The 132,442-nt window shown below is 44.5% G+C and overlaps 4 protein-coding genes and 1 pseudogene across 5 annotated transcripts; 2 read left to right on the top strand and 3 right to left on the bottom strand.

Annotated features, from left to right (window-relative positions):
• Positions 1-5,735: 5,735 nt before the first annotated feature.
• Positions 5,736-17,025, bottom strand: LOC121453489 (chymosin-like). Its single transcript, XM_041660307.1, has 9 exons — positions 16,964-17,025; positions 14,948-15,098; positions 13,965-14,082; positions 13,486-13,604; positions 10,660-10,859; positions 9,158-9,271; positions 8,219-8,363; positions 7,604-7,702; positions 5,736-5,867 (listed from the first exon to the last, which is right to left on the bottom strand). The coding sequence occupies exons 1-9, from the start codon at positions 17,023-17,025 to the stop codon at positions 5,736-5,738; spliced, it is 1,140 nt and encodes a 379-aa protein (XP_041516241.1).
• A 6,474-nt stretch (positions 17,026-23,499) lies between these two features.
• LOC121453714 (prokineticin-1-like) lies at positions 23,500-28,959 on the bottom strand. Its single transcript, XM_041660655.1, has 3 exons — positions 28,888-28,959; positions 26,461-26,586; positions 23,500-23,619 (listed from the first exon to the last, which is right to left on the bottom strand). The coding sequence occupies exons 1-3, from the start codon at positions 28,957-28,959 to the stop codon at positions 23,500-23,502; spliced, it is 318 nt and encodes a 105-aa protein (XP_041516589.1).
• A 2,259-nt stretch (positions 28,960-31,218) lies between these two features.
• Positions 31,219-74,016, top strand: LOC121433403 (annotated as a pseudogene).
• An 8,264-nt stretch (positions 74,017-82,280) lies between these two features.
• LOC121449077 (monocarboxylate transporter 5) lies at positions 82,281-102,493 on the top strand. 2 transcript variants are annotated; one of them, XM_041653281.1, is made up of 9 exons: positions 82,281-82,418; positions 83,376-83,479; positions 88,336-88,468; positions 89,405-89,548; positions 89,680-89,841; positions 91,493-92,011; positions 93,554-93,765; positions 94,812-94,905; positions 102,248-102,493. In XM_041653281.1, exons 2-9 carry the CDS (start codon positions 83,408-83,410, stop codon positions 102,397-102,399), a joined length of 1,488 nt encoding a protein of 495 aa, XP_041509215.1. In that variant the 5' UTR covers positions 82,281-82,418; positions 83,376-83,407; the 3' UTR covers positions 102,400-102,493. The 2 variants fall into 2 exon arrangements, with proteins under 2 accessions (XP_041509215.1, XP_041509223.1); XM_041653289.1 differs by lacking the exon at positions 82,281-82,418 and having other exon boundaries at positions 83,312-83,479.
• A 13,293-nt stretch (positions 102,494-115,786) lies between these two features.
• Positions 115,787-123,570, bottom strand: LOC121446118 (RNA-binding protein 15). Its single transcript, XM_041648520.1, has 2 exons — positions 120,027-123,570; positions 115,787-116,153 (listed from the first exon to the last, which is right to left on the bottom strand). The coding sequence occupies exons 1-2, from the start codon at positions 122,887-122,889 to the stop codon at positions 116,131-116,133; spliced, it is 2,886 nt and encodes a 961-aa protein (XP_041504454.1). The 5' UTR covers positions 122,890-123,570; the 3' UTR covers positions 115,787-116,130.
• Positions 123,571-132,442: the final 8,872 nt, after the last annotated feature.

Below are 132,442 nucleotides of genomic sequence, written 5' to 3'. Positions count from 1 at the left end.
TGGAGGACTCCATAGAACAAAAACAGAAAGGTTAACCAGACATACAGAGCTGGACAGGGACCTTCTTTCCTGTGGTACCTCTGAAGAAACTGCCACTGCATGAGGTAAGCAGTCAAGTCTATTGCCTGCTTGACTGCTGCTCCCAAAGTCTTCTGAGGTAAGCAAGAATGCCCCAGGTATTGCAAAAAAAAAAAAAAAATCCGCCTCCTCCCTGTTTCCCATTTCCCTCCCCCTCCTCACACACATCGCCCCCTCCCCCCACTCCCCTACCCCTCCCCCCACTCCTCTACCCCTCCCCCCACTCCATTCCCCCTCTCTCTCTCGAGAATGAAGAGCAGTCCAGATTCCCTGCCCTGCGGGAAGTCCAAGGTCCTCCCACTTCTATCCAGGACCAGGAAGGTGAGCATCCAAACAGGCTAGGCTCCCACAAAGCCAGTTCATGTATTAGGATCGAAACCTAGTGCCAATTGTCCTTGGCTTCTCATCAGCCTTCATCGTCCGCCACGTTCAGAAAGTCCGGTTTCATCCCATGCTTATTCAGTCCCAGTCCGGCTGGCCTTTGCAACAGCTAAAAAATAAACAAAATAAACAAAAAATAAAAAAAGAAAAAAAAAGAATTTAACCCAGATAGGAAGTGAAATTTTTGCTGGTGCTTAAAATGTAAAGTTATTAAACCCTGGACAAATTAAAAGCAACATAAAGTAAGTTACTGTTATTCATTTAAAAAAAAAAAAGCCCCAGGTATAAGCAAGGTGCTCTAGGCTGGCATTTGAGATCTGGTCACTAGAAGGCGCTCTAGGACTAGCGCTGACTCCTGGGCGGGCGGGCGCGTTGAGGGCTGGTTTTATTTATTCCTTCAACATTCATCTACAGAACCTCTATGCCAATACTAAATGCTATAAAAAGTTAGAAATGACTCATATTTCATTAGAAAGCCAAGCAATATATGCAAAAATAGCACATTCCTGTTTACCCACCGGTAACCTCTCTCTTGCTAGCTCATTGCTAACCTTCTTTCGTACCTTTGTCTAATTGATGCCTCCTCATTGAGCCTACCCTTCTGGCTGCACCTTAAAGCTCAATATTCTTAGTCTTGTTCAAAGTCTCCACCCAACCCCACGGCACTGATACCCACACGCACTTTCCTTTTGCTTCCTTCGAGGTGTTTGCTTTGTCTAGTTTGCAGTGCTAGGAATTGAACCCAGGACCTTGCACATTCCAGGCAAATGCTAGACCGGGCTTTGCTCCTAGGCCTTCATGGATTCATCTATTATCGCCACGGTTTGCGTTCCTGCAGAACAAACGCTTTACAACGTGGGAGGGTCTTTCTGTGTGCTCACCAATGGACACAGTGCCTAGAGCAGTGTATCACATCCGAAAATGGTTGAAAACAAGTGACTATTTGGGGTTAGGACCCAGCCATCAATCACTCCTGTGGTTTGGGGAAAGAGGGCTTAGGTATAACAGGCACCTTCTCAGAGGAGATGACATTTAAGCTGGCATGAAGGATGAGCAGCGTCCTGTGACAGACAGAGAAGGCGAGAAACACAGGATGCCTAGGGGACAGCAGAGAAGACAGAGACAGGCTGTGTGATGCTGGGTGTGACCCAGGCAGATGGCATCCATACTGCCACCTCCCCACAGTTGCTGCAAGCTGTGTCCCCAGGGATGACCAGAGCCACCTGGCAGGAGCCAGGCTCTGTTTCTCAGCCGCCCTCACCTTTCCCTACTTCCTGCAAGACACCGTTCTGGACTCTGCCATGGGGCAGCCGCTGCTATTCCTGTCTGTTCTGGTCTCCCTTCTGCCATGAGGAAGAAACAAACCACACAGCTCCAGGAAAACAATCCATCATTTTGTCATAGCATTTCCATTTCAAAGACTTCCTTTCCAGCAGCTCCCAGGGCTAAAGCTTCCTCTTAGCACAGAACTGCAAGGAGGTGAGCGCTGGGGAGGCAGAGGGCTGGAAGTGGACAGGAGGCCTGAGATTGTTGCCTGTCACCTCAGGGCAGTGTGTGTGCAAACACGTGCCTATGCATAAGCTTGTGTGTGTGCGTGTGTGTGTCTATGCCTGTGTGTGTGTCTATGTCTTGTATGTGTGTCTGTCTGTCTGTCTGTCTGTCTGTCTGTGTCTATGCCTGTGTGTGTCTATGTCTGTATGTGTGTCTGTCTGTCTGTCTGTGTGTCTATGCCTGTGTGTGTGTCTGTGTATGTCTATGTCTGTGTGTGTGTCTCTGTGTCTGTGTGTGTCTATGTCTGTCTGTATGTCTGTGTCTGTGTGTGTCTGTGTGTGTGTCTGTGTCTGTGTGTGTGTCTATGTCAGTGTGTGTTTCTATGTCTGTGTGTATCTATGTTGGTGTGTGTGTCTCTGTGTGTGTCTCTGTGTGTGCCTGTGTCTGTGTGTGTGTGTCTGTGTCTGTATGTGTGTCTCTGTGTGTGTCTGTATGTGTGTCTCTGTGTGTGTCTATGTTTGTGTCCTTTCTCTCATGTTTCTCCCATTCACTATTCACACCATTCTGTCAGAGGCACACATACCACCAAGGCACAGATGCCTGAAGGCACAGGCTGAGCCTCTGTGTTGTGCTGGGAACTCAACCTCACCACACAGCTGAGGATTCAGAGGATAGACAGACTCCCCACCGTCCTGAAGCATCTCAGTCAGAGACATATGTATAGCTATGACTCAGAAATGCTGCTTTAAATGGCACTGCTGAGTTGCCCAGGAAGCAAAGGGGTGGGGTACCATTCTAGAGCAGATGATATTTAATTTGGTCTGAAGCGTGAGGAGGGCTAAAGGTGAGAGAAGAGAAGGGAAAGCAGACAAGAGGAGTAGAAGGTGACCCAAAGCCCCGCTTCTGGGTGCTGGGTGAGGCTATACACAACAGCCACCAAGGGGCCCCCGCTGTTCTCTCTGCAGACTGGTCCGCCACCAGACATAGACAGTGGGAAGTGTTTGTGTGCCGGCCCAGTTCTGAAGAGCATCCCCCATCCTTGCCAACAACATAGATGTGCTGGTGGCCCCTTCACTCATCCCTGGCAAAGCCCCAGCACACAGGGGACCCCGTTGTATATAGTAATTCTCTAAAGGCAGTTAGCCCATTCTTCCCCCACTGTCCTCTCAGTGCTATCAGGACTAAACACCAGCCCATTCACGAACATTCTGAAGACAGGCTGTGTATGTGAGATCTGGTAGATGACAGAAATGTGCCCTGAAGGTTGTTGGTGTGGAGAGCATCACAGGCAGAACACCGGCCTGAGTTAACAGCAGAACCAAGGCCACAGCTCACCATGCAGGCCACACCCAGAGAACCCCAGGATGAAGACGCTATGCCAGGCTTACTGTGTCCTCACCAGCTCCTGACAAGGAACACCACCAGGGCCAGGTGAGCACTATGGGGTGAGTCTGTTGGATCCAAGCCTTGAGTTTATGACCATCACCTCATTTAGACTTTCTCCACGGCCTCCAAATGAGGTTTGAGTATTTAAAATACAATTGTTAAATGTAAACCTCTGAAACACATAACAGGATTTTTGTAAGCTAATCCAATAACTCTTTTCTTTCTTTTTCAAAAAAATCTATACAAAGACTGGAAATAATGAACTGACCTAATTCTGTCTCACTCTTCACAAACAGACAGTATTGGTCCTGTGTATGAAAAGTGAGGCTTGGCGAAGTCAGTTCTTATTCCTTCCCAGCAATGACCTTCCTTTCCGGGCCCCCTGAGGTTCAGAGACCAGGGCCTAACCACTGAGGGTACCTCTCCTGTCCTGGGATCCTTTATAGTCTCTCAAGGCTCTGCCCCAACTCACCCCAGACTCTCAGCTCCCCAGGGAAGTAGCTGGAGCCATTCCTCCAACTCCTCATCCCCATCTGCCTCTTCCCTGTTGGAGGCCAGGCCTGCCCCTCTACAGACCCCCTCAGGTAACACGCGTGGTTGGTGATGTCTCCACTGCCCTGGTCCCCCATCTTTTGTGTTTGGTCACTTCTGAGGTTACTTCTGAGAAAGACCCCAAGGGATGCCTCCAGATGGTCAGTAATATAATTCCACCATCACCCCCACTGGGACAGTCAAGAACATTCCCACCCTGTCTTCAGTCTCCTCTGAAGTATCACTACCAAGTCAGGAGCTTCCAGCCCGAGACTCCGCCTATCTTGCCCATCCTCCTCCATCGGCCCATCGTCCAGACAAAGTGGAATGGGAATAGGTCGCAGGGGGCCTGCCCCATTTCGAGGCCTTCCATGAGGGAGGGGGTTGGCTCCACCAGTGATAGCAGGTCTCGTCCTTCACTACCACTGTGCCACATAACTATGACCACAAAAGACTGACTCTTGTTGACATGACAGACGTCTGAATTCTTACATTTTCCTGGGGAAACGCCAGTCAAGAGGAGGCAGTACCTGCCCTGAGGAGATGGCTCAGTCAATAAAGTACTTGTTTCGTGAGCATGAATAGCTGAGCTTGGGCCCAGAAGCCATGGAAAGATGCTGGGCATAATGGTACACAGCTGAGCCCCCAGCACTGGAGACACAGCCAGGAGAACCCCTGGGGCTCCTTGATCAACCGGTCTAGCCTAATCAGTGAGCTACTCCAGGCCAATGAAAAATCCTGTCTCAAAAGAGTGAACAGTGTTCCTGAGTATGATGCTCAAGGCTGTCCTTTGACTTCCCCGTGCTCTCCAGCACAGAGAGGGGTGGGGGTAGGAGGAGGGGGATGAAAAGGGAGAGGGAGGGAGGGAGGGAGGGAGGGAGGGAGGGAGGGAGGAAGGGAGAGAGGGAAAGAGGGAGGAAGGGAGGGAGGCAGGAAGGGAGGGAGGGAGAGAGAGAGAGAGAGAGAGAGAGAGAGAGAGAGGAATAGAAGCAGACATGTGCAGTCTCCAGAAGAGCATTTTCTAGGGAGTCCACGCAGACTCCAAACTCTGGGGATCCTCTCTGGAAGCTTGTCTTCCCGTCCCCCAAGGTGACTGAGGGCCCAACTGACACACAGCAGGAAAGCCAGCAAATCTTCCTCAACCCCTGTTCTCACCCTGCCACGGCTCCTTCAGGAAGACTGCATGGCTGAGAGTGAGGGCCTACCATTGGCACCACAGTCCTCCCTGGGAACTCGACAGCTGGCACCTGACCTCAACTGCCAGCCTCACAGCACACCAGGATGAAGATGCCCTGAGCACTGGTGGTCAGTGTGTGTCCTAAGAAAGAACTGGACACTGTCCAGGGTTCCAGCCACCACAGATCAGCAGCAGAGCTGGACCCTGGACCCCTCGGAGAGCTTCTGCATTTCCCATCCTTGTCTGCAACAGCAATGAAGCCCTACTCATTGTTAGGCTGGAGGCGTCCTCTCCACAGCCTGAGTGTTCTCTTGGCAGCCCCAACACCACACCCTTGCCTTTGCCTCTACTCCTCAGATGGCCTCCTCTAGGAAGCTCTAGAGTGGAAAGACAGGTGGACAACACATGCTTAGTCTCCTTCACCTCAGCTTGAAATAGCCCTTGGTGAACTTGGTGAAAGCTCCTACCAGACAACCATAGCCCTAGCCCTCCCCGGCTCATTTGTCACAGCTCTGCCCACACAGTACATGGCAGACAAAGCCCAACCCCATATTAGTGCAGAGCTCCGGTGCCAATGAGAACGAGAGAAAACAGTCTTTGAAGAAATGCAGTGTTTATTAGTGTGTGTGTGTGTGTGTGTGTGTGTGTGTGTGTGTGTGTGTGTAAAACACAATCTGGTGTAGCTGTATAATCAGACAGCCTTGGCCAACCCAATACGATTGTTGGCCCTGTCGAAAACACTGTAGAACTCCCGGATAAAAACGTCCCCCAGGATCCACATCTGGGAACCAAACTTGAAGCCACTGGTACAGGAGCCCGGTTCCTGGAAAAGGCAACACTGAGATGAAAAGCGGTCTTCTACCCCATCACTCAACTACTCTCGGTTGCCCATTTCATCCTTGAAATCACCTTCCCGGATAAGCAAGGAGAATGGGATTCATCATACTCAACAGATAAAGAAAGCAGGGGTTGAAGAGATGGCTCAGCAGTTAGCAGCACCTGCTTCTTGCAGAGGTCCAGAGTTCCCAGCATCTACATTAGGTGGCTCAAAACTGCCTCTAAGTCCAGCTCCAGGGGATCTTATGCCCTCTTCTGGCCTCTACAGGCAACTGCATTCACAAACACATACCCACCCCACCTCTCCACCCACACACCACACATTAAAAATAACTAAAAATAGAAATAATGGACTGGAGAGAGGGCTCAGGTGTTTAAAAAAAAAACACTAGCCGGGCGGTGGTGGCGCATGCCTTTAATCCCAGCACTCGGGAGGCAGAGGCAGGCGGATCTCTGTGAGTTCGAGACCAGCCTGGTCTACAAGAGCTAGTTCCAGGACAGGCTCCAAAACCACAGAGAAACCCTGTCTCGAAAAAAAAAAAAAGAAAGAAAAAAAAAACCACTTGTGTTTTTCCAGAGGACCAAGCTTCAGTTTCCAGCACCCACATGGTGGCTCATAACCATCAGTAACTCCAGTTCCAAGGGATCTGATCTCCTATCCTGATCCCTATGAACACTAGCTTCTCACATACTGCACATACAAACATGCAGGCAAAATACTCCGACACATAAAAGAAAAAAATAAATTTTTGTTTTATTTTTTGAAGCAGTGTTTCTTTATATAGTTCTGACTGTCCTGGAGCTGGCCTCAAACTCACAGAGCTCCTCTTGCCTCTGCCTCCCAAGTGCTGGGATTAAAAGCAAAAAAAAAATCTTTAAAAAATGAAATGTACTTAATCTGAGGTTATTCGGTGAGGTCCTGACCCCATGTACTGCACCCCACATCTAACCCCTTACCATCACAATGAAAATTCATTGCCCTTAATCATCACCAGTTTGGGGTACTCAGGACCAGGCCACGTTGAGGCCAACAATGCCCACGACAGCCAAAATGATTTATGGAAACTCTGGATAGAATTCTGTGCTGCCAGGGCTTGGAAGTTTGAACAGTGGATGGGGGTCTCTGTGCTTGGTTTGGGTCCAATCTATATCCCTCCTCCAAGCCCTTGGTGTCCTTTCTGTTTCCTATTGATGTGGGAGTGATTTCTTATTAATAAAGAAACTGCCTAGACCCATTTGATAGGCCAACCCTTAGGTAGGCGGAGTAAACAGAACGGAATGCTGGGAGAAAGAAGCTGAGTCAGGGAGTCGCCATGGTTCTCCCACTCCAGACAGACGCAGGTTAAGATCATTCCTGGTAAGCCAGCTCGTGGGCTACACAGATTAATAGAAATGGGTTAGATCAATATGTAAAAGCTAGCCAATAAGAAACTGAAACTAATGGGTCAGGCAGTGTTTAAAAGAATACAGTTTCCATGTAATTATTTCGGGTAAAGCTAGCTGGGTGGCGGGACACAGCCCGCCGCTCCGTATTTCAACATCCTATTTCTTTCAGCAAGAAGCTATAGAGGCCACACAAATAGTCTCAATGATGAATATTATGGCTCTTGCATGCTTTGCCTGGTCCATGTCATTTGTCCTCACTGACTCCACTGACTTGCCAAAGTCCCAAGGGAAGGGATACTAGGTGGACCCAGAGCATGGCTCTCCTGAAGCTCATACCTGGTTGATATAGGCTGAGGGTGGCAGTGGAAACTTCCTGCCATGGATCTCAAAGACAATTGTGGGCATCATCCCCAAACTCCAGCAGTTGACTTTAAACTGAGAGAAGGACGAAAGACGGCATTTATCAAGAGAGGCACTGCTGGCACAGAGCTCCTTCCTCCACACTGTGTGGCTCTCCTCAGAGGGAAACAGGGACACCCTCCAGATGAATCTGGCTCTTAAAACATGGCCCCACAAGGAGGGATCAGCTTTCAGCAACACAGGGACAGAGCCCAGCATGGGACAAAAAGAGGCTTGCCTGCATATCTTCCTTCTAGGTCAACCAGAGTGCACAAGGACCTCAGGGAAAAGGGGAGGGGTTGGTTGCTGGCAGGGGTGAGCAGAGTGGATCAAGAGAGTACCACAAAGATCACAAAGGCATAGCCTCTCAGCAGATCAACCACTGGCACTCCCATCGCAAGCACAGACCAAAGCTGGAAGGGGCCGTTGCCCACTTTTGAAAACCGGGCTCAACCAACAATCCTCTTCATCATTTCTTGGGCAGAAAGGGGCTCTTGATTCAGGTGGGCCAGGCAGGGGTTCTCTAGAGGTAAGGAAAGGGCCTGGCCTTACCAGGCCATAGTGGCCCTGCACAGCCCCAATGGCCTGTTGGATATTGAGGATGTCTCCACCAGGGCCCGCCAGCAGGGCAGTGCCTGTGTCCAGAAAGGCAGGGCAGCCACCTTGACAAGCCACCACTTCGTCATTGATGGTGATCCTGGAAGATTAAGCATAACGGCTACACAGTATCAACCTGTATCCCGCCCTCTCCCCCTGGGTCCTTCCCACCCCCGCCAGGATCCTCGGGGAAGGAAGGAGGTCCAGGTCTCTCTCTCTCTCTCTCTCTCTCTCTCTCTCTCTCTCTCTCTCTCTCTCTTTGCTTCTTCTTGGAACCCCCAAAACTTTCCAAATTCAGAGAAAATTCCCCTCAATTGGTGGCTAAATTGAAAACAGTTGCAAGGGTCCAAATAACAAGGAAAAAATCCATTTGCCTGCCCCTCCCGGAGTGGAATGAGGATTAACTAGTTGCCTGTGGATCCGGTTTCAAGTTTTCTCTGCCATTTACTTGATATATGTCTCAGATGAGTGTCCCCAACATTTGTATACTTGAGCTCCTCATTAACCAAATGGGTACATGAGCAACCCCTTAATCAACTTAAGGATGGCTAAAGGTTCAGACCAAAGGTCTATAACCTACACTCTGAAGACAATACTGGCACCCACCTCCTACAGGCTCAGTGGGAACCAATGAGACAGCCACTGTAGACCTACAGGCTCAACACGGTGCCCCCCAGGCAGTAGGCAGTCAGTGTGACCAGTGCAGGGTTGGATACGCAACACAACCACTTGCAAAGGATGCTGGCCTCACAGGTGGCTATCAGAACCAATCAATAATCTCAGAGCTGCTGGGTGCAGTTCTTCTCGGACCTGTGCTCTTACTCCTGAGCCCCCTTATCCACACATCAAGAGTCAGCCTCCTGCAGGAGCCCATGCAAAGTTCTGCTCACCCACCTGTCTACTGTGAACTGCCAATATCCCTGCACGGTCACAGGCACCCAGTGCAGCGAGCCTACGAAGTAGGACTGATCAATGGCTCCCAGCGTGAGCATGCTCCCCTGGTCATTCCTGGAACCAAGAAAGGCAACAGACACCCCATTGATGAGGAGTACTCGAGGAAGATGGATGGAAACCCAATCCCTCCCTCCCATCTACCCCAACAGCTGCAGTTCCCTGCTTCTGTGATCCACAGCCCTGATTCAGCACTGCCACGGGAGGGGACCAACAGGTTCTGACCTGCATCCCTGGTCTTTCCAGCACCCCCATGAGCCTCCATCCAAGGCACAGAGAAAAGGAATCTTCAACAAGGCCCTAGACTTTGGACTGAAACCGTCTCCCAGAGTCAGATCCCTTCTGCTCCCTCTGGGGTACTGCTGCATGCTCAATGGGGCAAACTCACACCCATCTACCCACCCTGCTCCACCTCCTAGAACTCGAACCCTTCCTACCTCTAGAACATAGTACCTGCTGCTTTAAACCTGCTGGCTTTCTGGCCCTCACCTGGGTAACTCCCACTCAGGTTGGGTGAAGCCTGCCTGCCTTGTCCTGTGTGCATGTTCACACACATACACGTGGGCATACAGACCCATGTCAGAATGGACATACGTATTTTAAGGTACCCATAAGCCCCTATTCACAATTACTTGATTATAGCGCAAAAAATTACTGTGTACAGACTATTCCCCTTGCTAAAATCTATCTTCCAGCTTGTCTTGTTTTGCTGATGTGTATGTGTATGTCCTGACCTGACCTATGCATACAGAAGGCTGGTAAAAATGCATGGAGTTGATGAATAAATGAATGAATGAATGAATATCTAAATGCATGCATGAATGAAAGATACCACCTATTTTTTGCCTAGGGTCCCCTCTCCTCAACTGTCAACTCTTCTCCTGGGGTGGTCTCTTTCTCCTTGTACAGCCACCTACCCCACTGAGCTGAGCTAGGTCATCATAAGCACAGGAAGGTAAAGTAGAAAGCCCTGTAGCAGGCACCCAGGGCTCCAGGCCTGGCTTGGACTAGTTCCTGAATAAGCGTCCCTCTTTCTCTCTCCCTGCTGGAAGAAGCTAAGACTCTATAGGAACTCAAAGACGATGACACACGATTGCCGAGATCCTGTGTCTTTGTGCTCATCTAGAAATGTGAATGGACCTTGCTTTCATTGCTGTTATTTGCAGGACTGGAGATTGAACCTGAGCCCAGCACACGAAAGTCATCTTTGTCCCAGTATATAAATGACTTCAGTGGGGGCTTTGGACAGATAGTAGAGGTCCTAGAAACCAGAATGGAGACAGTTTGGATGCTGGTGGCTACCTTGACAGGTATGCCAACAAGGGGCAGACATTCACCTCAACCATCGTGTGTGTGTGTGTGTGTGTGTGTGTGTGTGTGTGTGTGTGTGTGTATCCATTCCTTACCAGGTAGACAGTCAGACCCTCGCTAAGCACAGCTCCTACCTGTTCATGTAGACAGAGAACAGGTCTTCCGCGACCAGGTGCCTATTCATCATGTTGTCAAATATGGGCACTGAATACTTGGAGGCAAGAGAAGGGTAGGACAGCCCCAGGATGCCATCGAATGGAGAGAAGACGAAGATGTCACCTGGCTCCTGGGTGCTCAGGCCCACAGTCTGGCGGGTAACTGTAATGTCAGAGACCTGCAGAGAAGAAGAAGGAGAAGGAGAAGGAGAAGGAGAAGGAGAAGGAGAAGAAGAAGAAGAAGAAGAAGAAGAAGAAGAAGAAGAAGAAGAAGAAACAGCATGATGACTTCCATCGGGGAGCTTCTGCAGCCAGAGACAGGAGAGTTCAGGGATGGAGCGGCCAGCCTGGGACCACAGGTCAGGGTCAGCATCCAGTCCTCGCTGGCCTTCCTTCCCTTTTATGGATAATTTGGGGTTGTTTTCAACTTAAGAGGTTGCAGTGGGCTGGACCCTCTACACTTTCTGCTTCGTTTTGAATGACTGGTCTGAGGAGGAGAGGAAGGGGAAGAGGAGACAGTGTTTAGTGCAGACATGGGTTTCATGTTGGGGACAAGCCCAAAGGAAGTGGGATGGTGGTTGTCTCGATGCTGCCTGCAGAAGCAGATGCACCTGCGCCTTCGTGGCCCTCTCAGACACTATCTGTGAAGGCATCGCCACTCACAGGTGCTGTGTGGTTCCCCCTTCTGTCGCCCGCTGACTGAGCTTGAACAAGTTCCTCTTAGGCCTCAGTCCCTTATCCGATAAATGGAATAACAATGCCTGACTCTCAAGTTGGTGCCAAAGCTAAATAACTGAGCACCCACTGAGTCCCCGAGTGTCTGTGCATTGAAGAGTTATTGGTGCCATGATAAAGAAGGTGGGTCTTGATTTGCCCATTTCCCCAGAGGGCAGATGTGTCCACCAGTCTGCTCCGGGCCACACAAAGGGCTGAAACAGGTCTCCTGCCTCTGCTCTGTCCCATAAAATTAATTGACTTCCAGTCTGAGCAGTCAATTTGGCTTTTAAAATATGAATCGAGCCTATCACACAGACTACAACTGCCTCACGCTTCTCAGTAAAGGCCAGATGGAGTTATCCCTCCAGCCCCAGCTCTCATAACTTATCCTGTGCCCCTTAGCTCACTTCGCACCCCCCCATGTTGGTCTCTGTCCCCTTCCTCAGCTGCTCCAGCTCCTCCCCCATCCCAGGATTCTTGCCCTCCATCTTCTGCAGTGCTGACCACAGGTCACCTCAGGCCTGGCTTCTGGAAGGATATCACTTGGGTTGCAGCCTGCAACCGGCCATCATGCCCACCAAACCTCGGTCCTCTGGTTCCCAAGCCCTCTCTTCCACATGCTCCAGTTTTTTTTTCTTCTTGCGCCTGCTCAGTTGTGTTCAGAACCATCAGCCTTGCCTTTTGTGTGCAGGCCACGCTCTCACAAGGCCACCAGAGTGCCTGTTGCTAGAAAGCATGAGACGAGCAAGTCCACTCTCCTCCTGCCCACCACTGTCTTCCTAGAGCGAGTCCACTCTCCTCCTGCCCACCACTGTCTTCCTAGAGCGAGTCCACTCTCCTCCTGCCCACCACTGTCTTCCTAGAGAGAGTCCACTCTCCTCCTGCCCACCACTGTCTTCCTAGAGAGAGTCCACTCTCCTCCTGCCCACCACTGTCTTCCTAGAGAGAGTCCACTCTCCTCCTGCCCACCACTGTCTTCCTAGAGAGAGTCCACTCTCCTCCTGCCCTCCACTGTCTTCCTAGAGAGAGTCCACTCTCCTCCTGCCCACCACTGTCTTCCTAGAGAGAGTCCACTCTCCTCCTGCCCACCACTGTCTTCCTAGAGAGAGTCCACTCTCCTCCTGCCCACCACTGTCTTCCTAGAGAGAGTCCACTCTCCTCCTGCCCACCACTGTCTTCCTAGAGAGAGTCCACTCTCCTCCTGCCCACCACTGTCTTCCTAGAGAGAGTCCACTCTCCTCCTGCCCACCACTGTCTTCCTAGAGAGAGTCCACTCTCCTCCTGCCCACCACTGTCTTCCCTAGAGAGAGTCCACTCTCCTCCTGCCCGCCACTGTCTTCCTAGAGAGAGTTCACTCTCCTCCTGCCCACCACTGTCTTCCCTAGAGCAAGCATTCGTGGTGTGGATAAATGAACGGTGACCAGGTGCTAAGGAATAGCTCGGTTTTCTTTGCTTCAGCCTATAAACTACTATTAAGGGTCTCCGATGTGCCAGGTATAAGGCTTTGATGATGTAGCAATGGACAAAAAAAATGCCCCTGCCCTGAGGAACATTTTATCCAACAGAAGAGAACAACAATGAATTTTTAAAAGCAGTGATATGGCACAGGGGACAATGAGCCCTCAGAAGGAAAACAAATCATGGTGAGGTCATAGGCAGTGTGTGATTTTATAGGATGGTGAGAGACCTTGATGAGAAAGTGACATTCTGACGTGAAGCCAAGGCCTGGGATGGAACAGGCCATAGGGAAGGGAGCTAGAGGAGGCATGACCATAGACAGAGGATTCACGGAGTAAACTGAGTGACACAGGCCAAATTTGGCCAGAATGGGGAAATGAACACCAGGAACTGGGGGAGGCACTCAGGTGGAGCTCTGAGAACAGAAACAATAAGCAATGGAGGAAGGAAGGGAACATTATACAAAAGGCTATCAGTGGGACCTCCACACCCATTCAGCCATCCAGTGGACAGGACCCAAGGGATCCTCAGTCCCACCAAATGCACAACCCACTGGAACCAGGGTATCTCAGGGGAAAGATAGCTGCAGGGAAAGGTGGGGCGAGCTCAGGCTGTTGCCACCTCACTTACTGTGACAGTGTCGTAGCCCAGGAAACCCTGCATTCTCCCAGTGCCATACTGGACAAACAGGGGCTTGCTCAGGTTCTGGAAGGTGAAGGACTTGGACGGGTCAAAGCGGTGATGTTTTTCTGCAACAAAGACCCAGATTAGTGGATCCATGGTGTCAGCTTGCCCTCAACATTCCCAAACAGAGTGGAAACCCTCACCAGACCTTGTAAGAACAGAGCTATGGATCAGCCATTCTTTCTGTGGAAACCAAGCAATCTGGTCTTTCAGCATCACGGTCCCATAGTTTAGTCAAGAAAGCCCAGCCCACCCACCACCTCCACATGTACAATTTCAAACACAAAAGAGAAGAAAACTAGGTGTGGGGTTCCTATGCCCATTTTCTCTGTTATCTGAGTAACTTTAGCCACGGTCTTCTCTAGACCTCCATTTCCTCATCTGGGAGACCGGAAAAGAAGAGGCAGGGTTGGGAGGTCACTCACGGCAGACTCTGCTGTTACAGTAGACAGAGGGCACCCAGAGCTCCGAGGAGCCCGTGTCAAACACCACCGTGAACTCCTGGGGCGGTGTCCCGATGTAGATCGTTCCGAAGTACTCACTCTAAGGACAGATGGCTCTTGGTTAGAGGTGCAGTCAGGGGCTGGGGGGGGCTAGGGAGGTGATGCCAGACACAGACTCTCGTGGGTCCTGTGTTTTCTACTCAGAGACCTGGGAAGGGGGTCATCAAGTGGGAGAAAAGGAAAGACTGTGCCCACTCCACAGGGAGGGCTCTTCTTCAGTCTCTCTGCAGTCCCACCCCAAGCCTGACAGCATTGCTGGCTTCAACTCAGAAGCGCACTACAGACCGGCAGTAAAGTCCTGCCTGGGAAAGAGAGCAGATCATCCTGCCAAGAAGCCAGCCACAGAGGTGGGCAACTGCTGAGGGCAGAGTCCCAGGAGCCCAGCCAAGCTCCTACCCCCCTGCCTCCTGCCAGCACCCTGGAGGCTGGGGAAGAACTGTGACCTAGATATAGAAGTAAAAGCACAGGCATAAAAGCATGGGCTGTTTGCTGTCAAGAGTGACAGGGGAGGGGACTCCAGAAAGGGACAGTGCTCAACGGTCTTCTCCCCTGGGTGGGGAGAGGAGAAAAATGCAATCCATGCCTCACTCAGTAGCTGTGGTGACATCTTGCCCTGCTGTCACCAGATTTGATGACCACACACTAGAATGTGGTTCCCCCTAGTCCAAGGAAGCAGTTCATTGGAACTTAGACCCGTCCCAGCAAGGCTTTTGGAGCCCTGAAGAACTGAAGAACAAAGTCATTTGTTGGATCTGCTGGCCCATGGCAGAGCTACTGATGGCAGGCAGGGAGGTGGCCTCCACGACTTACAGGCTCCACAATTCCTGACAGAGGGGATGCTCTGGCAAGGCAGGAACCTAGAAACATGAGAATCCATTCCTGAGAGGGCCTGCAGAAACACTCACATCCAGGTAGTTGGTCAGAGGCTCACTGGCCACGATGCCGGTGCCAAAGCCCTTCTCACTGAACTCTGACTGGTGCCTCCTCAGGAAGTCCTCCAGCAGCCCACACTCCTTCAGGGTGTTCCTCAGAGACTTCCCTTTGTGCAGAGGGATCCTGAGGAGTGGGGGGTGAACTCAGAGTAAGGGAGACTGGGCTGCACAAACCATCCCCACCTTGTTGTTCCCAGTCCAGCCTCTGGCCAATATTCCACAGGCAATGGATATTTCCAATTATTAAAATCATAACTCAAAGTAAAATCATAGATTCTATGTTGATTTAGAGGTCACTGTCTAGCTTCATTAAACACACTGCCCTGGCCCCTCTCTCTCCTTTTCTTTTCCAGTATGGTAGAGACTCGCTGTATTGGCTGAATGACACATTAAGTCATAAGTCTTGTTATTAACTGTTTGAAAGACACTGGGAACACCATCACTTACCCGGTCACCAAATGCTTTATGTCACCTTACTGTGTGCCAAGGCACAGAGGACACATATTGGAAAGGACACAGAAGGAGCTCTCTATGTCTCCTACACCGTGGCACCTATGTGGCATTGATGCCACCCTTTGCCAACCCCTTTTCTTTTCTCTCTGGTAGTGTTTTCTCTAAAGTGACTGGAAGCCCTTTAGCAAGAGCAGGACCTCAAATGGGACCTCTTTGCCCAATTAAAGTTTGGGGTCATGCATGCAAGTCAACTGGAAAAAAGTTGTGGGGGAGAAGAAAAGAAGAAGAGAGAAAAATGCAGAAGAAACCATTCTGGACCCGGTTCTGCCATATTCCTTGGCAACCTGAAAACTGCCAAGTCCCTGAGCCAGGAGACTCCCCAAGTTCCCTGTAATTCACTGCAGGGGGGCTGTCAAAGCTCTCTGATCTTCACATTGGAGGGTCTGAGTGCCTTTATCTTCAGTTTCTTCTTATACAATAGGGCTAATTCTGCCTTTCCAGCACTTTTTTATTCTGTATTTGACCATATGACCATTTTTCTCCCCTGTAGATTGAAGTAGAACTATGTGCGTCCCACAGTCCCTAAAACTTGTAACGACCTTGTCCTCCTAGAGCTGGTTGAGAAGACAACTTGAGATTACTGAAGCGTAGTGGCTTCAGGACCCTTTTCTTCCAGAGAGTTACAGAGAGAATGCAGTGTCTACCTCATGCAGAGCCAGAAGGCCATCCCTGCCTGGAATCCACCCCAGGGTCCTCAGTTCCAGCTCTGTCTCTCGTATAGCAGCCAGCAACATCAGCCAGCAAAACTTGGACCTGGGAAAACTTCATCATCAGTACACTCCCCCTCCCAGAGAGCCCTCACTGGACCAAGACACTCAACCTCTTCTCAGGGATCCAACCCATCTTCTGTGAGACCAGGCCTTGACAGAACACACATGAGCACCTGGGTTGGGGGTGGGAGCAGCAAGGGTGCAAGCCCAGCCAGGCTGGTTGCATGGTGTCGGGCAGCTCAGGGTCTCTCCCTGAACAGTGGTCTCATCTACAAAATGCAAGTCCCCCAATCTATGGCAGTATAGGTGATGTCCTAGTTACTTTTGGAGAAGAACCTACAGACCTCTCTATAGGAGCGCGTACACCAAGAAATCTATTTTAATGGATGCATATATAGCTCCTACCATATGTCCAGAACAATTTGAAGCATTTTTACAAATATTAACTCATGCAGTCTCATAACAGCCCTAAAAGATTGGCACTACGGTGACCCTAATGTCATGGCAGCTGAAGAAGCGAAGGCACAGACTGTCCAATGGGTGAGAAGACTGAGGGCCAAGTGCCAGGCAGTTTGGGTCTAGAAACCATGCCTTCCTAACCTCAGGCTTTCTGTCCTCAGAATCACATGCAACGTGCAAAGACAGAAGTGACAGCAGGCCCTGTAAAATCTCCCCAAGGGAACCAAGGGATGGAAGAGCAGCCATCCACCTGCCCGTGGAGGGTCTATGAGATGCCCTCCCCCGCCCCCCAGCATCCGACATTCACCTGGTGAGCGCATGGCTCTGAGAGATGGCAAGGACAGCCAGGAGCAACACAAAGCACCTCATTCTGGAGAGCAGGCCACCGCCGATCTAGCCAGTGCCCATCCTTGCAGTCTTTATAGAATGGGGCTCCTTCTGGCTGGATGCCCAGATTTCAGAGGCACCCCCATCTTCAGGCTCCTCCACAAACATAGTGAGATAGCACCCAGACTACCCAAGACCCACATTGATAAGAGCTGCAAACTCTACCACTATAAAGACTTCAAAGTTGAAGGGTACACAGACTGGGAAAAGTCAACACAGGCCCCTCTACACCAAATTCCCCTCTAGACAGGATTTCTGAGCTAACACAGGTGGGGCTGCTACCAGGAACCTGTTTCATGTTCTGCCTTCTTCTCTGTGAGCAGCCAAGCCACACGCCTCCCTCCTTCACCCCATCCCTAGACAGACTTCACTGGATGTCCGAGATGCTCCGATGTCCATCTCACCCAGACCAGTTTTCCAGAAGGGGCTTGGTCTAGTCTCAAGGTGGCATCTGAGACCAAGAATGCTTGTATAATCTGCCACCTCTGTGGATGAAGCTCAATGTTAGAGTCCAGAACAACCATACTCACGTTCCGGCAGAGAGCAACGTCTAAAAGAGATGGCTCGTTCATCCCTGGAGACACAGTGTTCATATGAAAGGGATGCTGAGAAAGCAAGGGACAAATGCCTGGTCACTGGAACTGCTGGAATAACTGGGGAGCGCAGATGGGAAGGCAGATGCAGGCCCCACACAAAGAGACAGGCCCCAAGGGCCAGCCTACTCTGACTCCCCAGCACCATAACCACTCAGCTGTTGGTTGTTTGACCGTGGGAATCAAATCGCATCCTCCTTGCACAGCTCAGGCCTTCCGGAGTGAGCTAGCCCAGCAGCTGCGCTGGTTTTAAGATGCAGTCCATGCACAGACCGGGGTTTTAGCCAATGGCAGCTGCCTCAGCTCTTGGCAAAGCAGCATCGATTTTCTTGTTACTTGCTAAATTGATTTCTCCAGCAGTTGGGTTGACTGACATGCTGAGGTAAGGCTTCTATGAAGGCAGAAAGCACAGAAGTACCACGTGGGAGTCCCAGCTCGAGGGCTCATTGAGCAGCTTGGTAATTGCAACTGAACCCTGCTGCTAACCCCAGAATCCGCCCTGTGCTGCTTGCCATACCTGGAAACAGTAGCTGAGGTTGTTCAAGGAATGTGTTCTGATAGAGTTTCCCACAATCTGGGAAACGCCGGGGTGGGGTCAGAGATACGGCGAGCACGTACATCCCCTTCTAATCACAGCTATTATCGGGAACCTGTGCATGAACTTGAACTTGGCAAGGAATGAACACTGGGTTTCTGGCTGCTAAGTTCTTTCATATTTGGGGCCCTTGAAATGCACCCAAAACCTTTCCCATCCTCCCCAACTGTTCAGTTTCCTCCACTCAGGATAGACCTCCAACCTCCCATGGTTTAGGGAGGGGCGTGGCACAAAAATCCCCAGAGGCTGGGCTGAGGAGCCAAGTGCTGACTCTTCAAGATGTCTTCATAAAGAAGAAGAAGAACTGACCATCTCATGCCGCTTCCACGTGGTGGATGACAACCTGGGCATTTCCATACACTCCCATTTCATCTTCACTGCAACCCCAAGAGGCAGGAGCTCTTGTTCATTTACTTAACCTTTGGGCTTTGCTCTTGTGACAGATTTCAGGGCTCTTCTCTGGCTCTCTGTCAGAAGCATGTTCACAGCTCCTTGTCCATCAGTGCATCTCCCTGCCTAGGCAGGCAGCCTAGGCTGACACAGGGGTCACACCTGCAATCCCGGCATTTAAGAGGCAGAGGCAGAAGGATTGCCATAAGTGTGAGGCCCATCTGGACTACATAAATGAGTTCCAGGACAGTTGGGGCTACGTAACTTTCAGGGAGATGGATATTGAGTCGCATGCCTAGCGTGATAGTGTGACCTGGGCTACATGATCTTCCCAGGACCCAAGCCTTATGCTATTCTCCCCAGACGAGCAGGAGAGATAGGGAAGATTGGAGCAGTGCTATCTGCACGGAGTGGAGACATGTGGCCTTTTCTTTACATGTGTTAAAGGGCAAGTCGTTCAGGGGAGCTCACTCTCACTCATGTGAAATTTTTGTGCTTCCATGGTCTAATGGCTCTGGGCTTCTGGGGCTACACAGCCCCAGCTGGGAAGCAGGGTGAGAGAGGATATGCTTCATATATCATAGCCTTGTCCCTGCTCAGGGCTCGCCATGCACGGTGTAATTCTAACAGGGTACAAACAATCCCAGGACTCCAGAGTGGACTTGATGCCCATTAACTGTGTATCAGATTCTCTGCTCCTGCCAAGGCGAGCAGGGCAGTGCAGGGAAGGGGAAAACAACCCTTGTATTCATTTAAAGACACCACAGTCACAACAAACTGGAACCCTGCCCTGCCCTACCAAGCATAGGCTAGTGCTTTTGTGCTACTGATCTCATGTGGACTCTGCAGCATCAAAACTTCCATTCAAGACATTGCCTGGGGGGCTGGAGAGATGGCTCAGTGGTTAAGAGCATTACCTGCCCTTCCAAAGGTCCTGAGTTCAATTCCCAGCAACCACATGGTGGCTCACAACCATCTGTAATGAGGTCTGGTGCCCTCTTCTGGCCTACAGAGATACACACAGATAGAATATTGTGTACATAATAAATACATAAATATTTTTTTTTAAAAAAAGACATTGCCTGGGGTAGAAAGCCACAGATTCCCAGTACGAGTCAAGATAGCAACATCCCTTGGAAACCACAGAAGATTGTTCCAAGACCTCAGTGGATAGCAAAACCTAAGGGTGCTCAAGTCCATTACAGAAAACAGCATGGGATTGATGTGTGCCTATGTACATCCTCCCACAGGCTTAACCCTTCCTAGGCCACTTACAAAATCTAACACAGCACAGCGCCGCACAGTCACATGTACTGTTCAGAGAACAATGAGAACAGGCACACACGTTCAATGCAGATGCACTTTTTAATATGCTTGAACCCCAGCTGGCGGAATTCACATGAAGAACCCCCAGGGTTTGGACGGTGACTCTATGTAGCTTGCGTTACAAGATGCTCTATGTAGCTTTAGTGAATGAGGTTCTTATTCTCCTTCCCACCACAACCTGAGTGTTACTTAACCATTAGAAAATGGTTATTCCTGTTTGGAGGGCAATCAAGCCATTTTGCAACACACAGTGCCCACCTTCCCCAACAGGAGATTCTGAGAGTCTCACCACACCACACCCGATCCTTCCTGCAGGGGGATGCTGTTCCTCTCCTCCTTTTTCTTGTCAACTTTGGGGATCTTTTCTGTTTAGTTTGATTTTTTTTTTTTTATCGAGACAGGGTTTCTCTCTGTTACAGTCCTAGCTGTCAATCAAAGTTTCTAAAATTAGCTTTACCGTGCTATAATTCATTCAGCACATCCTCTACCCTCATAAACTGCAGACTCCAGTGATGCTGGAGATATTGACTGTTATACAACCACCTCCACGGTTTAATTTTAGAACATTCTTGTCACCCCCTAAAGAACCCTGAACCCCTTAACTCCACATTTTTCTGCCTTCACCCTACCCTATTCCTAGCCAACTGTGATCAGCTTTCTCTATCTGTGGGATTGCCTGCTGTAGACATTTCCCATAAATGAAATTGTGCAAAGGTGGCCTTCTATGACACACTCTGTCATCCAGTGATTTCTATTATGCTATTAAGCAGGTATGTACCTTGTTTCTCTTTAGGGCTGAGAAATAGTCCCTGTTTGGATATCTTATCTACTCATCAGGAATGAAAAGGACCTATTTGTACCAGGGCCGTTCCTTGCTATCATTGCCAATCCCTGGTCTGAGAAAACATCCCTGAAGACACCCAGAGTGTGCCCCAGGCCAGCATGTGCTTCTTTATCTACAAGGCAGGGTCTGCTATTATTATTTTTATAGATTTCAAACAAAGCCTCAGTGTTGACTCTTGGGGCTGGTCTGAGAGCTGATTTGGGTTCACTCTGTAGGCTCAACTCTGAACCAGTGTCCAGCCCTGCAGCCGCTCTCCTCTCTGTGATCTTTCTCTTCAGGCTTAGGAGCCTCTTGTTCCTCCTTGGGTCCCACCCTGGTCATTGCCTGCAGGAACCCCTTCATCAGCGGTGGTAATCGCGCAGAACAGTAGCTAACCAGCGTTTACCCGGATCTCACTCAGAACGCTAAGGACCACACTGAGGGGGGTTCCACGCTGAACAGCAGAGGAGGCTCTGCCAGCAGACCTGACAGCAGTGTACATCCCCGGACACTCTGCCCTCTTGTCCTGGAGGGGCGAGATCTCTAGCCCTTGGCTACCTAGTGACCTGTGGAGATGATGGGAACAATAGTTAAAGGAGCAGCGGCGATGAGGAGGAGCTCAGGTGCTGAAGGTGACTCTGCCGACCCTACTACATCTTCGGGGTTCACAGACAGGCGAAGGGTGAACTTATCCACATCTGCTCTCTCACTCTAGGGAATCTGCGAGCAGGGAACGCGCGGCAAGTGGCCTAAACTCCCGCAGGGAGGGGGTAGCCGCTTCCAAAGCCAGCCACTTCTAAGGTAGGGCAGAGCCCGAGTGTTAATGAAACATTGTTCTTGTGGTCCTTCCGGAGGCAGGCTTCTGTTTAAGCGTTGTTCTGGGCCTCCAGTGGAATCCAAAGTAGGGTGTGTCTGAAGAACTCAGCCTCTATGTTCTGGAAGCACCTGTCCTCTTTTCGCCTTCAAGCACCTGCTACTTCCATTTTTCCCACGAGAGGGCGCCAGACACCAGTGGTTGAAGAGGACCGATTTGGGCCAAAGGACAGTCAGTGAAGGATCTGGTCTGTCAACTTCACCTGACCTTATTTTTCTAGAATACATTCATGTTAGGGGCATACTGTCTTTATAGGGAGTTTTGTATAGCCATAATTCTGAAGAGCATATTACTGAATGTAAAGAATACATTTTCCTAAGCCTCCAAACCTCTCCGCTGTTTGTCTTTGCCACAGCCGAGAAGTGAGGCAGAGGGTCATTCCTCATTTCTCAAAATTATTACATTAAACATGAAAATGAGTGTTGTCGTGTTAAATTGTTGGTTCACCCTATGAGTCTGCAGGTGGCCTGCTCTGAGGCTAGGACAGAAGGGCAACATGGCGCTGTACTAGGGAGAGCCTTAGGGCACCCCAGCGTCTTGTTTCTGGGGCATCCGAGGCACTGACTGCTGCCCACTGCTCTCAGGGTTGCTCTGTGAGCAGGGAGGGACACAAGCTGGAGGTCAATACCCAAGGGCAGTCAGTGGAACCTGGAGATCCGGGAAACAAGGAGGATCATGGGACCATTGACTTGGAAAGGAACTTTACAGCTAGACCTGGGCCTGGAGCCCAGAAGGAAAGAGTCTGTGGGATGAATGCAGGAACGTCTATGCAGGTCAACAGAGCAGGGGGACAAGGGCACAGAACGGTCCTGTGCTGGCCAAGGCCCAGACTCATGGGTTCTGGAGTAAGGATTGAGCAGAGAAGTGGGAGAGGAGAGGAGCCAGGGTCTTAGAAACTGCAGTGAACTCTCCTTGGCTTCTAAGAAACAGAGTAGTTCCGACACGTGGTCTCCCACATTCTACATTCTTTTAGGGTTTTTTGGATAGCTGTGAATGCGGCCCAAGACAGAATTGCCAGTTTACTTTAAAGGAGATTTTGTTTTTGCAACTTGATTGCTCCGTTCAGAACTTTGTAAAAGGCAACTTTTGTCAGAGTGTTGTTGGACACCCTGTATCCAGACTAAGAACTCAGGTGGAAGAGTCGGCTGACCAGCAACCTTCCTATGGAGAAAGCTCCCAGGCCTGGATTCAGGCTCAAGGCCTTGCCAGCTCCCTTGCTGACACAAATTACCTAACACTGGGTACATGTGGCCAGCGGGGATCAAATATTTGACATAAACCCAAAGGGACTAAATTTCAGCTCTGAGAGTTGAAGTAGGCCCGTGCTAAGTCTCCTCAAGGGAGCTTCTCCACCCTCCCAGCTCTTCCTAGCAGACCCCCAATACACACATACCCAGAACCCTCTGAGCTGCCTCTCACCCCTAGTTCAAAGAGACCCTAAAGTCTTCTTGCCCTGAGAAAAGCTGACTTTGTACCTACGGTCCTACAGTAAGGAGCTAGTCAGTGAAAGAAAGATGAACACTCCTCATGTTGGTCCACACCCCCACAGGACCTGTGACTTAGTGATGCACCCCAGGGCTAGTGCCCAGGAGGCTGTGATTTAAGGAGAAGGTGCATGCAGGATGGGACAGACAACTGGGAGGAATGCAGCGTCACAACTTCGTGGGGCTGGCCAGCTTCTCAAGGTCACAGCCTCCTCTGTAAACACCCGTGGACTATTCCGTGGTAGAAGGTGTGCCTGTCTGCTCACACATCTGCAGTGGACAGGGCGGGGAATGGAGCGGTGGCAGGGAACTAAATCACACCGAAGGAATGCAGAAGAGGTCACCCAATAGGGATTCTGAGCCCAGACAGACTAAAAGTTGGTGTTCTTCAAGTCCCGGGAGCAGCGGTACCTGCCATCCAGGAACCTGGAGCACAGGAGGCTGGGAGAGCAAGGACAGGTGTGGTGCTGGCGTTTCCTAGAAAAGGGGATCTAGAGAGAGAAGGAAGCAGTCCATCAGCCGTAGGAAAGGGTTGTGAGAGCTCCATGTAGTCAATGATGTTCGTGGGTGACCAGAAACTGAGGATACCTGCTACTGAGCGCTGAGCCACTGACCCCGAGATGCTGAGCCGCTACACGCAGTAGCAGGTACTTTCCTGAAAGCAGCCGTCAGCCGGCGGAATGCCAGCAGGGCCATTTGGGATCCGTCCACGGTGAACGTCAGGTGAAGTGAGAACCCACAAAAGTCTCTTTACCAATGTATTAGGGGTGCGATGGAGAGCAAACTCATGAATACAGATGTCGCTAATCCAGCTGCTGCAACGCAGACCAACCACAAAGCTTGCTGGAGAGTGAGCGTGGGGCCCTCTCCTTAGTTGTATCTGGTCAGTACTCAGAGAAAACCACGCCCACAGCAAGTTACCCCCCAAATGTCATTGGCTATACCAACGAGCTCCTACTACAGGAAAGGCCTGCAAATGTCTCCTCCCAGCCAACAAAAAATGTTGATTACAGACGACCACTCCAAGGCCTGGAGGGATCGAACGGCAGGACAACGACAATGGCACACAGCTAGTTCTTGGGGGAGCTAGGATTTGAACCCAGATAAGGCTGATGCTTAGCACTCAGAACACCTGTGGCCATGTACATGCATGCTTGCTCTCTCTCTCTCTCTCTCTCTCTCTCTCCCTCCCTCCCTGTCTCTCTCTCCCTCCCTGTCTCTCTCTCCCTCCCTCTCTCTCTCTCTGTCTCTCTCTCTCCCTGTCTCTCTCTCCCTCCCTGTCTCTCTCTCCCTCCTTCCCTCCCTCCCCCTCTCTCTCTGTCTCTGTCTCTCTCCTTGTCTCTCCCTCTCCCCCTCCCCCCCCCTCTGTCACACACACACACACACACACACACACACACACGATTGCAAACACTCTCACACCTCTGGTAACTGAATCTCTCTGCTTATCCCCTGGCGTCCTCAGCTCTGAGGACAGGGCCTACAGATAGCTGTGAAGGGACAAACACCCTCTTTATCCAGTGGCTCACATCAAAGAGCACCGCTGGACACCCAAGGTTCCCCCAGTATTTGAAAGGATATTTGTTTATACGTGTGTTATATGTGTGAGGGAGAGCATGCCTGTGGAGATCGGAGGACAATTTGGGAAGTCTGTAGTGTCCTTCCACCTTTGTATATGCTCCAGGACTCGAACTTGGAGCACCGTGTTTTCATAGCAAGTGCTTTTACCTGCTGAATCACCTCACCAGCCCCCAGAGGGTTTTAAATAGAGTGATAAGGAGGCTTGGTCCAGACTACCTGGGTTCAAATCCCAGGCCTTCTGTTTACCATATCTGTGACAACTGACTACCTATTTACCCTGGCTGTGCTTTGATTTTATCATCTATATAATGGGTTAATAGCTCCAATCTGACTATATAGCTATAAAAAGACTAAGACCATTTGCTTATTGAAAACTTACTGAGGACAAATGGCCTGTAGGAAGTGCTCGGCATTTGTTTTTGGTTAATGCTGATGTCCTTATCGGGAGCCATCATTCTGAGCCATCTTTCATAGCCCAAGGCAATGAGGGTGGCAGAGCCGTTCAGCTTTCAGCTTCCTGAGCCCGAGGTGGTTAGGGAAAAATCGGTGGCCTTGAGGGGAATTGGAAGAGGCGGCAGGAAGAATCTCTGACTCCAGGGAGCACTGGAGCTTGTAAAGCCGAGTCACAGATCCCGAAAGACTGCTAAGGGGAACTGGGTGTGGCTGTAGGTCCAGCAAAGCCGCTACCCTTTAGTGGCCCCACCCTCCAGAGGCTACAATTTGCAGCTACATCCCTGACCCTCCCAAAGCCGAGAGTCTCTTGGCTGTCTTGTGCCCAGAGTTGGCTGCTTAGGGCACAGAGAAGAAATCCCTCTTCGAGAAAGTTCTTTGCTGTAGCCTCAACACCATATAGGGGGCCATTTTGTGTTCTTAGATTCTGTTCCAAAAAGCAAAGGGTATTTGAGAATCTTTTGAAATCTATCACTTCAGAGTTAATTACCCTGCTCCCATTAAACATAACAGCTAAGGATGGCTGGCCTGAAGGGCTAGCAGCTTGTGTGATTGGTGTCACCATTCCACAAAAACAAAGAAGCTGTACCCTTTACCAGTAGCCTAGGACTCTGGTTGACTTCAGAAAACTCCATTTTAGTCCCAGCTGTCTCAGGACGGCTCCTTGAGCAAGTCACATAATCTGCTGTAGTTCCTCAGCTTGCTAATGAAAACCCAGGAATGCTTTAAAGGTCAAACCATAACTGTGTCTCCAGCCTGTCTAGAGGGTACAAGTGGACAATGTTACCACCCAAACCAGTGTCCAAACAGTAGCTGCAGGCCTAGGTAAGGCTGCTGCCTGGAGCCGCGACCCCGGGGCTGTCTGCTTTCCTTCCTTGGGTCAGGCTGGATCCACTGGAAGGGCGCAGTGTTAATCTTCTGCATATCATCATCAGAAGCCTCAGACTCCCTGCTCTAAGCTGGATCCAGGCTCCAAGATCCCTGCCTGCTTGCCAATGCCCCTTCACACACATGCCCATGCCCCTTCACATGCATGCCCATGTTCGTTCACACACATGCCCATGCCCCTTCACATGCATGCCCATGTTCGTTCACACACATGCCCATGCCCCTTCACACGCATGCCCATGTTCGTTCACGTGCATACCCATGTCTGTTCACATGCATACCTATGCCCCTTCACACGCATGCCCATGTTCGTTCACACGCATGCCCATGCCTGTTCACACACATGCCCATGCCTGTTCACACACATGCCCATGTTCGTTCACACACATGCCCACGCAGTGCCAGCAGAGTACCTTGTGGCTTCCTGGGTGGCACTCCTCTCCTTCCCGACCCAGTGGGGTGCACAACCGCAGGCCCCGCAGCCACAGGCTGATAGCACAGCAGGTACCTGCTCCACACTGGACATCTCGTTCACAGGCCTACAGGAGAGAGAGGGGGCCAGCCTGTTAGTGCCACCCAAGGGAAAAAGGAAAAGGAATGCTAAGCCATCTGTGGCAGGGTCTGGAGGAAGTGACTAAGAGCCCAGGATTAACAGGACTCACGGCTGAAACACCACTGCTTGGCAGGACACTGGGTCTTAGCAAAGTACCTGACCTCAACCTGGGGAACCAGCCCAACTCAGAGGCAAGGCGGTCCCCACCCCCCGGAAAAGGCCTGTTAAAAGACTCGGCTTTTCAAATATCAGTCAACAGCAGCACACTTGACTGAATTAGAACTCCCTGGGGAGGGGAAGGGAAGGGAGGGGAAGGGAGGGGAGGGGAGGGGAGGGGAATCCTTGATGGTCCAAAGCCCTGAATGACCATTGCTGAGTTATCTCAGGGAAGAATCTTTGTCCTCCAGAAGGCATTATCAGTTGCTTCTCTGCACATCTCCCACCACCTAACCCACAGGAGCCTGGTGGACAGGTATCTCCCCCAATGTTTCTCTGCTGGCCTCTCTGGGCTCCTGACACGGATCCTTCTGATTTGGGCTGCTTGGACCTGCTGGGTTAATGCCTATATAAGGAAATGTCAAACAAGCACACTTTACCCCAGAGCCAGAGTCAAGAAAGCAAGTAGGGCCTAATGGAGAAATAGCCAACCTGGCCACAGGGCACAGAGGTCAAGTGGCTTCAGAGTTGAAGTTGGAAGCTGAGTTTCGTTTTTCTCCAGTAGGAAGCCACAGAACACCTTCAGGCTGCCAGCGTGGGCCATGACAGGAGTTGGAAGCTCCAGACTTTTCCAGGTGAGGAGGTCAGGATGCCACCAGAGAAGGTACAGGTGGCAGTCACCAGCAGTTACTCTCTAACCCGGCAGGGGCACGGCTCACACCTAAGCCAGCACCCTGAACACTGAGGGTGAGGGAAGTAGGACCCTCCCGGACTCTTCTCTCCTGACAGGTGGCAGGCATGGCACTCTGGGAGGTTGGGACCTACAGCCTGGATTGTCATCATCTAAGGTGCAAGGGAGTGTGGAGAGATCAGAACTGTTTGGTTGAAAGCGTCACCTCAGCCCCTAACATCCTTATACCCAAAGAGTCTGGAATGTTTGGATCCAGGCTTCACCCCAGCCCTTGAGCACCCCTATATCCGAGGAGTCTGAAATGTTTGGGTGAAACTTTCCATCCCAAGCTCCTTGCCCTGAGAGTTGCTGCAGTCCAGACTCCACCTCCAAGAAAGCCCACCAAGGGGTGACCCCTCCCCAGAGAGGCTCAAGACCATTCCCACAGGCTACTTAAACTGCCACCCAGAGAACAAACGTATGGTCTTCCTGGTCTTCCTTTCCCCTCTCCATGGTTTTTCCCGTCTTCCTTCCTGTCTCCATCCATGGGGGGCCACCCGGGAACACTGGCATCCATTAAACCTGGGCTTTTTCTAATTTGGTTGGATTTGGTCTGATTTGGATTATTGCATGGGCGGAGATGTTTGTTGGGTCGTAAAATCTTTTTCAAGGACCTGGTGTCTTTCTGGAGTCAGAAGAGGGACATCAAAGGGACATGGGAAATGGGGGAGCTGAGCACTCCCAGATTCCTTCCCCCCAACACTGTTCTGACCAAGTGTTCATCTGGGCATAATTCACCCCATTCATTCACTGCATTGGACTAACTCAATCCTTCTCTCTTTGTGCTCTTTATTAAGGGGTGCCTCACCACCCCTTAACCTCTCTGCATCTTCCCCTGGGGACCCACTAAAGGGTGAAAGGAGGTGTTGGTGGCACCCATCTTGCCCTAGGGGCCCACTAAAGGATAAAGGGTGTTTGGCGCACTCTTCCTAACAGCAAAAGTAGACCTGATGCGGGACTCTGTGCTTCTGTCCTGAGCCTCACCAGCACGCTCTGGAATAACATGGACAAGAGGGCCAGACGTAGATTGAAACCAAGGTGTACACAAGACAAATGGGACTTGGAAGGGGGAACGAATCCATCTTGTAAAAGAACTTCCTATGGCACGCTGCCAAGAATCTTCATTGTACTAAAGACTCGATGTCAAAATCCCAGTGCCCTCCCAATGTACTTTAAACAATCTTATATTTAAATACAACTTCTCAAGACCCAACTCTGTCTATCAGAGTGAAGTCTGACCCATCTTCAGATTATATGCAGCCCCACCCCCAGGCACCTCCCAAATCCCTTTGCCTTAGGTGAATTGGAGCAGCAGCGCCTTCCTGGTTCTCAGTTCACAGTCCGTGCAGAACCCTGCTCTCCGCCCCCAACCCAAGCCTATGGAAAAGACTAGAAACTTACCCCTGTGATCACCGCACAGTGGGACACAGTTGCTAGAAGGAACACGATGAAGACTTGCACGGTACCTCTCATGATCAGTTGGGGTGAAGACAAACACTGCCCACTCCGGTGCCTCTAACCTCCTTCCACCCTGCCTTGCACTGGGCAAGCTGAGAAGGCCAGGCTGTCCCGCCCTTACCTCTTTCAAATTTATACAGTCGGGTCCAGGGCTGTCTCATCCCGCTCCTCCCTCCCCTCTCCGGCATTATTCAGATGAGCTCAGAAGCGAAGATGAGACCTGATTCTCTAACAGCATTGCATCACCATCAGAACTGATAAAAATGGACACATCGGGGGACTTTGACAGTTGCTCTAACTCTTCCGGGAGCACCACGCTTCCAACAGTGGCATGCAATTCGCTTGCTATCCATTTCTGTCTCTGCATCATTCTTCGCTGCTTCGTTCAGGGGAATGGCTTTAGTAATGAATTAAGAGATTTGCAGCATTGATTTCCTCTCACCCACACTGAACCATGCAGCCTACATGTTTATGCTCTCACACTTAAATGGTCAAGCTTTGAGTCGGCATTTACCCTGGATTCAGCATAGAGTTGGTTGAGAAGTCAGAGGTTGAGGTGGCATCTCTTCCTGACCTCTAAAAGGTTAAAATTCTCAAAATGGAGACAGAATACAGCAAGGAAAAATACATCCACGATGTTACTGCTTCTCACGATACGCAGGCGGGTCTGCTCTCTAACGGGCTCTAGACAAATACCTGTGGGCTGGTGAGTGAGTCTTCGCTGTCTAATTGATTGGGTTCAGAATCACTATGGAAACACACCTCTGGGTATGTCTCTAAGGATTGTTCCAGAAAAAGGAAATCAAGGAGGGTAGACCCACCATGGTTGTGAGGACCATTCTATGAGCTACAGATTCAGACCAAGGACAACACCAGTCGAGCGCTGGTTTTCACCAGTTTTCACCTCCCTGTGCTTTGTCACCTACCACCTAGTGCTCCTGCCTCGGTGATCTCCCTGTCATGATGGACTGTGCACCCAAGCCATGAGCTGAAATAAAACCTTCTTCCCTTCTGTTGCTTCCGTCGGCAGTGGAAAGGTAACTCATACAGCAGCAAACATCCCTGGGACAGGAACCAAGAAGATAAGGAAGCACACAGGCTCCACCCTGAAAGTATCCTGTAGAGACATGAACCTGGGCTAGGCTGTGGCCGAAAGAAGCCATGTTGGTGTTCTTCCTGTAGCATGGGGTGAGCATGAGAGTAGCCTTATCTGTGAGCAAACACACAGTGGGCTCAGATGGCAGGCGGATGGGAAGGTGACTCTGAGCATAGCCGTCCTTGCTGAAGGGAAGCCCCTGGTCCCGATCTACTGACGGACCAGAGAGACACGGTTGGATCCTTTGTTGGATCATCCATCTTCTCTGTACAATAATAAAAGCTATTTTTTCCAAGGTGTGCTTTGTAGTATATTCATACAAGGCGAGCATGCCTAACCCAAATCTCTAAAATCTAGACATCTCCAAAGTGGAGGACTTCCTGACGTAATGTTGCATGTGGAGAATTCTACACAGTGGAGCCTTGCTGCATGCACAAGAAGTCACCTAAAATACTGAAACTTACCTTTAGGCTATGTGGGTAAGGTGCTCGTGACACAGACAGAATTCAAGTTTAGACTTACACCCCATCCAAGATATACCATTGGGTATACGTAAATATTCTGAATTGGGAAGGTGACCCTGAAACCTAGGACACCCTAGGTCTCAAGGATTTCAGAGACAAGGTACTCAGTCTACGGGTATTATATAGATGATTGTTTTCCATGGTCAGAGACTTGGGGAACACTGAATACACCTACCTAACGAGTTTCTTTCTGCAGAATTTTCCAGGGTGCTTCATGTTGGCATAGGAAACATTAAGTGGAAAACACCACCTGTGGTCCATTCATCCACAATGTCATTTTCTCAAAGTGTCTTGTGGAAATAGGATTCTCACACAGAAATGTCAGCCGGCATCCATGACCAGTGAGGAAAGAATCCCAGTGGGCCTGGACACCATGGCTGGTCACCAGCACTGCCCCAGGCAAACACACCAACTTTGAACCTGATTACTTGCTAGTGTCACGAACTTAAGGATACTGCTAATCCTTGGAGACCCAGTTTTTTTTTCTTTTTTTTTTTAAGATTTATTTATTTATTATGTATTCCTCAGAAACTCAATTAACCAAGCACTCTCTGTGGCCCTCCCCCATGTCGGACCCTGAAACTGCAAGGCAGGGCATCAGATGTGCTGAGGGTAACCCTCTTATTGCAATCAGGGCTACCATGTGGCTGACAGATGCGGTGTGAAAAGGTAAGTGGCGGAACTCGGCTGGGCACCTGGAGGACTCCAAGGCAAGGAGAGGGAGGTGGAGTGACGTGAGAAGCAAGTGGGAGGGACTAGGGGAAATGATGGACAGTGCTAAAAAGGTGGGTTCCCTTATGACAGAAGAGAGCTGGCAGAGGAGGTGTGTCGGGCAAACCCTGAGCAGATTTCTATGCATCTGCAGACATGATAGAGGCTGGTGGGGAGCCGGTAATATGCAGTAGAGGGTTTGTGTGAAATAGAGGGTATATGTGCAGATCGCAGAAGCAGAGGAAGGCAGGTGGGAGGGAGGGAGGATGTGTGTGTGTGTGTGTGTGTGTGTGTGTGTGGTGTCTGAGGACAGCGTAGGGGCATTTTATTTGTATTTTAGTAAATAAAGCTTGCCTGAAGATCAAAAAGTAAAAACAGCCCCCCTGGTCAGCCTTACAGACCAGGCAGTGGTGACACACACCTTTAATCCCAGTAACCACATTAGTTGCCACAGAAACCAGGTGGTGCATGCCTCTAATCCCAGTGGTGCACACCTTTAGTCCCAGCCTAGAGAGGAATATAAGACGGGGGAGAGAGCTCTCAGACACAATCTCATTCTGAGATTCCTGGAGGAGGCAGAATCACCATTTTGGACTGAGGTAGAGGTTAGAGCCAGTGGCTGGCTGTTTTGTTTTTCTGACCTTCAGGTTGAACCCCAATTTCTGTCTCTGAGTGTTTATTAATGGTGTTTCAGGACAGGTGTGACAAGTGTAAACCCTGACCTGGTTTAGGCTCCTGAGATAGTCTTGAGGTCATGGTCGCTGCTTTACAAACACAAGGGGTCCTCCATTAACACCCTTGCTTAATCAGCCTGAACTCTGGCCTAGCTTGTATAAATGGCTTACAATGTATCGCTGTTGTTATCGGTTAGGAGGTGGCTGTGGTATGTTTTAGAACAAAGCGTCTAGACCAGTTCTGACCAGTTCTTTTTTTTGAGACAGGGTTTCCTTGTGTATTTAGCCGTCCTGATCTTGTTGTGCATCTCATGATCCTACACCACCTTGTCTTTAGGACTCCTTAGATTTTAAAAACTCGGGACCAAGTGCCCTTTAGTCCTAAGAGTTTGACTCCCCACACACAACTTTCACCCCACAACCTCCTGGGTTTCAAACAACTAAGACTTTTTGGATTCTATAACTAGAATGTGTAAAGAGGAGACAGAATTCCAGGAGCATCAGAGAACATCAACTACCTACAAATGAGAAACCTGGCAACCTGGACAAGCCTGGATAAACCTGGTTATCTACACCTGACCTATGCAACTCCTCCTCGGAACCCACGGATGAACCCAGGCTGTTCTCCTGTCCCTGGCACCTCTTCCTGAGATCTCTGCTCAGTGAGCTTCTAGAAAGGGTGGGCTTGGGGCTGGAGAGGTGGCTCAGAGGTTAAGAGCACTGACTGCTCTTCCAGGGGTCCTGAGTTCAATTCCCAGCAACCACATGGTGGCTCACAGCCATCTGTCATGAGATCTAGTGCCCTCTTCTGGCATGTAAACATACATGGAAGGAATGTTGTATATATAATAAAAAAGAAAGAAAAAGAAAGGGTGGGCTTCTCTTGCCCTCTTCTGGGCCCATGCCAGTCCCACTCTTGTTTCCATCACTCGAGGAAGCTGCTGCTCTTCTCTCACCCTTCACCTGGCTAATGTCTAAAGTGCCCCCTCCAATACCTCTTCCCTCAGCATGTGTCCTTTTGTGTCTGTCAGCATGGACACCTATGCCCTACTCACGTTTTCTCTGAAGTCTCCCATGTTTCTTCCCACCCTTAGTGACTTTCCTGAGGTTGCAAATCCATCCCAATGCATTTCACAGCCCCCGAAGTATTGATGATCTCAAGTCTGCGCTCCCAGCCCACTTGGCCAATGGCCACTTGGATATCACTCCATGCTGGTTCCTCTCTAACACCCCTGACAAAGCCCTGTCCCCCGGCATCTCTTTACATCTACCCTTCTAAACTCATTCTCATGGCTCATAATTGTAAACAACAGAATACAGCCTGGCTGGCTTAAATGGAAAAGAAATTTTAATGAGGTCGTTAAGAAGCTCATTGAATTGCTGGGTGTCTTGGGAAACAGGATAGAGCCCCGTGTTCAAGACAAAGCCCAGACCACACCACATAGTTGCCAGTGAGGACCACACCTTCTAAAGCCAGATCCTTTGTGGACACCCATGCCCAGAGCCTCTCCCTGCGTGTTGCTCTGTTCCTGTGGCAGGCCCTCCAGTATACTGTGGAACTGTGGTGTATTCTCAGCCCTAACTTCTGCACACTCACAGCTGCCTACAGTGAGCAGACAAAGCTCTCAGACAAATGCAAATCGTGTTCACACACTGTCATGCCCTCTCTGTTAAATGAGTGGTCCCACAGTACTCTGGGCAACCGAACCTGTGAACTTCCCGGATCCCTGGATGTCGTTGAGCTCATCGAGTGAACTCCACATCCTCTTCCCTTCCTCACTGCTGCTGTCTCTTCCATTTCCCCAACTAGACCGCCCCTTCAGTCTAACGCCTCTGCCATCCATCGTCCTAGAAGCCTGGAAATCTGCTTTTAGGTCCTGGAGTCACTTCAAGGATTCCTCATTGACCTCAATGTCAAGCCCAGATCTTGAGCAGAGTCCCAGGTTTTGAACTATCTCCTGGCCCATCTCTCCTTCCGGCTTCATCTGTCTTTCTACGTAATACTCCCTTTTCAACAAGACAAAGCTGCTCCAGCAACTCACTGGACTGATGCTAACATCCCTGATCTTTCTGCATTCTGGTCCCCACCCATCCAGACCAGGGCCTAAACACTGAGTTTCTATCTTGGTCCAGTCACTTACTAGTGGTGTGAATATAGGCAAGTCATCTTTCTAAATGTTAGCCATTGCTCCCCCACAGTGTTTGGACACTGTAGTGACTAGATGGTAGTTTTCAAAAGATATATTTTTATTTCATTACAAACTATAAATTTTTTAAATTAAATTAATTCTTTTTTTAAAGATAAAATCTCTCTATGTAGCCCTGACTGTCCTGGAACTCACTGTATAAACCAGGCTGACCTCAAACTCGCAGAAATCTGCCTGCCTCTGCCTCCCAAGTGAGGTGTGAGCCACCAAGCCCAGTTTAATTTTAATTTCATGTGTGTAGGTGTTTTTCCTGCATACATGTCTATGCATCACATGTGTGGAGTACCCATGGAGGCCAGAAGGAGCTGTCAGATCCCCCTAGACCCCTGGAAGTGGAGTTTACTGCCATGCGGGTGTTAGAAATCAAACCCAGGTCCTCTGCGAGAGCAGCAAGTGCTCTTAACCACTGAGTCACCTCTCTACACACACACACGCCCCGACCAGTGAATTTGACCTTATCTGAAAAATAGCGTTGAAAAACCTGAAAGGTGGCTCAGTGAGAGAAGGCATTTTCCACACAGCCCAAGGATCTGCGTTTGATCTCTGGAATTCACAATAGAAAGAAAGAAGCAACTTCCCACAAGTAAGTGTTTTCTGACCTCCACATGCATCCTCTGTGTGTGTGTGTGTGTGTGTGTGTGCACATATGCACATGTGTAGACACGTATATACACACAAAAATAAACACAAATAATGTTTAAAGCAGTGTTGGGGGTCACAGAAATGGCTTAGTAGATAAAGAACTTGCCACATAAACAGCAACACCTGAGATCTGATCTCCTGCACCAATGGAAAAAGAAAATGGGCTCAGCGCACACCCGTAACCCTAGAACTGGGGAGATACAAACAGGAGGGCCCCTGACACTTGCTGGCTGGCCAACCTAGCCAAACTGGCAAGCTCCGGCGGGTCAGTGAGAGACCCCCTCCCCAAAAAAATATGGTAAAGAGTAATTGACCTGTGGCCTTCCCGTGCATGCGTGTATACTTACATGTGTGCTAGCACGAATGCACATGTGTATGCACACACGTAGTAAGCAGGAGCAGGGGAGAGCACTCTTTGTTAAATCCCAGTTCCCATCTCACCAATGGCTGAGAAGTTTTGTTGACCATAAGGGAGCTTCAACCTCCTCGAGCTGCAATGACTCCCGATCAATATGGTGTTTAACACAAGAGGCCAAAGAGGAAACGTGCGAACATTCAGGAAGTGTGGCGAGCAAGAGGAAGACATCCTTTTCTGAAGCAAATGGGAAAGAGTTCCCACTTTCAGTGCTGTCTGAGGGAGGCCAGCCATCAGCGTTCCGAAGCGGTCTCACCTGGTCCTACTTCTTTCTAGGTATAGCTGGAAACTTGAATCAAAGGAAGCAAGTGTAAGTGGGAGGGTAGACGGAATGTCCCCAAGAGTCACTATGCCTGTCCCTGGGTCTGAGTTATGTGTGGTCAGTCCCTTATGGCCCTTGATTTTCCATAACAGCAGGCTCTTCTCCAAACTTCAGAATGCTGCAGCCGGAAGTGGTTTCGAGATCCCTTGTTTAGTCTCCTCAGCTTGGGGGAAGCTAGAAGACTCACTCTGCTGCATAGTGGCCACCATCGCGAGACTCAGGATGTTGAGCTCTACAGGGATCGCCCTCCCACCTTGCAGGGAGCCTCCTGTATCCAACCAGGGTTGATCCAACTTGTTCTCTGCATCCAGGACAGGGCACAACCAAAACTGTCAGGCAGACAGACACAGAGAAATAATTCCTGTGTGTCTTCTAGCAGTTTGGTTAAATGTGATCTGGTTACTAATCCCTTTGTTCTGCCCTTAATCAGGGAAGCTGGGGGGCCAGAAACCATAGCTAATTTTCTGAGACTTACTGGGGATATCATGGAAACCAGCTCCCTTCCTGGGAGGGAGGGGAATGACTATTCAAACTCCTTCAGAGAGGCTTTCTTCTTAGACGGCTTATAAAGGAAATGGCTTTTACTGTCCTGGCACTGCCCAGGGCCTGGTTTTCTTGGTCTTTTGTTTAACAGCATCCTAGATGGCAGGGCAAGGAAGGGAGGATGAGGACAGATACCCTTGGGTGTCTGTGTTGGTTTTCTCAGCTTGACATATTAATCTAGTGGCTTAAGCAATAGAAATTTATGTTTTCCCACCCTTTGATTTTTTTTTTTTTTGACAGGGTTTCTCTGTGTAACAGCCCTGGCTGTCCTGGAACTTGCTTTGTAGGCCAGGCTGGCATCGAAATCACAGACCCACCTGCCTCTGCCTCCACAGTGCTGGGATTAAAAGCATGTGCCACCACTGCCCAGCCAGAAATTTACTCTTATACAGGCCAAGAGTCCCGAAGTCTGAAACTGAGGTAGCCTGCAGGGCCACCCTCCTCCAGTCTCCAGGAGAGAATGCATCCTTGCCTACATAAGGTCCTGTAGCTCCTGGCATTTGCAGCAGCACCTCTGTTATCTCTGCTGTCTTCCATGGGCCCCCGCCACTGGATTTAGGATCCACTTTAGTAACCCAGGGTGATGTCATGTCAGGATCCCGTCTGTCTGCACCTCCAGCAGCTCTACAGCGGGGTGCATTAGGACCTTAGCTGATCACCCTTCATCAGTCTCTTGACATCTACATCAGCTCTCTGCTGCCCCCTCCAATAAGGCCTCCTTGAACTCCGTGGCCCTTTTAAAGCCCTCTTGGAGCAATTCTGTAACACATGCATACCACTCCTGCCCACTTGATGCCCAGGCATCTCTGCGCTGTAGGAGAGCAACCTGCCCACCGGCCCAACCTGCAAGCTCAGGAAGTAAACCCCTCCTCGCCAGAGAGACCCAAAACAGGAGTGGTGGGAGACAGAGAGAGTAAATGTGACAACCTAAAAATGTTCTGTGCTCTTTCCTGAGGGTCCAGAAAGAACCCAGTCCCAACATGAAGAATGCACTCTTTGTTGACATTCCAACTCAGGTCCAGCTCTTTCCCAACTGAGTTTCCTAAGAAGGTGCTCATTTCCATGGGGAGTGCTTCAAGCTCAGCCATTTTCAACTATGTTGGCCATGACTGATCAAAAATTATAGCCAGTGCCCATAAGCATGAACATGTTGACAGAAACTGCCAGAAAGGGCCCTGCAATAATATTTGGCCTTGTCACGTGGAATGGGCTCTGTTATTTCTTATTCTAGTCTAACCCAGATCATCTTTTAATATAACACACAGAAGGACTGCAGTATCTCTGTCACAAACAACTCTGCTATCTAGCAGGAAACCTGCCATATATACTAGGAAGCCAAGTGAGGTGGCTGAGTTCAATTAAACTGTGTGGGCCAGGCTCGAGAAATGGCTCAGAGGTTAAGAGCATAAGCTGTCCTTCCAGAGGTCCTGAGTTCAGTTCCCAGCAACCACATGGTGGATCACAACCATCTGTAGTGAGATCTGATGCCCTCTTCTGGCCTGCAGGCATACATGCAGACAGAACACTGCAGACATAATAAATAAATAAAAAAAAATTTTAAAAAGAAAAGAAAACTGTGTGGGCCAGGAGTTAAAGTCTTATCTGTGGAGCCCATTCTGAATCACTCCGGCCTTTGTGAAACACTGCTGTAGGGGCCCTGCTCCCCACATCTTTCTTCCAAGGGAAGCCAGTATTTCCTTCCTTCAGTCTCGCCCCCTCTCTGCACAGCAGTTTCCCCGGGGAGCTCATGAGCTGTGACTGCATTCCCAGCACTAGCCCTGACCCCATCAAAGTCGCCCGACCATATCATGTATCTGGCAACGTCTGTTGATCCAGAGGTGCACATGAGAGTCAGACCGGCTCAACCATCAGGAAGCGGAGAGTCTAACATCCACGCACAGGAGAGTGGCTTCTACCTGTGGTTGCATAAATCAAAGCAGGAGAACCGGAAGCCCCATTTTTCTACAGCACCATGACACATTAGAGGGTTGAAACCATCTGGAGAGAAAGGTTGAGGGGAAAGTCAATGCTGAGGATAACAAAGCAAAAGGACAAAAACTACTGGGGCTGGGTGGGTGGCTCAGCTGGTAAGAGTATTCGCCTCAAGTGCCAGAAGCCCTGAGTTCAATTCCTAGCACAGTTCAATTCTTGAGTCCCTTATTCTGAGCAAGTGAGATTTAAGCCCTTCAGTTGCCAACTGTTGTGCCCTTCCCCATGTTACAGGTTGCCGCTGGGGTCTCTTTTTATGGTATCTAAAGGAAGGAAGGGGCTGATTACTGAGGGGCATAGTTTGGTGGTTGTCTGTTTTGATTGATTGAGTAGGTCATATACTCATTTTTCCCACTATCCCCATCTCTTCTCACAGTGAATCTGACTTTGATCATAATCACGCCCAGCTATACACAGGTGGTTGTGGTTTATAGGGATTTTTTGGAAAAGTTCACTTGAAGGACAGAGTTTGCAGTCCTGCAGCTGGCACCCCAAAACGAGGAAAACACTATTATTGTCCGGAAACGTGAGTACGTGTAGCCTGACGCTGGTGGAGGTTGGAGCAGGTTCTGAGGTTGCGAGCTCATTCGTTTAGGGAGGCGTGTATGTGCAGGTGAAGGACGTAGGCTGCTGGTTACATTATTACAGTAGGGGATTGTACATAACCCAAACTAAACAGGGACCCTGCTTAAGTACCTCCTATTAGACTTCGGCTGAGGGAGGACAGACTCAGTCGGAAGGTCCCAGTTAGCAACCTGGTGGTTATTGAGGCAGAAATGGAGATGGGGCATCCAAAGTGATGCGCCCCCTCCCCCACCGTGGCCTGGGGAAGAAACAAACTGGAGTTTGCTCATGAAGGCAGCTGGAGCCAGGAGCTAGAAGGGAGGAGAGTGCTCAGTGCTACTGAGGCATGCACTCAGACACGGTAAAAATGACAGGATATGGACAGAGATGTGCTCAGATCCCAACAAAACCCCAACAGTACAGGCTGACTTCCAAGAAGACCAGGGTGGAGTTTAGCTGCAGAGGCACAAGGCTGATGGGCTGGGCAAGTGAGGAAGAACCTGAAACTGAGTAACAGTGACAGACCTGGTAGGAGACCGCTTCCTTGCCCTCAGGCCAGCCCCACCCTGGGTGAAAGTCCCAGAAGCTGTGATAGGTCCATTAAGTGGCAGGGGGACAAAGATAACTAAAAAATAAATAAATAAATATAAATTTAAAAACCAGCAACAACAAAAAATACCTGACCAACTTTGCTAAGGACTTGAAGAACTTGGTTCTAATTGCACCTCATGGGCCCCTGGCTGGGGCTAGGAGGCACAGGAGAGCAAAGATACCTAGATCTCTAGGCACCAGCGCTTGGGGCTTGGGATGTTAGGCTTCCCCTGCACTGAAGGTATGCAGAAGGAAAGAAAGAAGTCAGGACTGCACTCAACCAAGCCTGGAGAACACTAACACAGCGGGGGAGCAGATGTAAGTTAGCAGGTGCATAGAAAGCAAAAGGAGATAAAATAAGTATTTAAAGTAGCTTAGAGATGTGGCCAAAAAGGAGGCAAACAGCAAGACGGAAATGCAGAGACAAAAATCTCATTTCCTGCCCTCAGTAGACAGCACTTTGTTACCACAAAGCTTGCGTACCCCCCACCAAACACGTGCACGTCGGTATTGCTGCCCAACAGGGACATTTCATCTGACCTGACAGCTCAGTTTCCTCACAGCTAGTCCCAGTCCTCATCTTTGCTGCCAGAAGTTTTATCAAAGCTGGAGCCTCAGCCGGGCTGTGGTGGTGCACGCCTTTAATCCCAGCACTCGGGAGGCAGAGGCAGGCGGATCTCTGTGAGTTCGAGGCCAGCCTGGTCTACAAGAGCTAGTTCCAGGACAGACTCCAAAGCTACAGACAAACCCTGTCTTGAAAAACTAAAAAAAAAAAAAAAAAAAAAAAAAAAAGCTGGAGCCTCAACAATCATAACCCCCAGAAAATGTTCCGGGTGAATACAGGAAGCCGGAGGACCAGGAGACACATCGAGCACCCACCTTGTATCGTCTCATGTAACCTTCTCAACAACCCCCATGGAACAGGGAGCCTTGGGAAAGCGGGGTTCAGAGCGGTGGGAAGATCATCAGCTTTGCACTGGCTGTTCTTCCAGAGGTCCTGAGTTCAATTCCCAGCAACCACATAGTGGCTCACAACCACCTGTAATGAGATCTGGCGCCCTCTTCTGGGATGCAGGTACATATGCAGACAAAATACTGTAATAAAATAAATAAGGCTTTTTTTAAAAAAAGGAAAGACTGACTTTACTTAAAAAAACAAAAAGATCATCAACTTTGAAATCAGCATTTGGATTCAACCGTTGGTCCTCTCCACGCAGTCTAGGGACAGGCACAGATCAACAGATTCTGGTCCAGTAAATATATCTGTTGCAGAGCCATCAAATCCCATGCTGAACCAAAGAAAGATTCCATGGAAGAAGCTACTGGAATGAACAAATGAGTGGAGATCACTCAGCAGGCTTAGGAGAAGTTATCTCAGCCTGAATAAAGATGTTCCTAACTCTGGGGACACAAGCAGAGCCCAGAGCATGTTGGGAGAGGTGAGGATGCAGATTGGAAGAAAAGAGCAGTGTGCAGAGAGGCTGGAGCCCTGTACACCATGCTGATTAGCTTAGCCTTGATGTCACGGGTGATGAAGATACATCTGAAGGCGCTAGTGTCGTAGAGACCTGGGATGCACCATCCACCCCGTCTGTGATCTGCTGGAGCATGGGAAGGGACCTGTCCTGCAGACCCAAAGCTGCAGGATCTCCACACAACAGGGCAGCACAGGATATACAGGAGGAGCCCTGGTGAGTAGCCAGCCCTGATAGGGTAGCAAAAACCAGGAACCTGGAACCAGACCAATGACTCTTCGCAGTGAACACTTGCAAAGACAGATATATGGACATAGGGGTACACGGTGTGACTCATGGTGTCACATTGAAACTTCCAAGATGAGATTTTCAAGTTTTTCCCTTTTTATTTTAATTTTTCTTTTTCCCTTTTTCTTTCAAATTTTTTTTAAAGATTTATTTATTTATTATGTATACAACATTCCTTCCATGTATGCTTGCATGCCAGAAGAGGGCACCAGATCTCATTATAGATGGCTGTGAGTCACCATGTGGTTGCTGGGAATTGAACTCAGGACCTCTGGAAGAGCAAAGTGCTCTTAACCTCTGAGCCATCTCTCCAGCCCCTTTCTTTCAAATTTTGTTTTATTTGGGGTGGGGGGGGGAGGGCAGATGCAAATGGATAGGGAAATGAATGAGGTTAAAAAACATAATGTAAGAGACACATAGAATTTTTTTTTTTAAGAGGAGGGAGACCTGGGATGGTAAAATAGCTCAACAGGTAGAAGTGCCTGCTGCCAAACCGATAACCTGAGCTGGATCCCAGGACCCCATATCGTAGAAGGAGAGAAACAATCCCCACAACTCTGACCTCCACAGTATACCCTTGCATCCGCACAGGTACACACAGAGATAAATAACTGCAGAATTTTTTGTAACTTAAAAAAAAAAATCAAGAGGGCTGGAGAGATGGCTCAGTGGTTAAGAGCATTGCCTGCTCTTCCAAAGGTCCTGAGTTCAATTCCCAGCAACCACATGGTGGCTCACAACCATCTGTAAAGAGGTCTGGCACCCTCTTCTGGCCTTCGGGCATACAGACAGAATATTGTATACATAATAAATAAATAAATAAATATTTAAAAAAAATCAAGAGACCTTCAGCCAGGATAAGATAAACGGGGAGGGTCCAGCCTCAAGATTCTGAGCAAGCTCTCAGCTCTCTCAACAAACGGAGTGAACAGGGGAAGAGCCCAGACACAACAGAGCGGAATGAGGTTTTGGCGGATGGATGTCGATGGCCTTTGGGTCCTAGATTAGGTGAAGAAGAAAAGAGCAGGATGGAAGTTGGACCGGGAGGACTGCATCGACGTGGATGCCACTTGCCAAGGTGACACACACTGGAAGGGAAATGCAACCCGGGCTCCCAGCAGGAAACAAGGAGCCCAGCTGAGCCAGTCACTTTCCTCATTGGCATGATAAAATGCCTAGGAGAGGCAACCTAAGGAAGGGCTTATTTTTGGCTCCCAGTTTGAGGACGCAGTCCATCATGGTAAGGATGGAGCAGCGGCAGGAGCAGGGGAAACACAGAAAAAGCTGCTGCTGCTCCCATAGCTTCCTCCTCCCCTCCCCACCTTTCTATTCAGCCCACGATCCCCAACCAGGGGAGGCGCTGCCCACAGCCAGGGTGGGTCTTCATTTCTTTGCCAAATCTCTCCGGAAACACCCTCACAGACATCCCCACCCTGTCTCCTAGGAGATTCTAAATCCAGTCAAATTGACAATGAAGTTTAACCTTCACCACACCCATCAAATGAGGGTTGGTGCGGGTGTCACATAAATACAAGTGGGCGCACAGGACCCTGGGGCTAGGGCCAGCAGAGTAGACAGGCTACTGCCATCACCCACGGAAGAGCAACCAGGAGCAGAAGGGAATGTCTTATATAAAACATCCCTTGAGCAGAAAGACCAACCCACTCAGGGATCTCACGAGGGAGTGTGGCAGCAAAGTTCAAGCCCAGTCTTGCCTCTGTCACATGTCCCTCCACTGACAAAACCCAGGACCAATGTTGCTGAGCTCCCAGGTCATCCTCCTAGGACACAGGAGAGGGCAAAAGGTAGACAGTGGACTGGAGAACTGATGGATGCTGAAGGTCGAGGGAAGACTTGGAGAAGTAGAGCCAGTGTGGTCCAGGAACAAGTCAGGCCCTGCTGATGTTATTGCAAACAGCTAGAAGTTCTTTGACTCTGTTTGGATGAACATCATGAATAGGTGTGGGAAGCCCAGAACACTAGAGGATCATGGGCCAGACCCAGAGGCTTGTAGCTCTAGGCCTTGAGAATCAGACTTGCAACTCTAAGCCTTTTTTTGCAGGAGGGGGCAGTGATGGGGTTTCGAGACAGGGTTTCTTTATGCAACAGTCCTGACTGTCCTGGAACTCACTCTGTAAACCAGGCTGGCCTCAAACGCAGAGATCCTCCTGCCTCTGCCTCCCGAGTGCTGGGTTTAAAGGCGTGTGCCATCACCGCCCGGCTTGCAACTCTAGACTTTTAAAGCCAGCTGTTTATAGCTCTAATGTCTCAAAGTCAGAAGCTGATGACTCTGGACTTTAAGGCCAGAGACTTGTGGCCATAGGTGCTCAAATTAGAGGCTTTTTATTCTAGACTTTGAGAGCCCTCCGCTGTGAACCCAGCAACTAACATTGCAGTTCTAAGCTTCAGGTATTGGCGCCCTCAGCTCTTAGATACCAGAGACTCTGGAACTTCCAGTGGCTGCCGTCTAGTTCTCCCACTTGGCTTTTGCAATCTCTTGCTTTCCGCCGGCTCAATTCTTCACTGCCTCGGTTCTCTGCCATCTGCACTTTGCTGTTTTTCAGAGCCTCTGCTCTTAGGAGACTCTCGAGAGCTCTTCAGTCACATTCCCTGCTAAGCAAGCCAAAAGTGTGTTTCCCGTCCCAGGAGCAGTGGGAGCCCCGGGCACCCTGGGAGCCCTGGCACGAATCATTTCCAGCTACCCTTCTAGCTGCTGCAGCTTTTGAGTATCTTGAGCAGAAGAAAAAAAAAATCCATGATTTTGCCTGCTGTTCTCGCAACCAGCTCAGCACAATCAACTCATGATAGAGATGAAAGTCCGTTCAGCCTTTGTACACAAGAGCACAGGGTCCCTTCTCAATGCTGTCTATCTAAGTACAGACTTCTATAAGTGTGACACAGTCGGGTGGGGCCTGGTAATTAGCCAAGACTTGCTTGGGAATGAGGAAGGAGGAGAAATATATTGATAAACTTAGTGTTTAGGGAAAAACTTTAATTCAGGGTGTAGTCAGACAAAGTTAGAGACAGATATGAGCCTACAGGAGTTTCTGGAGGTCTATGTGCCTGGCCTTGAACTTCTAGCTGCTGGGCATGGGCTCTAAGGGGCTGTTTGAGAAGAGCAGGGTGAAATGGCTTCTGAGGTAAACACTGGTAAGGTTATTCTGTGTGTGGTAGTTGGGTAGTGTTATCATAGCAATTGTGACAGAACTTCTTCCCGGGTTCCACTAAGCCAAGACATAGCTCAGGCTCTCAGTGAGGGCACAAGTCCCCCCTTGACAAACCAAACCCCTGAAGATTAGGGAACCCAACCCCTCACCTCTCCTATACAGCATACAGCCAGCTTACCTCCTCCTCATAGATCTGTCTACACGGCAAAGCTAAGAGACATAGCAAGGCCTGCAACAGCCAGTTTCCATGCTCAACGACAATAGATCCGAAAGATCGTCTGGAGGCTGTGGTAAGAGAGCTGCCATGAGGAAGCAGTGGTCACTTGCTAGACCCTGGGAAGGTGCCTCAGAGAGCTTCCTCATCACCCTGGCTGAGTCACACAAACACTCAGGGGTTAAACCCAAGATGATCCCTGTATGATGTAGATGGCATATCAATACAGACAGAACCTATTTACCGCCCATCCGAATTCCACGCCAGGGCCTTACCCTGGAGAAGACATTACTTCCATCCAGTGTTGATTGAATGCAGCAATAAACAAAGCTGCCCGGGGACTGCTGAAATCCAATGCTTTAGACTAATGATAAATCTGCACTAGCCAATATCCCACTACAATTAGTCAGCCACACGCCCCTGCAAAGTCCCCCAGGGAGACAGGAGCTGGCCCAGTTCAGGAGCTCACCACCTCTCATTAAAGAATAATCCTTCAATTCCTTAAACTGCATAGAGAGTGCATGGGTTATTGCTATGGCATTATTATCTAATGCAAACTTACATGGCCTTTCATGCATTTGAGAAGTTTCACTGAACTAAATAAAAGCAGTTAAAAACAATTCCCTTGGTGACAGATTAGAAACCTTCCTCAACATGACATTTGCAACTTCCTTCTTTTTCTTCCCAAACAAAATTTGGCATTGAACGTGCATTTCTTTAAGAGGTGAGATTCGGGGTGTGGGGGACTTCCATACAGTCTGCATTTCCTATGTGACCTGAAGACCTGAGCTACACACATAGTAGCAGTGACAGGAATCTGTCACTTGGTGTCCCTGAAGGAGAGAGCGACCAGCTCCCCTGCTGAGCTGCCCTGCATAGAGGAAGAAAGACTCTCAGACTAGGAGGGGCCATGTCTGTGGCAATGCCAAAAGATCTACATCTTGACTTAAATCCGAAAACAACGAGGCAAGAAAAAGAATTCTTGCTTCTGTTTCAACACAGCGTCCTCCATCTGTCCCTCCTCTCCCGTTCTATGAGAAAACAAGTGAGCAAACGTGAGGTCTTCTGGGTATTTTATTCAACAAGAACCTAATGCACAGTTTATCCTGGGGTGGAAATTAGTTCAGAAACAGCCAAGAGCTTCGATCCTGAGGGCAGGGCTGGCTGCTTCACAACAGCTGCGAGAGAAGAGCCTGGAGACGGAGCCTGAAGCCACCTCTAGGCTCAGTGGGAAAGTGCCAGTGTTAACCGTTGGTGTCTGCCTGAGGCAGTGTGAAAAAAGGAAGCATACATGAATGTATTTTCTAACCAAGGGAATCTACAAAGAAACTATCCATTTATCCTTTAAAAAAAAAAATGAGATAAGGGGCTGGAGAGATGGCTCTTCCAAAGGACCCAAGTTCAATTCCCAGCAACCATATGGTGGCTCACAACCATCTGTAATGGGGTCTGGCACCCTCTGCTGGCCTGCAGACATACACACAGAATATTGTATACATGGTAAATAAATAAATAATTTTTTTAAAAAGAGATAAAAAAACTATAGGTTCAGAATCACAGGGATTTCAACTTCTAGGGGGAGCCCCAAGGTTATGTTTTTGTCTATGATTACAGAAATCAATTCAAGAATGTAGTTCGCCCCCAAGTTGAGGTTCCCCTGCTGGAATCACATGTCTTCCTTTGGGAGCTGCCTGTGGACTGATGATGTAAGGATCAGATTCTCAATGCTTTCCTCTTCCATCCCGAATGGTTCACAAAATAAAGCAACTTCTGCCTGAGTGTGGCCGTGCACACCGGTAATCCCAGCACTTGGAGCACCACGGCAGGTAGAGAGTTTAAAATCTGGGCTATATAGCAGGGCCCTACTATGCTTCCCTTTAAACGCCAGTGCTCAGGAATCAGAGGCAGAGAAGATCACGGTGAGTTACAGGCCAGCCAGAGTTTAATGGCGAGACCCTCAAAGGAACTGACATACTGGACAACAAACAAAAATAACAAAATCAACTTTTTAAGAAAAGGCTTTTGGTAAAGAGCCAAGGTCGGCCCTGGGAAAGGGCTGATGAGGGGACAGCGAGATGACTCAGAGGGTAAAAGTGTTTGGTGATCTGAACCCGAGGAGAAACGAAAGCCTAGCTGCAATGGCGCACACCTGCCGTCCCAGCAGCCTGTGCCTGCCTGCGCAGGTGGAGGCGGAGAACTGCCAGAGAGCTAATGGCCAGTGGGCCTGACGTGCACAGTGCAGTGGAAGACGCAACAAGAGAGACCCCGTCTCAGCAAGGTGGAAGGTAAGAACTGATGCCCAAAGGCTTGTACTCTGACCTCCACACACGTGCCATGGTGCATGCATGCCTGCAGTCACACATATGACAGGGGGCAGGGGAGGGAAGATTAACAATAATACTTCTTTTAAAAATTTTATTAATTTTATTTTATGTATATTGGTGTTTCCTCTGCATGCATATCTGTGTGAGGCTGCCAGATTTTAGAGTTACAGACAGTTGTTAACTGCCATGTGGGTGCTGGAAATTGAACCTGGATTCTATGGAAGAGCAGTCAGTGCTCTTAACAGCTCTACCATCTCTCCAACCCCCACAAAAATACTTTTTTAAAGAATTTTTTTAAGGCTTTTCATCTTTTTGAATACAAGTTCCTTCTAGAAACAGCACCACGTTCGATGAGGTCATATGACCTAGACACAGTAGCCAGCATGACTCCTGTAGGATCAGAGATTTCCCCCAATGTTGAGGTAGTCTTGATCCTTTCCTAGACTGGTAATTATTCTCTCGAAGTGGTTCTTTTCAGCTCTGAGAAAGATAAGATCTAGTGGCTTCAGGTCAAGGTCAGTGGTTCCCATCATGCCCACAGAAGCGCACATTTGAGAATTGTTTCTCAGAGGTCACTGGCAGATTCCCTCCAGGAATGGAACCGGAGTGGAGTTAGCCATCCTGATAGGGATGTGCACACCTTACCAGTTCTGAATCTACTGTGCACATGACTTGAAGGCATACTCTGGCTGGAGTATCCTTCCAGCAAGAGCACTCGCAGTGTGGATCCATTTTTCTTGTCCTCTCTGACAAACCTTGAACATGATAACAAATCCACGCTGAATATACTTGGAAGGAGCGTGGAAAATTAGAACTACTGAGAGAATGTCAGTGTCTTTGGGGACACTGAGAGGCCACAACAGGAACCACCTTGCAGGTTAATGGGCGACTAAAATAAAAGGTTTGTAGTTAAGACAGTTAAGAATAAATACCCGGGCTGGAGAGATGGCTCAGAGGTTAAGAGCATTGCCTGCTCTTCCAAAGGTCCTGAGTTCAATTCCCAGCAACCACATGGTGGCTCACAACCATCTGTAATGGTGTCTGGTGCCCTCTTCTGGCCTGCAGGCATACACACAGACAGAATATTGTATACATAACAAATAAATAAATATTTTAAAAAAAGAATAAGTACCCATTTCTCAGACCTGTTGTAAACTGCAAAGTGGGTTTCTCAGCCTACACTAAACCTGGGACCCCAACTCATGATGCATAGTTCCTTCGTTGTGTTTGTCTAGCAATGTAGATCAGCCAACTCCCCCCTTGAACACCTTAACTCTCTTATAAAAAGGACCTCAAGAGACCAGTAGGGGTTGCTCTCTCTAACCCGACAGGGTGAGACAGCCTGCGGGCCAGTCCTGGGTGCACCCCAAAATACAGCTTGCTTTATTAGACAATCATGGATTTGGTCTTTTCTCCTCACAATTCTCAGATTTAACAACAGAGCCCAGAAATCAGGTCTGCGATTAGATACAGGAGGAGAAAGTTGGGCAGAACCTGCTTTGGAGCGCTCATAGACGTGGCCCTGGTGATGGTTTTAAGCATGGAAACACCTCGCATGGCTGCATTTTGCCTGTGTGTGCATGCATGCACAGGTCTGAACAGAGGGGAAAACAGCTTGGAAGGAAAAGGGTGATCTTCTATTTCAACGCGGTGAAAACTCCCAGGTCTGGGTTGTTTGGATTGTCTCGATTTTCTGTTTGAGCAATTAAAACCAGTGAAATCTTATTTTAAATAATTATGAAAGGGAGGGAAAATGAAATGTAAAACAGAACGTGAGTAAGTCATTTAGAGCTGAGCACTGAGTCTCATGTTTGGGGTCTTTATTAGCTGACGTTCTTAGACACATTATTGCACTCTTCCAGGCCTTTAATTTAATCTTCCCTTAGATCACTGAAGCACTGCTTAAAACAAAAGGCCAGACCTACGGCTCTGCTGTTTCCAGCACAGAGGTTCTCAGCAGCCAATCAAAGGTGGACAGTGCTGAGAAGAGATTCTTGGTTTCCTTTGTAGAGACTGAAGGTCTAGAGAGGAATGAAGCCATTCCCAAGGAACCAGTGACTGGATTTAGGTGACACTCCTTCACCATTAGGACAGCCTGGGGAACAGAAAACAAAAGCCAGTCCAGCAGAAAGACACCAGGTCCTTCTGTGGCTACGACTAATGTAAGCTGACGCACAGGAATCTGGAAGTTGTCTCCACAGGCAGACAGAAGACTTGTTCTGAGGCCCCTGTGAGTGCTTTTGAGTGGAGTGGGGCGGGGGAGGGGATGCGGCGGGGCCTGGGGTGGAGCGGGAGGGGGGGGGGGTGAGGAGGGTGCGGTGGGGGAGGGGGGCTTCAAGCTGTGCACAGAGAAGTGAGTAGGTGGATATTCCCGTAGACCAGTGAGACTCATGGTCAAGTGAAGTAGCTAGCCCGTCAAGGCACCAGGGGCACATGCGGGGATGCAGCAGCACATGGCTCCAAAGGCCTGTAAGGACACCGCACTGCATAGGAAAAGAGGTGGCAATATCCACAGGGACCCAGAGGCGCCTGCCAGAGGAGCAGTTCCAGCCGGCTCCACTCTGCCGTGTAAATCCCGCTCCAAAGCACTCAAATTAATTTCAATAAGAGCTCCCTAGAGCTCCCAACTGTGTCACCCAGACTCCTCCTGTCCTTAAGAAAAACAAGAAAAGGAACAGGCAGAATTTGTCAAGAAATTAATTGAAAACAGCAGTAAGAGGTTCATGTATTTGTAATAAGATGGCAATTTGCTTTCTCAAGGACAGAGTGGGACGGGATGCTCACTCCGTGCCATCTGGGGCCTGCTGACCCAGGGCCCCAGGCTTCTGGGAAAAGACTTCCTGCCACCGCCAAACAGCTGTTCCTTGGCTAGCAAGGCAACAGAAATGCGCACCCTCACCCCTATACCACCTCTGCGCCAGCCCAGGAGCCAGACACGGACTTCGAGTAGTATCTAGAAAAGCTAGAAAAAAAAATGCCTCTTGGTGTCGCGTGGGTCTCAGGCTCCTCATCTATTTATCATGCTTGGTTTGCGTGTTTGTGCGGATGGTTGAACCAAACCAGAGCATACGCACTAACTCACTTGGGGGAAGCACGGAGACTGACCTCAGACCCCAGAGCCTAGCAGGCATTTGGAACTTGGTGCAAGCTTGTCATTTGTTGCAGAGGAGAGTGGGACACTGGGCACTCACAGGACCAGTCAAGGTCACACAAACAATGGGAACACAGGCCTGCAGTCCCTGGCTCACAGCTCTGCTGCTCAGTCTTCTACTTAACAAACCTGTTATGAGTTGAAGAGACAAAGAAGAACAGAAGACACAGCTCCCAGCCTCGGGAGACTAGTGGGGAAAACGGAGCATAAATGACTATGATGTTAAAAAAATAATGCTAATAATCCAAGCCTTGAAAATGAGGCCGTGGGAGAACTGCGTGTGCTGCCAACCTCATCTGGGGCATTGTTTCACAAGCCTACCCAAGGGCTGCCTAATGACCTCGGGGACTGCGTCCCCCCGTGAGGCCACAAAGCCTCCTCCTTATGAAGCTGCTTGCTACCTTGTAGATCTTGTCCCGCAAAAATGTAGTGTCCTGTGACTCGATGATAGAGCAGATAACACCAAAGACCATGTCTTTTCTGATGCTTCAGTTTTGTTTCACCTTTTGAATGTTTAATTGTGCTAAAATGCACATAACACACAAGTTCCCCCTGCAGCTACTTTTCAGCGTGCAGGTCAGTGGCATAAAATGCATTTACGGTCGCGCAACGGTAGCTACCAATCCTCATGGAACACTTTCTTCTAGCAAAACTGAGACGCCATCCGCTGAATAATTGCTTCCCGTTCCATCCCTTTGGCCTTCTGTCTCTATGAATCTGGCTACTCTAGGTACCTCATATTAAGGGGAACTAGTTGGTGTTTGTTCTCTTTCACTAGTTTATCTTACATAGACCAATGTTCTTCCATGTGACGTATAATGTGAGAATTTCCTTCCACTTTAAAGGCTAAAATACATTCCACTGTGTGTTATTCTTCAATTTTGCTTTTTTCATTCATCCACTGTGGGACACCTGGAGTGCTCCTATTGTTATTCAGTTATTGTTCTGATAAGCATTCTGTCAACTTGACACAGCTAGGGTCATCCTGGAAGAGGAAATCTTGGTTAAGTAAATGCCCCCATGGGATTAGCAATAGGCAAATCCGTGTGGCAATTTTTTAAACTAATGATTAATGCGGGAGAGCCCATCCCACTGGAGCCAGGCCAGCCCTGAGCGGGTGATCCTGGGTGTATAAGAAAGCAGGAAGAACAAGCCAGTGGGGCGGAAGGCAGCAAAAAGAGCTCCTCCACGGCCTCTGCTTTAGTTCCTGCCTTGAGTTCTTGCTCTGCCTTCCATGAATGATGGACAATAAACTGTAAATTGAAATATACCCTGTCACGGGCGCCGACCCCCCCTCGCGGGGGTGGGGGTGGGGGGATGCGTGCATTTATCAGATCAAAACCAACCCGGTGAGCTCCCTATGCGGCTTTGGTGACTCTAGATAACCACAGGCCGATCGCATTCCCTCTGTAAAATCAGTTGCCTTCCTATACACTAAGGATAAGGAAGCAGAGAGGGAAATCAGAGAAGCATCACTTTTCAAGATAGCCACAAATAGCATAAAATATCTTGGGGTAACTTTGACCAAGGAGGTGAAAGATCTATTTGACAAGAACTTTAAGTCTTTGAAGAAAGAAATTGAAGAGGACACCAGTAAATGGAAGGACCTCCCTTGCTCTTGGATTGGGAGGATCAACATAGTAAAAATGGCAATTCTACCAAAAGCAATCTATAGATTCAATGCAATCCCCATCAAAATCCCATCAAAATTCTTCACAGATCTGGAGAAGACAATAATCAACTTTATATGGAAAAACAAAAAACCCAGGATAGCCAAAACAATCTTATACAATAAAGGATCGTCTGGAGGCATTACCATCCCTGACTTCAAACTCTATTACAGAGCTACAGTATTGAAAACAGCTTGGTATTGGCATAAAAACAGAGAAGTTGACCAATGGAATCGAATAGAAAACCCTGACTTTAACCCACAAACCTATGAACACCTGATCTTTGATAAAGGAGCTAAAAGTATACAATGGAAAAAAGAGAGCATCTTCAACAAATTGTGCTGGCAAAACTGGGTGTCAATCTGTAGAAGAATGAAAATAGATCCATATCTATCACCATGCACAAAACTCAAGTCCAAATGGATTAAAGACCTCAATATCAGCCCGAACACACTGAACCTGATAGAAGAGAAAGTGGGAAGTACTCTACAACACATGGGCACAGGAGACCACTTCCTACGTATAACCCCAGCAGCACAGACATTAAGGGCCTCATTGAATAAATGGGACCTCCTGAGACTGAGAAGCTTCTGTAAAGCAAAGGACACTGTCACTAAGACAAAAAGGCAACCCACTTACTGGGAGAAGATCTTCACCAACCCCACAACTGACAAAGGTCTGATCTCCAAAATATATAAAGAACTCAAGAAACTAGACCGTAAAAGGCTAATCAACCCAATTATAAAATGGGGCACTGAGCTGAACAGAGAATTCTCAACAGAAGAACTTCAAATGGCCAAAAGACACTTAAGGTCATGCTCAACTTCCTTAGCCATCAGGGAAATGCAAATCAAGACAACTTTAAGATACCATCTTACACCTGTCAGAATGGCTAAAATAAAAAACACCAATGATAGCCTTTGCTGGAGAGGTTGTGGAGAAAGGGGTACACTCATCCATTGCTGGTGGGAATGCAAACTTGTGCAACCACTCTGGAAAGCAGTGTGGCAGTTTCTCAGGAAATTCTGGATCAACTTACCCCTGGACCCAGCAATACCACTCTTGGGAATATACCCAAGAGAGGCCCTATCATACAACAAAAGTATATGCTCAACTATGTTCATAGCAGCATTGTTTATAATAGCCAGAACCTGGAAACAACCTAGATGCCCTTCAATGGAAGAATGGATGAAGAAAGTATGGAATATATACATATTAGAGTATTACTCAGCAGTGAAAAACAAGGACTTCTTGAATTTTGCATACAAATGGATGGAAATAGAAAACACTATCCTGAGTGAGGTAAGCCAGACCCAAAAAGAGGAACATGGGATATACTCACTCATATTTGGTTTCTAGCCATAAATAAAGGACATTGAACTTATAATTCGCGATCCTAGAGAAACTAAATAAGAAGGTGAATCCAAAGACAAACATATAAGCATCCTCCTGAATATTAACCTTCATCAGGCGATGAAAGGAGACAGAGACAGAGACCCACATTGGAGCACCGGACAGAAACCTCAAGGTTTAAATCAGGACCAGAAGGAGAGGGAGCACGAGCAAGGAACTCAGGACCACGAGGGGTACACCCACACACTGAGACAATGGGGATGTTCTATCGGGAACTCACCAAGGCCAGCTGGTCTGGGTCTGAAAAAGCATGGGATAAAACCGGACTGGCTGAACATAGTGGACAATGAGGACTACTGAGAACTCAAGAACAATGGTAATGGGTTTTTGATCCTACTGCACGTACTGGCTTTGGGGGAGCCTAGGCAGTTTGGATGCTCACCTCACTAGACCTGGATGGAGGTGGGCGGTCCTTGGACTTCCCCACAGGTCAGGGAACCCTGATTGCTCTTTGAGCTGATGAGGGAGGAGGACTTGATCAGGGGAGGGGGAGGGAAATGGGAGGCTGTGGCGGGGAAGAGGCAGAAATCCTTAATAAATAAATAAATTAAAAAAAAAAGAAATATACCCTGTCCTCTCCAAGTTGCTTTTGGTCATGTTTCTTATCATAGCAACAGAAAGCAAGCAAGGATACTATTATAAATAATGATTCTATGTACATGGATATACACAAGTATGTGTGCAAAACTGCTTTCAAGTCCCTTGTATATTTGCCCAGAAATGGAATTACAGAATCATAAAGTAATAACCTATGTTAGATTTTTTTGAGGAAGCACTGTATTATTCCCTGTGAAGACTTACCATTTTACCAACAATTTTTCTTCCTCTTTGTTAACAATTATTTTCTGATTTTTTTTCATAGCATTATAATGATTCTGATGATTGTGGTCTTATTTACAATTCCCTAATGACTATTGATATTGAACATCTGTCCATAATTTTGGCTATCTGTATATCTTCTTGGAATAAATGCCTATCCAAGTTTTCTGTCCAATTTTCAAATTGAGTACGTTGTTAAATTTCAGGAGTTCTTTGCATATTTTGGACATTAAGCTATTATTAGATTTATGACTTGCAACCCTATTACTGGGTTGCCTTTTCACCCTGTTGACAGTGCCCTGCGGTGCACTAAAGTGTTTAATTTTGATGTGGTTCAACGTACCTACTTTCTCTTTTGCTGTTTACACATTGGATCTCACACATTAGCGCAGGTGATCCAACGCCATCACATTTTCATATTAAGGTGTTTTGTCATAGTTTCAGCACATATGTTAATCTTAGATTCATTTTGAGTTTGGTTTAATACCTGGCAAACAGGTCCAGCTGGATCCATTGCACATGGAGACAACTCCCCAACAATACAGTGAAAAGACTGGCTTTTCCACTGATCATCTCGGTATTCTTGTCAAAAACAATGAATTATATATGCGAGGGCAACAAGTTTTGTTTGGGGGCTGGAAACTAATGGCTATAATTTCCTTTTAAATGCCTATAGCTCCCTCAAATGCACTTCAAACCATCTTTACCATCTTACTGAGGCCTTCATCAGCTCCTCAGTCCTTGACAGGTCCTTTTATGTTTGTAGGAGAACCACGCTTTAAAAAACAAAAACCAACTCTCAAACCCTGCGCTTTATCAGTAAAGTCCAGTGTTGTGGGAGTTAGGGTAGGGTCACTTCTCCTTGGAGATTTACAAAGCTTGTCTCTTCTGAGATCAACCTTGTGAATTCGTAGGCTCCTGGAGGGAAAATGGAACACATATTTCAGATGCTGGGAACAGCAGGAAACAAATTTTCCATCTTCTATCTCCTTACCCAGTGGACACTAACAGCCAGCACAGATGAGCCCGTCTTCACGAGAAAGCCCAGGAAGGAGCCCCATGGCTCCCTCTCTGCGGGGCTGCCAGCCCCTCGCCCAGCTCCCAGGGCACACTTGCCCTACCCCACAAGCTTAGAAGGCCTAGGCCCGTCCATCACAGTTCCCTCCGACTCCCATTCAGCTTCAGCTAGGAGTCACATTTCCTGGCTGTTTCTACCCACCACACAGAGCATCTGTGAAATATTTCCTGACAGACTCTAAATGTTACCAGCATCAATCACAGGGTAAGCAGCAAACAAGCATAAGACAGAGCAACCATCTCTGTCAGATCCAAAGTGGTATTCATTAGGAAACGAGGAGACCTGCATCCAGCAGTGAACTGGGCTTTGGCCCCAGCCAGGCTCTTTCTTCAGGAGGCTGTTTCTCCCCACAGTTGGTATGAAATCTCAGGCATGCATATTGTTTAGGCTTTTGAATTTACAACATTGTAGTCCCCATAGTCACGGCATCTCCCGAGGTTCTCAGAGGTCACTTTGGTCAGACACTCATCGTGGCTGGATATGTTGGATGATCAGTTTCCCGTGGCCCATGGGTCTCTTCTCTTTCCCTAGAAAACCATTACAGGAACATCCAGGAGGAAGCTCAACTCATTAAGCCCTGAAAGCTGCTGAAACCCTTGACCTGTGGCTTTCCTGCTGTTACTGGCGCTTTAGCTGTCCAGACACCTGGCCAGGAGCCTCACCCACAGCTCAGCCTTGAAGCTAAAACAGGGTACCTCCTCCTTGATCTGACTGAGGCTGGCTAGAACTGGTCAAGGACAAACGTGTGGGGTGGAAAGAAGGCACAAGGCTCTTAACTTCGGGAGATGCACTCTTTGCATCTCCTGTGTGTGAGGAGTGGCCGGATTGCGGTCTACTATCTATGTCTGATTTTACCCTCTACTAGCTGACCTTGGGCAACTAGCTGCTGAAACTTTCCTATCACCCAGTGGCACCGGTCATCTTAACATTTTAGTATAGCATGCTCGTGCCTGTGGTGATACTGGTGAAAACAGCCTGCTGTGTTGCCAATCATATAAACACAGCTATAGATTTTTATAGCACTTATTGCTTGGTGAAAGTGATGACCGAGAGCGCTGCTACCTTGCGCTTATACTGCACCTTCTCTTATTAACTTGGCATGTGCTCCGTTTACTTATAAAGATAGCGTGGGGGGGGGGATCTCCTGTCCTGCCTATACAGCCTCGTGCATCTGGTTTCCTCCTCACTTTTGAGTACATCACTGCCTCTCTTGCTTGATTCAATCCCACCTCATGTTGTCCATCATGGCCCCCAAACAGACGAAACTCTGAATATGGCTGGTAAGAAGCCTTACTATGACAAAATTAAAAGTGGCTTAGGACAACAAAAGTGAAAGAGTCAATAGGAATAACTCACCCATCAGGCATATCCCACGGCACCTTAGCCTGAAGAGCAAGAGTGAGTACCACGAGCTGCGAAGAGCCTGCTTCACTGAAACAATGACACAAACAAAATTTAAGAAGGACCCATATCAGAGCTGGCAAAATGGAACAACAGGTAAAGACCTTTGCCACCAAGACTGACAACCTATGATCAGTTCCTGAGTCCCACAGGATGGAAGGAGTAAACTGATCTCTGGTTGTCTTCTGATCTACACACGTGCAATAGCATCTTCGTGTGAGTGTGCATGTTCAGTGCTTGGCAATAATCGACACTTAACAAATATTGGTTATTCCTTTAGTGCAACAGAGTAGTTTTTCTTCTATCTGTATGTGTATATACATTTTAAAAAATCAATGTCAGGCAGGCACGGTGGCTGGTGTAGTCCCAGCACTCTGAAGACTGAGACAATACAGAGAGAGAGAGAGAGAGAGAGAGAGAGAGAGAGAGAGCTGGAAAGAAGGGAGGAAGGAGGGTGAGAGGAAGGGAAGGATGGAAGGAAAGGAACAAGAAAAAGTAGCATAATGCCGGAACAAGCAAGTGGAGGAAGGGCCAGAGATCTTGCTGTACGTCTTTGATCAAGACTTTCCCCAGCTCATAAAAGAGGCTGCACTGTACTATTGGAACAGCCAGGCATGTGCTCAACAAAGGAAGCCTTGCTGAGAAACACAACAGTGGATGACTTTGTTCTGTGTTCACAGTGTGAGTATACAAACTGAGATAACACAACCCTGAGAGGATTGATTTATTCCATATTCCCTTGTCCAGAGAATGAAAAACTCTCCTTAAAGTGATTTACACTGTTCTCAAATCAGCCCTCTCCACCGTGACAGAGTATACTCATCTCCCTTCTCCTCTGGCAATGGAAATACCAATGAGACATCAGTCTCCCTGCTTCTGATTTTCTCCTGAAGTAGAATGCCAATGGCCCAGAATTAATGTGGCAGTTGATTTACTGTGTGGTGTCTGAAGGCACCTGCTCAAATCCTCGGGTACCTGGGAAGGAAAATGAGAAGGCAGTCCATGGCCACTTGATGGGACTGACTCACTGGCCTGGGCTATGGAAGCTGGCTGAGTAGACAGAGTGCAGAGAGGCTGACTCACTTGGGATAAACATCCTGATGCGTAGATGGCCCCAGCCTGGGAGTTCCACGGTCTCGAACTCTTTCACATTCTATGACCTTGATGAACCAGTTAACCTTTCCATACCTCAGTCACTTTATCCACAGCACAGAGGTGGAACTTGCTCCTGGGATGACTGTGGGCTTAAAATGAGATAAAAGGTATGAACAGGTCAGCTTTGCAAAAGCTGGCTCTCGTCTCTAAACACAACAGTGAACATCAAGTTTACAGATACTAAGACAGAGATCTGAAAGTGGAAATCTGTAGCAGTTATATGGTATGGGATTCCCCTCTGTGTGCTGTGAATATGTGTTATTACCATTGGTTAATAAAGAAGCTGCTTTGGCCTGTGGCAGGGCAGAATAAAGCTGGATGGGAAAACTAAACTGAATGCTGGGAGAAAGAAGGTAGAGTCTGGCAGACACCATGTAGCTGTTGAAGGAGAAAGACACCAGAAACTTACTGGTAGGTCACAACCTCGTGGTGATACATAGAGTAATAGAGATAGGTTAATTTAAGATGTAAGAGCTAGATAGAAATATGCCTGAGCCATCAGCCAAACAGTGGTGTAATGAATAAAGTTTCTGGGTCTGGGCAACTGGGAAACCAATGCACAGTCTCTGCTTACAGCTAAATACTTTAGGAACAATGTCTGTCTTGCCGGGCCTGTGGTACCCTCTGTAATCCCAACACTTGGGATGCAGAAGCAGGACTGTCAAAAGTCCTAGTTCACCCAGGTCATCCAGGGCTACCTAAGACCCTACCTCAAAAAAAAAAAAAAAAGACAAAAGAAAGAACATTTGTCACCTTCTCTGCTCTTGACCCTTATGGTGGCTTCCCTGTTTCTCCTGGTTCCTGAAAGCTTAGAGAAAAGACCAGGGATGCATGGAATTCTTGGTGTGAGTCAGGAGTTTGTCTAAGTGGCGTACAGGGCGTACTAGCTATTTTTCTCTTGGTTGGGACAAAATCTCAGAGAAAAGTGGCTTCAGAAAGAAAGGAAGGGCTTATTTGGGCTCACAGTTTGAAGGCTCACGGATTGAAGGTACAGTCTGCCATAGAGAAAGCACAGGAGCAGAAGTGTGAGGTGGCAGCTCACCTACATCCTCAGCCGGAGAAAGACGAATGCTGGTGTTTGGCCCTTCCCCTTCTTATTCAGTCTGAGACTTTAGTTCAAGGAATGGTACTGCCCACATTCAGGGTGGGCCCTTCCTGCCTCAGTTAAATCGATCCTTCACAGGTATACTGAGAGGTGTGTCTCCTAGATCGCCTTTAATTCCTGTCAGGTTGACAGTGAAGGTTCACCATCACAGAGAGTAGACAGAACACTCCAGTTCACAAAAGGTCTTGGCCATGATCTTTCTTCTCTTTCCTTTCCCCGTCCTATCCTCATGTCTCCCTCCCAGAAACAGCTCTGTCACTGAAAGGTGTAGAGACAGAGGCCTGTCCATCAAGGCTTCTCCCTAGAACCTGGTACCTGGAAGCAGGAGTGGGGGAGCCAGACTTTGGACAGGAGCACACATGGAGCCTGCTATTTGAACCACTCTGCGAGGGTTGCTTACTCAGCACTCAGCGTGAGATTTGTTTTCATTCTCATGTGTGTGTGCGCGTGCACATATGTGCAGCATGTTCGTGTATGTGCGGGCACATGGGTATGCGCACACATAGAGGCCAGCTGACCTCCTTGGGGTTGGCCCTCAGAAGTTGTGCGTCTTGCTTTCCAACAAAAGATCTGGAGCTTAGCAAGCAGGCTAGGCTGCCTGGGCATTGAGCCCTAGGCACCTGCTTGTCTCTGTGTCCCCAGCACTGTGATTACAAGTGTGCACCACCACTCCCAGCTTTGTGTACGTGCTGGGGGCTGAACTCAGGCCCTCCCATGAAGCGCTTTAGTGACTGAGCTAGCTCCCAGCCCATCTCTGACATATTTGCTGTACGGAATACAAGCTCCTTGAGGAAGAGATCCTTGCCTGCTTTCCTGTTACCCAGCACAGTACTTGGCAAACTAGGGGCAAAGATCCATAAAGTAATTGAATCCGCAGTGAGGCCACAGCATGCTGCTGAACACGCCACTCAAAATGACCAGCCCTGCTGGGCGGTGGTGGCACACACCTTTAATCCCAGCACTCGGGAGGCAGAGGCAGGCGGATCTCTGTGAGTTCGAGGCCAGCCTGGTCTACAAGAGCTAGTTCTAGGACAGGAACCAAAAAAGCTACGGAGAAACCCTGTCTCGAAAAAAAAAAATGACCAGCCCTGCTGAACTTCCTGTACAACAGGCTTCCCCCAGCAGAGAGGGAACAGAGTACAAGCTGCTGCCCAATAAAGTTGCTCCCCAAGTAGTGGGTGGGCTATGGTGCTGGAGCAGTGGGTGAGAGCTCTGCATCCTGATCCACAGTCCAAAAGCAGAGAGAGACAGAGACAGAATGAACCTGGCAGGAGCTTTTAAAACCTCAAAGCCCACCCCCCACCGACACATTTCCTCCAACAAGGACACTTCCTAATCCTTCCCAAACAGTTCCATACCCTGGTGACTAACCATTAAAATATGAGCCTATGGGGGCCATTCTCATTGAAACCATTGTACTCACAGGGCCATGTAAAATGTCCAGGAGGAAGCTCTCCTTCACTACCTCCTTTGCAACCAAAGCTCAGGTTTACCTACACAGGACCTCAGCTCAGAGGCTCTGGTTTCATTCTACTTTGCTGGCAAGGGCAGTAGCAGTGGACATGTGGTGGGTTATGTCTTGGCTGCAGAGTGTTTCCAGTGCTGTGGGCAGACGTGGGCGCCTCCAAGCCTTCAGCGAGGGTATGTTCTTCATGTGTCGTTTGGAGTTTTGTGAGGAAGTGCTCAGGCTGAGCTCTTTAGCGCTTCCTATGCTGCCCAGGCTACAAGCATCATTTTAGCACTCCTGTTCTGAAAGCCAGGGTCAGCTCTTACTGTGCGCAACCTGGCCTGATTCAGTTTACATCTGCTAGAATTTCTTGAGATCCTAACAACAAAACACAGCTTTCGTCTATTCTGAATTTGTAAAGTGCCTGAAACTGGGTATGAAGTCTCCTTTGGAATCCTAGGGCACCACCAAGGGGCACTGTGGTATCTCCACTTAGAGTGGAAACTCATCTGAGCTATCAAGGTTCTGCAGGACTTGCCCAAGGACTCACAAGAGGATAGTGAGGTGCTGTGGTCATACATAACTCCCTGAAGCAAAATATGGACTGTAGGCTAGGTGGTGGCGGCGCACACCTTTAATCCCAGCACTCGGAAGGCAGAGGCAGGTGGATCTCTGTGAGCTCGAGACCAGCCTGGTCTACAAGAGCTAGTTCCACGACAGGCTTCAAAGCTACAGAGAAAAAAAAATGTGGACTGTAGGGTAGACTTTGGCAGTCAGGAAGAAAAACATACTTTGTTCCATGATGGAGTGGACAGAAGTGAACAGATGGCAGTGGTGCTCAACCTCCCTAACGCTGCGACCCTTTAACCTCATGCTGTAGTGAACCCCGACCATAAACTTATTCCCATTGCTATTACATAACTGTAATTTTGCTACTGTTATGAATCATAATGTAAATACTTTTGGAAACAGGTTTGGCAGAGGCCTCTGGTTGAGAACCACTGCTCTACAGAATCTTCCTCTCTGCAGTAAGAATCAGTATTCCTCGCTGAAAGTGTAGGTGGCAAGATAAAGACATGGGGATATTTCTCTGTCCATCATGGATTCTGCTAGGGCAAGAGCAGGACTAGATGATAATGGTATCCTTTGCTACCCCATAGAGAGAGTCTCTGAAACCCACCTTGGACCCATGAGGCATTCACTGGGTAGAGTGACGCACAGCCAAAGCAAACATAAGCCCGCTTTTGGCTAAAAAGCCTCAGTGCACAGGCCTGCCCTGAAAATACATTTAACACAGGTAATTTCTTTTCCATTTATTTTCCAGAACTCATTTCACTTGGCCAATTCCAAGCCAATAAATCTTAACATTAAGTCTGATTTGATGTATGATGCAGACAGTCTAATTAAGGCCAGGGTATTTTATCAGCTGCTCTAAACCGTCTTCTCTCTGGTCTGCAATTTTTTTTATGCTGGTGTTGATCATCTTTTTATTCATAAGGGCTTCATTCCCATTTGTCATGGTTGCATTAACTGGGCATCTAATGAAGGCTTGGATATAGAAGTCTGTGTCTCATTTATCCTTGGTAGCAAAATTAATAAAGCAAGGGGAAGATAGCTTCCTGTTCTGAAATGCTTTTAGCCCACCTTGACTCATCTAAAATATATTTCACCGTATCTTCTAGAATCGGGACTTGGCTCAGCTTTAGGATACAGCTCCCACTTTCTCCTTCACTGACTGACAGCCCCATACTCTACTCCCTGCCCACTCCGTGGCTTTCAGAAGCTTGGAGAAGAGTGGCTATCAGCCTGTTTTCCCCGAATACACATTTACTGAGTGCCTTCTGTAGCTGAGGCTCAGATACAAAATGGTTCAAAGGGATGGGGAAATGGCTCACTGGTAAAGCCTTACAAGCGTGAAGAACATGTAAAACTTCTGGGCATGGTGATACAAGCTTGTAATGAGAGACAGAGACAAGAGAACCCCTGGAACTCGCTGGCCAGACAATCTAGCCTAGTTGGTGAAACTCCAAACCAACAAGAGATGCTGTCTGAAAGGACATAGACAAGGTTCCTGAGGATGACACCACACACACACACACACACACACACACACACACACACATACACCACACACCACCCCCTACCCACACACCACACACACACCTCACACATACACAACACATACACCACACACTCACACATACACAACATATACATAACACACACACCACCCCTACCCACACACCACACACATACACCACAAATACATGCACAGAACTATACACACATAAGCACATGGCACATATGTCTATAAAAATTTAAGAAGAAGATTCAAAGCCCAACACAGTTAAACAGGTTATGTCACCACTGTTGGCCAATATCCAATGGAAGAAAACTCTCTTAGCCAAAGGCTAACTGTGGGAGCAAGCTGCAAAGTTCATCTGCTCTCTCTCTCTCTTTTGGCCTCTGGGAGGGTGATCTTTCCAACTAAGCCTTCTGTTAAAAAGTCACCAAGTGTCTGTGATAGCTTTGACTTGTGGACTTCCTGAGACATGAATGTACTCATTCCCCAGGGACACCATAATAATGAACCACTAATTAGGTGATTTACCCACAGATCTGGAGGACAAAAACCTTAAATCAAGGCTTTGGTAGAGTTGTTTCCCTTCAAGGGCTGTGAGGAAGATCTATGTTCTAGGCTTCTCTCCTTGGCTTACAGCAGAACCCGTGTCTTTCCCCTGTACATGTCGCTTTATATAAGGATGCCAATTACATAAGGGTAAGACCCGCCCTAATGTCTTCATTTTAACTTGAATGCCCTCTATAAAGGCCCTGTCTCCAAACTAGGCCACATGCTAAGGTACTTGAAGGTGAGGATCCTCACATGTGAATTTGGGGGAGAGAAACACCAGCAATGCTCTGAAGCAGTTTAACTGTGTCTGCACAGCATCTGGCAGCATGCGGGGATGGAATACTGGAGGCCAAGTCAGAAGGAGGTTCAAGCAGGATGACGCTGAACTGGCCAGAGTTATGTTCTGGTTTTGACAAGTTTCTGTGTAGCCCTAGCTGACTGGGAACTCTCTATCTAGAACTGACTAGATTTGAACATGTGGCCTGTGCGTCCAGAGTTCCGGGACTACAGCTGCACGAGACCGTACCCAGCTCACACACTACACTGATTTCTGAGCTTTGTGTTTCTGTAGCACATAGCTGTCAGCCCCACACACAAACCATGGCATTGATACCATGTTCAGGAGACGAGTTTGCTATTGAGTCTCAGGTCTCGGTGGTATCCACTGCTAGGTGGCACGACACTCTGTCCCCCAGCCCCCAGCTCTCACCAGGGCCCTGTGCTGCAGTTCGGAGTGAGATGCTTTAGCTGACAAGATTTTGCCGAACCTTGTGGCTTGCCTTCCCCATTTCCTGTCCGGTTCTACTTCACCCCTTATGAAAGTTGTTACAGTTAGGGCTGATTTTTCTTTCCTCATTGTATGTTATGATTTTATATAACATGTATAGTTTTAGATATAAAAAACTAACAATAAAATTGATAGAACTGTCTCCCTTGGTAGAGCTTTATACAGCCACGGGAAGCTACGTAGCTCAGCTCCCCGCGGCTGTAGACTGATGTCCACAGCTGTCATTCGGAGTTGGTGTCCCCTCACGTGCGGCACCAACTTGATCAAAATCAACCCAAGGAAACAGATTTTCTTATTCAAATTGACTCTCATAACGCACCAGCCCCTCCTACACAACTAACCATGTAACCCTCGCCACACCATGATGAGGCATAAGACAGTGCCCCCTATGCCAAAGGCTCCAGGAGGCTCAGAGAGCTCTTGGGCAGCCAGTGCCCTGACCAGGATTCAAATATACCTTTAGCACTTGGGAGGCAGAGGTAGGCGGATCTCTGTGAGTTCGAGACCAGCCTGGTCTACAAGAGCTAGTTCCAGGACAGGCTCCAAAACCACAGAGAAACCCTGTCTCGAAAAACCAAAATATATATATATATATATATATATATATATATATATATATATATATACCTTTGCCTCCAAGGCCACCCACCACATTTGATACTTGACACTCTCCTTACCAGCCTCAACCAACTCAGAAGCCTTATACAGACTCCTCCCATCCCTCACTGTACTATACACACACACACACACACACACACACACACACACACACACACTCCTCTTAGGCTCTTCATTGTGCAGTTTTCTGTGTCCTTGGTGCCCCCTAGTGGCTGATTGCACCGGAGGCCTGTGACTAAGCACTTCAATGATAGGAAAGTCAATGTGGGTGGCCCTGGGAGCCTTTCTGCTCCCAGAGGACAGCTCCACCCACCATTGAAGATCTTTCTTTCTTTCTTTCTCTTCCTTCCTTCCTTTTCTTCTTTTTTTTTTTCTGGCAGGATCTTTCTATGTAGCTCAAGCTGTCTTAAACTTATTAGGTCATCCAGGTAGGCCTCAAATTCACAGAAATCCTGAGGGCCCCCGTGGCCCACCAACACTGTATCTAAGTCAGTCCCTCAGGAAGACCTGCAGGGGTCAAGGCAGAGGAAACAGCACCAAGATAGTATGTAACCTCTGGGGCTCCAATTTGGTACCTCCTTCCCACTCTCAGTTTGGATATGTGGGCTTTTTGGAGTTCTCTGCTGTACCCGCCGGGGACTTTTATTTCTCAGAGCTTCTTTGGCAGGATGAGGAGACATCAAAGAAATTGAAGTGAAGAACTTAATAGTTTTTCATACCCAGCTCTCTTCCCCATAGGACACCATCTAGAATCTCGTCTATAAAGGAGAGCGTGGGGCTGGAAGGGATAGGAGTGAAGGGAGGTTGGTAGGGAGGGTGATAGACATGCGTGACACAGAGGAGGCATTGGAATATTGAGGGTAGAATTATACAGAAGATTAGAGCAGGGAGATGGGGGCAGGAACTTGGGAAAGAAGATCAACCAAAACAAAGTGTTGTGACAAGGACACAAGGAAGCCTGCTGTTCTGTGTGCAAACACAGACATTAAAAGTAAAAGGTCACCAGCAATGGTGACACACACCCTGGAGGCAGAGGCAGATGGATCTCTGTGAGTTCGAGACCAGCCTGGTGTACAGAGTGAGTTCCAGGACAGCCAGGGCTGTTACACAGAGAATCCCGGCGTGGGGTGGGGTCTCCCCAGGAAGTGATTAGCCAGCTTCTGCTTCTCTGTGAGCCTTGGGTGCAAAGATGAAGAAGGCATTCTCTCCACTTCTGCAAAGTAAACATGCGAAAAACTCCAACCCAATGAGGCCAGTGTTCAGACATGGGTGTTTGGGATTTTCCCACCATTCCAGAAATGGCTTCCAGCATTCAAAACTGAGACTAGCGCCATCAAGTTCCCTGAATGCTAAAGAGAGTAGAAAACAATCTGCAGTTAGACACCCTCTCTAAGCGGCACCCCAGTTCCCAACCCCAGACTCACGTCTATAGCTTTCCTGCCTCCCTCCCCTCACCCCACCACAGCCACCTGTGCAGGGCAAAAGGGATGCAAGACAGAGAAAGAGACTACAGCCTGTCCCCTGTCACTTCCCACATACCAAATACCCACTCTTCCTGTTTTCTTCTTTCCGCTGAAAAGCCCACCTAAGACCTTAAGAAGTGGCCTAATCTGTAGCCTTCCTGAAAATCCTTTAATATTTATCTGTCTTTGAGATCATCGGAGATACCCTGGAGATATATTCGCCAATACTGGAGCCTGCATTCACCCATGGCTACTGCCTGCTTGAAATGTGGTCAGTCTGAACTGCAATGTGCCACAGTGCAAAATGTACCTCATATTTTTAAGGATCCAAGACAGGAGAAAAATAATATTGTTTAAAAAAATCAATTACATGATAAAATGACTTTTTAGATACATAAATTATTGTCAAAATTAATTTCTTCTGGGGGCTAGAGAGATGGCTCAGCGGTTAAGAGCATTGCCTGCTCTTCCAAAGGTCCTGAGTTCAATTCCCAGCAACCACATGATGGCCCACAACCATCTGTAATGAGGTCTCATGCCCTCTTCTGGCTAACTGTATACATAATAAATAAATAATTTTAAAAAAATTAATTTCTTCTGTTTTCTTTATGTGGCTCCCAGGCTATTTAAAACGACAAACGTGACTCATATTGTATCTGTCCGGATAGTGATTGGTGGTTCAGGTTGCCAGAACTGGGCCCAGGGTGGAGCTCAGTGGTAGAGTAGTTACATAGCATAAGCAGGTCCTGGGTAGGCTCCTCAGCACCACCAAACAAAACAGAAAGGCCAAGCTCAGGAGTCTCAACCCAATAACATATTTTACCACTTGGGACAGCAGGAGGCAGACCTGATACTGTTTCCTCAGGCATAGTGCTGGCAAGGAGCAGGCTCTCTCAGATAACTGGGGTAAACTTTGCTTGGAATCATATATACTTTCTTTCATTTTATTTTGTTTTGTTTTGTTTTGGCTTTTCAAGGCAGGGTTTCTCTGTGTTACAGCTCTAGCTGTCTTGGAACCGGCTCTGTAGACCAGGCTGGCTTTGTACTCACAGAGATCTGCCTGCCTCTTCCTCCAAAGCACTGGGATTAATGTCACGCGCAGCCACCGCCACCAACACCACGGGTTTAGGTCCATATTTCTACATGGTGTGACAGCCAGGCTCAGGCCATAGATAGTACCTGAAGTAGTCAGGAACCCTTCCAGACAGGCTGTCGCTACCCTAACAAAAGCTCAGGTATGCTGCTCCTTGCTTTGTAATGATGGAGATCGCCTGAGAAGAGGTGTCAATTCCAAGCTAGTGACAGAGCTGTAGATGTGACTTTAGTCCTGCTACCCCGGAAACAGAATGCTAATGAACTTCCACCTCAGTTTATCTAGGGGGATAAAAGGTGTTTGGATAATAAACACCAGTGATCTTTAGGATTTGAATGAACCCTGAGACTCCCTTCCAATATTGCTATGTGAACTGTGTCTCAATTATTCCCATGCGTCCACGCTGGTCCAGAGAGGGAAAAATAGTTTATGTTGGGGCTTTGGACCCCGACAACGGGCTATACTTAAGTTTTTAAACATGAAGTCTTAATATGAATCCCAGCCTGTCCTGGAGTTGTTTTTTTTTTTTAAATATTTATTTATTTATTATGTATACATTGTTCTGTCTGTGTGTATGTCTGCAGGCCAGAAGGACCAGACCTTATTACAGATGGTTGTGAGCCACCATGTGGTTGCTGGGAATTGAACTCAGGACCTTTGGAAGAACAGGCAATGCTCTTAACCACTGAGCCACCTCTCCAGCCCTGTCCTGGAGTTTATACCTTCCTGCCTCAGCCTCCCAAGGGCTGGGATTCCCGGCATCCCCCAAAGTGTGTAACTCTAATGCTATCTTTTAAGGGTACCTTGAAACTGCTGCTCTAAAATCTGGATGTCCTACATTGTATTACCCATAACTCAGGTAATTTCTTCAAAGCATGCACCCCCCAAAGCCAAAATTACAACACACAATTAATTAATTAATTAATTGGAATCTTAAGAGAGTTAAAACTCTAGAACCCGGAGCAGGGGAGATGGCTGGGTCAGCATTCTTACCTGGCTCACATGAAGACCTGGCTTTAGCCTCCAGAGCCCATAGACAACTGCTGGGCATGGTGGCACACACCTGTAATGCCAACACTCGAGAAGCTGAGGCAGGTGCAGACAAGAGGATCGGGGCTAGTTAGCCAGTCAGACTAGCCTAATCAAAGTCTCAGACTAGTGATAGACCCTGTCTCAAAAAAGGGTTAACAGCATCTGAGGACCCAGACATGAGGCTGACTTCTGACCTCTGCCTGTAGGTGGTTAGTTTATTCTGAGGTTCTTTAAATGTTGGTGTGAAGGCACAAGGATCAATAGTTAAGGTCAGCCTCAGATATACGGCAAATTTGAGGGCACGAAGGCTATATGAGATGTTATCTCCAAAACAACAATAAAAAGGAAATACAAATTTTAAAAATTAGTTATTTTTAAAGTAATAATACTTGGTCTTCACTATCACCTAAAACTGGAACCTACCTTCTTCTCCTAAAACTTTCTAAGCCCTGGTTAGTAGAAGTATCTGTGCAAACCAAGTGTGGGGAAGTATGGCAGTAAAATCGAGGTCCAGGAATTCAAGGTCAGCCTCAGTGAACAAAAAAGCTACCAACGCCTTAACATGTTAATATCCTGACACTTTCCCAGCACCCGCTCTGGGGCTTCAACCTGTGTGTGCCACCTCTTCCTTTAGTGCCGCGTGTGCACGCCTTCCCAGCGGTCCTGGGTCTTCTTGGGGATAGCCTTACTGCCTAGATGAGATCCAGCCAAACCAGCCGGGTTACTTTAAAACTTAAAAAAAAAAAAAAAAAAAAAGTCCAGCTCTGGCTAGGGCTAGGAGCCGTTTGAACCGAAATCCAAAGGTTAAAAATAATTAAGACCAAGTTCTGGGGCAGGCACAGAGGTCCTGGGGCCCGCCTAAAGATCTCCCTGAGGATGGGGAGTAATCTGAGAGCCCGGGACTGGAGACCGAACGCAAGTCACGGCGTGGGTCGTGCCACAGCACTTATGTAAAGAACGCGGACGCAGCTCCGCGCTGAATTTGGTCCCTCTGGAGACGCCGTCCGGGGCGCTCGCCTCGCTCAAATCACGTGACCGAGGCTTTCGGTGAAGCAGGAAGCGTTTTGCTGCGGGGTCTAGGACCGGGTCGGATAGCGGGCGGAATGGAGGCGACTTTGGAACAGCATTTGGAGGACACGTGAGTAGTGCGTGCAGCCGGTCCTGCGCTCTGACGGGGGAACTGGGGCGGGACAAGCGACACGGACTGCGAGTGCCCATGGAAGCGTTTGGGGCACTCGGGGCGGCGAGCGGGTGACTTCTGCGGACGCCCTGGCCGCGCGTGACTCCAGATTAAAGTTTCGCCAGGCTCTGTACGCTTCCTTATGGAGAAAGAGTCTTGCGGGTCCCAACGAGAGAGGACTAAATCACCAGTCGCCTTGAAATGGTCCGTAGGGTCCGAGTAGCGCCTCAGAAGTTTGGGGAAGGAGGTACCAGATGTGCTAAATCTGCAGTGCAAATGCACACCCATCTCTTCTCGCGTGTGTAACCCATCAGATACTCAGCGCTTACGAAGTAAAGACATCCGTCAAGTTTTTCAGCTGTCTCTAAAGTTTAAAATTGGGAAGTGTAAAGTGGCTTACAAAGGCGCCACCTCCCCATTTAGCTTCTAAATCCCCCCCCCCCAGGAGCGAATCCAGTAACTTAAGAATTCTGACAGTTATTTTGAATGCATTGCTATCCCAGAACATACTTTTATACCAAGAACAAAACCCTATAGATAACTGCAGTGTTTGTAGCCCTTATGAAGCCAAGAACAAAACCCTATAGATAACTGCAGTGTTTGTAGCCCTTATGAAGCCCATAGGTACCTGGCACAGTTCGTTGTGAGAAAATGGTTTCTTTATTTAGCTTTAGCGCCATCCTGTTTTGTTGGGGTTTTTTTAAGTTGATTTGAAGCGCTTAATACTTGATGCATAGAAAACTTATTTGTACTACGATAACTTAAGTATTTCTTCACATCATCTGACTCATCTTTCTTGTTCTCCTAAAATTAGAATGAAGAATCCATCCATTGTTGGAGTCCTGTGCACAGACTCACAAGGACTTAATCTGGGCTGTAAGTGTCTCATACCAGCCTCCCTTTGAGAGTCACTGGGAGTTTTGCTTTGCTATTATTTTCTAGCTTTTATTCCTGTTACCTTTTGAACATCTCCAGGTAAGACTAGGTAATTGACGCCTTTCTATTGTTCTTAAAAGGCAGAAATGTTCCTCCTGGTTCTACAACTGTCCCCACTAAAATGGTTTTGAGTAATTTTCAAGAGGTCTAGAAAAGGGCTTTAAGTAAAAACAATCGTCACCGAATGCATTTCATATGCAGGGACTGTTGGGCATATATATATGTGTGTGTGTATATATATACATCCTTAATTGCTTCAATAACTCTGAAAAATGGATGAGGCTGTTAATACAGCCACTCTTAACTTAGTGTTAGTAAAATAGGGACTTCACAGGTGGACATAGCTGACCAACCCCATTCTCCTATTCTGTCTGCTAACATGAGCCCAGAACAGAAAGAACCCTTTGTGGCTTCATTTTCTTCACCGTGTTATTAATTATGCAATGAATGAAGAATTAAGTGTGTTGGACTCTTAAGTATCAGAAACCATTTTTTTCTTACTCTACACTACAGGGACCTGGCTGTCTATGTGGATCAGGCTGGCCTGTAACTCCCAGAGATCCTCCTGCCTCTGCCACAAGTACAAGGAATAAAGATGTGCACCAGCACACCTGGCTAGACACCATTCTTCGTGTTTTACATTGTACATACTCAGATATTCCTCAGAAAAGCCCTTTGTATAGGGAGAAACTAAAACATGGAGTTTAAGTACCTTGCTCAAGGTCTTACAACTCCTGAATGGTTAAGATGGGATTCCTTAGCTGCCTCCAAAGCTTAAAACTCAGTACACAGAACCAAGATGTGATGTTCAATGAACTGTAGCAATTACAGATAAGAAACTAAATCTAGAAAGGTAAATAGCGCCGGGCAGTGGTGGCACACACCTTTAATCCTAGCACTCAGGAGGCAGAGGCAGGCAGATCTCTGAGTTCGAGGCCAGTCTGGTCGAGAGAGTGAGTTACAGGACAGCCAGGGCTACACAGAGAAACCCTGTCTTGTAAAACCAAAAGAAAAGTAAACAGCTAAAGTTAATTAGTGTCAGAAGCTAGTTAAACCCAGGAATTCTTAGAACTATGCAGGACTTTTTAGAGTTCTGAGCTTTTATTGGTTTGGTAACGGACAGAGGTACTACAGTTAGTTATGTCTTATACAAAAACCAGTCATTTGGAACAAAGGTAAATATTTTGAAGCATTTGCCAGGACGCTATGGAAAATTTTAAGTGCATGTGTGAAAATCTCAAGCTGAGTAAGGAAAACCTTCGAGGTCTGAAGTTACTGTTTGCTGTAGACCTTCCGGCTCCAGTTTGGCCTGTTGATTTCTTATGTAGTTATAGTAAATTCAGAACTTCTGCCACGATATTGTCTACCACCTTCGTTTCAGATGTAAGCAAGCTCCCGTTGCCTTTATTTCAGGGATCTGTGGTACCTAGGATCTGATTTAGGCAATAGTACAGAATCCTTGAGACGTTTGAAAATAGCCCTGCTAGCTTACACTGGCAGAAATAATTGCTTACAGATCTTCACATATGCTGACAAGATGATCATACAGCTGAACTTTGTGAGTAACAACTTGTTCTTTGTGATTGAGCTTAGAAAAAGAAAATCAGATTTCCCATAAGGAATTAATTAGCTTCACCAAGTCCCTTATCCACATTGACACACTGTCATCTTTGAATCTTGGTTTTAGCAAAATTCCCATAAAATAAATTTATGATCATCAGATTGACTTGAATTATAGCTTTCTTTTGTGCTTGAGAAGGTGTATAGAGACATATGGTGGTAGGAATAACTTTGAAAAAATTGCATGTCATTTACAACTTTACTGGTTTAAAAACAATTACCAGACTTCCTCACTGATGTAATCAGCTGAGTACCAGGTAGGTAAAAAAATTCATGTCAGTACCTAACCTAAAAGGCCATGAGTTGAGTTTCTTTTTAGATAGTATACTATAGGTTTATATTCTAGACACTTAGGTAACAATTTCATCTCTGTCTTTAGGTCGTGGTACCCTGTCAGATGAGCATGCCGGAGTGATATCTGTTCTAGCTCAGCAAGCATCTAAGCTAACCTCTGACCCCACTGATATTCCTGTGGTCTGTTTAGAATCAGATAATGGGTGAGTGCATATCAGCACATCCCTTTCTTTTTGTTCAGAAAAACTTGATTGGGCGTTCCCCTGTGTCCATCAGCAGTTCTTTAATCAGTGTACCGCAGGGCCAGTGGGCATTGAGGCTCTGACAGACTTCATTTAAATGAGCATAAGAACTATCAAGAACTGCCAGTGTGCCAAAAAAGAAAGAAAAGAAAAGAGTAAAAACACACACAAAAAAAACCAATATAAATGTTAAAGATATTCCAAGATAAAGGTCTTTAGAAAAAATGCTAAATGAAAAAAAAACTGTAGAAGCTGGAGAGATGTCGGTTTTTTGTTTTTGTTTTTTAAATATTTATTTATTTATTATGTATACAATATTCTGTCTGTGTGTATTCCTACAGACCAGAAGAGGGCACCAGACCTCATTACAGATGGTTGTGAGCCACCATGTGGTTGCTGGGAATTGAACTCAGGACCTTTGGAAGAGCAGGCAATGTTCTTAACCGCTGAGCCATTTCTCCAGCCCTGAGATGTCGGTTTTTAAAAGGAGTACTTGGTCCACAGTCCTGAGGACTGGGATTTAGATTCTAGCACCCATGTAGCAAGCTGGGCATCCCCACAAAGACCTGTAACCTCAGCTCCAAGTCAGGAGAGCAGCAGAGACAGGAAGATTGCTGGAGTTTGCTGACTTCCAGTCTAGCAGAGAAAAGGAGTCCCAGGTGCAGGAATAAGACCCACATCAAAGGAATAGCTGCACGGAGATAAAGAACACCCAGCACCTTTTCACCTATACATACACAGGTGTGTGTACCTGCATACACTTGTTTGTGCACACTCACACAGACACAGATAAAGTTAACCTTAAAAATGCATACTATAAGGCTGGAGAGATGGCTCAGAGGTTAAGAGCACTGGCTGCTCTTCCAGAGGTCCTGAGTTCAATTCCCAGCAACCACATGGTGGCTCACAACCATCTGTACTGAGATCTGGTGCCCTTCTCTGGCATGCGGGCATACATTGAGGCAGAATGTAAACAAGTCTGATCTGAGTTCACTCCCTGGAACCCACGTGGGTCAGAGGAGAACAAACTCCCTGAAGATTTTCTCTGACCTCCCACATGCAAGCCATGGCACACATACACATACCAAAAAGTAAGTATCATAATAATAAAAATTAGGGGAGGTGGCTCAGTGGTTAAGAGCATACACTGCTCGTCCAGAGGACCTCATCCGTTTCCACCACCCACATTTGGCAGCTCACAGCCACTTGTAACTCTGACTCCAGATGATCCGACACGTCCTTCTGGCCATCTCAGGCACCCATGCACATATGCCACATACAAACAGAAACCCATAATTTAAAAAAAAAATGTTTTTAATCTAAAAATTGGACCAGGAGACTAGGCTAGTGATTTAAGGTCCTGGATTCTAACTCCAACAATACCAACAAAAATCCAGAAAAAAAAAAAAATCAGAACCATGTTGAGTAGTAGGGATAAAGATTAATTTTATTTCTTGTTATAATTAGACTTCCCTTTAATTCTCAACTGTTTCATTCCCATATATGCTTTTTATTTTTTACTTATTTTTCGTGCAGGGAGATTTGTCTCGTAGTTTGAGAGTGTAGCCCTCTTTATGGATGGGTAAAGCATGGTGGAGATTATGGAAGTAGGGTTCTGGCTGACACTTCCCAACACTGAGTGTTCATATCTGCTTTTACATAGGAAGAAGGATGCAGATGGTGGTGTTTTGTATCTTAAACCATAACCTTACACCTAAGTCCCATGTACTAAATCTGCTGAATATTTTCCTTTTTGCTTTCCAGGAACATTATGATCCAGAAGCACGATGGCATCACAGTGGCAGTGCACAAAATGGCCTCGTGACATCTCGTGTTCTCCAGCCACCCAACACGGGTTCAGTCCTACCCGTGTTAACTTGTAAAAACTAGTAAAGTTCCAGAAGTCAGGCCATTCACCCAATGTCCCATGTGGACTTTTCTTATTTATGACAACCCGTTTCCAAGATATCAGTTAGAAAGGATCGTAGTTTTGTTTGGGCTTTTGTCATCTTGCTCTTTGGGGACAGTTGCTGCAGTCCAGTAATGCAGCCCAACATTGAAAGAACTGGTCTCAAACGTGTAGTCCTCCTGCTTCAAAGTCCTCATCCTAGGAATAGGCATTTGTCACCAAGGTCCAGGTCCCTTTGTATATAGAACTTTGCTGTGGTCAATAAATTGGTTCAGAGGAAAGTGTGCCTTTTTTCTGATTCTTTGAACTCTTATGCTCATTTTTCTTTTTTCGGTTATCAAATTGTGATTTTGTTTTTTCAGAAAGATCTTTATCTCGAACTGCTTGCTTCTCTTTCAGAAGTTTGTTTAAATGTCTGAAATGTCTGTATTCTTATACAGGGGTGCAAGGACCAAACACTTCCTTTAATCCAAGTGACAAAGGTAATATAAGTCCTTAATGAGATAAGAAACTATCTCATTATATAACACAGTAGGTACTCTTACCCTCTCTTTTTTGTGGCTTGTATTCATCTTTTAGTGTGCACAATATGCTGTCCGGATAACACGGTCCTACATGTGATTTGCCCTGTTTTCTGTTTATGGAACTAAAGCTGAGGGATCAGTATAGTCACCACCTGAACTCCAGGGCCTACATTATTTTGGGAGGGTTGGGGAGGGTTCGAGACAGGGTTTCTCTGTGTAGTCCTGGCTGTTCTGGAACTTGCTGTGTAGACTAGGCTGGCCTCGAACCACAGAGATCTGCCTGCCTCTGCCTCCCAAGTGCTAGGATTAAAGGCGTGCGCCATCACTGCCCAGAGGCCCTACGTTCTTTTTTTTTATTTTGTTTTTACCCAATTTCATAAAAATTGTATTACTGGATTTAAAGACACAGGTTAACGCCAATTCATTAATAGTAGGTGATTTCAACACTCCACTTTCTCCAAAAGTAAACAAAAGTTGGACAAAAAGTAAACAAAGAAACATCAGAATTGATATCATACATCAAAAGAACTTAACAGACATATACATAACGGTCTACCCAAGTACCAAAGAATATTCCTCTCAGTAGCAAATGTCTAATACAATATCCTGGGACACAAAACAAATTTTAAAAGGTTGAGGTCACTCTTTCTATCCTATCTGACCACAATAGAGTAAAACTAAATGAACAGGAAATAAATCTTTAGTAAATACACAAATCATGGAGATTAAACAACTCATTACTGAATGATGAATGGGTCAAATAGGTGAAGGCTCCAGGAGGCCTGAGCATGGCCAGCATGGGCCTGTGTTTGTAGCACTGTACAGATCAGAAAAGGAGGCCTTTGGAAGAATTTTTTTTTTCTTTTTTTACCATTTGAGAGTGAAGGTAATCTTTAACCTTCAGTGGTTCTCAACGGAGTACTGGACAAGCAGGCACAAAACACTTGTTTTCTGTGTATGTATTATCTTCTTTATGTGTGAGTTCAGATTTGTGTGTGCATGTTGAGGTCAGAGGACAATATTTGGTGGGAGTTTATTCTCTCCTATGGAATCTACGAATCCAAGTCAGGTTGTCAAGCTTATACAACAAACACTTTTTCTCCCTGAGTCAGGCCCAGTTTGTTTATTTGTTTAAATAGTTTCTACTGCCCTTTGGCAATTTAATAGTTCCCAATATAAAAAAATCTGGAATATTAGTGTAAAGTGCTGTTTACATAATAAGGATTTCGGGTAGGACACACAGCCCTGGAGGTGGTACTTAAGTAAAAGGTATGTAATGTATGTATGTAATGCTCTAATTGAGGCATGCAGTCTGTTTATCTGCACCACTGCCAGATCTGTTGTGAGAGCATGACCTTCGTCTTATATCCTAAGCATCTAGTTCTTAGTGCACAGCAGGCACTGAACAAGCTCTTGCTGCATACATGAGTTTAAAGGTTTTGATCAACTGGGCCTCCAAGAATAGAATGAATGCAAAGAGGGTTTCTAGCAAGAGGAAAGCGATAAGAGGGCAAACCAGAAGGTATACTTATATAACAGCAAATGCTCAATGTTAGGCAGGAAGTGAAAAAGCTAGAAGGCAGATAACTCGAGGAAATGCCTTCTTAAGAATCCTAGACCCAGCTGTGTGGTGGCGGCTCATGCCTGTAATTCCAGCACGAGGCAGGCAGAGCTTGGTCTGTAGAGTAAGTTCCAGGACAGCAAAGGCTACATAGAGAAACTCTTGTCTAAAACAAAACAACCTAAAACACAATCCTAGACCTAACAGAAACAGGAGGCTAAGACAGGACTATTCAAGTTCAAGGCTAGTCTACCCTACATGGTTCCAGACCAGCCTGTCTCAAAAAAAAGAAAAAAAAAATCCTGGGGTGGGGGGAGGTGGCCCAAATTAATTTTTTTCAATTAAAAAAAAACTAAAAAACTTTTTTTGCTCATTAATCTCCAATTTCTAGCCTAAATGTAGTGGCCATTAATACACGTACACCCAGGATCTTGTATATCAGGCTAGCCTTAAATATTATTCAGACAAAGATGACCCTGAATTTCTGATCCTCCTGCCTCACTAAAAGTGCTGAGATTACAAATTACAGGTGTGTGCCACCATGCCTGGCTTTTACAACTCAGTTTTTAATAAGATTTTTTTATATTCTAGACATATACTAAGCAATTTCTATGTATTTAGTTTACTTAATCTTCTGTGTTGTCCCAGTTTAGAAAAGAATGGGTTCTGTGAAATAATCCACTTGGTAGTGAATACAAAAGAAAAAGGCAACAGAGCAAACAAAGAATAGGAACAAGAATTGAATTTCCTAGTCTACATAGAACAGAAGAAAGACGGCTGATTTTGATTTTAGCCACATTGAATTTGACAGGGCATCCTGGTGATAATATGCTCGATAACAGGGCAAGTGCTCCCTGCACACCAAGCCTAGTTCCAAACTTTCAGGGACCTCCCATCCATTGCATTTTGAACAAAATTCAGAGTTGCTAACATGGCCTGCAAGATCCAGCTCCTGCCCACTGCTTATGCTGTATATTCTGCTACACCTGCTTATCTCATAACTCCTTTCTGTAGCAGTGTCTGTGAAGCAAACATTTTCCTATTTACTCAGAACTATCCGAGGTAGGAAAAGGTATATCCAGTTTATTAATAGACCAAGACTTCTGTTGGGAAGACCTGGCAACTAGATATGTTGTTACTCTGTGACAAAACACCACAGCCAAGGAAACTTAGAAAAGAAAGCCTTTAATTTCATTTACAGTTTCAGGTGGACAAGAGTTCATGATGGTAGAGCAAAGGCGTGGTATCAGCAGCAGCTGAGAGATCACATCTTGATCCAAAGCAGGAGGCCGAGAAAGGAACACTGTGAATGCCAGGAGTCTTTTGAAATGGCAAAGACTGTTCCCAGAGCACATCTTTAGGCAAGCTTTGCTTGCATCCTTTGTAAAGAGCATCGCCGACTGCAGCCAAATATTCAACCTTAGGAGCCGGTGAAGTTATTCTCATGCAAACCACCACACTGGACTAATTTTCTAGTCCATACAGAACTAAAGCCGAAGTATGGTTGTATGGGATTTCCCAAGCCCATTCCCTATGATAGTTAATTTTGTGTATCAACTGGACTATGAGATCCAAGATACTTGAGTTTGAACCTGGACAGTGTGTTTGTGGGCCTCCTGTAACCCAGTAAAGCCCTGAACAGACTAGAAACCTTAGGTTCTTTCTCCTCTCCACCTGATTCTTTGACCTGGGGCACTGGCCTTCCGTTCCCAGACTGACTGAAATCACAGCTCAGTTTTATTGCCCTTGTTTGGAATGGAATCCTACCATGCAGTTTGCTGACTGCAGACATTGGGCTTCTTAGTCTCTATGATCATGTGAACTATTTCCTTATAGTAAACCTCACTGTCCCCACTTCTACTGCCAACTGTTTCTGACTCTGGAGAACATCATTTCTTGGGAGATGCCAGGTAAATACTATTCATCAGTGAGCTGGACTGTTTTATGTCGACTTGGCACAAGCTGGGGTCATGTGAGAGGAGGGAACCTTAATTAAAATGTTAAAATGCCTCCATGAGAACAGGCTGCAGTCAGGCCTATAAGGCATTTCTTGATATTAGTGATTGTGGGAGAGGGCCCAGCCCATTGTGGGTGGGGCCATCCCTGGGGTAGTCCTGGGTTCTATTAAGAAAGCAGACTGATTTTGGTAAGTGATATTTATCCAGAAAGTTGTCCATTTCCTTTACGTTTTCCAATTTTGTGAAGTACAGGTTTTCAAAATATGACCTGATGGTTCTCTGTATTTCCTCCGTGTCTGTTGTTATGTCCCCCTTTTCATTTATGATTTTGATAGTTTGGATATTCTCTCTCTGCCTTTTGGTTAGTTTGGATAAAGGTTTGTGTATTTTGTTGATTTTCTCGAAGAACCAACTCTTTGTCTCATTGGTATTGTTTTGTTTCTATTTTGTTGATTTCAGCTCTCACTTAGATTATTTATTTTCTGCCATCTAGTTCTCTTAGGTAAGTTTGCTTCTTTTTGTTTTCAAGTTTTCAAATGTTCTGTTAATTCACTAGTGTGGGGTTTTTCCAGCTTCTTTATGTAAGCATTTAGTGCTATGGACTTTTCTCTTAATACTGCTTTCATTGTGTCTCATAAATTTGGGTATGTTGTGTGGTCATTTTCATTGAATTTTAGGAAGTCTTTAATTTCTACCTTTATTTCTTCCTTGACCCATTGATGATTCAGGTGAGCATTGTTTAATTTCCATGTGTTTGTGGATTTTCTGGAATTAGTATTGCTGCTGACTTCTAGTTTCAAGCCATGGTGATCTGATAAGGTATGTTGGGTTATTCCAATTTTTTGTATTTGTTGAGGTATGTTTTGTTACCGAGTATGTGGTCAATTATTGAGAAGGTTCCATGAGGTGCTGAGAAGAAGGTATATTCTTTTCTGTTTGGATGGAATATTCTTTTTTTTTTCATTTAGTGTCCAGTGTTCTGCCTACATGTATGCCTGCAGGCCAGAAGAAGGCAACAGATCTCATTACAGATGGTTGAAAGCCACCATGTGGTTGCTGAGAAATTGAACTCAGGACCTCTGGAAGAGCCGTCAGTGCTTTTAACAGCTGAGTCATCTCTCCAGCCCCCTGGATGGAATATTCTATATCAGTGTGGTGATTTCTCAGAAAATTAGGAAACAACGTTCCTCAAGACCCAGTAATACCACTTTTGGGTATATATCCAAAGGATGCTCAATCATGCTACAAGGACGTGTGCTCAACTATGTTCATAGCAGCTTTGTTTGTCATAGCCAGAACCTGGAAACAACCTAAATGCCCCTCGACCGAAAAATGGATAAGGAAAATGTGGTACATTTTCACAATGGATTATTATACAGTAATAATAATAATAATAATGACATCTTGAAGTTTGCAGGAAAATGGATGGAGCTAGAAAACATTATTTTGAGTGAGGCAACCCAGACACAGAAAGACAATTATCACATATACTCACTCAAAAGTGGGTTTTAAACATAAAGCAAAGAAAACCAGCCTACAAATCACAATCCCAGAGAACTTAGACAACAATGAGGACACTAAAAGAGACTTACATAGATCTAATCTACATGGGAAGTAGAAAAAGACAAGATCTCCTGAGTAAATTGGGAGCATAGGGACCTTGGGGGAGAGGAGAGGCAGGGAGGGGAGCAGAGAAAATGTAGAGCTCAATAAAAATCAATTAAAAAGAAAGAAAGCAGACTGAACAAGCCAGTAAGCAGCACCCTCGATGGCTTTTGCATCAGTTCCTGCCTCCACGTTCCTGCCCTGTTTGAGTTCCTGTCCTGACTTCCTTTGATGATAAACAGTGATATGGAAGTGTAAGCCAAATAAACTTGGTCATGGTGTTTCATTGCAGCAATAGAAACCTTAACTAAGACACTTAGTTCTGATGATTCACTAGGGCTCAAATGATTCAATATTTCCCTGTGGTCATGTTTATTATAGTAAAAGGAGAATTAACAAAAGGAAATGGTGTCTGGAAGAAAATACAAGGCACATTCAAGATTCTCCTTCAATCAGGCCACATAGAATTACTCACCTTCTGCAGCACTGAGTTATGAGGACGCTTATGAAACATCTTCAGTCAGTGCCCAGAGGAGGCCAATCACAGGAGCATTTGCTAAACTTCCAGGTTCCCAGAAGTGAGCGAAGCCTAAGTCTGATTGTTTGTTCTCTATGGGAACAGTGATCCACTCATGATTTATGAAATGGTAGGAAGGAAGGCTCCTGAAACCTTAACTCCCCAAACGCCAGTCAGTCGGAGGCCAACACTGTAAGCTTATAATAATAATAATAATAATAATAATAATATTGTTTTCAAGATAGGGTTTCTCTGCATAGCCCTGGTTGTCCTGGGATTCGCTCTGTAGACCAGGTTGGCCTGGAACTCAAGATACCTGCCTGCCTCTACTTCCTGAGTGTTGTGAGCAATGGCATGTGCCACTGCGTCTGGCTTTGTGAGCCAAAATTTTAAAGGTAAGGACTAAACAAAGACAAAAAAAGGTTTGGCTGGATAACTTTCTTAACCTGGTAATGTTGTACTAAACTGAGTCCTACTCACAAGTGGTCTGACAGTAGAACAGTAGTAAGGAATTACAGTAAATTCTTGCCAAAGAGCTTGAGGGCCAAGAGTTAAAAGGTTAAAAGCTGAGAAACTAATCATATGCTTACAGACTTACAACTTTACTCCATGGGGATGGGTGTCGAAATGTTAACTAATATCCCAGATACCTTAACAATTCTTTCTTCTGATTAACAAGAATGACTCATGAGTTTTTGTTTGGCTTTTCTTTTTTGGGTTGGGGGTCAGGGTCTGACTTTAACCCAGATTTGTTCAAATTCACAACAGGGCTCCTTGGTTCAGCATGTGAGATTCTAAGTGTGAGTTGCCGTGAACAACAGTAAGAAGTATCCTTAACCCTTAACCACAATCTTGCAAAAACAGCATTAACTACATTTTATAGTTTCAGAAACAAATTCTAAGAGGTTAATTTGCTCAGAATTTCAAGTCTTAAAATGTAAAGTTGAGATTCTAAGCAAACAGCATCACCCACTATTCCACTATCCCTCAGCAGTCTCTATTAAGGTGGTTATATAAAGGTGTGTCTGAAGGGGTCAACAGTCTCTATTAAGGTGGTTATACAAATGTGTGTCTGAAGGGGTTCATCTCTGAGGACTCAGTCCTCTGAACCTAAAGATGGCTGCTGCACTCCATCTCAGTCTAGTCCCAGGGCTCCAGACAGAGCTGTCAGCACCAAACCCAACTTCATCTCTTGTGACTAAATCAGAGCTTTGCTTTAAAAGACCTTGAAAACAGTTCATGAATGGTCACTAAAAACATTTACTAGGGTACATAATTATCACAGATCTCTCTGAAAAGTATTCCTCTTCCTCTGAGTTTTGCCTTCTGAATGTTTGATTTTTTTTTTCCACCAACACCACATAGATGCACCATCTTTCCCATGGATTTGCTGAGCATCCTCCCAAACTAAGCTATCCTACTGCATGCATTTTAAATAAAAAATTATTGGAGCTGGACTTTAAGAGGATGAGAAGCCCCTTGTTTAAAAAGCAAGCACACAAACAAGCAAAAAGTACAGATTTCAAGATCAAACAACTCACACTTTGGCTTAAAACACACATTGGTTTAAAATCTGGAATGTTGGTGCAGGGAGATCAAAGGCACTTGCTTGTTGATTTTTGTTTTCTTTAATGTGGAAGCTGGAGCAAAGGAAGGAAATTGGACTGGAATGTTGAATTATTGGAATAATTTTCTAGGACTCAGTCTTAATCTTTTTTATTCCAAAATGCAATGAGAAAAAGTTTCATTAAAATTACTATAAGTATACATTTTTTCATGGGAAACATTTGAAATTAAAGTAATTAGGTTCAAAACAGCAATTAAAATGGTACCTGAAACCCCAAATTAGTAATCATACTATTTAGTTAATGAGCACAAAAGAGCACACAGCAGACCGAATTTACTGAAGAATTTTGTGTGTTTGTTACTAGGGACAAAACCCAGGTGCCCCAGTTAAGCATGCACTTTACCAGAGGGCAACATCTTCAGCTCTAACATTGCCATTTGTGGCCCAATAAAAAAAAACAAAACAAAAGAAAAGACTCTCCCAGTTCTGGAAGAATTGTTTCTCTTATAAACTGGTCTTGAGACTTCCTGAGGAACTTTGGACAAGTGTTTCAAAAATCTGGAGGGTTCCCTGTGTCAGTTCTTCTCTCCCCTCCCCCTCTCCCGCCCCCAGCAGGCTTGAGATGTCACTAGGAGGATTTTCTCCTTGGCTTACTCCAACCACTTCTGACCAGTGATGGAAAACGTCTACTTTGTGGGCTGGCTGGAAGGCTGGCCTGAGTTGATCTCAAGTTACACCGCCTTTCCTCCTCCCTCAGGAAGTAAAGTCCACCGGCAGGAGTGCCTGAACCACTCTGCTCTGTTAAGACTACACAAAAGCCTGCTTGTTTTCACCAAGCAGCGGAATGAAAAACCTTAGAAAAAAAAAGTAACATTTTAGGAAAAGTAACTTTTTTTTCCTCCACAATTTTCTTGTCTAAAGAGGATTCATTTGAAGAACACATCCTTAAAGGTAAGGTAAAAATGAACTGGGTGTTGGGTTGGTTTTCTCAGGGGCCTTGGAATAACTGGAATCGCTCTGTCTAGCCTAATCATTTAATGGATGTCTCACACACACGCACAACACGCGCACACACCCTTGGTTATCTTTCTGTCCAGCCTAATCGTCTAACATGTTACACACACACACATACACACCCCAGCCTGCTTTAACCATGGGAAATAGGGATAACACCCATTGCTCAAAACACATACATTCTCCTCTCACTCTTTCTCAATATATAGGTATTTACTTACTCAACTCTGTTTGAAGGTAGCACACTATGACATTCTAATCTTGAATTCCTAGCATCTCTCTCCTAAGGTGGAGACTAGTCTCCCACAGATTATTCCTAAATTCACTATAACACCCAGAATATTTAACCTCTCTACAGTACCCTCTATTTCAGTTCATTCATATTTCCCAAGTGGGCTTCCCAATTTTTTTTCCTGATCTAGTATCCAGTTAAGAAAGAGATAATGTACTTTGTTGGGGTATCTAGTTCTTTAAAATACCTAATGCCATATAAAGGGGCTGGTAAACCCAAGGTATCACTCCCATTTATTTTCCTTTAAAGTCAAGGACTGGTCTGCAGAACTGGAAGGGCAATATATGGCTTCCTCAAGAATTGCCTATAGGTGGTGGAGATTTTGAACATGAGTAGCCCTTATAATCCCAGAACAACTGCTTTTATACCATGGAGAAAAAAAAAATAAAATTTAAAAGTTTAACCACATTCACCTACAATCCCAGCTTTCAGGAGAAGGCAGGACTGCCATGAGTTCTAGGCTAGCCAGATCTACAAAGCATGACCAGATCTTAAAAACAACTAAAGAAAGAAAGAAGGGGGGGGGGGAGAGAAGAGAGAGACCCACGTAAGTTTAGATCACTTCCTTGGCTACTGAAGCAACTGTTTTGAATCTGCCACAGTGATCTGTCTGGAACATAAAGGAAGCACCACAATGCACAGGGGAGAAAAGGCTAAAACCCCGGATGGAGGATGGGGATGGATGATCGTGCTGCATTTTTTTCTGGTAAGTTTCTCTCCCCTTTCAAGCTGCTAAACTGTCTGGAGAAAAGCTTGAAGCCTAACAGATATCACTTAAGAAATAATGAGATTTGAGTAAACAGGCAGCCAGGAACTTTCCCCAAACTACGAAGATCAAAGGCCAACCCAGCTAAACCCAGCTGAGCTGCTTCTCTTGAAAGTAGAAACATTCTTATATTCTTACCCAGTCCTCTCCTCTGTCTATGATCTCTCAATCAGAGAATGCTCCAGGCTTGATTGGCAGTTCTGCCCTGGCAGCATGGCAATTGGGATTTGGGGACACGGCATTTCTTACTACACTAGGGCCATCACTGGGCATTTCTAGAACGTTATCAGTCCTGCCAGTGGGAGACTATCATACTTAAAATTCCAGCATTCAAAGAGACCAAATCAAAATGATTGCTGAGAGATCAAGGCCAGGCAATCACACCTGGCAAGACCTTATCTCAAAATTAAGTGCCCACTCAGCCTAACATGTCCACAATAATTCTAACAGTAGTCTTTGTGCTGGTTTTTGTCTACCTGACACAAACCTACACATCTGGGAAGAAGGAACGGCAGCTGAGGAATTGCTTCCATCAGAATGACTTGGAGGCAAGTCTGTGGGGGGAATTTTCTTGATTAACGATTGATGTGGGAAGAGTCCCATTCACTGCCACCCCTGGACAGGTGGTCCTGTGTTGTTTAGGAAAGCAAACTGAGCAAGCTGGGAAAAGCAGTATTCCTCCAGAGCTTCTGCTTCAGTTCCTGTCCGGCTTCATGGTAATTTATAAACTGTAAGCTAAAATAAACCCTTTTCTTCTCAAGTATTTAGTCAGAAATAGAAGGTCAACTGAGACAGCTTCCTTCATTGATGGGGATTGGGAACATTCCACCTGCTGCCCACATTCCCCCCCCCCCCAATAACTTAAACTAGAATAAACATTGTATATCTGACACGTATTGTAAAGCTAAGACTCCTTACCCTCATCTCCAAGAACTGTTGGGTTTGCTATGTGAGAAAGTGGTGATGTGCATTGTCAGCGTGCCAAACACTGATGGATCCCATCCACAGCTGTGCCTCAACCTGCGCATCCCTAGATCATTCCAAACACTGATGGATCCCATCCACAGCTGTGCCTCAACCCGTGCATCCCTAGATCATTCCAAACACTGATGGATCCCATCCACAGCTGTGCCTCAACCCGTGCATCCCTAGATCATTCTATCAACTTTGAGACACACTCACAAAAACACCTCTTTCTTGACATTCCTCCCCCGCTTAGATTTACAACAAACAGCCCACACAATGGGAGCCCAATGTACCGGTGAGTAACATCTGTATGAAATTGGAGGTGGGAAAACATAATGCATTACCCCTCCCTAATGGTAAAAAAAAAAAAAAAAAGAAGGCAGAGATCCTCAGCTAAGGTTTGTGTATTATAAAACAATAAAGCACACGTTGCTGAATTCTGGCTTCATTACCAAAGACTAGCATTTCTCCTCCCCTTACATAGAAACATTACTAACAGGGAAACTAAAGATGCCTTAAGTCTCAGATCCCTGCCTGGTTAGGCCTCCTCTCAAAGCATGGTTTATGGTGCTGGTATTGTTGGGTAGTCTGGTTCTCCCACTTTTTTCTACATTTTTCTCAATGGCTAGCAAGTTATTTGATTAGTTACGGCTAAGAAAAGGCACCTCACAATCAGGTTAATAACATCTTGTTTGGGTAATATGATGATGCTTATTGAAGCACAAAAGATATAGCAAACTGTTAACAATGAACTCGGGCCAACTCACTGCTCACAGTGATAATGTGCATCCTTACAGGCCACTGCGTTTATTTCTGAATGAATTACCAAGACTACTTTCCCATAACACTTAAACTCCTGAAATAGTGAAAAAAATTCTCTGTGTACTTTGTAAGCTCCCCTACAAAGGCATAGGAAGGTTACATTGCAACTTACCAGACTTTATATATAACTGTTTCTGTGTTTAGTATGTCTTACCAGACATATTATATGCCTTCTCTGAATTATACAGCCAGAAACACAGTAGCCATTCATTAAATACCTGCTTGTGGGGGATGAATAATCTGATAAACAGACACATTTGTAAGTAAACAAGAGGGTAGAGGAAGTCAGAGGTGCAGAGAGGCTATAGAAAACACGTTAAGGGACAGATGTGGTGGTGCACACCTGTAATCTCAGCACTTGGGAGGCAGTGGCAGGAGGACCATGGCTAGCCTGGGCAGCACAGTGAGATAATCTCAGAAAAATAACAGATTTTGGTTGTTCTGAGGATATGAAGTTTAAGTGAGGCAAGTTAATCAGGAAAGTATTTTAGAGTTACATCTGTGGTGATTAGTCCATTACTGAATGGACTAGTGAGGATTGTATCTAGACACAGGGTATCTATTGGACAAGCTGCAGCATAGGCAAGAAAACAAATAAGGCCCCAAATTTAAGGAAAACACCAGGAATTACTAAAATACAGATCTGAGCATATCAAGAGGGCAGGCTAAGATGCAGAGAGGAACCTGCACAGCAAAGAATATAAAGAGTCCAGAGCTGTTAGCTGAAGCACTTCGGTGAGTGATGAATGCCATTCACTCAAGTTAGGAGGAACAGGAAAAAACACTCTGAACAGTTGGAATGGCTTAATCTTGAACAGAGTCCAAGGGGCTTATAACCACGAACAGGCTTGATATAGTCTATATGCATCTGAAGTAGAGCAACCTGTGTCTCCAAGAGACACTGTTTAAAACCACCAGAGAAAAGAGGAATAGGACAAATCTTGGGGGGACTCAATGCGGGATGAATGGAATCATTCAGAGATGGGGAAAAAGCATAGAAGTAGGCAGATGTCTAGAAATTATCAGAGAAAAATGATGCATGGGCACTGCTGAGATCACACAATAGAGATGGGAACAATCTGGCTTAACAATAAACAACTCTCTGATAACCTTGGCCAGAGCTCTTAGATGAAGAGCACTAAGCTACTGAACTTCAGTTTTCAGTGGGCTACTGCGATAAATAGAATCAACAGACTATGAAGAAACTTGTTTGTGAAGGTCAGGACAAGCTAGGCTATTACTACAGGAGGGCCTGGGATAGTAAGAAACTGTTATTAATTAAAAGTGACCCTAACAACTGGCAGTGATTTCAAAATGAGTCAAGGCTGATCTAAAACACACAAACGAGTAAGAACCACTTAGTATTCTTATGGGTCTAATATAACTGTTTTTGCCAGTTGGTATTTGCCCTTGCCTTTAATTTCAGCACTTGGGACGCACAGGCAGGTGGATCTCTGCATTTGAGGCCAGCCAGGTCTACAGAGCGTTCAAGGACAGCCAAGGCTACACAGAGAAAAAAAGAAAAACTATCTCAAAAAACCAAAACCAAAACAACAAAAAACTGCTTTTAAGTTGGAAATTAGGGGTTGGACCATTCCTAGGTTTTTGCTTGATTTGGAAGTGAGACAATTACAAAGGCCGATGAAGACTGAAGCAGGACCAACACCTACCAAACTTGATCCAAGACACAGGATCAAGACTGATATAGGAGTCTGCTTGCTTAATGAAGGGAAAATACAGACATTGGGATAAGTCTTTAGTATTTTTTTGAGTCCCAATAGAAATGAATTATGAAGTTAAAAGTGCTGGCTGGGGAAATGCAGGAGTTCCACCTTTCCTTTCCTGAGACTCAGTGAATACATAACACAGTCTGGGGTCACGCCCCAATGCTAGAGTTAGAAGGAATAAGAAACAATCTAAATAAAGAAACGTTCTTACTGGAGACCAAGAGCAAGCCATATTCAGATGATTAAAAACAGAGGTAAGCCGGTTACGGTGGCACATGTATTTAATCCTAGTATTTGGGAGGCAGAGACAGGAGGACCTTTGTGAGTTCAAGGTCAACCATGCCTACACAGTTCTAGGACAGTCAAGACTACATACATAGACTCTTTCTCAAAAAAAAAAAAAAAAAAAAACCACACACACAAACCAGGTAAGCATTCTGTGGACATCATCACCACATAGCTCACACACACAGGAAAAAAGCTTACAAAATGACATTTCACATTGGTGGTCCTTGCTCAGAAGAAGTACACTCTATTTTGACATTTACACAATTTGCTAGTTTTTTATTTGGAGGAAAGTTATAATAGACTGCCAGATTGTGGGTGCTGGAGACTGAACCTGGGTCCTCTGGAAGTGCAACAAGTGCTCTTAAACACTAAGCCATCTTTCTAGCCCCAAGTTTTGTTTTGTACTTTCAAATCAGAATGAGAAAACTGTTTAGGACTCCTTCCTGAACTTTGAAAGCCTTCTAACCATTGCCAACTCTCAGTCTCTTGCCTTCAGATAAGAGATACTATTGTGAAATAAGATTGGAAATGTTGATTCAAGTAAGGTGGGTGTTGGTCATGATTCTTTAGGATTCGAGGAAGGGTAGTATCTATCCAAACAGAAAGTCCCCACCAAAGGCATCTGGAACAAGCAACCTCCTGGACTGCTATACAACAAGAAAACAAGAGTAGTGGTGAATCTGGTGTCAGTCTAGGATACAAGCCTCGGTGTCTGGACCATCATTGCCCATTTGTTTTCTCTCTTAACTTCTCATCTATAAAACAATGGTGACACACATCCTTTTCAGACTTGAAATGGGGATTTCAAGTCTATATTTTCATGGCCATGTCCCACCACTTTAAAGAGGAATGAACTGCTTCTCACCCCCATTACGTAACCAGAAAGCACCAATAAGAAAAATAGGTAAGTATTGAAACGCTGGAGCAATAGAACCTCTGGTAATAGCACTAGCCTGCTTTCTACCTAACAAGGACTGATATGCTTTGGTTTAGGTAAATGTGTTTGTGATGGCAATGACCAAGACATTTGCAATATTCTTTGTGGTCTTTCAAGAAGAGTTTGAAGGCACTTCAGAGCAAATTGGTTGGATTGGATCCATCATGTCAGCACTCCGTTTCTCTGCAGGTATGAAACTGGCAACAAGCTTGCTTCCTACAGAGAACGACCACAAAGGTCTTGACAACACCATCATTCCTTTAAGGTTGAAGTACTGTTACATTCAACTTTACTTATTAATATGCATTAATATCAGTATGTAATACTGAAAGAGACGCCAGTGTTTAAGCTCTACTTAATCTGGCAATTAAGTTGGGAAAATTAGGGTTAAACAGGAATTAAAAATCCAACTATTTGATTCATGAATGGAATTTTTCGTCCCTTGTTTCTTTCTAGTCTGGTAAGGCTTTCAGTCCAGTGAGCCAAGTCCTCAACCTGAAAATGAAACCATTCAGTTTTAATTATGTGATCATATTAAAAACAAACATTAAACCAATTTCTCTTCTAGTTCTAATTCAGTAATATGATAATATGGAGATTAGTGATTCAACTTTGCCATTAGTGTAAATAAAATTTTATTGAGTATACAATACTTTAAAGCGGTTATACTGTCTTCTTCACATTGATTCAAATCACACATAAGGACTAAGGAGTGCCAGAGAACATTAATGTAGCACGAATTCTAACTGGTAGTAATAATAAAATCCCAAAGTCAGATATAGGGGTTAATGCTGAAGATCAGAGAAGCAGAGCCAGCAGCCACTAGAGTTCTTTTATCTCTACCAATGCTCAGACTGAAGGGGCAATTCTGTCCTCAGATTGCATCTCCTGACTGCATCTGTCTTCACTAAACTCAGACTGAAATGAGTTCCTGTCATCTCCCGCCTTATATTCCTCTCTGCCCAATCATCACTCCCATCTCCACCTTTCTAGTGCTGGGATTAAAGGTGTGAGCCACCACTCCCTGGTTTCTAGTGGCTTAGCTCTGTACTCTGATCTTCAGGCAAGCTTTATTTGTTAAAAAGTATCACTACACGTTAACGTAGCACTCTCTCTTCTCTTAAGGTCCCCTGGCTGCTATTATTTGTGACATACTCGGAGAAAAACCTACCTCCATTCTTGGGACTTTCCTTGTTTCTGGTGGCTATCTGGTCAGCAGTTGGGCCACAAGCATTCCCTTTCTTTGTGTGACTATGGGACTGTTACCTGGTGAGTACTGTGAAGAGACTATCAAAGATGAACAAGAAACCTTTCTACTGCCCAAGGCTCCTAAATAGATTATGTGATCTGGTAACTAATAACCTAATAAGAAAGTAATTTCAAACTTGTTTTTCTTTTAGGATTGGGGTCTGCTTTCTTGTACCAAGTAGCTGCTGTGGTAATTACCAAATATTTCAAAAAACGATTGGGTCTTTCTACAGCGATTGCCCGTTCTGGAATGGGACTGACGTTTCTGCTGGCACCCTTCACAAAATTCCTGATAGATCTTTATGACTGGACAGGTGAGTTAGTCTAAGTTTCTAAACTATCAACACCAAAAGGTTAATGTTTCCCCCTTCCCTTTGATGATGAGTGAAGCTTTGAGACCAATAAATTCTGCTTCCTTGCTCCCTGGCGAGTCCAGATCTTGCTAAGTAGACAAGACTGGCCCCAAACTTGTGGCAATGCTGGGATTAAGGAAATGAGGTACCATACCACACAAAGTGAAAACACTTGCAGATGTTGCTATAGTATTTACACACAAGGTTCTGGGTTTAATCCCTAGCACTGATAATGAGAGGGGAAATAAGGATGATACTGAATGGAAGAACATCTCCTTCCTTAAAAAGCATGAAAGAAAACGGCTGGGAGGTGGTGCAGGCCTCTAATTCCAGCACTTGGGAGGCAGAAGCTGGCTGATCTCTGTGAGTTCAAAGTCAACATGATCTACCAGAGCTAGTTCCAGGACAAGCTACAAAGTTACAGAGAAACTCTGTTTCAAAAAACAAAAGAAAGAAGAAAGAGAGCGAGAGAGAAAGAAAGATCTTCCATGGCCTGGAGACTTTGCTAGCTCACTCAGAACTCTCTGGAATTCAATGCCTGAGAGCCAACTGGAAGGCCCTCAGAAAAACAATGCTCTTCTCCTTTTCCTCTAACCCTTCACTAAAATAGATTATATGAAGAAAGTATTTGTAAAAAGATTAGGCTCCGATTGGACAATCATATATGTGTGTGTGTGTGTGTATACTAGAATTTTTCACAAAACCACTTCTGAAGTATTTTCTTTAAAATGTTCATGTCTATTTCTGTCTTTATATTGTTGTATTGACTCTTTCCTATGTAGAGCACTTACTCAGTAATCTCAGGGTGAATGGTAATCTTCAGCTGACAAACCTTTAAGAAAGCCTACATAACTTGTTCTCTCCAAAAACACGTCATAACTTGTTCAGGACACACCAAAACCAATCAAGCACTCAGTATCTAGGGCAAGACTAGCATGTCTTCTTTCAAAAGTGTTTAAAAAAATATCAGACTGAAAGACTGTTTCTTTTCCTAATGTTTCCCCCATGATTCCCACTGGTTAATTCTGTATTTCCTACACCAAAATCCAGTCACTGCAATATATTTAAAATAACCATTAAGAATGTATTGTAATTTTGAGTCATTCAGATTATCAACCCACCTTCAACCCCTCCCCCCTTCTTTTCATGACTTCTTGGTCCAACTTCCTGGTTTTCTATCTCCAAAGTATTTCATTTTTTGTAGCATGTATACTGTTAATAGATTTAAATGCTTTCAGTTAAATTATGGAAGCAGGGAAGGAGATGGCTCAGCAGTTAAAGGCATTTTGCTATTTATTCTTCCGGATGACCAATCTGACATCTCACAACTGCCTGGAATTTCAGCTCCAGGGGATCTAATTCTCTTCTGGCTTCAGTGGGCCACACACATGCACACACACACACACACAGAGAGAGAGAGAGAGAGAGAGAGAGAGAGACAGAGACAGAGACAGACAGACATAAATAAAATGGATTTTTAAGTAAACATGGGAAGCAAAGTAGTACTTTCAAGAATTATTGGACTAAGTCTGTTGGTCTCTTCTGAGCCTATAAATAGAAAGTACCACGAACTGAAGAGTATTCTTATCTTCTCAATTTCTCTTCCACTTAGGTGCTCTTATATTATTTGGAGCTATTGCATTGAATTTGGTGCCTTCCAGCATGCTCTTAAGGCCCATCCGCACCGAAACAGTGAACAATTCTGGTATCAAAAACAAAGGTAGCAGTTTGTCTGCAACTGGACCCGAGGCATCAAACAGGACAGAAACATCATACTGCAATGAGACACAAGAGTCTTGTATCCAAAGCATTTCTATGAAGAAATCTGAACAACTGACTAAAAATTTAACTGTCTTAGAACATCAAAGTGAAGAGTTCGACAATGGACCTCACAGGAACAGACTGTCACTTATGAGCAATGACAAAAGTTACCAAAAAAAGTTTGTTTCATGGAAATGTAAACAAAATCTTTTAGATATTTCTCTCTTTAGGAATCCTTTCTTCTATATATTTACCTGGTCTTTTCTCCTCAGTCAACTAGCCTATTTCATTCCTACTTTTCACCTAGTAGCCAGAGCCAAAACTCTTGGAATTGACATAATGGATGCCTCCTACCTTGTATCTGTAGCTGGTAAGAAAATCTATTTCAAGCCTCCTACCTAGAAGGAAAAATAGCTTGGTAAAATTTTATTTTAAAACTGAAGGAGAGAATGGAGGGAAATAGCAAGAGCAATCACGAGTGGGCTGTGGAAGGCTAGGGAAGCAAGTCCTCTGCGGCTAAGCAGATCTGTCAACTGCGATCGGGGATCTGAGTGGGCCTAACTCACCTTACTCATTTTCAGGTGTCTAACACAGTAGATACCAATTACTTCTCGGGCAGAAAATTTCAGAAAGCTGGTGCTGTCAACAACTAGTCTGGGAAGAAGGAAATCTCAGCTAGAAAACAGTACGGTAACTGGAAAGATGGATTCTGAAGGGTCAGGGTCTTGCCTGGATTTCCTTGCTGTGTGACCTTGGGCAAGACGTTCTCCTCTGTGCCAGGATTTCCTTTCTTATCTATAGGACAGGTGTAAGGCACTGCTTTCTTTCACAGCTGTATTAGGGATGTAATAAGTGCAATTCAGTGTAGTGCCAGGCCCACACTATTGGTATTTGATGTTAAGTAATTTCTTCTTGAAATAATCGTGAGATAAATATGACCCTTGAATTAGTCACTAATCCACAGGTTCATACTTAAAGTAAATTAGAACATAAATTAGAAAAATACAATTATTTTTATGGAATTACAAAATGTTGTAAGATCAAATGCTTAGGTTGTACATTTAGGTTGTAGACACCTAACAAAACAAGGAGTCTGAAACAAATGAAAAGGGGTAAGATCGAATCTTGGTTTGCTCTAACCCAGCAATTCTCAGTAGTTCAACTTTTCAACAGGTTTCTTACTAGCCAAGCCCTTACAAAGCTGGACACCTAGTTTCAATGTACTTCAGTCAAAACTGATGTTACACTGTGCAGAGTAGGCTGGCCTTGAATTTACAGAGCTGCCCTACCTCCCCATGCTACCACACCTGGCTTCATGCTTCTCTTTTGGTATTTTAACTGCTATGTCCTGTAACAGGATAAATGGTAAGAATGCTGAGTGAAAAACTGTGGCTCATTACACCTTACCACCTATGTCCCAAATGACATTTTTAGACTTCTTACATATTTTCAAACTACAATAACCTTTGGAAGTCTTAAATTCCAAAGCTTCATAAACAAATATAAGTTCCAGTGTCTCTTAATATAAGATTTTAATTTCTCCCATGTTTTACCATGACTCCTCTTGACACGTAAGTTTCATATCCTCACTTGCAAGTTCTTTTAAGAAGCTGTAAGATCTCTTCAGCTCATGTCTGTTTTTTAAAGCAGGGATTCCACACAAAATGAGAAAACACATGGGAATTTGATGGTTTCATGTTCTGCTGGAGGCAGCATTTTGTTATTTTATTAAATGTGTTTAGAAGAGGAAGTAACTTATATATCCTATTTCAGTATGAAATCATTTTTCCTTCATGTATTCTGGCCTCAAAACAGAGTGCTACTACTTGGAGAAAGATGTGCTTATACACTGACATTTTTACAAAGGGTGTGAGGAAACAAAGATTGCCTGACTTTGTATTTACTGTTCCAGGTATCACTGAGACAGTCAGTCAGCTTATTTCTGGATGGATTGCTGATCAAAACTGGATCAAGAAGTATCAATACCATAAATTTTACCTCATTCTATGTGGTGTTACTAACCTGCTTGCTCCTTTAGCCACCACATTCCCACTCCTTATGGCCTATACCATCTTTTTTGCCATTTTTGCTGGTGGCTACCTGGCACTGATACTCCCAGTACTGGTGAGTAAACTCATTCACTGATGTTAAACTCTCAATACAAGGCTCAGTAACAGTTTTCCCAAAAGAGAATTCAAATTTTGTATTATTTTTATGACTAAAGTTACATGAAGCCGGGTGTTGGTGACATCTTTAATCCCAGCACTCGGAAGGCAGAGGCAGGCGGATCTCTGGGAGTTCCAGGTCAGCCTGGTCTACAAGAGCTAGTGCCAGGACAGGCTCCAAAGCTACAGAGAAACCCTGCCTCGGAAAACAAAACAAAAATTACATGAGACCTCAGAAACTCTAAAGCTAGCTATATCCTGTCATTATTTATCTTACCATGTGAGGAAAAGAAGCTGAGGATTAGCTGCATAGAACTGGAAATGGAACAGAGATCAGAAAGATTCCAATGGTCTTCTGTTCACTCCTCCCCTCCAGGCTCCAGGGATGTCTGATTCTTACTAGAACACAAGCATGTAAGTCTAACAAATGTGGCTTCTATGTTAAGGACATTGTTTTGACAAGTTCTTCGTTTTTATTGTAAACTGACTTAAATCCTGAATTCAAATGGAACTGAACTATTTTATAGAACAGTGTATGAGGCTTAGGCAAAATTCCAGCTTCCGAAGGTTGAAATCAGCTCGTTGTGTTACTAAATTTCTTATAAACCTATGGCTGGTAGTCAGTCGTATGTAGATCCAATTATTACTGTAAGTGCAGACTGCCAAAATACTATTTCCTAATGGGAAAATCACTAAGGTTTGGGAGGTACTCTCCTGAACTATATAAATCAAACACCAACGTACCCCACTAATAAACTGAAAACACTACTTTGCCTAGCCAAAGTGCTGTTCCCTAGTTGACTTTTGTTCCCTTTCCTAGCACTGGGAGCAAAAAGTTATTCAAATCATCCCAGGAATCAAACCATTTAGTTTAAGATTTAAAAAAAAAAACAAACAAAAATAAACAAACAAACAAAAAAAACAAAAACGTTGTCACCCCTTTGTAAACATAAGACACCGGAGATGTTCATCCTTAAAATGATTAACACTGAATTCTAATTGCAGGTCGATCTGTCTAAGAATTCTAGAGTGCACAAGTTTTTGGGATATGCCAGTTTCTTTGCTGGAAAGGCTGTCCTTTCTGGACCACCGATAGCAGGTAACAACTAAGTCATATTCTTAAGCAAATTTCAAAGAAGAAAATAGGAATCTAAGACCAATGGCAACAGAATCAGGTTTAAATGCTGTTTGACTTCCCTCTACCCTGATCACCAATACAGGAAAATCTGAGAGTTAATTCTGTAGATGTGCTATTTTACTTTACTGGAAATAATCAGTTTGACCTAAATGATATTGTCTGCTTGCTGGTTTAATTAAAACATTGACTACTTGCACAAAAAAAAATTATCCCTAGGGCACAGGATTAAATGTTACTGTCACAGACCAAAGGGTCAATATATTTGCTCTTATTGATTGCCAAGTATTTGCAGTGTCCACAAAAAGGAACTTACCTTAAAATTTACTTTGCTATTTTTAAATGGTTTGTTTTGTTTTTGAGACAAGGTTTCATTTGTCCAAGTGGACTTCAAACTCCCCATGAACCCACGGAACCTTAAGGACTTTGTGATCTTCCCGTTCCCACCTGTGATTACAAGTGTGGAATCAATTACTTGGGGTATGCAGTGGTAGGGATGGAATCAAACTCAGGGCATCCATGCTAGACAAATAATCTGCCAACTGAGCCATCCCTCACTTTTGCTACTTTCAGACCATAACTGAAACAGTAATTCTGCTCTATCATTAAAAAAACAAAAACCACTTATATTAAGTTTGTACGTTATTTTTTATGTTTATTTACTTTTCAGGCAGGGTCTCATGCAGCCCAGGCTGACTTTAAACTCACTACCTAGAGGATGCTGCTTTGAAGTCTTAATCCTCCCTCCTGCCTTCATCTCCTAAGTGCAGGAACTACAGGCATGTGCCACCATTCTCAGCTTCTATTATTTTTTTAATGAAAAAGAACAGACTACAACAGAGTAAATTAGAAAACAGAATCACTTTATTGTGAAACTTTTATTTCATGAGCACACCTAATGCATTATAAAATATTTGTTTTCCATCAGTCAGAAAAAAATGTTTATAGCCTTTTCTTACTCAAAGTCTAGGACACTTAGAACTATATGTAAAGATAAACATAGAGCTCCTGAAAGATACTTGTATCCACTAGTCCTAGGGAACGGGCAGAACGGGTAGTAATCAGGCTATTGCTAAAAGCTCATATAGATTTTTTTGTCTCAGAGTTGCTCTTGGTATCTCAAGATTATAAGACACTAAACTAAGAATGTCTCATTGCTAATGATGTTATGTGGCTAAACACCTTGTTAAAAGGAGAAGTTTCGTGGAAGCAAGTCTGGTTTCTTTAAGTCATTTCTCTATGAAATGATAAAGAGGATTTATAAAGACCATTAGATCTCTTCCCAAGTTCTGACTTTAGCAGCAACCAAAAAACAAAACAAAACAAAAACCATACACTACAATGATTGTTTTCAAAGTAACTCAGTTCTCTGGGATGGAGAGGTAGCTCAGTGATAGACTACTTGCTTAACATGTGTGAGGCCCTAGGTTCAATTACTAGTACTTGAAATCCAGAACAGTACCTGACTATTAAGAGGTGTGGGAAATTACATGACTGTGTTCACCGTTAACTCTAAACGTTTACTGGTAATCTTCAGAGCTGTAGAAGTCTCATTTTTACTTACCCATATCTAATATCAAATGAAAAGCTGAAATTCCTATAAAAGAGTATATATATGCATGTTTAAGTAGGAATCTGGCAAACAGTGAATCCTCAGACAAAATGTTTGTTTTAAATTGGTAACAGTGAATACATAAACAATAAACTTCTCCTTCCTGTATGGGAATGAAAAAGAAAAAAATATTAGTTCTATACAACATTTTAATAATTCTAGCAAAGATAAAAACATAGGAAGCTTATAGAACCGATGTAACCTTTTAAAAAAAATACACAATTTAAAAAAATCTATAAATAGAACACATGGGAAATAAAATCATTTATATACCTTTATCATCATGAATATGAGAAATGTAACAGCAACACAATTCCTTAATATAGGACAAAAATTTGAAGGCCAAAAAGCCAAAAACATATCCTCCTGAACTCCTCCACAGAACACTAACCCTGCCCACTACAGCCAGATTCCTTCTATCCTTTTCCAGTAACTAGTAACAAATCCAACTTTATTTAAGAATATGGCCCAAATCACACTCAGTTCCCTGGCTGGGGGTGGTTAGCAAACTGTAGGATAGAAGTCAAGGCACACCCAAACCTGTCAGTGTCTTGCTGATAGAGAGCCTCCAGGATTCCACCTTAGCACCAAGACTGCAGCTTTGAAAAGTTGTGGGAAAACACAGTATTTGAAACTTTGTTATATTTCTAGCAGACCCTTGCTAAAAAACAAATGATACAATATTACAGATGACAACTTAAGCTGAAAAGTATAATCATATTCTCAAACATAACTCAGACATTAACCATATTACCTAAGATTCCTAATCGTGACTATAAAACATTCGACATGAGCTCAAAATTAAATGCTATTTCATTTAAAATTAGAAGGCTTGATTAGCTACCTACAAAATAATAAAACCGAGTATGGTCCTCCCTTCTCCCACTATTCCCCACTCCCAATAAACAAATACATTATGCACATACATATAAATACTTAAATCAAGCACAAATATCTTAAAAACTCTCCTAAACTTTTTAGTTTGATGATTTCTTATATTCACGCAGTAACCACTAAGCAACTTTAGCTTGCTGAAACTCAGTACATAAGACTCTTCACTCTCTCAAGGCCCTCTAAGGAAACTTTTAAATATTTATTAATCTTTTTTATTTTCTTTTTTTTAATATTTATTTATTTATTATGTATACAATGTTCTGTCTGTATGCCTGCAGGCCAGAAGAGGGCACCAGACCTCATTACAGATGGTTGTGAGCCACCATGTGGTCCATGTGGTTGCTGGGAATTGAACTCAGGACCTTTGGAAGGGCAGGCAATGCTCTTAACCACTGAGCCATCTCTCCAGCCCCTCTTTTTGATTTTCTAAGACAGGGTCTCTCTGTATAGTATAGGCTGCTTAGAACTTGCTATATAGTACAGAGTGACCTTGAACTCCAGATTCTCCTAGCTTTCAAGTGCAGAGATTAAAGGCGAGTATACCATGCCCTGCTTGAAAAAAAGTTCTAATCCTGTTCCCTCTCAGGTATTTCAACCTTGTAAATTAGAAATAACAGGGTAACTGGTTATCTTTTCTAACTCCGAGTATTATAGGAAAAGAAAATGGATAAAATATAAAATCAATCCATCCAAGGAAGTCTCTGCCCCTCTAACAAATAAGCTATGTCATGAACGGATAGGTTAATCCCTACTTCCAGTCTATCATCAAGTACAATACCGAACAAAACTTCTATCCTTGCTCCACCAAATTAACCTTTAAAGTTTCATCATGCCTATTAACAGAGAAGTTCTCTGAGGCCTAAAAGTTTATTAGAAGAAAACAAAATAGCTCAATCTTTTGGTCTGTTATAGATCCACTGTGAAGACTGGGGTAAGTGGAAGACAAGTGAGAAAACATCAAAGTTCCCTGTCTGTATAAATAAACAGGAATACACTAACATTGAAGAAAATAAGTAAACTGTTCATTATTAGGTGGTTAATTTATGTCAAAACCAACCCCACACCCAGCTTTACTCTAATTCAGGGTTCTTAAGATTGATGAATATCTATGAAAACATCAGTAATAAATTCCAAATAGCTCTATTGTGGTTTAAGAGGAGAAAATTATCATTCTGCCCTTGCAAAGACTGGGTGTCCAGACGCTAATCCTCTAATAAAACAGAGCACAGAGAGCCAATGCTTAAGTATCCTGATAAATCTTCCGGCAAGTTTCTATCCTGGGGCCTTTAGTGAGCTCCAACCTTACAAGGCTTGAATTTGCTAACCCATGTTTCCCAAGATTTATTCATATCATGACACATATAGAACACATAAATATTTTACAACACAACCAAAGTAAGAGATAAAACTGCAGTACCCAACCAGTGTCCTCGAGAAGCAAAAGGATCAGGGCCTGTCCAGGCAAGGTGGCACATACCTTTAATTCCAGTACTTGAAAGGCAGAAGCAGACAGATCTTTGTAAGTCTGAGGCTATCCTGATCTACACAGCCTAGAAGTCTAGGCCATCCAGGGCTACCTGGTGAGATCCACATGTCAACATAAAGAAATGAAATAAAATAAAATCAGTATGTCCATACACCTTTGAAGTTTGTCACTATATCTCCTACCCAACAGAGAAAAGTTCAGTCTCAGAATTCTCAACCTCACAGTTGAAGGACCATCAAGGAATTCTGTGATCAAGGGCTTCCAGGGTCTATTTCAAATCCTAACATGATGATAAGTGGAAACGTAACAGCCAGCCTAACAGATGTTTTTTTCTTTCTTTTTGAGCACTCACTCACTGGGTGAGTTTGTGTGTGTTCATGCACATGCCATACTGTATGTGTGGAGAACAGAAGACAACCTGTGGGGTCAGTTCTCTTCTTCCATCATAAGTTCCAGAGATGGAATTCAGGCCATCGGGATTTGTAGCAAGAACCGTTTTATTACCTGTTAAGCCATCTAGCAACCCCTAGCAGGTTTTTTGTTGTTTTTTGAGACAGGGTTTCTGGCTCTCCTGGAACTTGCTTTGTAGACCAGGCTGGCTTCTAACTCTTAATAGAATTCCTAACTCAGTTCGACAATCAAATTCTGAAAGATATAGTAATGAATACCTCTTAGAACAATATATTCCCTTTTAATAATTCATAAAACCACATACAAAGTGTGTTAGTTAAACATCTTTAAATTCAAAACAATAAATATTTGAGGGTAGTGACATGATGTCACAATGGTAAAATTTCCTACCATAAGTTCATTTCATGTACAAAAATAGTAAAAGTATTATATAAAATTATCTTCAGGGGGGATGGAGAGATGGCTCAGCAGTTAAGGCCAAGGTTCAGTTCCCAGCATCTACATGGCAGCTCACAACCATCCATAACTCACTTCCTTGGGATCCAATGTCCTCTAAAGCACCAAGCACATATATGGTGCATAAACATACATACATGAATGCAGGTAAAATACATATATATAAAATGAGTAAATTTTAAAAATTATCTTCAGGCTATGTATATAAAGTATACACAAAACAAGTGAGTTTTCTGTTTAGACTTGGGTCCCAAGCCTAAGATAGCTTATTATACATATGTTAAAATACTTCTGATATTAGGTATCCTAGATAAGATCAATCCTTATTAGTCACAATAAACAAGCTTATATTTAAGTGGCTTTTAGGTGAGTTAAAAATTCAAGTTTGATAGGTCTTAAAACATCTTTTGGAGTAGTGAACCTTTGTCCCATCATTAAAAATTAAGGGTTACATATTTGGCTCTGGATCTCAACTAGAATTTTAAAGATACTGGTATCTCAATTACCAAGTATAAATAGAACATCATCCAGCTTGAAATATGCCAAATGATCCCCTTCTCAATTATAAATATATTTTAATACCTTAATGTTTCAGACATAACATTCTCTTTAAAAGGTGTGTGAAAAGCAAAGTTATAAACAACTCTCTTGAACCCATTTTCACCTTTGCTCTCCTGATAGTTACTAGCACTATTTACTATCAAGAACCCCTAGTTTTTTCCTATAATGCTAACATTTGATACCCATTCAGAAATTCACAGTAAACACATATATATGCATAAGAGGAGGGGTTGCTGTTCCATTTCTCCCTCCTTCCTAGAAAATTCCATAGCTCAGGTTAGTCACCTATTTTTTTAGAAAGTCAGAGGTCAGTCACATCCAGAGAATACAAAGACTCATCCGAGCTGACCTTACTCCACTCCCTCAACTTACCCCCAAGAAACATTTAAATGAGAGAATCAAGTAAGGAACCAATAAACTCCTTAAAGTTAGCTGAATTTAAAAGGCTATAAAATATTCCATTTATACATTACATTAAAAATAGGAAATACAAATTATCAAAACAAAAGGGACTGGGGGGGGTAGCATGTATGTACATGAAGCTTTGGGTTCAATCCCCAGAATTAAATAACAAAAACCCCAAACCCTGTCACAGCTAAAATAAGAGAATGAAGAAAAGGCAATAAAACAATTAACCAAATGAGTCGGGGGCAGGCAGAACAGCTAAAACACATAAGCACTGAGTATTCCTACCTCTCTCTTCATCAGTTTATCATCTCTTAACCCAGAACCACACAGGCATATAACACAAAGATTGTGACTGGAAAGATGGCTCAGCAGTAAAGAGGCCTGCTCTTCCAAAGGTCTTGAGTTCAATTCCCAGCAACCACATGGTAGCTCACAACCATCTGTAAAGAGATCTGGTACCCTTATGAGGAAGAGTCCTCATGAAACCCAATATGGACAAGTTCAAAAGAACTACCATATATGGATTGCACATGCATGCTTCAGCATTGCCAGGACATAAATTTCATTCATTCATTCATTCATTCATTCATTCATTCATCCTGGAAGTCACTCTGTAGAGCAGGCTGGCCTCGAACTCAAAAAGATCTGCCTGGCTCTACCCTCTGAGTGCTGGGATTAAAGGAGTGTGCCACCACCATTACATTACAGACTTTTATATGGACATTTAAATGTTCACTTCTTGCTATTATTTTTAAGATGTTTTACTTAAGTTCTAGTATGTGCCATTGATGAGAAGACTGCCAGGCTTTTTACATTCTTAAAGAGCATTCAGTTAGGAATGCAGCTCAATGGCCTACCATGCATCAGGACCTTGATCCAATGTCTACACATGTGTGTGCTCTCACATGGACTATTTAGATTTTAGAAAAATTCCTTCAGCACATTTATCAAACAGTTCCTTCTCAGGTGATATCATAACCCCCAAGTCTTCCCTTCATAGAACTTACCAAATACATAGTTAAAATGGTTAATATCTATTTTCCCACTAAACTGTAAACTTTTATTAGTGCAGGGACCATGTTTATTTGGCTCAGTACTGTTCTTGATGCATAGCCTGTTTTCAGGAACATGGTAAATACTCAAATATTAGCTCAGTAAAGGAAAGAAAGTTCTGATTACTTTCTTGTTAGAAAACAATAGTCTTCTTGTAAGAGTATCATAAAATGAGGTGCTAATTTTCTCCAATCTCCACCCTAAGACATGTTTCTGAGTCCACAATGACTTTTTTAATGATGCAAGTTTCTACTTAGATGAAAGTGATTCAGTTTCAAGTAAGACAAGTGAGAAGCTGTATTAAATCCAGTGGCTCACAATACAGACTGGGAAGATGAGGCCTCTTTCTTCAAAGTCTAAGAGTTGCTTGAGAATCACAAACAGAAAAGTTCACTTCACTAACAGAAACCACTCCTTCCTTACAGGCTGGATATATGACTATACACAGACATACACAGGCTCTTTCTACTTCTCTGGCACCTGCTATCTCCTCTCTTCAGGCTCCCTTTTCTTTGTACCACTGGCTGAAAGATGGAAAAGCCAACAGCCTGACCTTCGAAGGACTACAATCAAGTGAGAGCTTAACGAAAGAAAATCCAAACAAGCCACTGGAAACAAAAGCGCAGAACAAAAATCTCTGTAAAAATGAGAAAGTAAGCCATATAATTTTTAAGATTCCTTCTTGCTTTATTAGCACTGCTAGAAATGTCCAATTGTTGGTACTTAATCAAACAGGCTAAAAACCAAATCAGTTGAAGCAGCTATCTGACCTATTAAATGAAAATCATAATGTATCTATAATAAATACAAACTTTCATTTGTGCTATGGTAATTCTGTCACCAAAATGTGACAACGGTAAACTATTTTTTTTAATATAGTAATTGGTTGACTAGAATCCGAATAAAGCCTTTCATAGTGACAAGAATGGTATATCCCCTCCAAAAATAATGTATCGTTGTTTATTGATTGTAAGTAATCTTCAATTATTTTGTCTCTTAACTTCCTAGTGAAATAAAATTTGATAAAATAATCTTTATTTGAAAATCATTTGAAAGGTATGACTGCCCATCTAAACAGTATTATCTTTTCACTACATTTAATTATCTAAAATATTTATATAAAGCATCTAGATGATTCTTCAGAGCTGTAAGTTCCATATGGAAGTTGAAAAGGAGGCTTTAAGAGGAACTATGTTTGTTCAAAAGGTGTGGATCATTTATAGCTAATTAGTAATGAATGGTTCTTGCCTGTGAATAATGAGCTCTTGGCTGTTTGGGTAGTCTTTAAAAGGATAAAAAGGGGTTTTCTAAGCAGGGAATGGTGGCATATACCAGAAGTCCCAGCAGTCAGAAAACTAAAGTGAGAACAACTGAGTTTGGAGTCCAGTGTGGGCTACGCATTATGAACTGTGTCCAAAATAAAAACCATTTTCTGCAATACAAATCCCTTAACATTTTTCAGAATGTTCCAACTATTTTTATTCCACCCTTCACTCTTCTCTGCTTTCAAACATCTACTGATTCCTTAATAAAGAAAAACCCTAAACTGAAGTTTAAATTTGGTTCCACACCTTGATACTTTTCAAATTAGCCTTTGTGCAAACTTTGCCATCGGCTATAATTCCAGAAGTTTGCCTTCTCTGACCAGGTCTACTCATACTTACCACTTACTTACAATCTGGCTCACTCAATACTCAGATGGAGCAACTTTCCCAACTTGTGGAATTTCCCCTAACTTCTTTTACAGTGCTAGAGACTGAACCCTTGGCAGCACAGGCAAGCACACCACCACTAAGATCCATCTCCAGCTCTGTCTAGCTTTAAACTGAGGACTCTATGAGCTCACATTTCAATTTTCTCTAGTTTGTAATATCAACAAGATGTTTCCAAGGCCTGCTATAAACTTTGGAACCAAATAAATCTGAAATCTCAGCTATCTCAAAGACAGTAAGTTGCTCTTATTTAAAAGGTAGGTTTTAAATAAGACCTATTTAAATAAGACACCTATTTATTTTAAACAGGGTCAGGCTGGCCCTAAATCTACAATACTGCTTTAACTTCCTAGAACTACAGGTTTGTATTACCATAACCAGCTACAGGGTTTTACACTTAAATATACAACATAAATAAAAATAAGAATATCAGGCCAGAGAGACGGCTCAGCAGTTAAGAGCATTTGCTGATCTTCCAAACAATCCAGGTTCCAATATCTATAACACATAGTGGCTCATATACAGTCTCTAGCTCCAAATACAGGGGATGCTACACTCTTTTTTGGCCTCCCTGGGCACCAGGAACACACAAGGTACATAGACACATGTATTTAAAACACCCATACACATAAAAGTCTTTAAAAACATGACTCCCGCCGGGCGGTGGTGGCGCACGCCTTTAATCCCAGCACTCGGGAGGCAGAGGCAGGCGGATCTCTGTGAGTTCGAGACCAGCCTGGTCTACAAGAGCTAGATCCAGGACAGGCTCCAAAACCACAGAGAAACCCTGTCTCGAAAAACCAAAAAAAAAAAAAAAAAAAAAAAAACATGACTCCCTCACACAAAGAGCAAACTAATAAATCTAAGCTCTTTCATTTGCTGCCAAATGACCTCCTAAGTTGCTCAAGAACTGAAACCCAACTTTCTCCTCTATAAAATGAGGATATCACCACCTACCTACTTCATAGATCACTGTGAAGATTAAATGAAAATATACTTTCTGAGCAAAATATCCTTCATAAACAGCAACTAAATTTTATGGTTTTCTTCTGTCTTCTATGTCAAAAGGATAAAACCAATAGGAACCGCTCTAAATTTCCCTTTCCATTTTGAGGAGCAATTATTTTCAAAAGATTTCAACAACCTAGACCTTTCCTATCAAAGCAAACTGTAAGATTAAATAAAGAATTCCAAATTAACTTAACTTAGAAGGAATTTATCAATCTTATACAAGTTCTTCATCCAACTAAGCAATAATAAGGCCCTCAAAATACGAATTGAGAAAGGCTGAATCTCATGCAAGGAACTTGCATACACCTGGACTCTCAGAACCCAAAAAATAGAGGCAGGGAGCAGGAGGGTCACAAGTTAAAGGTCATACTGTTTAATGTTTCAAAGTACAAAGAAAGAAAAAAAAAAGCAAGTTTAAATCCCCAGAATTAGAAAGCTAAAGACTAATATGTAGATTGTACAAATAATACCCTTCTACTATATTTCTGCTCCTTCACTGTACTATCGTTTTAATTGACAATACGATGTCACATAACTACTTTCCAGAAACCTGTAACACAGGACGATCAGCCCCAATACATATGCACTTTAAGAAAAGCACAATATTCACTATTTCCCCTTTCCCTCAAGCGATCCCTATGAGGCACATACACACACAAAATTAGATAGCAGGTATGGGTACAGGAGAAACTCAGTATGTCAACATCTAATAACATAACTGCCACCAGTTAATAATATAGAACTGTCTAGTAATATAACTGTGTGTACTTTTTTCTAAATTTTCAGACAGGTTCTCATGAAATTGTCCACCTTGGTCTAAAATTCTCTATGTAGCCCATGCAGCCTTCATTTTTGCCTCAGCCTTCTGAGTAGCTGGAATTACAGACATGCACCAGTTTTCAACTAGCTGTGCACTTTTTGTATAAAGTATCTAATTTCATATACTTAGGTATTTATATGGTCTTTTGTGACAGGGTCTCATACAACTCAGGCCAGCCTGAAACAACTCTAGTAGCTGATGATGACCCTGAACTTCTGAACCTGGGACTACAGGCATGTGCCACCATGCCTAGCCTCATCTTTTTTAGAGAGGTGGGCTGGGATTGGGGAAGAGGACAGGGTTTCTTTGTGCAGCCCTGACTGACCAGGAAATTACTCAATAGACCAGGTTGACCTTGAACTCAAGAGATCCACTTGCTGGGATTAAAGGCTGCACTACTGACCGCCCAGCTGCCTAGTCTAATCTTAATCTTCACACAACCTTCAGAGGCTTTATCTGTAGTGCCCATTTTCCAAATGAGTATTAAAAAAAAAAATCAAAGAAACACAATATTCAGTAAATAGTGAAGTCACAACTCAAACAATCAACACAAAACCTCCCCATCTTTCCTTTATGTTACCTTCTTGGCAAGCACCAACAAATTATAAAGAGTAGCTTTATAAATTAAAAAAATTTAAAAAAAAAGAGTAGCTTTATTGAAACAGCTATAAATTTGTTTTAGGTCAAAGTTGACCTAAAACTATACTAAGAATAAACCCACTCACTCCCTAAAATTAAAACCACAACCATTACCTATTACCTGCTATAGTGTAACAACAATGCAGCTTCCAGAAGATGACAAGTGAATAAATGAACAGCTTTAATAATTTTCTAGTCTCCCAGTGGCAAATGCCCTTGAGCTACAGGCTAAATACACTTTACCAAAATATTCAATTCAGGTTGACTTACATTTCGCACTAGTGTTCTTAAAAACAACGAAAAATTACCATGCTGATGCCATCTTTCTGGCTTCCTTAGGCATCAGACATACATGTGGTAAACAGAAACACATGAAGTCAAAAAACAACAGCAAAAATAAACACAAATACACAGAAAGTAAAAACAAAATAAAGCAGAAAGACAAACCTATTGCTATAATCTGACACTGTAGGCTCTTCCTGAGTTTCAGGCCAGCCTAAATACTACACAATAAGACTCCCATACATTGATCCTTTCTGGCAGAAGCTATTGTACTATAGAATGTTTCGGTACAAAACAATGAGCAGTGACAACATTGCCCACAACCTCAGCATTCAGAAGGACGAGGCAAGACCGTCAACAACTTGAGACTAGCCTAGATTTTATAGCAAGACCTTGTCTAAAACACAAAAACACCCAAAAGCTCTATTACAAACCTCTAAACTTTAGTGAGAACTTTTTAGGGATGTAGAGAGTGAACTTGGATTAGAGTGATTGTCTGGGCTGGTCAGAAGAGGGTTTCTTAGACTTTTAAAGATTTTATTTTTATGTCTATGAGTGTTCTGCCTACATGTATGTCTGTTGACCACATGTACACAGTGCCCAGGGAGGCCAGAAGTGGGCCACAGATCCCTTAGGACTAAAGTTACAAATGGTTGAGCTGCCATGTGGGTGCTGAGAATGGAACCTGGATCCTCTGGAAGAATAGCAAATGCTCTTAACCATTGAGCCATCTCTCCAGCCTGATGAGCTCCTGGATTTATTTTATAACTAGGACAAACTGACTGTTCTTAAGCAAAAGGTGTGTCTGAATGTTTGACAAGGAGTATGCCAAACTTTCTAGCCATCTTCCCACTCTTGCTTCCCCCTAAAAAAAAAGAAATAAAAATCACAAATTCAATTCTGTACCTTATACAAGCTCCAGCTAGCATAACAGAAACTAATGAAAGTCATATAAAAATTTTAACAATAACCCAATTTCAGAACATGTTTAATAAGTTTACTTTTCACACTGACAAACTTCCAACTTCTTTTTTCCAGACAGGATCTCACTACATAGTCCAGGCTGGTCTCAATCTCACAATCCTCTAACTCTTCCTCCAAATGTTGGGATTAGCCATGTGCCTCCATACTCGACCAACTTTTACAGCACACTGCTTTTACAAGTGACAGATCTAGATGTAAATAAAGCCAAGATGTACTTCTCTTTGGTCTGTACAACTAACACTTATGTTCTTCTAGTGGGGAAAAGATCACTTTATTCGTTTATTAGTATGTAATAATATACCCTTTTGTTTTTAAAAGTGAGGGCTTAGAATGTCTTTCTTTCCATCTCAAAGCTAGTCAGATTTTAAGGTTATTTAAATGTACCAACCTGTAAATTGTAGGAGTTTGCATTATCAAGTAAACCAACTTCATGTCTAAATTCTACTGCTGTCTAGTAAAGCCCTCTGAAGCCATGGCAATAGGATGACTCACCAATTGACAGGTGTCTTAAGATCTACAGATAGGTCCCAGCCTAGATAACACATGCATATGCCCCAAGAAAGACACTCATCCTTTAGCTAAAAGAGAAAAGAGGCTAAGAACTGGTCAGTAGAACAGAACTTGTTTTACAGTGGAGAACAGAACTGGAACTCTACAAAGAAACATAATCCATGCAGACTTCTACAATGCCCCATCCTGTTTTCTACATGCCGCTCTTAACTTACCAGAAGAGTACAACAGAGGAGGATCAAAAAAAAAAAAAAAATCAATATTGTGACCCCTTGAGTAAAAAGTAAACTGACAGTGATAATTCTACTGAGTTCATTCCTTTAAGAAAGGTGAAGTCAGAGTCACCAGAAAAATAAATCCATATTTAAACCCTCATTATGTTTAATGACTTGATGTCAGTTTCCTTCGAAGTAAAAATTAGTAGTTCCTATTTGAGAATACTTTACCACTCACTCCACTGTGGAAACTGATACCAGGCCATAACTGGTAAGATATGGGTTTATAATATGGAATTAAAAGAAACTTACCCTTTCCCTCTGTGCAGCTCTGACTTCCAACCCAGTTTCTATAGAAACAGGAAGACAATGCCAGTACCAGAGTCTGGCAATTAGAACTCATCTTTTAGTTGCTGAGCAATAAAGTCATATCCAAAAGTCAGCTATAGGTTTTGTCAGTAGTTCCTAAAAAGAAACCCAGGAAGAAAAAAAAGATGTTTAACCAGTTACTGTACTTAAAAAGCTACCTTTAAACTTGGCAATTAAAAAAGTAAGGGGAGGAATCTAATACTGTTTTTTAAAAAAGTTTATATATGTATGCACTTTAGTCATCCCAAAAGGAAAGCAAACAAACCAAGGGTGTCGTAAAACAAACAACCAACAACAAAATCCCTCATCTACTTAATTCTCCACTAAAAACCAATCTCTGAAAATAAATCTATATCAAAAGCAGATTCTTAAAACTTTTGCGTGTCTGTACATGATGTTGGGGCTCAAACCCAGTGCCTCCCACATGCTAGGCAAGCATCTGCCAAATTTTAATGTACCCATGAGTTACCTGCAGATCTCCACCCCATCAACAGGTCTGAGGTGAGGCGCTACAATTCTACATTTCTAACAATCTTCCAAAAGATACTAATGTAATGCTAGTGGGCTGTGACCAAACTATGGGCAGCAGGGATCATAGAAGTTAAGCAATATACATATTGTACTGAACAACAATTGTACTGATTTTTGTTTTCTTAAAAGTCTGTATTTCTTTTTCTTTCTTTTTCTTTTTCTTTTTTTTGGTTTTATGAGACAGGGTTTCTCTGTAGCGTTGGAGCCTGTCCTGGAACTAGCTCTTGTAGACCAAGCTGGCCTCAAATTCAGAGATCCGCCTGCCTCTGCCTCCAGAGTGCTGGGATTAAAGGTATGCGCCACCAACACCCAGCTTAAGATCTGTATTTTTTGAGTATGTATAAACTTAAGTCGCCAGAGCGGTGGCTCTCAACACTGGCAGGACAGTAGAATCACCTGCACACTTATAACAAAAGAAAAACAATTTCTGAGGCTTTGCAAAGACATTCTATCTACCCCAATTCAAATCAACCTGAGGAAGAACCTTAACTTTGGGAATTAAAATTCCCAAAGTTCCTGAAGGGTTCTTCCATATAATCAGGGCTGAGATACTTTAGAAAGCAGAAACAAGCTCAATTAAGGAGTAGTTTACTGGTATGTTTCTATAAACAAAGATATGATGGCCTATTCCAGCACCTGGGAGGTAGAGACACGAAGTGAGAAGTTCCAAGTCACCCTTGGCTATATGGAGAATTCTAGGCCTGCCTGGGCTACGAGGAACTTTGTCTAAAAACAAAACATTTTACACTAAGCTATAAGATACACATCTTGGGAGACAAGTAAACTATTAATATTCGACTTCTACATACTAAAATGCAATTACATGGGATACTGATTTTTCAATATGCATTAAAATATGTAATAAAAATACATAGCACCTCATCGTAAATTTTGTAAGAGTTCTACTTTTAACATAGGTGTACTAACAGGTTCATCTATAAAAAGAAATCATTGAGTCCTTTTCTTGGGTAAAAAGGAAATTCACTAGTTACCTAAGAAATCATACAATAGATTTATACAATTAAAATCTGCTTTGCATAGATGACAGGCATTTAATGGAAAGATTTTTTTAAGGCTTTTTTTTTTCTTTTTAAAGATAGTCTCATTACACATTCCTGGAAGGCCTGGAACTTGCTATGTAGACCAGGCTGGTGTCAAAAATAGAGATGAGATCCACCTGCCTCTGCCTGTGGAGTGCAAGGACAGAAGGCGTGTGCTAACATGTCCAACTACACCCTTTAAATTTCAGAATGAATTTAGCTTGATACCACGAAAAAATTACAAATTTTGAAATACAGAAAGTGTATCTCAGAAACTATATATGAATACAATGAATTTTTTCATGATAGTTTAATGAAACAGAGACCATCAAGCAGCAAATGATGATGATGTACTAAGAAGACCATTCTGAAAGCACAGGGTGGTCAACAGCTAGAAGCCGTAAAAAATAAACCTGAAAAATAAAATATCAAAGAAATAACACTTGTAGAACTATAAAGAAAACTAAGTGAAACTCAATGGTATACCATATACTTGAGCATGCAAGAAGCCTCGGTTCAAACACCACAAAATAAAATTTAAAACACTCTAAAGAGGACTATCAAGATGGCTCGGTGGGTAAATGCACTTGCTATGAAAGTCTGGTCTGGAAACTTGAATTCAGTCATAAGATTTCACATGAAAATATACTAAAAAAGAAAAAACAACTCCACAAAGCTGTCCTCTCACCCTCACATGAATGCCTACATATACATACCATACATACAACACACTTTTATGTAATGGATTTCTGTGTTTACGTCTTTGTGCATGCCTTGTGACCAAGGCCAGAAGAGGGCAGCAGATCCTCTGGAACTGGAGCTGCCTTGCGGGTACTGGGAATGGAAGCTATGTCCTCTGGATCAACCAGTGCTCTTAACTACTTGAGCTTTCTCTTCAGTCCCAATTTAGAAGCAAAAACAATTAACAACCAAAACACCAGTAAACAAACCCAAAAAGAATATAATCATAATCTCTATAGGTAATCTGAAATGCTAATTTCCCTTGGCCCATCAAAGCATGCGTGTGCATGCACAGGCACACATACTAAAATGCTTTCAATTTTTAGACTTCAGTCACATTCTTTTCATATTAATATCTGACTCAAGGATACCTCAATAAGTTTCTTGTTATGTTTCACTTAACCATAATATATAACTTTTCCCAAGTGCTCAGCCACTGGGCTAAATCCCCAATCCTTGTTGATAAGGCAAAATTAAATACTAAGGAAGGGCTACCTTGAAGAAATAAGAGATTAACTGCTACTTAATGACAAATGTTTCATTTTGAAACAGGGTCTTGCTACCTAATATTGAAGACCGGCCTTGAACTCTATCCTGCCTCCCAAGCACTGAGATTAGAGGCATGTGCCATAGTATCCAGCATTTAGGTAACAACTTTAAGTTAGAGTATTTAGTTTTGTCCTGTTTACTCCAACAATTTTGAGCTTATCTTCTAGACTCTTCTCAGCTCTGAAACAGAAGTTTTTGATCTATTTTATAATTCTTTCCAAATACTATATTTTTCCTCATTCCTCAAACATGACCCTTGGTTTATACCTCAGCACTCTATGCTCTCAGTACAGTGTTATTCAACACACAGCCCACTGATCGGAGAACATAAGAGAATTATCTGAAGAACTTGTAAAGGAACAAAATTCCAGACTATGCTGGTCCCAACAAATCTCAAAGTAGATAGAATGGAGGAGCAAAGAACCTATTTTATAGACATAGCAGTATCATTTGCAATTAACTGCCTACACCATTTCTCAAGATAGGATTTACAGCTTCAATCCTATCTATGGCCTCCGTGGGCAGGGTGGGGAGGGGGGAGTAGTGATGATCTTGAGAACCCTAGCCAGGACAAAGGCCTGGTTAGAATCCCTGGGTCCATATATCAGATTAGATAGAATGTAGAAAACTTAAACAAGGCAATGCATATACAGCACTCTGCAGAATGCTTAGCATGAAGTACTTGTATTTAGTAAGTAGTTGCTGTCAATAAGCTGCAACTGATGATCCATCTCCACTCCTGCCACCTCAAATGTTTGCTCTTTAGAATTTCCTATTTCATTTGACCCAATCATCATACTTCTTTTCCAGGAGTTAGTCTGTTTTGTCTTTTCCACTCAACAAGGTACTATATTCTTTTTTAAAAGATTTATTTATTTATTACATATACAGTGTTCTGCTTGAATGTATGGTTGCAGGCCAGAAGAGGGCACCAGATCTCATTACAGATGGTTGTGAGCCACCATGTAGTTGCTGGGAATTGAACTCAGGACCTCTGGAAGAGCAGTCAGTGCTCTTAACCTCTGAGCCTGAGTCATCTCTCCTTTTTTAAGCTACTATATTCTTATTCATGTGTGACTGCCTCGATCATTCCACATACTCTTTTCTTTTTTAGTTAAGCCTTTCCTACCCATCCCAGCTTCAGAAACTTATTCATATTCTTATATCCATTATCACCCACAAAAATTTTTAAAAAATCCTTAGCAATTGAACTGTTACATCTTTCCTATTATCTTAAACACTACTAAACTTTCCCCTGGTGGCTGACATCTCTTTATACCTAGTTCCTTAGTGAATAAACTGTTACTTTATTCACTATCTGATACTTTCTTAATTGTCTACCCTCAGACTCTTGGTTCCAAGTATATAGTCAATATTCACACTTTTGAAAACTTCAACTGGAAGATGAATACTACAGTCACTAGAGTTGAAGAATAGCAAGTCCTTCAAGCTAAAAACTTTTTTTTTCCTTTGCTGCCAAGCTGAACTTGTCTGAGGTTTGAAGTAATTTGTCATTCAATAAGTCCCTGTTAAGAATTTAAAACCAGGGGGCTGTTGAGAAGAGCACCTCTTCCAGAGGACCAGATTTCAATTCCCAGCGCCTACATGGCAGCTCTCAACTGTCTGTAACTCCAGTTCTAGGGATCTGGCATCCTCACACAGACACACATGCAAGCAAAAACACCAATGCACATAAAGTAAAATAAAAAAAATTTAAAAAAAGAATTTAAACTAGATCCAAGTTAATAATAAGATGCTGTGAAGCCGGATGTAGTGTCATGTGCCTGTACTGTTAGCACTTAGAGAAGCAGAGGCAGGAAGACCTTGAGTTTAGACCAGTCTGGGCTTCATAAGCAAGAAGACTGTCTCAAAAAAGCCTAAGTAAACAACAAGCTTGTAACCAACTGATTTAAGTTATGAAAATGTCAATTTATAAAATCTGGTTGTTTTGCTTATGGCAATACTTATTTTGAATACTTATTTTCAATTTTAACCATCAAGGCTAAGTTTTTAAAAATGAACTCAAATTAATTCAGAGGTGTCCTAGAACAATATGCTACATCTAGATTATTCTAAAGATACTGGAAAACCATACAAATAAATTCAAAGAGCACTTCTACATTTTAAAATCAGAACATTCCATCAATTAACTTTTAGTGAAGAATAATTTCATGAATACCATAGTTTCAACAGTGTTATACTGTGCGCCTTCCCATTTTGCATATGGTTTTATATAATACATTAAAAAATGCTGACCTGAAACTTTTCCCTCATTCTTGAGATGGAAGTCTGAGATTACAAAAAGCTAATCATGTAGAAATGCATAAGCAAAGCAACAGTCTTCCTAAATATCCAGTTATTTATAATATTTGACTACTAATTGATAGACTACTTAAAAGACTAGAAAGAGAGAAAATATAATGAAAACTGGACTCTCCAACAGGTATAAACAGTTAAGATATGCAATGAGAGCTCAATTACCAAAGCCTAAAGTAAATCACCTCAAAAGCACATTTGGGCTAAAAACACTTGTAAAAAACACACCAACAACTTGAAAAGGCCCAGTTTTCTCATTTTTGTCCTTCTCACGCTTATCAATGTTTCTATCAGATATTTAAGCTGTGTTGCTAAACCATCTATGGATCCCAAATAAACCTACGGGGGAAAGTAAGCCAGTACAGACTAGCTACTATAATTAGCAGATTCCCTAAGTCTTATGAAAGAAGTTATGAACAATTCTATTCAAAATTTCTGATCCTATCTAAAGCAAGTAATATACAAAGTGAGCTGTTCTTGCCCACATTTGATTAATGTGCACAGAGGACCCTCAGGCTACTAGAAAAACTGAACAGTGAAAATGGTTTGGGCTAAGTCAGACTTCACTGCCTGTTCATTTCCCTCAAGCTGCACTTGCTTCAATTTCATAATTCTTTGAGGGACCAGGGAAAAAAAATACAAAACCATTTTGGAGAAAATACCTGTAATTCCCAATAAAAAAAATATCCTTGAGTGTTTTGATAGCTGTAAGTCCTCTTGCACCATTAATCACAATAAAAGGTAAACTCCAAGGTTAACAGTAAACGTCAAAAGTTTAAGACACAAAGGCTCAAGTCCATAATCAACATGTTAACAGTTTATCTCCCATGTTAAAATATTTCAGATGATTTTTAAAAATATACTCAAAAATGAAATACAACATAATTATCAAGAACAAAGTTGCCAAATTTCATAAACACGTGAGGGGAAGACAGCTAATAGCAGCAGTAGTGTCTAGAGACTTCCAAGCAGAGAAACATTACCGAAGCATTAAGTGCCCTCACCCTAGGAATTATCATTTTGACCTCTAAAAAACCCTCTTACCTGTTTACAAGTTTATACGGCTGTTTACCACTGGAACACCACCTTGCAGAGTATAACCGTGGCATCCTTGGTTGATAATCACCTGTTGCCTAGCAATCATCATCCCGCATGGAGACAAGACAGCACTAGGGCTCTTCCATCCGAGGTTAAAATTCAAAACAAGCCCAAACAAGCCTGCAAGTCAAGGTGGTCTTCGTCTGCAACTAGTTAAGTTTACAACTGGCAAACAACCATGGTGTCTGAAGCCAAAGGTGCAGAACTGCTGGCTTCCTCTTGAACTCCAGCGTTGTCACTGTGCACTGAAGTATTCTGCTGCAAACAGGGAAGTTTTTTCTCCTGTACTGGAAACAGGCTTCCAAAACTCAAGAGCCCCTGTACAGGACAATGCAGGAACTAAAGGCAAATACTTTCTCCTCCTTAAGGATGCCTCCATTTTTTTCCTCACAATCTGTACTACCAACCGGAGTGACTGGGCCTGAGTGTGCGTTCGTACCTATGAAACCGTCACGATGCATGCACATCCAAGGCATGTGGAACCACAGGTCAAATAAGGCACAGATACCAAGTAACGGTTCTAATTACAAACGCTAGCTCTCAGGAACTCTTCATCCATTCAGAACTAAACCCATCACTGCATAACTCTGGTAAGAAGCCCCTGGAGATGGAGGAGCTCCTCAAATGTGTCAGGAAAGGCTTTATTAACACCATCATTAACATTTAAAAAGCAACCGGAGCATTTCTCCTTCTTTTGGCAATTTGGTGCAAATGTTAAAAGTGCAAGATAATGCAATTTCAAACTTTTCTTCAAATTAAAAAATGAAACTAAAGCCAAACGTGATGGGTGAACAAAATAAATCAAAACTTAAATTTCAGGAACTCCGGCTCTTCAAACCAGCAAAGCCCCCGACTCGTGCACTTTGGTGAGGCTTAGAGTGCTTGCCCCGGCTTCTTGCACGCCAGCAAACAGCAACCTCATCGTGTTGAGGACTGAGAAGCAAAGGATCCCCTTCACTGCAAACAAAGGGGGTCACTGTAACACTATGATCCTTCAGAATTGACACACCGTGATAGTCAAAATGAAATTGATGGTCTCCCTGCTTCTTGCTCAAGACATACAAGATCTGAGCAGCAGCAAGTACCCGCTCCGCTGCAAACAAAGGGGTCAAGGTTTGCCGTCAATTCACTTCCAGGCAGAAAAACATTTTCCTCAAAAGAAACAATTTATTTAGAATAAAACAAAAGCAGCTCAACTGTGAGCCCATGTTTGAGTGACAGCTACTTTTAAGCTGTGTGAGCCATAAAAAGGGTTTTTCTTTACTTTTCCAGAAATCTTGTGTACACAGCACAAAGCAAAGAGGTCATTTTTCCACTTAAAACACCGGCATTGGCATCACAATAGCAGATACACAATGTTAAGCTGCCATTTTAGTAAAATGCACAAAATACTAAACAGATTAGCTTTCTTCCATCAGAGGCCCATGTAAACTCCACATAAGCCACAACTTTTCTTCAAAAAGGTCCATTAGAGCTTTGAATTCCGTATCTTCATCCGCTGTTCACCAGTTTTGCTTGCGGGAGGGGGAAAAAAAGGTTATTCAGTACAAACGTTTACAGTATTAAAAATATATATATTTCCCCTATGCCATTATAGATGAACATAGTATTAACAAGACCTTCCTGGATAGTCCACTTTAACTTCAAAAAGCACCAATAATATCCACTGGCACAAACCTTGAAATGAATTTACTATATGAATACACAAATAACAAGTAGAACAATAGAATTTGATTTGTACTCTTTTAAGACTGTCATCAAGGATTTTAGAACTGGAAATATCCTTTATCCTCAAATAACTGAATAAGCACATGGCCACATGTTCAGGAAAAAGCAAATTTATGACCAACTCATAATTAACCAACATCTGCTCTAAATGTAACTTTAAAAGTGTAACAATAGACAGATGGAGTTTAGACAAACCTTCTACCCCTCTATGTCTATTTTGTAACTTATATGGAGATAGACTACCCCATAACTGCAGAAAGGGGTCGGAGCTACAGAGCCATTGACAAACCACCTTTATCTCTGTCACCAAGGGCAGTAGTGTTAAGAATGCACACACACAGTTTACTAGAACACTTCAGGACTCATACTTTTCAATTATGTTCAAATTATACACAGAAGAACTCCGCATCAACACCTGAAGTCATTCCCCACCATAAGAATATCACTCTAGCAGGGCTTACTCTGGCTTTTCTTCTCATACCTTACTCCTATTTCAAAAATCAGACTTTGTGGCAAACACAGGGGGAAAAAAAAATGCAGAAATTGCCTCCATTTTTCCCCACACAAGTCATTAAGGCCCTCTTTCTTAAAAGATCTCATAATTCTGTTACTAACAGAAGTTTTGGTAAATGGTTCTTCTATGGATACAAACTACAGTTCAAGTTGTACTGCAAAATGAGCAATTTTACTAAGAAAAAAGCTACCTTAATTTAAAAAAAAAAGAAAAAGTAGTCAGTGAATATAGTTTTAAATAAATCTGGAAATCTGACTCTGAAAAAACAACTCTTACTGCTTTGCATCAAATGATCTAGGTGAGTCAGCCACAAAGAGTGACTCTAACCTTCAAAATAATAACAAAAGCTTATGTAAGCCAGAGGATGTACATTTTAAGAGGTTAATTCTAAAAAGAAACTCATCTTCAGTTTGGTAGTGTACAAAGTACACATTAGAAATTTAGGTTTCTGTATGAAAAATTCTTTACAGGAGGAATCCCTATTACAACCAGCAAAACAATACCCCACAATTAAGTAGAACCATTTGCTAGAAGCTGAGTGATTGCTTAAGTTTCCATACACTTTGAAGCTGTGATCATTAAGTCTTATCTTATTTTTACCAGTATATTTAATACATAAATAGCATACTTAAGAAATTTTCTTTCTATTCATTTTAGTACTTTCTGGAAAGAAAAAAAAAGTTAAAGTACTAAAGTTATTAAAAAGAAAAAAAAAGGGCTGTTAAAAGAAGTATTCAGAGAGGCCAGAAGAGGGTATTAGATCCCTTGGGACTAGGTGCTGGGAACCAAACCTGGGTCCTCTGCAAGAGCAGCCAGCATGTGGTATAGACATACATGCAGGCAAAACAGACATATGCATAAAATATTTTAAAAATTTTAAAAGAATATCCAATATGGGATTCTGACCCAGCTAATGAGATCTAGAAACAGTTTTAGACTGCTTTCAATCAAATTCTGAAGGTTTAAGTGGCCAATTGACAGGTATTATGAACCTGCACAGGAGTGGGCAACACAAATAAGATGATGGCACTTTGTAGGTAAGCACCCAACTAATTTACATAATACATATATTTGGAAATGGCAGCAAGCCACTGTTTCAAAAACACTGAAGCACTACTTGATTAGATCTAATAAAATGTAGCAGTGTCAGATAAGGGTTCAAACATGGAGCAAAAATCATATTCTTCAATATGCTATTAACCAACAATGTTCCTAAAAAAGGAAAATCATCACAACACATTTCATTAATAGTAAAATTAGATGTCACAGACTTCACTCTCTAACAGCAAAATCATTTGCCCAACTATCTAACAACAACAACAAAATACTAAAAGGTGAATGGCTAGTGAAATTACTTAAACTGAAAAAAATCTATCTACCTAACTAAAAACTATACTTAAACTCCATGTGCACAGACTACACTTTCATCAGCTTCTGAGTAGACGTCTGTATCACACCACTATTGGTTTTGGAAACAAAAGACAATAAAAGTCTTAGTTGTAGATTTCAGGTATTTTTCCTACAGACACACCAAGGTCCTTTGTGCTCATAAGCCTAGTACATTCTTTTTCTCAAAAGTCTCCAAATTAAAATAAAAATTATAAATACATAGTGAAAAATGAAAGTATGATGTAGTAGGTAATGGGGCTATCAGATTGACATGAATTACACACCCATCACAATGAAAAATAAAAATTATATAACATTTCTCTGGGTTATTATTGATGCCATTTCAAATCTACCAGCTTTGATAACAAAAATAAAACATTTGGGCTCTGCAAGGCTTTGAGTAGGTCACTTTCACAAAATAGAAAAAAAAAAGACCATGATTCAAAAACACAAGTTCCTAATCATAACTAAATACCGGACCCTACCTGAAGTCCTCAGTACTTAAACTGAGAAAGAAAATCTTATTTAATAATGGTCTTAGATATCACAAGTAGCGGCAAGAGGAGCACATAAAACAAACAAAAAATACTATTGTAAATTAACCGAAGCCCTTATTAAGAACCAGATGTCATATTATCCTCAGCTTTTTATTTTGGGTGAGAGGTTTTGTGGGGGAAAGGGAGTTTTGTGAAAGTAAGTTATATTATTTTAATTACAGGCACTGGGAAAATAAAAAAAAATTTTTTCTAACACTGACACTTCAAACCTCTACAGTTAGACAGCAGTCAAAATATTAAACATTAAATTTCAAAGATATTCAAAACACTGTCAATAATGCAATGCCGCTACTCCTGTTTAAATATGAATATAAAAATTTAAGGAATTTTCTTCAAATATATCAAGGGCATTTTACAATAACCTTTTTTTAAAAAGTATAATTTAGATGTCTGATTAATGTCCACAAAGGGAAATAAAAAGGATTACATATAAGCCTGCAGACAAATCTATTACTGAAATTTCTTAAATGGATAAAAAAAAAACACCTTCATTTTTGATTTAAGTATACACAATTAGATTTGCTACACCTCTCAAAGGCAACAAAAAACACCACTGTGCACCTAACTTACCAAAAAAATTCTCATTTTAAAAGCACTTACTCATTTCTTGCAGACCATCTTAAGATGTAAATGGTTTGTAACACAAGTCTCAACTTTTACCAGTTACTGTTACAAACACAGGATACAAAACTCAAAAACTAATGATATAAATGTTAAAGCAAACTTTCTGGGAATAAACTATTTAAAGAAAAATACTCCAATACCTGATTAAAATAAATGAACTTTGCAATACCTGATCAAGGCTTCTAGTATAGGAATTATCTACATACCAACCAAACTATTTTTTCAGTACAGAAGGCTCTTTTCTCCAAATTATGATTCTAAAAATTGTGGGTTTTATCATTTTGAGGATTTTTTTTTAAACTCAAGACTGAGGAAGAAAAAAAAATCTGAAAACAAAAATAATTCCTAATTAAAGCAAATCCATCTTCTTTCTACCTTCAGGGCCCTTTCACTCAAAATAATAGCTAAACTGCCCCAATATCTATTTTAAAGAGGTTTACAAAAATATAGATATAAAAAAACCAACTAAACTAACTGAAAGAAATTTATCTGATTCTGTATCCCATTACATATCACAAAACAAGGAACCATGTCAAAGTAGTAAATACAAGTTACACATGGACTTTAGGACGCACCACGGACAATGATCATGACCAGGTAATCTTCTTCAGATTTGGCCAGTGCCTTGGCAGGGGAATCCAGGAACTGCTGAGAGAACTCACAAGGTGGGAAGGCATGAAGAACCCCCGTGTTTTCTTTGTCTTTGTTGCCTCCCACAGGGAGGCTGATCACCCCAGCTGCCTGCTTTTGCTTTAAATAGGACACAAGGTTCCTAAGTGGCCTCTGAGTAGAGGTGGCAGTGTCTGACGTGGCTGAGGAAGAGGAGGACCGGCTGTCAGAACTTCCAGGTACAGCCAGAAGTATGGCATAACCATTCGGCCCTGCCACTTTGATGCGACGAGTTACTTCATCCAACTTGGGCTGGTCCAAACGGAGACGCTGAGTGATCTTGAGCTGGGCTACTTTGCCTCCAGTTGAACCCTCCACAAGCAGACTGCTAGCAACTTGGAGGTCACCCTGCAATAGATGCATGTTGGAAGGGAAGTTGCTGTTCTTCAGTAGAAGCATGCCTTGCCAAGCCAAACAGAGTTTGGGAGAGGATGCTGCCACAGGAGCTGTCCCTCCATCCTGTTTCTGGGAAGGAGGTTTCTGCTTTGATGAAGAAGTGCTGGTACTGGGTGCATTGCCATCAGACCGTTCTTCTTTTTTCAGAGGGTTTTTTCCCTCTGTGGGAGCAGCTGTCCGGTGCTTTCTATCCCTTTCAGCTGATGCAGAGTTTTTACGGTCTCGCTTCTCACTCTGGCTCTTCTCCAAACTGCCCCGTCTATCTCTGATTGGAGAAGGCCTTTCCAAAAGAAGAAGACGGGATGATCGATCATTGTCACTGTTGTAGCGATCTCTGTTACTGCTCAGTTCTGGACTTCGGTCAGGAGAAGGAGTGCAGTGACGTTTTCGAGGCCGGTCACTCTCAGGCGATCTATCCAGATGCCGTCCTCCACTTTCCTCAGGCAGCCTTCGCTTCCTCGGCTGGTCCCTGCTACTGGGCAAATCCCGATCACCTCTGTCCCGGTCCAATGACCAGCCATCCCTCCTTCGATCCAAGCTATCCAGGGGCTCATAAGCAGTCACAGCACTAGCTGCAGCACGAGCACTGCGTTCTCGAACTGGTGGTGGGGGTGGCACCCAATCAGAATCAGTATAAAGGTCCCTATCACGATCTCTGTATAGTAAGGGTGGTGTCCTATCCCGAGCACTCCTCAAAGGGTCAGGTGCTCGATGTCCAAAAGTATCTGTGACTAGTTCATAATGAGTCAAGGGCAGAGGCTGAAGATACTGCTGCTGGTAACGGTGCTCTGTGTCTGCAAAGTCTACTCTAAGGCGACGATCTGGGCCACCAAGTGGGAATCCACGCATATGGGTCCAGGCAGCATGAGCTGCATCCAAGCTTTCATACTGTATATAGGCCCAACTATCACCTTTTCGGTAGTCTATGGTTCGTATGGTGCCAAATCGATCAAATTCTCGTGCCAGGGCAGCAAGAGGCACCCAAGGTCCCAGGCCACCCACCCAAAGTCGGGTAGTGGGTGTAGCTTTACCATAACCAATCTTGATTGGATTCCGAATTATAATTTTGCCAGACATTGCTAGTTTAGCCCTGTGAGACATGTCTAGATTCTCAAATTTAAGAAAACCATAGGTACTGGTCTGGCCCCGAGAAGGCCTCTTAATGTCCACTTCTGTGATGACTCCGAAACGATCAAAAGCCCTTCTTAGATCATTTTCTGTCACAGTGATGTCTAAGTTGCCCAGGAAAAGCGTCCGGTTGGCACGCTGATCGTCCTCGGGTGAGATCTCATCCACTTCTCGGAAAGGAGCGGCCCCCGCTCCAGCTCCCACCCTGGGCTCCAGACTGTACGCTGGGCGCACTCGGTCATAGAATGGGTAGTCTCGTTCTCTTTCCAGCTCTCGGGGCAATGGGGGTGGGGGTGGAGGGGGCAGGCGGCCAAGAGCCAACTGCTGCAACCGGTAGTCTCTGTATCCCAGCGCGGCCCCGCCAGGGGAAAGTGACCTCTGACCGCCGCCTCCTCCAGGGGCGTGCCGGTGGCTCCCCACGGAGCTTCCCACCACGCTGGACGACGGCGGGTAGGGATCTTTGTCTAACGGGGAGCGGCTGCGGCGCCGGCTCACGTACACGGCTTCTATCTTCAGAGGCCGGTCGTAGAGCACCAGGCGGCCGCGGGCATGCTTGGCCGCCCTCGCGTCCTCGGGCCTCCGGAAGTTCACAAAGGCCACCCGCTCATCCCCGCTGCCAGAACCCGAGAGGTGGCTGATCTTGACACTTACATCACCGAAGCGCTTGAACTCGTGGAACAGCCCGTCCTCCACCGCCTCGTCGCTCAGCTGCGACCCCAGCTCGCTGATCTTCAGCGTCTTGTACTCCACGCCGTCCCCGCCGCCGGGCGCGGAGGAGGCGGCCCCGGAGGAACGTGACTCCCCGCCTCCACCCCGGGAGCTGCTGCGCGACTCGCCCCCGCCGGAGGAATTTTTGGTGCTGGGGGAGCTGTAACTGTGCAAGCGGCTGCTGGAGCTGCCCCCGCCGGTGTCATACTCGCGGCTGCCGCCTCGGCTGCTGGACTTGTCCAGGTGGAGGCTCCGCCGCGACCCGCCGCCGTCCGCCTTCCCGCTGCTGCTCCCATTGCTGCCGCCAGAGCCCCCTAACTTCTTGCTCCGTTCTCCGCGAGAACTGGAGTCCTCGCCGCCGCGGGAGCGCTTGGGCTTGACCGGCGAGCGCTCCTTCCCTTTCATGGTGGAGGGTCGCCGGAGGTCGTCTCTGCGGAGCTGACTAACCCGCCACCCCGCGCTCGTTTCACACAGCGGGCTCGCACGCCGCCATCTTGGACTCCGCCGCGGCAAAGGCTCCCGCCCCGCAGACCTCATTGGTCCATTAACTCACTCGTCAGCCTTCTCATTGGAAAAACTATTTGTCCGTCTTTACATCTCCCCGCGCTCCGGGAAGGCGCCCGCCTCGACGCTGTTATTGGGTTCCCAACGCCCGAGTCGGAGTACCTCATTGGTTATATTCGTTGTCTATCTTAACGGTTCCTCGCGCCAGGCCGTGGCTCCACCCCTCGCACTTCATGGTCACCTGACCCAAAGCCTGGAGGCGTTGATTGGACCGAAAGTCTGCCCTGTAACGGTACTTCTAGCACGGCGAACGCAGCGAGCCCACCTTCTCTTCCCTCTCATTGGCTTGTGACCACGTCCTTTAAGCCACTACTCGGAAAGTCTGGACATCAGTCCTGGCGTTTTGGGGGGCTTTTTTTTGTTGGTTTTTTTTTTCCCCTGAGAACTTGGCTCTCCCCGAGCTTGCGAGAGACAAAAGAGCTCCCTCGCTCCTTCTCTCGCTCTCTTGTGACCCCAGTCTTCCAACTTCTCCGGCGGCTGGAGGAAGTTTAAATCTGATTGGCTGTTGGCGAGGGCCCCGATAGGGTAGAAGCGCTGTCCATCACTTACTTACTTAAAGGAGCCGGCCCGTGAACTGCGGCGTCTGAAGGTGAAAGCCCAGAACACGCGCTTGCTGTGCGACGTCACTGGGCTGTCGCGAGATGGTGACAGGGCGTCAGGCCCGCCTCCCCGCGCTTTCGGCGTTCTCTTGAACTCTGCTTAGGGTCCCACGGCGTACTCGGCTGTGCTTCTATCGGTCCTTCGAGTCTGGAACTTGCGGGCTCCGCTCGGTCCTGTCCGAGCGGGCCAATGGGCTCGGCGGCCCCTCCGGTTGCTGGCCCTCGATCCCCTTAGGCGGCGGTCCCGGGAAGTCCAGCCGACACCATCTTAGTCAGCAGCCTGAAAAAGCCCCACCCCCGTGCGCGAGCAAGCGCCTGCCCGGGTCTGTGCAGCTGGCTGGGGCGGTGAGTTCAGGGTTCACTGAGCCTCGGGTCACGCTGACGCCCTGGGCGGTACCGAGTCACTGCCCGCCCGCGGACGTAGGAAACGGCTCGGCGGAGACCTGGCCGCTCTCTGTGGCCGCCCGAGGGCTCGCGGTGACCTGTGCTCACAGCAGCCAGGCCTACCGGAGACCTGCAGGGCGGGCCACTGCAGACCTTCCCTGGCGTCTCTTTGAGGTTGTGAATCCTTATATGGTTTGCAATTACAAAAGAGACCTGGAACGTAAAGTAGCTGTGCTTAGCTTTAATATGTAATGCTTCTTGGGGGGGGGGGGGGGAGCAGCCATAATAAGCTAAATATGGACAGGTCACCCAGAGGAAGTTCTTTGCCAGGGTAGAATTTGGCCATTGATAAATTTAATAAGAGGCTGGGTTCTCAGTAGTTTACCCTGAGGCCGTGCCTGGCTGCTGGAGGAACCACAAGCTGAGATTACCCAACCCCGCCGCCCCCCAGAACAGACCATTTAAAGGAAATGCCTGGCGTTCCAACCGTTGTCTATAGGATCACCTGTCAGCGCACATTCACCAGGACACCCTAGACAGATGTCAGCCAATCAGAGGTCCTGAACCTCAGAAACCCCTCACCCCCACCGTAACTACTATAAAAACACAGTTCTAATTGAGCTCGAGGCTCCCTGGATATTCCAATACGTTGGACGTGCAGAGAGACCAAGTTTGCAAACTTGATTAAAATAAAGGCTCTTTGCTTTTACATATGGGACTCCGTCTCCTTTGTTGGCTTTTGTGGGGACCCGGCAGATTTGGGCATAACATTTGGGGGCCGTCTGGGGGGGACTACCACCCGTAGAGCCTTGTTTTAACAATTGTTTTGATTTTTGAGACAGTGTTTCCCTGTGTAGCCCTACCTGTCCTGCCTCGCAGATTTGGGCATAACACTTCTCACCGTCCGGAAGCATTACATTTTCTCTAATTTCTTATACCTCAACACTCGGATTAATTCGTATTAGAATCCAGTAACATGGCCACCCTGCTGCTTTCACCTCCTTTGAGCCTTTTAATCCACTTCTAAATTCAACTCCCTGACCCCATTTACCCCATTTATCACGTTGGTTTAGAGGATAGTCTGTTCCACTGGAAGTAGGCTTCCTGCAGTCTCCCCAAGAATGTACCTGGGAGAGATTGGGAAGATTTTGGTATTCACATCTTAGAAGACTCTGGAAGTAGAGGATGTGTTTTAAAAGTTTCAAGGTAACAATAATGCCCCCCCCCACACACACCAAATACAAACTGAAATCTAAGCTTTTAAACCTCTTGAAAATTAGATACAGCAAATTGGTTAGCCCTATTTCAACCATTTCGGTTTTTTGTTGTTGTTGGTTTTTTTTTTGGCATACCATCATGAAATTGGCGAATATTCGGACCAAAATCTCTCGATCACATCCGAAGGGATTTGAAAGAAGCCCAATATGTAAACTGTAAATCCCCAAATGTCATAATGCATAGACATACTTGTATTAAAAATAGCTGTTGTGGGGCATTGTGGAATAGCTGTAATCCCAGTTCATTAGCCTGAGCAATTAAGTAAGATTCTGCCTCAAAACCACTCACACACCAAAGAAGTCTAGAGACACAGCCCGGGACACTTGCGCACCATGTGTAAAGCTCCAGCTTCAAATGCCGCTACTGAAAAAAAAATGCTTTTAAAAGTCTTATTTTTGCCGTGCGTGGTGGTGTATGGCTTTAATCCGAACATTCTGGAGGTAGAGGCTGGTGATCTCTATAAATTTGAGGCCAACCTTATCTACAAAGCGAATTCCAGAACAGCTAGAGCTGTTACATAGAGAAACACTGTCTCGAAAAACAACAAAAATCCCAACATTTGAAAGGCAGGAGCAGGCAAATCTCTGTGAGTTCAAGGCCAGTCTGGTCTACGTAATGAGTTCCAGGCCAACTAGGACTACACAATGAGACCCTGTGTTAAATGTTAAACGAGTATATGCGTGTGCGTGTGTGTGTGTGTGTGCTAGTGTTCAGTGCCCAGAGAAGGCAAAAGAGGGTAACAGATCCCCGGATGCTGGAGTTACAGGATTGTGAGTCACCATCCTGGACCCTGGGGAACAAATTGCAGTCCTCTGTAAGAGCTGCAAGTACTTTAACCCCTGAGCCATCTCTCCAGTCCTGCAAAAACAATTTTTAAAGCCGGCCGGTGGTGGCACACGCCTTTAATCCCAGCACTCAGGAGGCAGAGGCAGGCGGATCTCTGTGAGTTCGAGGCCAGCCTGGTCTACAAGAGCTAGTTCCAGGACAGGAACCAAAAAGCTACGGAGAAACCCTGTCTCGAAAATTAAAAAAAAAAAAATTTAAAAGGCTGCTAATATAAAATACCATCAGTCAGAGAAAAAAATGTGTATAATAAGCTACCAATTGTGGCTTTTAAAATTGCAATGTGTAGCCGGGCGGTGGTGGCCCACGCCTTTAATCCCATCACTTGGGAGGCAGAGGCAGGCGGATCTTTGTGAGTTCGAGACCAGCCTGGTCTACAGAGCTAGTTCCAGGACAGGCTCCAAAACCACAGAGAAACCCTGTCTCGAAAAACCAAAAAAAAAAATAAAAATAAAAAATAAAAATAAAAAAAATAAAATTGCAATGTGTTGTATACCTATGCTTATATTTTTAATTGAAATTGTTACAGAGATTGCTCTCAGGGGCAGGGCTGAGGGTCTGGAATTATCAAGAGATTCTTTGATATTATAAATGAAATTTTTCTTTGTATAATTTTGTTTTAAAAATATACAGTAGTAGAATATGCTTTGTAGGCCATCCCTTGTTCTGAGTACACAGTCTTAACAACTCTAAAACATGTCAATGGTTTTTCTTTAAGTCTACAATCCTATTCCCATTCTTTCCTGCTCCATTATTTTGTTCCAGGAATACTTGATATATTTTCTGCCTCAGATGTAGAATCCACTATTCCTACAACAATTTCTGGTTCTCTTTAGTAGGAAGTTATATTACGCCTTTAATCCCAGCACTCGGGAGGCAGAGGTAGGCGGATCTCTGTGAGTTCGAGACCAGCCTGGTCTATAGAGCTAGTTCCAGGACAGGCTCCAAAGCCACAGAGAAACCCTATCTCGAAAAACCAAAAAAAAAAAAAAAAAAAAAAAAGATAAAAAAATTGGATACTAGGAAATAAAGTATTCATATACATAATCTATAAGAAATGAAGTAAAAGCTTTTCATAAGTCTGTTAATCTATCTCAAGATTATATGAATACTACAAAAAGGGAATTGAAGTTAGGCCTTAACCTGATTACTTAGTATAATGGCCAAACCAGAAAAACAGGAAAGTGACTTTTTTTAGCCTAAGTTGATTAACATAAATGATTCTTCAATCCAAAGGAAAGATAAGGACCAATCAGTGTAGGGGTTTGAGGGAGCACTAGAACTGAGAAAAAGAACTGAAGGGGATGACAAGGGGCAGGAGTGTGGCAGTCCCTAAGGCATGCCAGGCTTACTGGGTTGTTTTTGGTAGAACTTTCCCCACATCTGACAGTGATAAGAAGGCTCCCTAAGGGAGCCAGTAGCCTGTCTGGAGCCAAGTGGACTGGTAACTTTAAAACTAACAGTAAAGGCCATCACCAGCAAGAGTCAAGATGTAGCCTGTTACATATGTTTGCCCATGACAGAACAGAAGCACACACATGCTCCTTAAAAATATAATCTTTTTATTCTGCTTGTATTTGACTTTAGACTAACGTTCACTGAAATAGAAAGCAATCGTTTCAAAGCCATGCTGTGATTAAGTGATTTATATCGTTCTCATTTCCTTTGTGTTCTTTGAAGCATGAAGCTATGTAAGTGAGGTTTTAGTACCCTGCATTTACACACGTGCTTTGCAGAGGGCTGAGAAAGGGTAAAGGTAGCCCATGGTTTAAAGGGCAAGGACTCGGAGCTCTTCTTTGGGTGTTCACAGTGAAGTTGTTGAGCGGCAATCTAAGCTTTCGTCTTGTCTCCAAGTGATCAGTGGCCAGATCTGTGAGGGCAACTGCCCCGATGAGGAGCTTCTTTCAATGTTTATGACTAGAGTTAACCTCACAACAAATTCCCCTAGCACTGTAGCAGTATGTCTGTCCATCTCTTCTTTCAGTGCTCTGCCAAAACCCAAGAAATAGTGTTGAGGAAAAGCTGCCAAAGTCCATTATGCCTCAGTGTTGACCATTGGAACTATACTATTCAATGCCGTAAGAAAAAGTTCCCACTAGGTTTCTCTATAAAGTGTTTTTCCCCACCTCCTTTAAAATCAGTTTTAAACATAAAAGGAAAAAACAAAAGTTTATACACAATTTTAAAAATGCCAGTATAATTCCAATGTTCTTTCTATCTCTGTTCTTCCTAGGTTTTATTGTTTGTGTATCCTCAATGCATGCGCAATTATGATTGCAATATGAACTTATCTTAGAAGTTGAGAGCTTGTTAATTTCCTGGTATGTGCAAACAGAACTCAAGCTGAGGACTGAACATTTTTTCTTTCCTTATTAGATGAAAATTTTCTGTCTCATCTGCTAAAGTAAAATGAGTGGTCTCTTGACAGTGAAGTTTGTTTTATTTGACACATGGAGGATACATATTTTACCTACGAGCAGTCAATCATGTTGAGACCGAGTTTGCATTACATAATGATGAACTTACTTGTGGTTTGCGGGGAGTTTTAAAGACAGATTTCTATATGGGAGACTGAGGCAGAATGATTACTACAAGTTTGAGGCCAGCCTAGGTTTTTGAATTCAAAGTCAGACTGGGCTACAAAGAAAGATCTTGTCTCAAAATATATATGTAATTCAAAGCATAAAGTTCACCCATTTAAAGTATGCAATTTAGTGAGTCTTAGCATGCTTACAGAGCTTTGCATGAGTATCCTTTTACTATTGTTATTTAAAAAACCCACTATGCTGTAACTTCTCCATGACTAGGCCCTATTATAATTATATCCTTATTTATATACCTTATTTATGAGGTAGTGAAGAAGAGCATAAATCAGCTAGTTTGGATTAATGTCAACTGTCTGTGGGCCTTGGAAGGGAGTTAATATAGGTTCCCAAGAACATTCACATATGCACACAAAATTATTTTAAATGTTAGCAATCATTCAGAGATCTGCCTGCCCCTTCCTTCCAAGGGCTGGAATTAAAGGCGTGTGCCACCACCGCTGGCCAGGTATATTTTTTAAGAATGGTATTTTAAACTCTATTAGAGTTGCTGGTGCCTGGATAACATGGTGGGGTTCTCATTTCAAAATGAAATTCTAACAGCCGTGAAAGAATATTTTGTGTTGATTATAGGCATTTTGGAAATGTAAACCAGCTTTCCCCATAGTGGAAGATAACAGAGTAAGAGGGGATAGAAAGAAAGGAATCAGTGTGGCTCTGAGATGGCTTAGAGGTTAAGAGCACTGGATGCTCTTCCAGAGGACCCTGGTTCAATTCCTGGCACCTACATGGCAGCTCACAACTGTAACTCCAGTTCCAGGGGCTCTGACATCCCACACAGAGATACATGCAAGAACAAAACCAATGTAAGTAAAAAATAAAAATGGATTCTTTTTTTAAAAGAACTGTAAATTCAATGCCTGGTAAATGGAGATTCCAGAATATTCAATTACTGGACAAAATGCTAAAGTCACACACAGTGAAGACACAAGCACTGCTTTCTGGTGGGTGCTAGGGAACATCCTCTTGCTGTTCCCTGCGTCTTCCCAGGAATCCATCCTGACAGCATAACTTACATAGTCTTGTTATCTATCACTCATAGCTCAAATTCCACCCACCTGTAAAAGTCGGTATGGTTATAAAGTTGATAAAATATAGTCGTGTTTCTTACCAGCTGTATTTCAGTTAGACAGATTGTTTCCCGGTATCAAAAGCTGTAAGCCAGATTTTTTCCTGATATCAAAAATCTGACAAACTAAACATGTGAGCTACAGTTAGCCAGAGCGCAGACTTACCTTTCACCTGCAGATTACCTAGTAGGAAAGAAATGCAGATTCCTGCAAGTGCCTGTGCTCACATGCACTGCATGAGTGCCAATAATATTTCTATGACATGTTAAAACTGAGCTACTTCAGCCAACTAGTTATTAATATGTCCTATGAATCCACTCCAGTGAAAATACAGGGGAAAAAAAAGAATTTGCTTGGATAGGGCCAAAGCCCAGGTCTCTTTAAGATCAGTGGGAATTTAACCCTTTGTTGTTTATTCTAGCTTCTTACTCTAGGCTGGTCCCTAATTTGTGATCACCCTACTACCATTTCTCTAGTACTGAGATTGTAGGCATGTACCACCACACCTGGTTCTAAAATACACAAATTTAAACCAGGTCAATGTAAATGTTTAGTGAAAGAAAACTTCAACACAAACCAGGTAGCCAGAAGACTTAGGTATATTTGTTCGAACAGTTCTGTCTATGCAGAATGCACCGAGTAGAATTCTGAGTAAATAAGTCATGTTTTTGTTTGTTTGGTTGGTTTTCCCCCCGAGACAGGATTTCTCTGTGGTTTTGGAGCCTGTCCTGGCACTAGCTCTTGTAGACCAGGCTGGTCTCGAACTCACAGAGATCCGCCTGCCTCTGCCTCCCGAGTGCTGGGATTAAAGGCGTGCGCCACCACCGCCCGGCTATAAGTCGTGTTTTATTGAAGGTGCTAGCCCTAAATTCTTTTCACTGTGTAACTGCGGCACTGAAGCTTTTGTGAGAGTACGTGCGCAGTAAGAATGGGAGCAATTGTGAGTGATGAATCGTGAGATGTGTTGGAAGGTCTCGGAGGCTTGCGGACAGGATGAACAAATAGTAAATGGGACCTAATCATTACTGTCATTGCATGTAGAGTTGACTCTTGTTCCGGTTGTCTTCAGATATACAGAATGAATTCTTTCATATAGTTGAAGTTGATGGTACCTCCCAGCTTTGAAATTCCCAAGCCTAGGAAATGAACTTGCAGTCACATGGGTAAAGACTGGGAGCCCCAGAGAGCATGGTTAAAGATGGTCTAACGTCAGGCTAGAAAGTCCTGAAGCTTTAGATCGAGATGGCAGATACTCTAGGGTCTGGGGCAAGTGTGTCTGCACAGTGATTTGTCTAATTGAACTGAGAGGGGAACAGATCATCTCCTTTCCAGTCTCCAGTCTTTCAGAAACAGAGGGAGATTTCTGGTGAAGTGGGTGGGTATCTGTGAATTAGCACAAAGTTACTAGTTCTGTGTGGGCTTGGCTGCTCTTTCAACAAAGGACTTCATCTAGATACACGAGTAAGTTCTTTTTAGCATCTCTCCTAGTACAGTCCCCTTTTTGTTCAACGAACCACTTCTAGAACCTTCCAAATAGCTCCCTTGGCCCTAAGGCCTTCTACTAATCGGTTCTTGATGCAGCAATTTGAATGATATTTCTGAAACACAAATCTACTGACTTCCATAGATTTTGAGATAAAAACATGAATTTTCAATAAAAGGCCCTTTCCCATAAGCCCCTGTGCTGTGACCTCTGTAACCACTCTAGTTTCATGGCGCTCTCCATCTACCCCACTGGCCTCCTTCCTGTCTCACAGAATGTTCCCATTTCAGGTCCTGTGTTCCCACCTTCCCCATACAGTGGATTCCTCCTCATACTCCAGGTATCAGCTCCGGGTCACCTCCCCAGAGACGTCTTCCCTGATCAGACTGAAGCCCACTAATATAGGCTCTTCTTTGGCCATGTGTCTCTCCTTCACTGCGACTGTCACAATATGTTTGTTGTGATTATTTGCCTGCGTAGTGCATTTAATTCCTGTCTGTCTATCTCCTGCAAGGTTTCATGAGAACAGGCCTACACATCCAGTTAGTTGCCACTGTATCCACAGCTGAGTAAATGGATACACACACACACACACGCACATGCACGCACGCACACACACTATCCTACAAGATAAACCCAAGAAAAAGCTAAATGACTTTAGAAAACATTTTAGATCATTTTCACCCAAATCTCTACCTGACCTCTCATGCAGTTTTACATATAAGATCCAGAAAATTCTGCAGTTAAGGAAACTCTCTTGGCTGAACTCATTTGGCTACAGGGTGTAAACCAGGGTTCCATAGGATGTGTGCTGGACAATAGTTCTATCCCCAGGAGATAACCTGGGTGCCTATATTCATGCTGTATCCGGAAGCAGCAAGTGGTGGCAAGAGTCTAAATGACTTCTAAAAGGAGTTCCCAGTTCAGCTGTTCTGGGAATCCAGACAACTAGCTATAGGACTAAGATTCTTAAAGCAAGCTTTATAAAGCACTGACTGAAGAGAGGGCAGCACACTGTGCCGCTCACTGAATACTTGCTCAGTGAATGAGAAGGCGAAGGGAGCAAAGATGGCAGCCCCTTAGCTAATGGTCCCAGTCTTTTCATAAGAAGAAAATCGTGCAGTTAAACCTGTTATTAAGGTGTGGATAAGAGAACTTTTTAAGACCTCTAAACTTTAGTAATTAGCGTGTGGACATTTTAACTAGGTAATAAAGACTGTGGCATAACACCCCCAACACACACACACACACAGAGTTCAAAGGCAT

This window comes from Microtus oregoni, unplaced genomic scaffold (assembly GCF_018167655.1).
Source record: "Microtus oregoni isolate MIOR12 unplaced genomic scaffold, Mior012 000000F_ref0000247, whole genome shotgun sequence".
NCBI lineage: Eukaryota > Metazoa > Chordata > Mammalia > Rodentia > Cricetidae > Microtus > Microtus oregoni.
The sequence above is the reverse complement of the archived record's forward strand: the minus strand, read 5'-3'. Positions and strand labels throughout refer to the sequence as shown.

Bases quoted from the DNA above. Each gene is read 5' to 3' on its own strand.
- LOC121453489 (XM_041660307.1), bottom strand. From the start codon at position 17,025: ATGAGGTGCTTTGTGTTGCTCCTGGCTGTCCTTGCCATCTCTCAGAGC. The intron at 14,083-14,947 runs GTGAGTGTTTCT...ATCTGTCCTTAG, and splicing joins CTCTGACCAACTACCTGGAT to AGTGAGTACTTCGGAACGAT. The intron at 8,364-9,157 runs GTGGGTGAGCAG...TTAATCTTCCAG, and splicing joins TGGCAGTTCACAGTAGACAG to GATCACCATCAATGACGAAG.
- LOC121453714 (XM_041660655.1), bottom strand. From the start codon at position 28,959: ATGAGAGGTACCGTGCAAGTCTTCATCGTGTTCCTTCTAGCAACTGTG. The intron at 26,587-28,887 runs GTAAGTTTCTAG...TCTCTCCTGTAG, and splicing joins ACTGTGCGGTGATCACAGGG to GCCTGTGAACGAGATGTCCA. The intron at 23,620-26,460 runs GTACTCTGCTGG...TTCTCTCTCTAG, and splicing joins GCCACCCAGGAAGCCACAAG to ATCCCCTTTTCTAGGAAACG.
- LOC121449077 (XM_041653281.1), top strand. From the start codon at position 83,408: ATGCACAGGGGAGAAAAGGCTAAAACCCCGGATGGAGGATGGGGATGG. The intron at 89,842-91,492 runs GTGAGTTAGTCT...TCTTCCACTTAG, and splicing joins AGATCTTTATGACTGGACAG to GTGCTCTTATATTATTTGGA. The intron at 94,906-102,247 runs GTAACAACTAAG...CCTTCCTTACAG, and splicing joins TTCTGGACCACCGATAGCAG to GCTGGATATATGACTATACA.
- LOC121446118 (XM_041648520.1), bottom strand. From the start codon at position 122,889: ATGAGGTCTGCGGGGCGGGAGCCTTTGCCGCGGCGGAGTCCAAGATGG. The intron at 116,154-120,026 runs GTGCGTCCTAAA...CCCTCCCGCAAG, and splicing joins GGTCATGATCATTGTCCGTG to CAAAACTGGTGAACAGCGGA.